General features: G+C 39.5%; 4 protein-coding genes across 12 annotated transcripts; 1 reads left to right on the forward strand and 3 right to left on the reverse strand.

The window, feature by feature from the left end:
• Nucleotides 1-22,048: 22,048 nt before the first annotated feature.
• On the reverse strand, nt 22,049-53,655 carry EPDR1 (ependymin related 1). Of its 3 annotated transcripts, none has more exons than XM_051768608.1 (4): nt 53,577-53,655; nt 53,097-53,317; nt 27,013-27,221; nt 22,049-24,199 (listed from the first exon to the last, which is right to left on the reverse strand). In XM_051768608.1, the coding sequence occupies exons 2-4, from the start codon at nt 53,261-53,263 to the stop codon at nt 24,009-24,011; spliced, it is 567 nt and encodes a 188-aa protein (XP_051624568.1). In that variant the 5' UTR covers nt 53,264-53,317; nt 53,577-53,655; the 3' UTR covers nt 22,049-24,008. The 3 variants fall into 3 exon arrangements, with proteins under 3 accessions (XP_051624568.1, XP_051624569.1, XP_051624567.1); XM_051768609.1 differs by having other exon boundaries at nt 53,591-53,632; XM_051768607.1 differs by lacking the exons at nt 53,097-53,317; nt 53,577-53,655 and adding an exon at nt 52,198-52,491.
• Nucleotides 53,656-53,677: 22 nt separating this feature from the next.
• Nucleotides 53,678-64,682, forward strand: SFRP4 (secreted frizzled related protein 4). Its single transcript, XM_051768596.1, has 6 exons — nt 53,678-54,642; nt 54,789-54,869; nt 54,961-55,026; nt 57,659-57,857; nt 61,005-61,068; nt 63,483-64,682. Exons 1-6 carry the CDS (start codon nt 54,201-54,203, stop codon nt 63,669-63,671), a joined length of 1,041 nt encoding a protein of 346 aa, XP_051624556.1. The 5' UTR covers nt 53,678-54,200; the 3' UTR covers nt 63,672-64,682.
• A 4,843-nt stretch (nt 64,683-69,525) lies between these two features.
• Nucleotides 69,526-87,810, reverse strand: NME8 (NME/NM23 family member 8). 7 transcript variants are annotated; one of them, XM_051768586.1, is made up of 17 exons: nt 87,763-87,810; nt 86,442-86,486; nt 85,313-85,349; nt 85,163-85,220; nt 84,269-84,375; nt 83,418-83,489; nt 82,256-82,372; nt 81,337-81,403; nt 79,455-79,534; nt 78,123-78,215; nt 77,549-77,697; nt 76,061-76,239; nt 74,802-74,946; nt 73,896-74,003; nt 72,998-73,149; nt 71,847-71,991; nt 69,526-71,257 (listed from the first exon to the last, which is right to left on the reverse strand). In XM_051768586.1, the coding sequence occupies exons 3-17, from the start codon at nt 85,343-85,345 to the stop codon at nt 71,035-71,037; spliced, it is 1,728 nt and encodes a 575-aa protein (XP_051624546.1). In that variant the 5' UTR covers nt 85,346-85,349; nt 86,442-86,486; nt 87,763-87,810; the 3' UTR covers nt 69,526-71,034. The 7 variants fall into 7 exon arrangements, with proteins under 7 accessions (XP_051624546.1, XP_051624545.1, XP_051624547.1 ...); XM_051768585.1 differs by having other exon boundaries at nt 87,726-87,799; XM_051768587.1 differs by having other exon boundaries at nt 87,734-87,795.
• Nucleotides 87,811-114,020: 26,210 nt separating this feature from the next.
• LOC127461152 (probable G-protein coupled receptor 141) lies at nt 114,021-117,813 on the reverse strand. The gene is made up of 2 exons (XM_051768599.1): nt 117,669-117,813; nt 114,021-114,911 (listed from the first exon to the last, which is right to left on the reverse strand). The coding sequence occupies exon 2, from the start codon at nt 114,882-114,884 to the stop codon at nt 114,021-114,023; it is 864 nt and encodes a 287-aa protein (XP_051624559.1). The 5' UTR covers nt 114,885-114,911; nt 117,669-117,813.
• Nucleotides 117,814-121,896: the final 4,083 nt, after the last annotated feature.

Below are 121,896 nucleotides of genomic sequence, written 5' to 3' on the forward strand. Positions count from 1 at the left end.
ATGATTGACTGAAGAAAGACAGTGTTTCTAGAACGGATTTTTTTTTTAAGTCAGCACAAAAAAGTGCATGTTTTTGAAATGCTGACGTAAAGACTTTTTATTTTTCTTGTTTTTAATTTACTTAAAAATTTACAATCTCAAAGGCTGACATTGAGCACATCCTGCCTGAGTTTACACTGCCCTTGAAGCTCCACCATTTGAAGTCTTCAAAATTGAGGGAAAAGTACATCAGTTCCTACAGTCACGGTCCCTTTCATTCAACAACTCAAACAAACAAACAAAAAAAGTAACAAATGTATTGTAATATAAAAAATAGGTAAAGAAATGATTACCATTTTAGCTTCTCACCACTGGTAGATTTAAGACTCTCAGCTTAAATTCTCTTTACAAGTTCCCAGAATTCTAATTGTAAGAGGTTATATCTTTACCAAAGCACACTTTCACAAGAAAAACTGAGTTCAAATTAAAAAAACCACAGTTTCCGTACTGCAGTCTGGGATTTTCAGACTTATTCAAGCTTGGCCACTCATCTCTCTACTCTTCTAGAGCTTTGAGAGGAAAAGATTGGAGTACACTTTGGGAGGAAAAGATTGGATCTATTACTTTGGGAAAAGGTCTTTTAACCTTTAAGGTAACTTTGTCGGTGCTGTAATTACTGTTCTTTAAGGTTGTACTATGTGATAATTTATTTGCAGGAAGCTTTGGATGTCTCAATGTTAAAATATTGTTTTTGTTACAACAAAAGACCTCGCATTATTGCTAAATTTGTGGAACAAAAAGATTCAACAAACCAGTTTGTTTTCAAAGAGTATGTAAAAATAAAGTTTAAATATTAGCAAACGGCTATTTGGGAGGAATTTAAAAATACTTCTGCCAAGAAAAATACTCTGGGAAGCTGATGGCAAGGTCAATATTTAAAGGTTTTATTCTTTAACTTTCTTAGCAAAGTCTTTTCAGCACAAACAAAGATACCCTGTCATTAGCCATCCACTCGGACAATCCTGCTGGATTTTTTCTCTTATAATTCTGAAGAATGGTCATAAATCTTCATGAAAGAAGGCCAAATTTTAACATGCCAAAAATTATAAAGGTGAGCTTGAGGTGAAACATTTATTCCATTAGAGGGTCCTATATTTTAAAAATAAATGGCCTTTTAAATGACGCACAAGAATTTCCCTCCAGACTGGTCTTGTGAAATGTAGTGGCTTTGTCTCTGTCGTGGTTTGGGTTGGAAGCCTTTTGGTAAATAATAATTTTTTTTAGTTCTCGTCCAATTATTCCTTGAGATGCAGTCTAATCTAGGGCTCCTTCTGGGGCAACAATATTACAGTAAGTGCCGTATCTTCAGTGAAGAATGAAATGGATTTTAGGAAAAGACATTCAGCTACACCTAACTTTTGCTGTCAGCTGACCTGCAACTATTTTGCCCTCCAGAGTGGGCCAGAGAAAGGACTTTTTAATCAGTATTTTATCAGTCTGTAAATCTCCTTTAATTCTGCAGACAGGTACCATCCTTGAAGGTATCCCCAGTGGGCTGATGGCATGCATGTCATTGCCAGACCTTTGTGGCCAGAGTGCAGACCAGCAGAGGAGAGGAAAAATCAATCCTTCACTGACTCATTAGAAAGCACACGTTGCAGGGATGTTCAACACTTCCCTTTTATTGCAAAATGGTAGGTTAATGGAACAGTGATGGTACTGACAGTGGAGACACTTTCTGCAAAGGCCAGTATCATTCTTCCCATCTGGTATGAGCTTCCTGAATTTAGGATGCTAGATACCCAAAGGCTTCATTGCAAATCTTTTATTGCTATCTGCAGCCATAGCACAAAGCTGCATAAATATTGCCATTGCACTGAAGAATTTAAGTGCTCATTAGAAAATGAGACTTTTATACACAGGAACAAAAACTGAGAGGCATGAACCTAAAGGTGCTCTGGTTTCTTGCCTGCCTGAGGATGACTGATCTACCCTGGCCAGGAAAGGCAGGGCTAGAGTTTACTGCCTTGTATTGTACAGTATGGCAACTAGAATTTGAAACTTGTCTTAGGTTGTTGAAGGAAGTGAAAAATAAATTTGAGGAGAATTCTTGGTTTCCTTAATTATATACCCAGGTACTTAGTTCAGAAGTGGGTGAATGCTCTACTTCACCTAGAACAAAATACTTCCATAATAAAGTATTGGTTATGAATTCAGAATGTGAATTTACATCAGCCACTAAGGTCACATTTGGAGAAGCCGCATAGGTTTAAACCTAAATTTACCTGACTTTCCCAAGCCTCTGTTCTCTATACTCATGCAATTTATACTGTGAGGTTCTATGTTTCATTTATTTATTAATTTATTTTCAAAGTCGAACATTTTAATAATAAACTAATAGCAGCTTTTACAGTTTGATTTAGCCAATTCTCCCAGTTGATCGAGGAAAATCTATAGAGACACTAAGAAACAGAGTAGTTCATGCTTGTGAATCAACCTTGATATCCGTACCTGCTATAGTTACCCAGAGAAGTAAAGAAGTATATGGCTTTCTCCAGTCTAAGCCATAACACTTTTCTGCCTTGCTGCATTCAAAATTGGAGTATTTGCTGCAGAAAGTTGAAAATTCAGTTCTAGAGGATGTTGCTTAGTCTAAATGATAGCAAAAACAAGTCAAGTACATTTGCTACTGTGATCTGAAGGTGATCAACTCTGATAACCGCATTTGTATTTTGTGGTATTTTGAAAATGTCATTTGAATTTAGCAGACCTGACTTTTTATCAGTGTTTCTAAAAATGTAGCTGGTGCTATTCAAGCTGTTTCCAGGATAGTATTATTAATAAAGATCCTCAAGTAAGAGACCATAAATTACTCTTCATTTTAAAAAGTCTGTCTACTGACTTACCATGCTGTGTCAAGGGAATTCATCAACTCCAGATGCCTCTTCATTCTTTTATGTGTCAAAATAAGAGTGCTCTTCTGTAATAGATCAGCATTTCATTCCCAAATTCACTTGAAAATTAGACAGCTTTGTTTCAAAGTGAAAATGGCAAACATTGTAAAATACTGATGAAAATATAAAAAAGTCTTCAAATCTTCAGGTTTCTGGTAATTAATTTGCCATTCCCTCTGGTCTTTTTACTACCACTTCACACAAACTTGGGGGAAACAGTGAAGGGGACCAAGGCGCACAATACAATAGCCCAGACTTTGTAAACATATGCAGATCACATTGCTGTGGGTGGCAGAGACCAGCATTTCAGTAGCCAATTACCCCTGGAGACAGGAAGAGGAAGGTGCTTCCCAGGATCTTGAGCCCTGGGAGCTTTTACCACATACCAGAACCAGAGGGCTCCTTGAGTGCCTGAGATGAAAAGCTACTCGGGCGGGCAATTGGTACCACCGAGTTGGACGCACAGAGCAGGCAAAGGAGGAAGTTGCTGCCCTTCACTCCCTGAAGTCTGGCTATAGAATAGATGAAGCCAGGCTCTCTGAGGTGCTCAGGGAAAGTTCAGAACTCAAAAGCTGAGATTTGCAGCAATGAAAATGCTAGCTGGACATAAGGGGGGAAAAATCCACTGGGTGAGTGTTGCAGAGAAAGAGAAAGCTTCATCCTTGGAGATGTATTCTTTGGAGAAACTCAAGACACAGCTGGACATGGTCCTGAGCAACTTGACTTCTTTTTGGAGATAGCCCTGAAAGATGGACTTGAGGGCCACCAGCAGTCACTTCCAGCCTCAGCTATCCCATGGGAAAATGACTTTCATGTAAGACACCTAGATAGGGTAGACGCTCAAAGACTGACTTAAACATTCTCACATCCTTCAGACAGACAAGATGAAAGAAGAGAAACGGCTTCAGAAGAAAAGTTTAGACCAGAAATCTTGTTCAGATACTCAGGTTATAGAAAATACTCTGTAAAGTTCTCTCATGGATGCACTTTTTTGCAAAAATATAGTGAAAAAGCAATCATCTTCTGAAAGGATTTAGTTCAAATCCTTAAATCAGCAGCAAGCATGACAATAGTCAGTGCTCAGAAGCTGAAAACTGTTGGTTATTCTCTAAGCTAACTACTCTTCCAATTGTTCATGGTATTGTGGGTTTCATTTTTCTTTAAGAGAAAGTTCTTGCTAGAAAACATTCACGGTGTCTGTAATGATGATATTGTAATAAGTTTAAATGAGTGCAATTTTTTTAAATCCTCAAAAAATCCTCCTACTACCATTTTTTTCTCAGCAAACTTTTTCCAAAAGTAGCTTTGCCTTTACTGCCTTTGCATGTTGCCTCCCTGGGAAAAAAAGTCATTGTAGTGGAAGACATGAAGCCATTTATAAGTCAAGTGACTTTTAAGGCTGAAAATATTCTGAAAATACAGGTAATCTCCTAAACTATAGTGTAAACAAAGCTATCACAGTCTTCAAATCTGATGTTAACATAAGGCTTTATGAACATCAGTTGAGGTTTTCTAGTCCTCTGCTAGTTATGGAAACATAAATTATCAGTTTTCTGAATTTAAAGTCCAACCTAGAAAGGAAGATAATGCTTGGTAAAATCATGATTTAAATGCAAATTAAAAACCTGACTTTTCATGAAAGAGTATGTGAGTAACGACTTTTCATACTGTTTAGGTTTAAAATTCCTCAGTAACAATGGTTAAAATATTTTAAGTGCTAAATTACAAGCTACCTTCCCAAACTAATTCAACTAGATGGTACGGTAGATTGCAAATCAAAGTTCTCTTTTTTTCCTTGAGAGACTGGTCCAAAGCCAGTTGAAGTTAACTGGAATCTCTCAAATGAATTCACTCTGGACTTTGGAAGACAAAAAAATATGTAAGCAGTTATGTCTTTTTAATCCTCTTCTGCTCCCATGGAGGATATGTAAAGGAAGGGGACACTAATAAGTGAATACAAGCTTCTGAGTGTTGTGTCCAAGGTGCAGTAGTGACATCTGCTAAATAAATTTCAGTGCTGTGGCAAACATTTCATATAATCTGCAGACAAGCATTGACAGCTCCCTCTGCTACTGCATGCATGGTCCACCCTTTGAGGCTGTAGATCTTACAGGGGCATTGGGTCATCCTCTGCCAGAGCAAAGTCCTTCCTTGGATCTGCCCCAAGACTCCTGCAGCCCCCTCACCCCTCTGATTAACATACCTGCAGAAGATATCTGTGATGTGCCCAGCATTCAGTTTCACCATGGGGCATGACATTCTTTGCTCCTTCTCATTCAGCCACCTGCAATGTGCTCTGAAGTCAAAAGGCTGCCTGAAACTAAAAGACATTTTTGATGCTCATCTGTCTTAGGTATTGGTATCATAGGGCAATCAGCCAGATTTCCATTCTTTTCGTTTTGCACCACCACAGATTAATTTGGCACAGGCAAAACCCCAAAGCATAAAGGTATTCAGAACAGAAGCTCTGGAGAAGCCAGCTGCTGCAGCTGGGAGCAGGAAGGAAAGGCAGAAGTGGGGTCTATTGCTATTGGGAGGCATCCTCCACATCCGCAGCATTTTGTATCTACACAGCATTTTACATCTGCATGGAGCAGGGTTGTGTGCTTTAGGTGGCCGGGTCTGAACCTGGTGAAGAATTTACATCAACTCCTGCCAAAACTGCTGTGTTTGTTAATCACTACAGCCTCAAAGTGTTTAAAATTGCATTAAATTTTAAAATATTTTTGGAGGACTGGAGCCTACCAGACCCCAAGCTTTTCAGAAAAAAAAAATAAAAAAATGCTGGACATCTGCATCCTATAATGGCAGAAGTACAAGTTTAAGACTGTGCTCCTGTCTGCTCTAGCTCCATTAATGACCTGTAATAATGAGAGTGTTTCCCAACAGATTTCTGGGGATTTTGATCAAGTTCATTGGCAGTCTTGGTAATAGATGCTCTGATGTAGTTCAATAGTTTTTTGGAAATCTCTGCTGTGAAATGACTAGCTAGGCACTGAAACATACCTCCTGATCACATTTCTTTCATAAGCACAGCAAAGCTTGAGCCTTCCCTGCTGTCTGCTGCTGAGCTAGCTGCTACTTGGCCCCTGTGACAAACTTCTCCCCTCTTTCTTAATGCAGAACTGCTATCTGGCTCCTTTTCTCCCCTTTGTTCTGAAGTTTAAACCAAGGGCTGGGGTGCAATCCCACAAGGTTCTCAGCACACATGCTCACTAAGAGCAAGATTTTGGTATAGTACCAGCCGATTTCTATACAATATCTCTAAATATTAAATATGAGTCCTAGCTCAACCTGAGGTGTATTGTTTTGTTACCATAGTTAACATTTTATTGTAGGAAGCCTGAGCCTAGTACTTCAGCTGCAATGCAATGATGTCTACGATAAACTTCCCTTCCCCAGTTTACAAATTTACCCATTTCCTAAAAAGTGCAGACCTTTACAGACCAATGCTCATGAGCAGACCCTGAAAAAAACTGAGTGTAAAGCAACCTATGCAATGAAAAATATGTAACTTACAGACTGAAACTAAAATTATGTTGCTTCAAACAATTTTTTTTGATCTTAGCTGCTGGAGAGGTGGAGGTGCTAAAACTAGCTACAGCCTAGTTCACCCAATATAAAGGGTTAAGGCATGAGACAGACACAAGACTAATGTGGAAAAGTGGGGCTGTAACCTTACTGGATCTGGAAAGCTGACCATAATCTAGATGCTCCCTGGGCTAATATATCATCACTTTCCTGTTCTTGGGTAAAACACAAAATCTACATTAAAAGCTCCCCCTTGATTCAGGAACACAGCCAGAGAGATTAGGCTGGGTGTCAGGACCTACTCCCAGCTGCTCATGCTGCTGGAGGGAATCATGTGGCAAATGCTCTTCTGCTGCGGGGCAGGATCCAGACCTCTCTGTGTAGAGAGTGGTCCTTGGCAATGAATGCTTACTTAATATTAGCTTAAATATTAGCTACCTGTCAGTCATAGTCTTTGGAGCTGGCTTTTCAGGAAGATAAAAGCACTCTATGCACCAAAGAAAAATCTACAATCATTTACACTGGGCACGTGGACAGAGGAATGTTCCTGACCAGCCTCATGGAATTCAGCCCAAAGCTGGAGAAGCCTGTCTGTGAAGGAGGTGGAAAATTTCAAAAAGTGAGAAAAACTTGAATCTATGTGAAGAATCTGGGTTTGCCCTCCCAAGCACAGCGATAGGCAATAGCTCTGCACATAACATGGGACCCTCATCTTGTCCCACTGAAGTGGACCATGGGGTGTCTTGCATCATCTTCATTGCTCCACTGCACTGGCAAGCCTAGGGAAAGGAAAATCTCTTTGGGAAACTTTGTCCCCACTGACATGCAGGAGTGTCTGACCATGAGTTGCAAAGAGACAATTGCACATCCACTGGCAAATTCATACACTTTGATTTTAGGGGCTTTAAGCCACTCTTATTATATTTGGGAGCATTTTTTTTTTTAATGTTTGAGTGTTTTGGGCTGGTGAAATAGTGGATGATATTTTCCACACAAGGTAAGCCAACAAGCCTGAGGCAGCTCTGGCTGGCCAAGTCCTCTTCCCTGTTGTGCAGACTCACAATGTGCCAAGGAAGCACCACAAGTGGCTCAAAGGTGGGAAGGCAATGGGGGGAGACGAAACTTTGACTGCCTATTACATTTCTCTTCAAATTATTCTTAACATCCAGGAGGAGAAAATACAGAGAAATTCTCTCCCTGCAGGCTGGATAACATGAGACTACAGCCCAACACGTGGTGGTCCTTTATTTGGATGCAACTTCTCTCCCACTCCCTCACCGCTGATGACGAAAACCCCCAAATTTGTCCCAGAAACATTCTACCTGGACATGTGGAAAAGGACAACTGTCTGCTGTGGAAAGAGAAGCAGATTGGGCTGTGGTTACTGACCCTGTCTGCGGCTGAGGTCTCCGCTTATGGAGGAGCCTCCATCCAGCCTTCAGCGATGCTCCTGCCTTCCAGAGGTGGCTGGCAGATGTTGCTGATGTCTTTGGCTGCCCTGAGTGTCCCTCATTCAAGGTCCTGCACGCAATTCCTTTCTCTGCCAAGTGGTTTAAAAAAAAGGAAGAAAAAGAGAAAAAAAATTAGACTTACACTTAAAAAAACAGTTTGGAAAATATGTTGCTTAAAATCAACCCCCATTTAAAAAAATTAGTTCAAGATGTTGTCACTTCCTGAGCCAGGAGACACTGGGAGCACAATGCAGGAAGCCTGTCCAGCCTCTACACTGCTGTCGGACAGGGACAAGTTATTATAGTGTGGGTGAGATTAAAAAAGGTTTTGAGCACCCAGACAAAATTTTCCTTTGTCTCTGTGCAGTGTGTGTGTAACCCAGTCTGTGACCTGCACTGACCACGGGATGGAAAAGAGGTTCATCAGTTATACCTCTATGAACTCACTTGTTTCAGACAAATGACAAAGAGCAACACATACCCTTCTGTGGTAAAGTCTATTTCTGCTATGTTATCAGTGGGATGTTGTTAAAGAGGCTGTCACAGACTCCCTTCACCCCACAGGCCACCCTCATAAGATGAAACTGTACACCTGCCAGGCAGAGATGCAGCAGGATGCTGATGCCAAGTAATCATAGAGTCATAGAATGGTTTGTGTTGGAGGGGACCTTAAATATCATTCATCAGTTCCAATTCCCCTGCCATGGGCAGGGACACCTTCCACTAGACCAGGTTGCTTAAAGCCCCATCCAGCCTGGCCTTGAACACTACCAGGGATGGGGCATCTGCAGTTTCTCTGGGCAACCTGTTCCAGTGTCTCACTACCCTCACAGTAAAGAATGCCTTCCCAATATGTGATCCAAATCTACCCTTATCCTAACACAAGAGGACCATGAGTCAGCCATGAGAGACACAGGAATAATTAAATCTTTTAAATGAGCAAGAATACTGCTCTGTGTGTGGGCGTGTGTGTCTTTGCAAAGCTATGATACACACACAAAGAGCACTGAGGCATAAGGATGTCTGTTATCTGTTGTTCTGTTACCACAATATCTGTCTTCCAGCATGACCATGCAATCACATTCACAAGGTATTTTAGAATAGAGAGAGGAAAGGAGAAATAGCTTCTTCTTCTTTAGCACTTCAGGACAGGATCCAAATCTCTTTAAAGTCAATGGGCATCTTTCCAGTGCTGTCATTGGGTTTCAGCGCATAGCCTGACAGCAGTAGAACAAATGAGTATCATTATTAGGTAGATCATCTTTAATAAGCAGTAAGTTTCAGTGTGGGAGAGATTTAACTCATATTTGGGAGTTGATACATTGCGTACTAACACTTTGGCAACACTGGGAGGTATGCACTTTTGGAAGACTCCCTAGAACTGAACATTTCAAAGAGATATAAGCTGGGACCTGCAGTGCAAAAGGTGTTGCTTCCAAGGGCCCCTTCTTCTTCTTTCTTTTCCTTGTTCCTTAGCCTGTCCAGCTCCCCCTTTCTTTGATTTACCCTACAGTCTTCACTTCAGTGAGCCAATGCTCAGCATGTAGAATATGGACTCCAAGGTGAGTTCCTTGGTTTTAAGGCAACTCAAATTTGACCTCTCTCCATTTTTTTTAGCTTTGCAGCTCTTTTCAGTGCCTTGCAAGTTAAAATATATAGTATTGTAGCATGAAATAAAGGCTTATAAGACACAAGCAAAGAAGTGAGAGTTCCATTGTCAACATATATTTCGGTAGACAGAACCACTGGCAGTGCTATATTAATGGCTGGACTTCTGCAAGTTTTTTTCTGACCTAGACAATTCTATGAGTCTATGATTAACTTTAGCAATTATATAATTTAATAAGAAATTATAATTTTTTGTAAGCAGAAATTACAGAATTTTTTTCTCAATATTATCTGTATACCTTTCTGCAGGATAATATAAAGGAAGTTTAAAATATCTAAAACATGCTATAAAATAACTTTTACGTATATAATTAGAGCATTGAAGCTGGATCTCCCAGGATCCTCTGTAGAAAGGACTGGATTTCCTATTTTAATGTTATCAAAGTTTTGACCCTAATTTTTGAAAGTAAATGTCAGAACTTATATTTCAAGTGAATTTACTGGCAATTGAAATGTTTTGGGTTTTTTTCAGGGGTGAACATTTAACAAACCAGTCTTTGATAATATCTTTGATGTGCTTAAATATGGGTTTAAGAAACTGAATTGTCAAAGTTGAGTGTCATGCCTTTGGTTTCATTTAATAGTTTTTAAAAATTGTTGCCTGTAAATTAATATTAAGACCTAAACCTATACACTGACAAGGTTTAATTTCAGAAGGTGATTTGAACAAACAGAAGTATTTTTCCCTGTCACTTAAAGACTGCAGAGATTATCAAATACGTGTCATTTGCCTTCTCAGATTTTGGTAGAAGAGAAAACATGTTTTGTTTTCTCATTGAAGTCAAAGAAGTCCCATTTCATCATTAGCTGTAGGACTATTTGCTCCATATTTAAGTACATGAAAAGTGTGACTAGAGACTTAAAGGTTTCAGATCAGCCAATAACAATAATAATACCCCAAGAAATCAGTTGTATGATAAAGGAGGATAAAAAAAAATCTAGGAAATTAATCACCACACAATATTTATGTCTCTATCAGAAGTAAAAATTATAGTAATTTTTGTTAAAATTTGCAGTATAAGACAATAATTCTTCCACAAAAAAAAAAAAATTGAGAAACCTGAATCTATGACTTTGTTTTTTGTTTTTGTTTTACAGACACTGATCTTAAAAACTCCTGATAAACTGAAATATTTTGTTTATTTTCATTACAGAGATATGAAATGAGTCACAAAGTCTTTGACCTAAATGCCTGTTTGCTTGTGTATGTTTTCTCTAACAGAGAGAATTAAATATTATTTTGCTTTAGGTTATTTTTTCAACATATGGGCTACCTTCAAAATTAAATATAAAAATAATTTCTACTTGGTTATGTATGTTCACTACCTGGGGCAAAGGAGGTCAGAAAAAAAGAAATTAAGCATAATTTCTAACACTATAAACCCATTCAAGCCATAAATGGCAAGGTGATTTGGCTTCTTAGTGTTTGCCATGACTTTAAAATGAGTGGTAAGGAGTCTCCAGTGATGGAAATTCAAGGATTATTAAGAGTTACGAATATCAAATTAGAAATGGGGGTAGAAAGCAGGCCAAAGCTGTGCTGGCTCTGAAGAAGTAAGGGTTGGGAGCAAGACTCACTGAGTTCTTGCCAGAGAAATTCTCCTTTGAACAAAACATTCCATGAAATCCACTGTACCTTGCCTGCGTTCCAGCAGCTTTCACAAAGGCAAGGCATCACAGCGGGACATTTTCCTGCTCACCCCATGTAGTCTAGTGCTGAGCATTGACAAAGAGCAAACATACTGTGTTTCAGACCTCCAGTTCAGACTGAGACATTAGATACTGAGTGCCACAATGGAAAAAAAAGGTAAAGTTTGATCTGGAGTAACCTTGATGGCCTTGGGTTAACATTTGGGCCTGACTTTGAGGGTGCCCATTTGCAGAACAGATGCAGAACTCAGTATCACAATGTCCTGGTGTCAGCACAGCATTACACTGTGGATTTTTCAGTAATCATCTCAGTTCTTCCCAGTTCTGTTCACATCTTCCCTTGGCATCCCTGCAAACATCCCTGTGGCCTAAGTTTGCACCAGCACCAAACCTTGGCCTTAGGAAATGCACTTATTGGCAGAAGTCTGCTGTTTGCTTCCGCTTTCTTTTTCACTGCAGCCGAGTCTTTAATCTCAGTGAGTGCCACCTCTGCGTGGTCTGGCATGTGCTCTTTACGGGATGCTGAGATCCTAGCAGACTTCTGCCAGGAGTTCATTAATTACAAGAACAGAAGCGCCACCCGTGTGCTGTGCCAGCATGAGGCTTCCAGGTCTTTGACGGTGTGTGTTTATGCAACTGCAGAGAGCGCTGGCGTCTGCTGTGCTTTGCAGGGTGACAAGGAAACGACAGTAAATTCAAGGGAATGCTCGTTTGCCGCTTACGTGAAAACATCCTGCTTTCATCATGCCAGAGAGGGGCCAATGTCAGCACTCAGCATTGTGAGGTCACTTCACCAGTATCATGTCACACTTGCCTAGACAGACCAGTAAAGTTGAGTGGATTCAAATTCTGTTCCAGAGGCGGTGGACCATCATGACCATCATGTTGAGGTCAGTGGAAATGGAGACAAAATTGAGCCAGGCTGAGCCATGGAGCTCTCTGATATTTCCCTTGGAGCTCCCCATCTCCAAAAGGGTTGTTTTCCTGGATTTCATAGACAGCAAATGGTATATAAGAGTCAGCAGCTTGCTCGGCGCCAGCCAGAGTAGCTCCACTGGATGCTGTGGACTGACACCGGTTTACAACGCACAAAGATCTGTCACAAGGTCTTTTGGACCTCCTGATTGCCGTGAGTAATTCAGATTCCAACTGAAAAATAAACCCATTTTAATACAGTTTAAAAATATAAAATTAGTGCTTAGTTTCTTGACTGCTAGCACCAAACCTGGCTAAGGCAGCTATCTGTAATTTTCGAACATCTCATGAAAACACTCTTTTCCATCTCCCTGGTGATTTAGCCTTCCACTTGCTTTTTAAATTCAGTCCATCTTTAGATACTGTGGAAACAACGCTAAAACTGAACACAGAATAAGAACGAGCTTACACCATCTAAAAAGACTTCTTCCTTGGAGAGACCACGTTTAAATTAGGAAGACCCCTACCAGGGTAGCAGGAGTTCAAATGAAAAGTTTTCTTCAATAAATGTATTTTAAGGGTTTATACAATGATACAGAACATCACACTCACTGATAACTTTGTCAGGATTTGCTACAAAGGAACATCAAAATAAAAACGACTTTCATGAGCAGATGTCAACCCCTTTTTAGTGTTAGACTGAAATAAAGCCTTATAGGAACAGGAAAAGATGAATAAGACTGAAAAAACTTAATATAGTGATTATAGGAGTGATGGAAACTTCCAGATTTGGTGTTATAATAATTGCATGCAAGATGAACAGTAAATAACAACATTAATAATGATTACTGCTTTTATGACGTGGCAATTAGGTACGTTATTCTTCTATTACATATATGTGCATAACATGCACCTGAATATAATATGCCACTAAGAGTGAGGGGTGATTAATTGCCATCTGAAAAGGGATCAAGCATTTTAGTACCATAGCAGGAATGTTTACAATATGCCTGTGAGTGTTTTACAATACTCAAAAAATGGAAGCAGCAGGATGGAGTAACTGGAAAAACAAAGTGGTATGAGAGAGCTTGGAGCAGAGACCAGTCATAGGGTAGGTAGAGAAGGAAGGACTTTTGGCAGGAAAGTATAAGCTTAAACTTCAATGAGTGGCAGCCAAGCTCTGCAGCTACTGCAGATAACTTAAAATAAAATACTAAGGACTATAGAGCCAACAAACCTGTGCTCTTCTGAGAACTGCAGAAATTTCTAATGCTAGGTTTTCTTAGAGTTTTCCAGTCTTCCATATAGAGATTTCACAAAGGAAATTAAAAAACAAGCATTAAACAATGAACAAGAAAGGAGCCTAGATCATTGCCATACTGAACCCGGAATCAAAGATATTTGATAGACTCTGTCATGATGCTCCTTCATGCCCAGTTGCAGATTACAGAGCCTTTGATGCTCCTGTTACTGAGCACTGCTGTGTCAATCTTGAAAATTGTTTACTGGGATGTCTGCTTTCCTGTCATACTTGCAAAAAAAAAGCAGCTGAAAGTCTGTCTGAAGCTGAATACTTTATTTCTGTTATCTGATGCTATGCAAAGGATGAGACTAATCTCTCATTATCTGTCAACAAAATAAAAAAATGGACTCTCTGGGTATAATCTCCCACTGTCCTTGGTTCCATACTTGCATAAACTGACAGAAAGTTTTGGCTTTTAATTTTCTAAACAAATTAGATAATGCAGTAGTGCAGATGCTCTTCACAGAAGGCTGTATTGCAAGTATATTGCCAGTACAACCAATGAACAAGAACTGTAGGCATTTGCAAGTTCCCTTTTTGCGGTCCAGTTAGGCCATTATGCTACTTCAGCGAGCATGGTGATGGAACCAGGTGTTTTCAAGCAATAGAGGTTCCCACTGACTGCAAAAAGACAGCATTATTTCAATTTACAAGAAGGGCATGACGCAACACTCAGGAAACTACAGACCTGTTAGTCTAATCTCTAGTTATGTTCATCTTCCTGGTAAGAGTCCTTCACCCAGGCCCTGCAGAGAATGAACATTCTGGTCTGTAAACACCATTTCTTCATAGGACATATTTATTTTGACCACATATCCTTCCTGAAGCCCGACATACAGAATAACCCAAACAATGGGATTGCCTGGAGCCGAAAGAAGGGGTGCCAGGTGAACCCAGTATCCTTTAAATCAGAGACAGACACTGGGCTAACCTACAGATTATGCGATAATCCTGAAAATACGTTACTGATACTAAAAAACCACAAAAAATTATCTATAAAATATTAAGCTTTACCAGAAACAGGAAAGCAGATAGCTGACTCATGCACAAAGAAGGCTTTCTAGAAAAAAAATCTCAGAAGTTTTAAGAATGTGATTTTCTCTCCTTATTTGATGATGCATTTTTTATGTATGAATTTTTATTTTGGCATGCAAAAAACCCAAACCCCAAACGTTCCCCCACCTAGTTTATAATTCTTTTTTTCCCTGTTTTTAAATTATTTTGGGTTTTAGCCTCTGAGGAGAAAGAACAGCAACCAATGTCATATAACACTTTGGATGCGAAATCTCAGATAATATGGTAGCAGGAATGCGGGTCAAGCAGTCCCTGTTTCCTGAACACAAGAATGAGGGTCAGTAACAGTCACACACAAAAGAAAGAGAGACACGTGGTATTTTCCAAATTATGACACATCTCGACGACATACTTATGAGGCACAATTTTTGCCTTCCAAAACTTACTGTGCTTCTTGAGTAGTGATGCATGAAACACACTCTCATGCCTGCCTGGAGCTTGTATTGCCCACAGGGATAGCTGAAAAGTGGCAGCTTCTCATGGGGCTGGAAGCCTGGAGCCCTTCCAAGCACAGGTTGTTTTGCAGAAGCAAGAACCCCTGGGGAAACAGAGCCAGGAGAAGAGCAGAGCTCATTCCTGCTCCGTGTTTGCAATGGGCCAGAGAGCCAGAGAGAGCCAGGGCATGAGTGGTGCCTTGGAGGCACAAGTGCAGCATGCAAGAACCAAGCTGACGGGGGGCTGTGCTCAGCGCCACAGAGAACAAAAGCAATCCCTGGGGGCCACCCATAGGGCCAACCCTGGGAGCCTAGAAAGTTGCCTTTCCCCAGATGTGGGGCATGAGGGCTACCATCGTGGTGGATGAATAGCAGGCAGCAATCTAGCCAAAAGGGACTGGAGGAGACCTGACCAGTGGTCATGCTTGATGCTGTAGAGGAAGGCAAAAAACTCCTGTGAAACTGTGCCAGTCTGTCTCAGGGGAAAATTCCTTCCTGATCCCAAAACTGATGATAGGCTATTTGCTGACCATGTGAGTGAGACCTGCCTCCTCGTTCCACAGGTTGGTCATGCCTCCCAGGAGATGTCTAATCTCTATTCTCCCTCAGCCTGGAGCCATCTCAGGGCCTTCTGACAGTGGCCACATGCAAATGGACGCCGAACTAGCACATCCTGAAACAATTAGCTTTGGCTGTACAAAATGCATTCCCATACTGTGCTGTATCTAGCAACAATCCAGACTGGAAGTAACAACTTCTATATAATTAGCACTGAGTGCCACATTAATATAAAAAAATAGTCACATCCTTTAACCACTATAGATGGAAGTTTTTTTGGAAGTGCAGGTGTCACTTGGCTTTTTTCTTTTATTTTTGTTTTTAACTCTGGCTATCAATGGACTGATCTGAGGCTTATATCTTATCCCAAACATTTTCCTATGACCTGCTGTTACCTAGCAGGGCACTTTAATGCCAAAATTTTTGGTACAAAGCAAGCGCTGTTTACAGCACTCAAGTGCAGTGATTCTGCTCACACCCTCAGGTTCAGGCGGTCCAAAGTTCACGCTCAAGACACCTGACCAAACACATACCACCTATGTCTCCCTCCTCTACAGTTCTGTCCCAGCCATGTTTCAGGCAGCTGCTGTAGAAATAAAGGAGGAAGCTTTAAAGATATATTGTGCTTGGCTGCCCTTGCCTGGTGCTTTTGGCTGCCAGGGACATGTTTCACTGTGGAGGTAATATACAACATTTCCTTCTGCTGTTTAAAAAGATCCTCTGGAGAGGGAGATTTTGTTAGTGAACAACATGTCTGACATCATGCTAGCACTGCTCTAATATAGGTAAAATTAGTCCCAGTCTTTGAAGCACAGTGCTTTGCTTCCTGTGGCTTAATTTTTGTGACTGTCGATTTCACAAGTCCAGCTCGGGTGGCTTGGTGATGGGAAAGACAACAGGTGGATAGGAACATGTCCTGCCTTTCTTTGTTCTGGACTTCTCCTTCTGATTACTTCTCCTAATATTTCCCAGAGGGACCATCAGTCCTTTTCATCCGCATCTGTAAGAGTAAAACTGCTGGAAAAATATCATTTTGGGCAATATCATTTTGGCAGTGTGAGCTAGCACAACGTGGAAATTAAATGGAAGGGAGTTGGGTGCTTCCAATGTCCAAATTCAGCAGTTCAGTTAGGAAAACTTTTCTTGGAAATAAAAGAACAGGGTCATAAGTGCCGACTGTTTCTTTCCACCAGCTAGAGATTATTTCATGCTTAATCTATCCACTCCAGTGGGAGGTCCAAATGTTTGGTACTTCCTTGCGTTAAGCCTGAAAGGTCAAGTCCACCCAAGGCCTCCTTCCTTCTGCAGGGCACCCAAAAGCCGTGCACGGAGCCATTAGGCACTGAGTGAACAGTGTCCTGTGAACAAACCCCATGGGTGCTCTGTCGGACTGGTCAGGTCTTTCAGGGATGTGTATTGCCTGAAAAGAAATGCTGATGTCTAGAAACCTTTTAATTTGGATTTGTCTGCCATGTCTTTTCTATAAATCCATAAAACATGTTGAGAAGGGGCATGCAAAGATGGTTCTCCATCTTCTTACTTTCTTTCCCCTACCCCCTTCTTTTCTTTGGGGTGTGGTTGACTGGTTTTGGGGCTACCAGTCTGATGGCATACTTTAATTTTGCTTTGTCTCAGTTCTTTTTTCACCTTGTTCTTTCACTGCTGTTTTCCTTCCATTCTCACCTGCATGGAGCATGAACCTTACACATTTTTGAATGAGATTTCCAGTCTAGGATGTCCCAGCAGGCTGGAAACAGGAAAAAATGTCTTCAATTTGGGTAAGATTTGTCCCGTGGTAAGGAATACTACCTGTTGCTCATAGCCTGCTCTGTGTTCAAGTAACCACTTTTGACTACAAAAAAGAAAGATCCTGTGCTGGCATAAAACATCATTTTTCTTCGGAAATCTGCAGAGTACTGAGCCTATACACTAGTAAAGAAACACCATGCCTTTGACAGGACAGAGGTTGCAGGAAGAGGCAATATCTTTCATTAGCTCAATTGGTATGGTTGGAAAAGTAGCCAGCTTTAGGCAAGAACTCCCATTGAAGTCTTCAACAGAAGCATCTTCTTTCAAAGCTGAATACCAATCAATGTAATTATTCAGTTCAGTCCTTCTGAAAGGCTGCATTATTTATTACTTTAAAGTAGAAGTTCAAAGGCTGAAAAACTTTATATTAAAGCTACAGATTGCTTTATAGATACAGATTTTGCTTCACTACAAATCTTTGGAACTTTCTACATACCGATTCTTAAGATTTGTAGCATATAGATTTTTAATATAGCCATATAGTTTCTAACATTTTAAAATAGCAGTTAACAATTACTAAACCCCCTTTCCTCATACTTTGTGTCAAATTCTTGAAATTCTTCAAATTTCGTTTAATGTCATTTTCAAGGAAAAAGGTTTTAATGAGTACATCTTGTCTGAGACATATACCTAGAAGGTCAAAATAAGACATCATTGTAGTCAAAGCAATCTAGAAGGCCTGGAAACCTTGGAGAAGCTCCAAAGAAGGCATGTGATGCTGAAGATGATAATGGTGAAGGAAGGGGTCTTGAGACCTCCGACTCAATTCCAGGGAGGCGTGCCAAGGGGCAGACCTGAGGGGTTCTGGGGCAAGACAATTCTTGGGTTGGATGTATCCATTAGATATGATAATCAATTAGTGTTATAAAATTGTAGGAGCCCTATGCTGTGTGGTGCACTTACCTATTTAGTATGCCTAAAGCACTTTAATTAAAGACCTGCTCTTTATTTTATCTATATTAATATTGCCTAGAAAGTTCTTTTCTTTCATTTTAGGCATCAGTACTGTTTCTTTAATCCAAAAGATTTTCTGAAAATAACAAAGTTTTACAGAATGTCTGTATAAGAATGCTGGGTGAAAACATCTGTTTTGCCACCCTTCTATAAAGCAACTGCTTGAGAATGAGCTATGGTCATGCATACAGGATTTATTACAGGATTTTACTTTAATAAAGTAACAGCAGTGTGGGCTGCCCAGCATATCTCCCCATTTCCTTTGGAGAGGTGTGGTGTATTTCTTGGGTGATGATGATGAAGTGTCTACAGCCTCTCCAGAGCCCAGAGTTTTAACACTGTCATCATATTTGGTAGTCACTTGGGCCACCAGTAAGAGTATCTGTGTTGTCACTCATCATTACTCTCAGCATTTCCACCTCCTGTGCTCTTACCAGTGCAAGCTTCTATGAGCATCAATAATGTCCTTCATTATACAAGTCACCGAGATATTGTAAAAATAAGCAAGGGCTGCTACCTGGTGCCAGTAGGGTGGTAAAAAAACCCCGAAGTTCAGCATCCACATGATAAATTGCTCCCCCTTCCCCTAAAATTAACAGAGGTAGCTTTCATATAAAGAAGAAAGGAAACAGCTGAAAAAACCACATAAAAAATTAATTTCAAAATAGCACAGCAGCGGGGAGATAGGAAGAGCTTTTCCTACCTCTTTGAAAGCCCTACAGTGAGGTCCCTGACAGACCCTTGCTTGAACTGGGAAGTGGGGAATGAAGACAGGACAGTGGGGACAGGCTAAAGAGCATTGTCTGACCATCGGGGGGGCTGTCACAGACTGATGGACTGGGACAGGTGACATGAGCACAAACCCCTGCCAGCCAGGCTGGGATGGCAGTGGCAGGGGTGATGGGAGCAAGCATGTGTTCTCCACCAAAACCAAAACTAAGGTGGTGGCCTGGCCTGAAGGATAATTTTAGTGCAGAGGGTGAAACCCTACCCTCTCCTTCAGCGTGACACGGGCTGTGGTGTAGAGCTGGCAACTCAGCTGCTGCTGTTTTAGGAACGTCAAAGCTGTTTATCAGTGCTGGCCAAGCGTGGGAAAAACCTTAGCGGGGAGCGGGGTGAGCTCAGCAAGCTTTCCTTTCATTTCTTCTCCTTTCCTTTTGCTCACGAGCCCCTTTGCCTGGCGTCAACAAAGCCCGAGCTGAGCCCAGTAAATGGTGACGGGCAGGTGCTGAGTGCATGAGCAACACCCCCACGCATGGAGTGAGCACACAGGGGTGCAAAGAGCAACCCCAGACGTGTAACACTCAGATGTAATTTTATTACACATTGGTAAGGCAAAGGGTGGGAACCCTCCATGACATCTGTGCTACTGCACCAATGCCTCCAGGCCTCTGTGGGCTCCACTGGCTGAGGCAGTGATGTTGGCCCAGAGCTAACACAGTCAGGAAGGAAGAGCAGGTGGAAAGCAGAATTACTGTTCCCACTTTGCAGAGCAGGAAAGAAAGAAGTCTGAAGCAGGTTCCTGTGGACAGTGGTGAGAAGAGTAATTTTTCAGTGTTCAGAAGCAGCAGGCAGCATCCTTTTAAAGGCACGTATACTCCTGTAGGTAAACAGGCCTGTAGGTAAACAGGCAGGTCATCAGTCACACACTCATGCCTGCAAAATGTGCACTGCTGAGCTATTTGTCTTTGTTTCAAACAAAATATCATACTGTAACTATGTGCATCATTTAATTCAGTATGCAGTTTCAGGCTGTTTGCTGAAACAGCCATATCAAAGCACATGGATCTTTACCCTGGAGAGTGTTAAACCAGTAAGCTCTCAAATTAGTGTTTGGAAATTTACTCTAACATCGTCTTAGCAGCATCTCATCATTCTTATCCCACATTTCTGACAGTTTTCTGGGATTGCCAGTTGTATCATAAGCTTTTCTTCCTCTCCCCTTACCAAACAGTAAACGCTCAGAAGTGTTTAAAAAGCCTTCCAAGCTTGCTTCATTTGTTCGTACGCCTGAGTGCAGATGTGGAGATTGAATCTGTATGTGTCTGAGTCCATGCTGGACATTCAGCCTCCTGGAAAGGTAGCTGATGGAGACCTCTGGATCTTTACAATCAGGGACCTCTGTCTATTTGTGTGGGTGCTCTTTTGAAATCTTTACTCCTCATGGCTAGGGAGAAAGCAACTAGCTGATGATCTCCTGATGTGCCTTTCTGTCATGTGGGAATGTCCTGCAGTTTGCCTCTAGCACCAGTTTGTGGCCAAGGATACAGGAAATACAGGATGTGATGCAACAGCCTTGTGGAAACTTCTCATCAATTGGTATTTTGGGACACCAGAAATTGCACCTGAGCCAACGCTGGTCTTTCTGTTGGACACCTACACGTAGTTCAGCATATCTTACTCACATTTGGTTATGGATGGCACTGCTCTTGAACTTGACATGGGACAGCTGGCAAAATTAAAGAGATCAAGTCCAGCTCAGATCCATCAGGTATTTAGGTGCTGAACTCCTGCTGAAAAACATGCAAGTGAGGGTGGTAAACACTGTTTTGGAAGTGGATTTCACTGACATTAGGAAGTAAGGGGTGGTGGGAAAAGACATGCAAGATTACAAGGAGTCAGTGTGAACACTAGAATGAAATGAACTTCGAGGTGAGAAACAGACTAATTGTGTTAGTGTCCCAAAATGAGAATACTGTATTGTTCAGAGATTTCTTGACTAAAACTTAATTTGACTATGGATTATCTTGTTTCTTCCTACATTCATCATAAAAGTTGGCATGCCCTGGTAAATGGCAGCACTTCCATGGTGTGCAGCATGGCTTCAAGCAGCAAAATATGTCCCTAATACTTGAGTTTAAGCAAACTGTTAAAATAGGAACGGAACCAAATGCCCAGATCTCCTCCCCAAACTCAAACTAAACCCTTCTTTGAGGTTCAGGAATGTTTGGTTAACTCTAAATAAAACAATGCTGTGTTTCTACACATCCTGCTTTCAGCAAAGCCTCCAAGCAGAAACATAAAAATATGGCAGACAGATCTCTGTTTGCACTATTTCTGGCCCAGTTGAAACCAGGAAACACTGGAAATCTCACAAAATCAGCTTTGTCTCAGAGGCTATCCAGCTCCCAGTTTCTGTCACTGTTATCCCGCAGAATACAATCTAACTCATGTACATACCAATTTATTATTAATTTTCCACCAAATAACTATGATAAACAAATTTCCCAGACTATCAGACATATGAAACTCAATTTTTACTCAATTATGGCAGCATACTATACAGCTACCTTAAATTCCTTTTATCCTCATTCCTATTGAGTCATTGGCATAGTCGCATAAAGACAAAATGTCTCTTGTGGTATATGACAACAAACCAAAGCAAATCATAACAAAGATAACAAACCAGGCATAAGCATGTTGTCCTTCATATTCAGTCCGTGGCTAATTTAAAATATGGAATCCTAAATTTTGTTGTTTGATATCTCTTTGACAACTCTCTTTATTGAATGCGTAGAGCATAAACATGAAGACAACAGCATTGGTTTAAAGGTACATATTTAGGCATATAAAATTGCCCTGTATGTCACAGCAAAATTTTTAAAGCACTTTCGAGTACCAGAATTTTGCAAATTTATATTTAAAGGAGCATTTAATGTTATTGCTAGAAATTACATCACTGTCAGCAAAACATAATACAAACACTCGGATTACCCAGCTATCTGCTCAAGTGCAACAAAGCCATCCAAAAGGATACAGTACCACAACTTCATGTTTGCTAGCTGGATTTATTATATTTTCCAGATTCTAACAAGACACATATTAAGAAATGCATGTTAATCATTGTCCTAATGAGAACAATATGCAGTTAGCGTTTAGGTTGACACAAAAAATACAGAAGGTGAGTACAGAATAAATGCACTCTAAATTCAAGGAAATCCAATCCTTCTTTCCACAAGCGTGTTTCAGTGAACTGGCCCTGCACAAGAGAAATTTTTTAATGAACTAGCTAAATTTCAACCGATATGTATATGTGCTTTCATTAGGCACAGGGCAAAGTAAAATGCCATTCTGACCACAACTCTGAAAGTAAAATAACCACTGTCCCACTTGCTTACGCACAAAAAGCTATGACCATATGAAGCACCAAAAGCCAGCCCAGCATCTCTCTTTCAGAGATATTGAACTTCCCAGTGTTGCACTGTCTACATCCAGAGAACTTCTGGAGCAAACAAAGACCCAAAATGTATAAGAGGACAACAATCTGTCTTTAAACTTATTTGCAAATAATAAATAAAATGCATGCCTTACAGAATAAACCAATTAATTTCATTTGGTAAAAGTGCAAAACCCATCACTGTTCCACACTTCTGGGAGCCTGAAGGGGCATGAAGGTTTGGTTTGAATTTTCTAATGCAAAATATGTGTGCCTCCTGTACTTTTTTGGTTAGTTGCGCTTAATGAAACTTTCACTCTTTCCACCAGAAAAGGATGTGGAGATAATAAGATTTTAGATGCTGATGAAACAGCAAACAAAGCGGGCATCAATGCAGTGGATGCAAAAGAAAGCAAGATTGTCATTCCATTTAGATTGCAGCGCCTTGCTGCCTCACTGCACAGAGGTCATCTAAAACCTTTCCCTCCCATTCCTCTCTCCCACCTCCCTATGCAGGTCACACACCTCTGTCTTTCACTCCATTTGGACCACCAGGCACTGTGTGAAATATGATTTTGCCTTTACTAACTATGCACTAAGAACGGCCTTTTTTCACATCTACCTGGAATTATAAAGGTGTTTCTACATTCTGAAGAAAGACTTTTGAAAACAGCTACTAAATATTAAAGTCGTTTAGAGTACAATACCTTTTAATCTCTTTGCATATGTTAAAGCTAGTATTGCCTTGAAAAGTGAGTGCTGAAGCAAAATATGACTGAAAAATATCTCATCGCATCCTACTGGAACCCTTCCCCAAAAATGTAGTAAATGAATGAAAACTTTGGCTTACTGGTTTTGGAGGCGTACCCCTCCCTCCTTCGCTTTCTTTCACACCATTGTCCCAAGAAACAGAAAAGTATTTTTTGCATGTCAGCTAGAATTACATGAATAAAGCTACTCCAGTTTCTTTTTAGAAAGAACAAAAATAAGCTTGAAAATTAGACTACCAGATTCCTGAAGAGTAGAAAGAAAAAAAACAAACCAACCAAACAGAACACAAAGCATACTAAAACCAAAAGAATAAATTTCCACAATTTTGGTGTATATTGTTTAAAACAGTATTTTTCACTTAGGGATGAGGTTTAAGTCAGCTCATGTTTCCCCTCAAGTCCCCAGAAGTGACAATAAGATCCAACTTTTCCTTCTGGACATTATCTGTATTGCAGTCTGCTTACGCTTTGTTCTCTAGAAAAAATAAATAACGAAACCTTTGCAAAAGGAAAATCAACTACAGCTTAAATAAATAGTACCTAGAAATATTATCTTAGTGGTAGCCATATAATACTGCAAGTGCATCACTGAACAGATTAATGTGATTGAAAGAGATTTTTTGAGTTATATATTTCACTTAGTTGTGTGTTTATGTTCTCTTTCAAGTGAAAACTTACAAAATCCCAAAAGAACAACAATTAGCTTGAACAATCAGGTTAGACGTTGGCAGCTGACTATTAGCTAATAGTCAGCTATTAGCTCAGCTAATATGTGTTTGCCCAGGTCAGCCAGTGTCCATAATCAGCATTCATCTTTCATCCTTGTCAGCTGGGCTGTCTGGCAAGTGCTCGGTGGGGTAAACACCGAGGGGTCAGCAATGCCGGGATGTATATCAAAGAAGCGAGTGGAGGATGTCACCTTGTATTTCTTCGTGTAGGTTTCCTGTACTGGGTAACAGTCTTTGACAGTGTAAACGCCGACCCATGATTCCACTGCAATAAAACAGAAATGAGACTGCTTTAGGTGACGGGAATGAGCTCATGTGTCATGATGATGTCAATCAAAAAAAAAGGCCACTCCTGAAGCCAGGCCTATAGGCTGGAACTGCCCATAGTTCCACCCCTATGCATGGCAACACCATGCACCAAAGGCTACAAAACTGGTGTAATATGGACACCGCAATGATCTCAAACCTGAACATGTTGGTGCCAAGCACATTTCAAATCATGAAAACATCATGGCATCAGTATGTCACCTTTCAAGTATACCTCTACTGAAGGACTCTTTTGTTTAGTTCCAAATTTAGTTATGTTCTGTGCAAGTCTGATTTCCCACACTTCTCATGCCCCTTTCATGTCAGTAGTTACTTGCTTCACTAGTGAAGCAACGAAATGCTTTCTTTATCAGGGAAGCAAATTTTAGCACCATCAGGTTGGGTAGCACTGCAACCTTTCACCTTATACTCTGCTTCTGACAAGCTGAAAAGTGTGATTACTGAAAACCCATGGTCTATTTCACAGTGGCTTTCAACACAGCCATTGACACTCCAAAACACTTAGTTCCCTCAACTGTGTAGGACATTTGATTCCTTCCCATGCTCAGGAAGTTCTGCACTCACCTACCTAAGGAAGCATTTGTCCTCTGCCGTGCTGGGGACTTCTCTGCACCAGAACTGACAGCCTGCTTCTACAATTGCTGGTCCCCTATAATCTCAAATTGATGATACTCAGCACAATTTTAATCTGAATAAATTAGACTTTGTTTCATTTTTTTCATCTGTCTCAAGCATAGAGGGTTTGTCTCATTAGAAGAGGAACATTTCCAAATACAACTCCAGTGCCTCAATCTCTTCTTTTAACTCACTCCTGCGGTTTAACATTGTCTATTGAGATTGTCATTATTGTGTTATTTTTTTTTAAATTCCTTCTCTTTTCAAACACTCTATGGTGCAATAGTTATTTCAATACTACACTCAATGCTGATCTCCTCCAGGTGTGTGATGTAGCAAGTCTGTCCCTTTTTTGACTTCAGTTGAATTTCATGAAGTGTTAATCTCAGAGGTGTTCCCTTGTTATCTTTCCCCCTTGTTCTCTGCCATCACCTCTACTTTCACCACTACGTTATTTTGGTAGTGGAAGCAATATTGTTGAGGTGGCTTCCTTCAAGTACCCTTCACTTTTATATCTCTTTTATTAACCCCACCCACATTATCTGTGATCACTCTTCAGCCCTTCCATCATACTTCACTTCATCTTGTTGTTTTATGCATTTCAGATCCCTTATTAGAAACTGATGATGTTAAAATTACCTACTATGATCATAAATCAGCTCCTCTGAGGGATGCGTGGAACAAATTTTTCTAGTCCCAAGGAAGCTTATTTTCTCTCACTCAGCAGCAATGACACACTTATTTTCTGTCCTTCCAGTATTGTGTCATATGCTGTACCACAATCACATTACTAGAAATAGAAAAGCTGGGACATGAAACACACATAGAGTATCTAAAGAAAGGGTGGCAAGCTGAGCAAAATTTGAACATACCTCTCTGGAGCATGTTAATATACCAAAAAACTTCCTGACCTCAATGAATCTGGTTTTGAGTATACAAAAATGGATTAATCTTTTATTCAACAAGTCTTCTATCAAAATTTTGAATAAAAAAATCACGGTAAAATATGATGCTACCAAGGCAGCCTATATCTCCCCTGAAACCTTTATAATTTAAACAGAAATATAAAATCCAAGCCAATATTAGCTAAAAGGTGGATAGACAACTTCAAGACATTATTTTGATGAATTATCATACAGAAAAGCACTGGAGATACAAAATAATATAGGATAAAAAAAATCACACCTAATTACTGAATGTATCCGCATACTAAGTTCCATAAAAGTTCCAAAAATACCAGATCTGAAAAATAAAAACTCTTGGAGTAAGTGATAATTCGCCTCTTGTGGAATACCAGAGAATATGTCGACTGAGTTACAGAGGTCTAACAATCTTATCCTTCATTCTCTACTTCATTTTTTCTACTTTTATTCAAGAAAGAAATATTTTCCTCTGGCTAAATGCTCAGCTTCATAACTAGCCTATATATTAGACATCTATAACCATAAGTATTGCATTAGTTGAATAGCGGAATATATTTTTCATGGGGGTTTTAAAATTATTTTTATAGTTGTCTGGGTCATCAATAAACCATAGATGAATTGAAACCAATGTGCTAACAAATTGCTATGGGTTCAAAACCTAACATACCATACCCTGGAAAATTCAGCTTATTTTCTTTTATGATGTAGGTGTTCAGCTGCCAAGTGCAGAACTAAGCCTTGAGAGCAGATATTTCTTACTAGTATAGTGGAAAAGAAAATTTGGGCACCTGTTAAGGATGTCAATGGTAGCAGAACCACGTGACTGACACCTACTTTGTTTCTATTATGCAGACTCTAGTTTGAGTGTGTGTGTCCCTAATTATAGCACCAATTCTTCTCTAGGTAAATTTTGGATACAGACTGCCAGATTCAGACACAAAATGGTGCTGTTCCATGCCAAAATCTGTATGATATGAACTACAGTACAATCAAGTCCCTTGGACATAATTAATCCTGCTGAGATATGGAATATTTTCTTACATAAAATTCATTGTTAATAAAATTACATGCTGTGCACAGGGCATTTTTATTATTTCTTCCAGAAAACTTTATAGAAATATGGAAAGCTGAGGTGAAACAGGAATAATTTTATTTTTCTCTGGGCAGCAGTGATATTGATTATTATTAAGATAAAACAAAAGCATGCACATACATTTCCTGGCTGGTTTTCTGTCAGACCATTCCTGTACCATAACTTCATCTCCAGGTCCCCCAATGTAGTACTGATCTTCATAAGTTGAATTGGTAGGAATATCATATGGATCCCATGGCTCTGTCAGAGCAATCTTTGAGCAAAGCTTTGTAACTTGTTCAATCTGAAACATCACTCCATCTTTGTAGAGCAGTATATACTCAAAGAATCTGAAACATTAAGAAAAATCAGTTAATATACATAGCCTTTTTCTATACTAAGCAGGAGCTTTGCTGATATGTAAGCTTGCCTTTGACTTCCTAGTATAAGAACATTTTCACTTGCATTAAACTTTGCCAAACCTGGAGAAATGCTAACCAGTTGGGCTAAAATTTCCCATGCTGAAAGTTTGTCTCAGCTGACTCTTTCCAAAATAAATAAGTCAGGCTGAACTGGTTCAGCCATTTCTGAGAACAACAGAACAACTTTTCTGAGAACAACTGAGAGAAAAAACATGTTATTATTCCTAGGTTTTGTTTTGTTTTTTAATAACTGCTTCATTAAAAAGCTCTAGTGCCTCCATGTTTCGGAGAAAGGACTTAAAATTTTGGCAGGGGAAAGGTTTTTATTAAAAGTTGCCCAGATTTGGCTAAGTTAGAAGCCGTTGAAAAAATCTGCTTGCATAGGCTGGATAGATTCACTTCTCCATGAATGTGATAGAGCCTTTTTCTGTGCTGGTTAGATGTGGTATCTGCCATCCTCACAGATGCTCCTCCATGGCAACCAATGTAGCTTAAGTGGAACATGCCAGTAAAGGGGGAAGTACATGCTCCCAAGGGCAGAACTGAAAAGCTCTCCCTCCTAATGGCACAGTTTCTCTCTGGAAGCCACCAGACTCAAGAATCAGTGAAAGGAGAAAGTAGAGGAACAAAAAAGTAAGGTGGAGATAAGGAGAAGTGTGGAGCTCAGTGAGCTTGAGAGGCCAGAAGGTGAGGTCAACAAAATGGATAGCTAATAAGGACTTTAAAACAATGTTCTATCAAGTCTGAAGGGACCAGGCCATGCTCTGAGATGATAAGCGTTTTCATGGACACTTTCGTCTAGTTACTATTTATAATAGTCCAGTCTACCATGAACATTGTGGCTTTGTGTCCATATCTTTGAAAAAGATGTAGTATGATCCTTACCTTCCAAATAGGGACAGAAACAGAGAGAAAAAGAAATCAAAATTATCGGAAGTATCAGCTGATTTTGAATACTCAGCTAGAAACACTGGAAGCCTAACTTCTCCAGAGTACTTTGCATTACCAATCAGAAGTTGTTTGAAGCACATCTCAAAGCATCCTCATGCATGTTCTGCACCTTTTGCAAAGGACTGATGGATGTCACTTTCCAAACCCTCCAAAAATGTGCACTCATTATTAGAGGCTTTCTGTGAATATTTCATCTCAAGTATTTGGCTACAACCTACTGTTATGCAGTGACTCTAGAAAAAAGGAAGGGAGTAGCTTCATCTTGCCCTCTGTAATACTCTCTATCTGTAATTCCTTGCTTCGGTCATAATGCTACCTCCATTTCCTACAAAATGGCTTGAATGTCTTTTGACACAGGCATCTTCTCCATCCCGAACCTGATGCTAGCCCCTAACACTATTCATCCTGTGCCGTCAGCAGGATGGGAAGCTGGTAGAGAACATTGCATAATCCGTGTAATTGAAGAGATGATACACAAAACCAAGATGGGACCCTACTCTGTGCTATTTCTCAACTCCTGCATGTTTCTCTTTGTAGTCCTCGCATTCTTTTGGGGAGGCTGCAAAGTTTACATAACATAGGGATGAAAACAAAACAATTAACGGTTTTAATTTTTGTACTACACCATTGCATCAGACAGGAAACACTTCGCCCACCACTGACACGGTGGCATTTAAAGGTTGCAGTATGAGAAGGGTCTAAGCATGGTTAAAAGCATCTAAGCAACATTCCCATAATTTCTTGACAAGATCATGTATCCAGCATGTGTCGAAACATAGGCAGGCTAAATGGCATTAGCCAAACTGAACAGTGATGAAGAATAAAAGGGGACAAGGAAGCTGACATGAGGTAAACTGAGGCCCATCTCTTACAAATGACCTTGCACAACATGTGACGTAGCTCATCCCACTTTCTGAGGGAGTCAGTCACTGGGAACTTCCCCCAAATTAACAAGACTCACACAAAGAGGCTGACAAACTGCAAGACTATATATTAGCTTCTTCACGGTAAATTGTTCTCCTGCCCATATCTTAAAATATTCCTACTTCTGTCATGAGTTGTGCCAACCTAAACTCACCTCCCATGTTCTTAGTCAAAGACAAGCTTTCCACAGTCATGATACACTGCTGAAAAATTCAGTATATTTATAAACCATTTACACAGAAATCTAAACCTGTGACCACATAGGGACATATGTAACTTTTATATCACATTTAGTCCAGAGAACATATTCACAAGAACAATAAAAAACAATTAAAAAAAATAATCTGGTTTTCAACCAGACTCTAATGACTCAACTACTCTACAGCTGACTGCACAGTAGCTCCTGTAAAAGCGGGATGGGAAATGCCTTACAGAGGAATCTATCAACATGTTTGAGGTATCTGAGTGATAATACAGTCATTCTGTGAATGAACAAAAGATCCAATGTATTAGAAAAGCATTGCAAACTACTGGGAATAAAAATTAAGCTATTATATTTCTTCTGACATCCTTACTTAACGCTTAATTCACACAGAAATTTTACTCTCATTTTTAACAATATTTTTTTTATGTTTTCTTTTTCCTTATGCTTTCCCTTAGAAATTATTTCATGGAATAAATATCTTCTGTCCTAAATTTTGTAACCTGTGAATTGATATCATTGCATGAGGGACATGTGCCACCTTTACTCAAGTGAAACAGTAGTTCAAACTTTGATCTGACAAAGTCATGTATTTAACTTCCAGCACAGGAATAGCCACTGTAACTTTGACAGATGGCCTGAATACTTGCAGAAGGAGGGCCGCAACCCAAAAAGACCTACTTTCTTGACTTTGCCATCTTCCATGAAGACAGCAAAATGGGCATTATGGAACAACAAAGTAAAGAAGGAGAAAAATCCAAACAAACCAAACTCATCTCCAAGCATGTCTCTAGCACGTATTCCGCAGAGTAAGAGGCTTCACCACCTACATTTTTGGTTCTGGGAGGGCTAGACCAAACACATAGGTAACAGACACCAGTCATGCACTTTGATATGTTGCTGGGATGAACTCAGCCTCTACGTGGCAGGCACAAGATGAGAACTGCAGAGAGTGTGGCTCTGCTCACTGTGCACGGCAGCCCTGGGTAAGCAGGGGCAAGATTTACACTGTCCTTGTTCAACCCAGATGTACCTCACATCCAAGTTTTACAGATAACTGCTCTATGTTCTGGAAATAGCAAGCACAGAAACCTAAGATTGCACAGGATCTGAGTTTAACAACATTCTGTGGTTGCTTTATAAAGAGAAGTATTAACCAGCCAAAATGAACAACAAATTGTGCATGAGTATAAAAATTATAATTTTAAAGCAAAATACTTTAAAATAATAATTTTTTAAAATTTTTTTAAAAATTTTTTTTAACAGCCAAGTCCTAAGTATACTGCCTCTATTTGTTTTAGGTGCCTGAGATTTCACTGGTTCTTTGAGGGAAACACAAAGTCCTCAAAATAGGTCTTGGTAAAGAAACAGGAGAGGAAGTTATTTTTAATTAGTTTGGGGTTTTTTTTCAGAAAAAAGTAACATATTTGCAGCCTGTGCCCACCTCTAACACTATTTTAAAAATAATTTTATTATTTTAATTGTAACTTCAAGAAAGCCCCAACCTGAAACCAGGTACCTCAACTACGCACCTTGAACAGATTTGAAGAATTTAACTTGGACAAAAAAACCTATTTGCCTGACTGAGATTATTTCCCTTCCTTTCCTATCCTATTACACCCTGCCCTGTTCTATGCCCTTGTACACTATGCTTTGAATAGTCTCATGATCTGTAATACTCCCTTTGTCCGTGCCTGAAAATGGATAAATTCCATCATTTAAAGACATACACACATTTTTGCTCCTATGCTTTAAAGAATTTCTTAACACTGGACCACATCCTGCACAAATAATTCCATCGACTCTGCTGGAAGTAATCATGTCACACAAGTGGGATATATGCTGCATTCAGTATTTTCTTCTCCTGAGCTAAGGAAGTATTTTTCTGAATAAGAGACCAACTGTGTTCAATGCAATGCCAGAGTACCATTCCCACGAAAGCAAGAGGTGAAGCACTTGTGTTGAGGGAATACTGCAAGGAGCGGGTGTGCATTCAAACACTGTCTTACCTCTGAAATGCCTCATGAAATTTGGGGAGATAGTTACAGGTGCCTCTCAGGAGACAGCCCAGATAACACAGAGACACTGACAGAGGCCTGAACCAATAAACTTACCTATTGACTTGTCTTCCAAGTGGGTTACTGTTCTGCATGTTATTAATGCAACCCAAAACAATGAATTATTTTTCAAAATTTGTCAGAAAAAAGTCATTAGTCTCAAGATCATGCTACCAGTTTCTTTTCAGGTGTTCAGTCTGCAATGAGCCCTTTGTCCTCTGCTGGGTCTTTCCCAGTCCTGAAGCATAGTAGCCTGCCCATCACCTAACACATCTATGTGTCTCCTAGAGTTTTCTTCTGCACTTCCAAAGGTTTCCTCATGAGCATCAAACCTAGAAGAAAGGAGCCATTTGCTGTCCAATTGCCATTGTAGTGACTCAGAGGAGCAGAGGTTGTGACAGTGGCATGGCAAAACCCATGTGATATTCTGAAGAACATCAGACAAGGTCACCTTCCAGAGAGAAACAAAATAATGGTCTGAGACTGAGATTAGGTCAAAGAAATTTCCTTGTGTGCTAAATCTGGCTCTGCATCATTTTGCTCTGTGGCTTTGGACAAGCAACTTACAGTACAGGAGCCTTAAAATCCTGTTCTTGTTGGTTTTTTTTTGATTGTTGTAGTACTGGAGAGACAAATCATCAATCACAAACCAGTTGGGCAAGGCATTGTATTAACAAAGAACAAAACCACAAATCCTGTTCCAAAAAACAAAGGAACAACTGCTTTTGAAAAACAGACTTTCCTGTCCTGCAAAGACGTATGGGGTTTCATGTATCTATGGCTTTAACCTGTCAATTCAATTTTCCCAGCTGCAGCTATTGTAACCTTAAAACTCTCACTCATGATAGCCAGGAGTTATATTACCTAGTACTATAAAGCAACTGAAAAATGGAAGCAAAATTTTATGTATTATTTGTATCTGAGATACTGTACTACTCAGCAGGAAACTGTATTTGCTATTTAGGATCTCAAGATGAGGTCACTGCAATTATTTCCAAGCTAACTTTTCTTTCTCTTTTGAGATTAACTGAAAGCTTGAAGCATCTTCCTGCCTTTGTGGTACTATTTAATTCTCTGCTGGTTCTGTCTGTAAAAAGGCATTTTTAAATTATTTGAAAGAAGCTAGAAATATATTTAAGTAGAAGAAATTTCACTAAAATATTCCAAACAAATTCTCTGTTCTGTTGTGCATAGACAGATACATCCAGATATGTAATTCTTGTCTTATCTTGTATCCTCTTGATAGAATACTCCACAAAAATATCACCATTTTTTACATGTTTCTTACTGAAGATGTACTGGGAGAATGAGAACCTTTACTAGGAGTGTGACTTTATAACCTCATCTTCTCAGGTCTTTAGATTAAGAATATTTCAAGGGAGCAAAGCTGCCAAGCAGACATGCAGACAGTTGATAAACACTCATCAGGTCAAGAACATTCATCTGCTCTGGCAAGCTCATTTCAAAATGGAGAAGCATTCGTTTTTCAGTATATTTCTGGGAACTCCTTTCCTCTTTCCCATGAAGCTTTCGGTAATTTCAGACTTGTGTTTTTCTTCTGGTGTATCAGACCTCAACAACAACAGTAATTTACCATATTTGATCTCACATGTTTGGCAGTGGTGCAGGAGTATGGTATATTGTACAAACACAGTACTGTGCAAATACATGTGACAGTAAATGTAATCTGATATTGTGTAAAAGCAATATTTTTTAGTCTGACTTAAATCACTCATGGACTGTAAAGGCTTTTTTTTGTTTTTGTCTTTTTTTTTTAATTTTAAAGGCAATCAAGCCCACTGTATCAGGTATCTAATTAGCAAGGTATATGAGGAACTTTGCCAGCACTACCAGTTTCTGAAGCAGAGAGAATTAGGCAATTTAAATCCTGTTAATTATGAAGTTTGTGCAGAAAGAAAATCTTAAATACAGCAATCAAACACTGCAAAGTCAAAGCTACACCAGTTAACAGATTACATGTTTTTGTGACTTTAAGTATGAAACTAAATTTAAAAAATATGTAATTTCTTATTATTATTTTAATTGTTTCCCCATAAATTAGATTAGCTACTTTGGCAAATTCTAAAGGAAATTAAGTTCTTTGGCAAGAATGCTGTTTCCCCCGCTGTCCCTTTTTGGCTATTTCACACTCTTTAATAATCCACCAAGCCACACCCCTGAGAACAATGTATTGTAATTGAAGTTGAAATTCAGAAAAACAATAAAGCATTGTGTTTAAGAGAGTTGTGTTTTGCAAGGGGCTAGAAGATGCACTGTACTTAACAGGAAGCATCTGTGTGTTGCCATAAGTAATAGTATATTCATGAACTGGAGTCCTCAGTAGACACTAACATACTTAAAAAGAAAGGAATGGAAGATATGACCAGCATACCATAATGCTTTCTAATGAATCAATGGAATCACCTCCAAGGGACTGCGGTATATACTAGCAGAACCACATGATATCAAAATATTCTTGAGGTCAGAGATTATTTTCCTGTTCTTGGGTTTGTAAAAAAAGTCTAGTACAGTGACACTTCCATGAGTAAGTTAATAATAATAAAGGTTACTGGAAAAGCAGAGCAGGGCTTAGAGGAGACCAAAAAGAGTGAGGAAGGCCAGGAATCACCTCTCAATACATACTAAAGACCTTAGAAAAGACAGAATAATAAGGAGGGAAATGACATGGAAATGCTCTTTCGAGAGTGCAGTTATTTTAAGGCACTCTGTCAGCTTGTAAAGACATAAGAAATAGGAAACAGAATTTTAACATGTAGAGAGAGCCAGAAAAAACATGGTTACAATGACCGAGAGTATCTCCAAAAAGCAAAAAAACAAACATATCCCAACATAAAAGACATACCTGTGTTCCTGTTTTTAATTTTACCTCTAGAGACCAGCCAGGAGCCTGCAGCTCATGCCACAGCAGCTGGAAAGCCCAGGAGCAATGGTGGCCAAGCCTCCCCACCCCGTATAAATGGAGCCCTTAGGGAGCACTAAAGGACAGGGCAGGTAAACCAGACGTGGGGCAGCAGACCATGTGGAAGGATGTGCAGGAAGGGTCCTGAAGCCAGTCCTGTTTAATATCTTTATCCATGAACTGGACAAGGGGATCAAGTGCACCCTCAGTAAATCTGCAGATGACACTAAGTTGGGCAAGAGTATTGATCTGCTGGAGAGTACAATGGCTCTACAGAGGGATCAACAGACTGAGGCCAATGGTATGAGGTTCAACAAGGGCAAGTGCTGGATCTTGCACTTGGGTCACAATAATTCCATGCAGTGCTACAGGCTTGGGGAAGAGTGGTTGGAAAGCTGCCTAGTGGAAAAGGACCTGAGGTTGCTGGTCAACAGCCAGCTGAACATGAGCCAGCAGTGTGGCCAAGAAGGCCCAGAGCATCCTGACTTGTATGAGAAATAGTGTGGCCAACAGGACTAGTGCAGTGATTGTCCCCCTGTACCCAGCACTGGTGAGACTACACTTTAAACACTGTGTTCAGTTTTGGGCCCCTCAATACAAGAAAGACATTGAGGTGCTGGAACACATCTTGAGAAGGGCAAGAAAGCTGGTGAAAGTTCTGAAGTACAAGTCTGATGAGGAGTGGCTGAGGGAGATGGGGTTGTTTAGCGTGAAGGAGGCTCGGGAGAGACCTTATTGCTCTCTTCAACCTCCTGAAAGGAGGTTGTAGTCAGGTAGATGTCAGTCTCTTCTCCCAGTGAACAAGCGATAAGACAAGACAAAATGGCCTCAAGTTGTGCCAGGGGAGGTTTAGTTGCTTTCCAGTATGCATTCTTGTATCATGAAGAAGTCTGAGGAACAGACTGCCCTTTGGAACAGATGGGGAGGAGGTCCCCATTCTGATAGAGTAAACTTTTGTTTCACAATGGAATATTCCCTGGAAAAATTTGTGAGGATATGCGGTTGTACCAGATCGCTGCACCAAGATGTAATGATTTCCACCTTCCATCTGCAATGATTTCCTTAAGAGGGATGATTCAGGTCTTTCAGATATCTGTCCAATGTGAAAAATAAAAAACACTGTGTCTGTTTTCAAGGGAATTTAGAAGTTAGGTCAGACAATCAGACAAAGCTAAGTACACTTCAACTTTATAATATCTCTATCCAAAGATCTGAATATAGCTTATTTTTAAATCAACTTTGTGAAAGACAGAGATTCACTTCACTGGAAATAAATGCAATGCAAAATCCTGGCACTGAACTTCATTCTTCTTCCCCACCTTCAATGTAAAATAACTTCTTCATTTCAACCAGAAGTCTATGTGCAGGTCTTTTTCTTATTCCTTCAGCAGCTATCAATCAAAATATATAATATTGTTAGTGCATAAATTAGTGACTGGATTCAAATGCAATGTGTCGGTATGGCAAAATTCCAGGTGGAACTGACTGAAAGCGTGCAAAACAGAAGAATTACGGGAAATAAGGGCATGTCTGTGTGAAAGAAAACATATAATTAAGGAAGACGTTAATTGCTCCCATGGTTGTAAAGGAAATGGCATTTTGAACACATATCCATTGAGGTGTGGTACAGTACACAGTAATGATTCAGAAAGGGAAATTTACAGTTCTGTGTCAATTAAGGAGGTCATTTACTCTGCTCTGCTTAGCCCTGATGAGGCCAGTGCTGATGCTGCTCCTGGTTTTGGATGCCTCACTTAAGGGAGCAGATAAACAGATGGGATATAGTCCAGACAACAGCAAGAACAGTGTGATGTTTAAGAAATAGGACCTGTGAAGAAAGTGAACATGTTTAGTCTACAAAAGCAAGACTGATGTAGGATCATAAGCTGGCCAGTGTACAAAAAGCTAAAAATTAATACCAACTGTTCTCCATGTTACATGAAGCAAGGAGGGTTTATTACAAGATACTCTGAAAATGTCTGTATGTTTCCTAACATTCCAGCTTTTACAAGAACTAGTAAGAAAATCAGGGATGAGGGACATCCCCATATAAAGCTTTTCTTCTCCAGGATGGAGGAACAGGTTATATGGCAAGGTGAAGGCCTTCCCAGCCTTACACATAAGTGATTGGAGAATATTCATGGTTGTTCCTCCCTTCTGGTAACATACTAGCTTAATCAATTAGTTCTGATACTATCAGTTGTATGACAGGGATCCTTGACAGACCTCCCTGCCCAAAGATGCTGAACAACCTTTTGGGTATCACTTCCTGAGACCTCCAAAATCAACAGTGGCACACTCTGAGGAGTTTCAGCAGAGGGCTCCATCTTATTTCACATGGGGATTTGAGGGATAGTGCCACCTCCTGCACACTGACGACCTTCAGCTCTGTTTGCTTCTAAAATTAACCCTAATTACACCACCACGTTGTTTTCAATGCCTGAATGAATTAAAGAAAAATACTGTCTAAAATCAGGACTGGGGAGATAGGATTCAAATGAAACATGCTCAGCATTCAAAGGGAGTAATTAAGAGGTTGAACTACCTGCTAAACCTGCTCTTCACAAAACTGTTTTTCTGCGGTCATCTGTAGAGTTTCTGTACTTTTTATTATTACAGCAACTTTTCCATCTCTGGGAGGCGGGAAGCAGCTTTCAGCAGTCACCACATAAACTATGCTTGTAGGAATCCTCTGTAAGCAATACCCATGATGCATCACAAGAAACTGTCACACCTCTGTACGGTCTTAAAAATCAGCTGAACTGAAAATACATAAATAATTAATGGATGAAAATCAATTTCAAAACCTTTCAAGCTATTGAGTACTTGCTCTAGGGCACACATCAGTGTGTGTGATGCAGAACCATTTCATAGGTTATCTATTAGTCCATCACAGAAACAACAGTTGCTGAAGACATTGCAATCAGCTAAAGGAAGCATGGTTAAGCATACATTTCTATTTTTAAGAATGTTTATAACCATTTTAATTGTATTAAAACCCTGACACGTTTATTTTTCATTCAAGAACAGTTCTAAGAAGTAGCAGCAAAGAGGGCAAGACCTGTAAATAATATTGGTATAAATATACTGCACTGGCACAGCTGAAAGTTTTCCATTACTCAGGAAAAGGTCACTAGACCTATTGAACATGTTTAGACTACCCCTGCTGCTTAAAACATGACAGAAATAGCTTTCCCATTTAGAATCTGACACAAATACAAACTGAAGTCTTTAGCAAACAGGTATGCTTACCTAATTTTGGGGTGTTTTCCTGACACAGAGCCCAGGTCCTACATACACTGACAGGGGTTGTAGGCAGTTTACATAAACTGCCATAGTTTTCTTTGAGCTTTGCTTAACTATATGAATTTGGAACTTTTGTACATGCTGAAAGGCTTTTCCTTTATCATTCCTATAATCATAAGAGAAATGAAAGAAACTCTTGTTTTTATAGTGAAAAGTATTTCATAATTACTTAAAAATTACACAGTCTCATATTTGCATATTACAGTTTTTTGCTGTTTCTAATTGCATTATTTTATACATTTAATGGGCAAGACGTTCACAACTGACCAGTGATTTTGAACTGCTTCCTATTTTGGATGTTCAACGTGAAGGTACTTGAAAAGGACAAATTTTCAGAGATAGTATTCAGTATTTTCTAAAATTCAGTGACAGAGTATACATTGCAAAATTGAGGTGCCCAATGTTACTACACACTTTCTATTCAAAGACTACATAAGAAACTTCTGAATTCTCTTCCCAGAGAAATGCATAAGCAGAAATCACTTTTCTGCCCATCAGATTTTCTCTCTCATCTCTCGTTTCCAATTGTCAAGAGACAATTGTTCTTTCCATAACATAACAACAGATCCTCATCTAACTGCTACTGTTTACAATTTCCATCTACCAATTATGTAATTAATCTGGCTCTATAGCCCCTTCTCCAAAATTAACCTGACCCAAAGTCTTTTGAAATCAGCCAAAAAATTTCACTGATTTTTACAGATGCTACATCAGGTGTTTATTACCTGTTCCATTTCAAAGAAAAAATAAAGCGGAAAAATGTTTAAAACCTAGCATGGCTATCAACTTATCTCAAATGGTCAATCTGAGGAGATGGTGAAAAGCAAACATAACATTTTATGCAATCTCAGTTCCCCAAAATGGATTTCCACAAGTGTAGGCCAAACTTGGCATATTCTGGCTTTCGTGATATTTCTTGTTCTCCCCTTTATAGTGTTTTGGGCTTTCTTCTTAGGCAAAGTAATGAATATCTTTATATCCTTAACTACCAACACTTAAACTATATGAAACATCTTTTTGTCATAAAAACTCCTCTCTGGGACTTTTTTATGGAGTCACTTGCTAAAGCTAACTTAACAGAAGTCCCACACCTCTGAGAGTATGGAAACGCTGGAAAAAAAGAATTTGCCTATGAGAAATCTTTGCAGCATATTCATTTATCCATTTTTTTCTGGTCTGTCGTATCTCTTGGTGTACTTAATCTCCTATGTTCTCTGCATTGGAGAACCTGTAGTTGGACTTGTTTAGGGAACAGGAAAGGAGAACAGGGAGTTGGCAAGGAGAAAAAACTGTAGAGGAAACTCATTCTTGCCGAGATAGTGAAAAAGATTTCTGCACCAACCAAGCCCCATGTTGCCTGCCCCAGTGCTCCACACTGCAGGTGTATCTCAAGGGCATTGTAGCTGGAGGCTGCTATGACCAAGTCTAACAAAACTCAATTTCTACATACACTGCTTCAGTATAAAAAATTTGTGCTAACAATTTAAGCAGAGTTTTGTCTTTACATTTGATGCTCGTTAATACGCTGTACGAAGTTCCTAGCAAACATCATACACATATTGTAATGATGAGATGGTCTTCTACTTTTCATATTATTTTAAGGGACGTTTAAAAAAAAATACAAAAATTAGCTACAAAAATAATCTATGGATTTTTACAGCCTGAAACTGCATTCAGATATTTGGGGGGATGAGTTATGAAGACCAGACTGATTAATAATGGTGCAGCACTTCCAGCACAGCAGATAATTCATTAGTGCAATGTGGAGGAGAATACTAAATAATTAAAGAACACTTCCATGGTTAAAACCTATAACACAAAGTCCATTGAACTCACTGAACAATGTTTATAGTTACTATTGCTACAGCACATAAGCATCTCAGTTACAATACATGTTCTGCAGAGACATAATACAAGCTTTGTAAGTGAATTTTTCCATTCTTCCAGAGAAAAGAAATGCAGAGAAACAAACTACGTTTCAGACGTGTTAGACTTGAAAAACATGGTAAGATCCACCATGGATCCCTTTACCAGGCTCCGGCTAAGCAGTTGTGGTATCTACATTTGGCAGTGCCTCAAACATCATCTGACTGTACACCACTTTGACCTGGCTTGACTATGTTAGCACAACTGATGTGATAGACCGGGTACTCTGGACATATCTAAATTATAAATACTTTTGTCTTCATCTCTAATGACTTCTGAAGTTTTCTACTTCAGAAGACTCTACCTTAGGAATTTAAGAACTTAAAATAATCTGGCTATAAGATACATATGTTTGGGAAATAACCTACTCTTACAGTCAATGTAAGTAACAAAAAATTAATATAAATATGTCAATAAACAAAGAACACAAATAAATTTATTGAGAATCAATATCTAAATGCTTACATTTGGTTTAGAGACAGGCAGAACAGACAATAAGTTAAAACAATAGCAATTTTCTTATCTTCTGCTATGTCGAGGCAGTTATTTGGTCTCTTACATTTTCACTCTTCAGTAACGGGGATAAACAAAATGCAATAGGGTGTCTCTACTTTCATGCCCTTACCTTCTTTTACTCTTCCTAATTCTTTTTTTTTCCATCTAAAAAGGCACAGGAAGTGCCTCACCTTCACACTTTATCAAGCACATTATCCAAATTTGTCCCTTCCACTGTTTTTTGGCATAGATAGAATAACAAATCCATCTGGCTTTGCAAATCCTGTGTGCTTTTCTGCACAGGTATTTAAAGTGATACAAGAAGGTGTCCAAGTCATCATAGAATCATAAAATGGCTTGGGTTAGAAGGGACCTTAAAGATCATCTAGTGCCACCTCTGCCAAAGGCAGGGATATCTTCCACTAGACCAGGTTGCTCAAAGTCCCCAGATACCATCGCAGATAAGAAAAAAGGAATTAAATTAATTTCTTGTACAGAAGACGTAAGCCAAAAAATTTGGGTCTGATTAAATAGTCGTATATTAATTTGGGAACTAAGTGCAGTAAGAATTCCTCATTCTGTACAGAGCTCTGCTCTCCAAATAATAAACATCCTCTGAGAATTGCCATAACTGCACAGTATGAATAAACTTTCCAGTGTTGGCTGCCTAAAAGTATGGTGGAATCATAAGTTTCCTGGCAAGAAAAGTATCTGACTATGATAAAACCACAGTTGCAAATGGTATTAAGAGATAGTGAAAGAACAAAAAATGTAATCTTTCTTCACTGTGTTCACTGAATGGACTCTGTGCTCCATATGAGTGTTTAAAGGTCTTTAGTACTGCCATGCACAAAACTGCCCTTGGAAAATCTGAGGAAAATCTGGCCATTTCCCGCCAGAAACATTACTTTCTGAAACAACAAGTATCCATACAAACAGTAGGTTTCCATGCAGATAGACTACTTATGGAGAAGCTTCCAGCTATTCAGCAGCTATAGACATCTCACACCAGTTTTCCTGCGCAGGGTTTCACCAAAATAAATGGCAAATACACACACTGCATTTTTAGGAACGCTCTTATCTACCGAGCCATCTGATTTTCAGATGAAGTAGCAACCATGAATTTCCACAAAGAACTGACAGGAGGAGAGCAGATAAAGCTTGCTAAATGTGAAAGTTCCAGAACTGACAGAGTAACTGATGGGCAACATCAGAGACCAAAACCTCAGTGGAAAGTCTTACAAGTAATTTATCTTCATTGCTATCTTACACCGCTTTTTTCTGGCAATTGGTCTCAAGATCTGAATAAGAACAGAGTAGAAAAAAGACAGAGGTTTTTGTTCTTTATCCTACTGGTAAGAAGGATTACATTATATGGAGCTGTTTTGGGGGGCTTTTTTTCTCACTTCATTAAAGCCTGAAGAAAATGTACATTAGAAAACAGTTTATTCCAAATAGACAACCCGGAATATTAGTTACAGACATCATAAAACTTTTCCTGATAAAGCATCTGACAGTATGTTTTGAACATACACTCTAAAATATGAAATAATTTTTGGCAATAGTTATAAAGGAGTAGATTCTGAAAAACACATTACTGCACAAGAAGTCAAGCATTAAGGGTCAGTGAAGACATTTTTGGAATGATTTACTTATGAACTATTCAACTGACCAAAAGGTAAATATGCAGGGTATTATTACACTGTTATTTTTTAAATTAAGTAAAGAAACAAGGTTCATCATAAGTAACCTTAATAAGAGATGTTGCAATAAATGTGGTAATTTTCATCTTCTGCATTGTTTGCTATCAGTTACAATATCACATTCCATTAGGAACTGTCCTCAGGAAAAATAATATATATAGAAAATAAGATAACTAGTAAGTATGCAATATTACTTTCCATTTGAGAAGGGCAAATGTGTTTAATGAACTTTAGGATAAGCCACTTCTTGGATGTTTGATATTAAAAAATAATTTGAACTGCAATGAAGAGATTGCTTTTGTTTATTATTTAGGGAGGAGCTAGAGAAAGAAAAGTTTCAGCCTTCTAAAATCCAAAAGAAGGTAGCAATCAAGATATTTACTACTTTTGCAGAACTCCGTAAACCTTATGTGCTCTTATACTTGTATCTTTTAGGTGGTTCTTTCGGGAAAGTTGGGTTGGATCAGACAGTTATGCAGTTCTGCACGTATTTCCATTAAGTTTTGAAACATATTCTTTTTTTATTTACAAAAAAAAAAAAAAGGTAGACAGACCTTCAGAATTAGCATAATTTGGTATCTCTCAATGATATCTGATAATCTAAATCTTCTTAACTGCTGGAATCTTGCAGGCTGTTTTTGTCAGACAAGAAATTAATAATGCCCTGAGATCACTCACTTTTATATGCCAAGGAAATAAGCTATGCAGATGCAGTGTGGCATCCATGCATATTACTGTGAATTTTCAATTACTTTTTCAATATGGTAGTGTATACTACTGACTCTCAGCCACAGAAATGGTAATTTCCAGCCTATGCATCCAATCTGTTCTGCTCCTCCAACATGGACACAGGGCAGCAACACAGAGGGATCCTCGTTTCAGACAATTATTAAACCAACAAGGAGCTCTTCAGTGAGGAAAGGCAGAAGGTTGGATGGAAGTTCCCTCTGGGCTGGATTTAGCTGACAAAGGATAGTCTGGATGATGCCAGAATGGAAGGGTAAATTTCATAAGGAATGAAAGGGATAAAATAGGCTTTCATTAAATGAATAGCTAAGTAGCTCCCCAGACATATGAACTCTTAGTAGCCAAAGAATGAAAAACTGTAATAACTACAGGGTAAGCACTGTATAAGAAGAAAATGCCTGCTGAAATCACGTTCTGATGCCAGAAATTTTTAAAATCATAAAAATAAAAATCTGGAAAAGCAAAAATATGTTCATTGCTAAGTTATGGGAACAGCCCTACTGACTGCAGGAATGTTCTAATAAAATTCTCAGAGTAAAAAGCAGAACTGCAAAAGTTACCTTACCTTTTTCACTTTTTGTGATACAGGGGAAACATCTTTTAACAATCAAGAGTGATTGTTAAATGTGTGCCAAATGTGTGCACATAACCCCCAAAAGAATGATTAAGCTGATTCTCAAATAAATGTTTGTCAAGGATCTATATTTATAAAAGCACAACTTCAGATGAAAACAAGTGATTCCTTCTTTCTTACTACCACCTGTCATAAATTTGTTTTTGGACAAGGAAAATTTAGGCAGGTATTGGAAACTTCTAATTTATGCCTGGGTATGAAAGTATAAGAGGTACCAGCTCCAGAAATTAATACACTACTCAAAACAAGGACTGTCTCACATGCTGAGCCATCCACGCTTTCACACATGGGAACAAACTCCTGGCAGAAAATCTTGTCCTTGACTCATGACTCTCAGGCATTGGAGACTGACCACGATACAGGCAAAAAGGTATCCTCTGGAGACTAGGGAGGACATTAAGTTTCCCTGGGGAATCTAAGATTTCTAGTCAACATACATACATCTCCCCTGGGGCCATAAAAATGAGGCAGTAAACAAAAACATCTGAAAGAAACAGGTCTGTTTGGCAGAGGTGAAGAGAAGTTTCACTGGCCAGTGGTACCTTCATGTTATGCAATGTCATGCCGGGCATAATGCTCCTTATTCTAGAAGAGCCAAAATATTGCACAAAGTAGCCCTGTTTTACCCAGACATCATCCGCTCCGCTGTATACCAGACACTATACCATGCCTTGAAAACACTTCGGAGGAGAAAAATAATTTCCCCTGTGAGTTAAGAAGAGGAACAGGTAAAATACTTTAGGAGAGAGAACTCAAGTTGCTAAGCATACAATTCCTTGCAAATCTACAGGTAAGGCCAATATGACAGCCATCTGAAGACAGGGATGAAGTTGACCAACATGAGGTTCAGGAGCTGGATTGCTGCTGCTGCTGCTACACAGATTCACAGCTGGTTGGCCTCAAGTCCATCTCTTTAGAAAGCAGCCCTAGTGTGACAGGCATGGGGAAAGACCCTTTCTTCCAGTCTTTGCTCAGATCTGATGCCTAAATCCTGGTTTGAGAAGAAAACTCTGCCTTATTTTCTACTACGTTAATCCCTGAATTTTCAACAGTCCATTTCTAAGACTCTGTTAGTTTCTAACTTCACACATTTATTTACATGCCTCTTATTCCCACTTTTATGTCTTCTCAATACCTGGCCATTGCGGCAAGCATTCATCTTTCCTAAAGCCCTTTTAAATTTAACCTTCACCCATGTTATGTGGCAAAGAAGTATATTTATGCTTTTTCTGAATAGCTTAGTATTATTTATTATGCCACTGTCCTTTCCTGGGTTGAAACATCTAGCCATGTCAAGGTTAGCCATCAGTTCATAGCACAATAGAGAAGACAGAAGGATACCTTTCAATTCTGCATCAGCTAATCACTTGGCATACCAACAAAGGCATAACTTGGTACCATTTCACTCAATTGTCTGGGACAATGTCATCCAGTTGAAGACCTGTCCTATGTAGTTAATAAATGGATAAACCTGTTGACATGCAAAACAAATCAGGTCTCTATCTGCAAAAGAAAACTTTCAGAGTAGGATGACCTCTGACAGGAAGAAGCACAAGAGCAACATCCTCTAAACTACACAATAATAAACTTACACATAAATTCTCTTGTCACATGAACAACTCAATAGCAATACTAACCAATGAATACCAGTAGCATGAAAATTAAGTACGTTAGTGAACAAATGGACTGCAAAATGAAGTACAAGGAAGGTTAAAAAAAAGTTTTCTGTTATAATTTAAACATCCTACCTCTTTCCCTGAACACTTTAACTGGCAATCACCTACCAAAATTCATCCTTGGAAGTTCTGGCAAAGATGGGGTGTGGACTAGATTCAGAGGCACTGGTTTTATCACTCCATCTTCCAGTTCCACTCAGATGACACAACACTGAAAACTGTCCACCTCAGTTATATCACTGCTGTCATCAATAAGGCTAGAGGCAAACAATGGTTTCAGTTCTGGTAATGTGAACCAACCTCAGGAACTGAGGCTGAATTTGAATTGGAAATGGAGAAATGTATGTCTTGTACCTCCCACATATGTTACAGATATGCACTGAATGTAAAGTCCTGGAATGAGATCCTTGTGCCAAGGGCAGAATTCTCATTGACTTCACTAAGTTTGCAGCCCTAAGTTACAAAAGTAAGCAACAAGTGAAAAATCTTTTGCTTGTTAACCCAGACCGTTCAGCTTTTCAGTATGATCTCAACTGTAAAATATACAGCCATCATATTCAAGCCCCTTCTCTTTCTGGCATATCAAGCAAAATACTGTTCAACTGCATTTGGAAGATAAACCATGTCTCAAATAATTCACTGTGCCCTCTCATCTTAGCTCTCTCCAAATTCCAAGATGCAGTAGTACCTCCTAAATCCTGCTCCTGGGAACATGACACAACTACTCCCTAGCTACTGGGACAATTCTGGAGGATATTCCCTCCCCCTGCAATGAAGGGAACTCCAGCATACACCACTGCTCAGCCCAGGGACAGCTACAGCCACAACAGAAAACCAGTTAGAACACATCCTTAGAAAGAGAATGTGCCCTACAACACCCTATTGTTTCCAGCACTGTACTTGCAGTGAACAAAACGAGAGATCCTAGAGATAGGAAAGATTCTAGAGAACTGCATGAACAGACATATTTCTGGAGGCATTTCAGTAAATGCTGTCTTGAATACCTAAAACTGTTTTAAATTACTGGTAGTTTTACACTGAGGACACCTGGATCATTAATTACAATTGAAGGACTAATGCATCAACTGGTAAAGTCTCCTTTGGATCATTTTATCCCCCAGATTTCTCTGAAAGCAATGTACAATCAGATTTTTTCTTTTTTTTACCTCACAGAAGTGCAAGTACGGCCTTAAATTAGAAGACTATCCTTCAGAGGAGAACTTTTTCAGATGAATGGCCTTTGGTCCTGTGAGAATAGGTGTGATGTTGTCAGTTTGACACCCAATTACATCAGGTCTCATGCTGAATGGAGCCCAAATCAAGATCATGAATATAAACATGTCTTTCACTGTGTTTGTTGTTTGTTTAGCTGTGCAGTCACATCACCATCAACTGTCTGTGTGCTGTCTGTGAGCACAGAACATTGAATCCCTCTCTATTCTTCTTCACTTTATGTCTCTATCAAGAAAAAAAAGAATAAAAAAACCTTGAATAAAAACAACAGTGATTTATCTTATGAAAACAATGGTGTTCTGGTCTAAATTACAGAGATACAGGCATATTATATTTTCAGTGCAGTGCTGTTTTTGCTTTAAGTTTTTATCATAACAATAGCAGAAAATGAGTCATAAGTTTCAATGCAAACAAACATTATTTCAAAGAGTGCAACCAGACAAGGAAGACAGGATAAGAGGTAAGAAAGAAGTATTGCCCTAAATTTAAAGGGTTCCAATGGATAAAAGGCTTAAGCCAATATCCACTAGTATCAACAACAATATGGTGTCAGTGACTATCATTTAACAATGTATTTTAGACAAACACAACTTCTGGATGAGAACCTCTCTGTTTTTTAAGAACATCCAGTCAACAATATCTATAACTCATGCGGTAGTAACGACCCCAATGAGCGTCTGACAGTGGTTTTTAAGCACAGCAAACAGTGCTCTAGCAAATTATCAATTTGGGGTCACTGGATACTGTTTATCTACATTTTCTCTCTAGCTTTAAAGGGTTTTGTGGATTCTGCTATTTTAAATTTAAGAGCCAGTTTATTTTGTTCAGTTTGGATGTGTGCTGTGTTTTGGTACTGTATGAAATGGCTCCACAGTACTTAGCAAAAACAAGGGTTTCAAGAACACCACACTAAACTGAACAGGTATCTCAAAGCAACAGATTTGCTCTATTTGTACTCATTTATTTTTTCTTTCTTTTCTTTGTTTTTTCTTCCACAACTAACAAAAATGCTGTTGTTCAAGGAAGCATAGGATACAAGACAGCAAAAGCTTTGCTAAGCCAACAGTTTCAACTTCCCCTGATGATAGACTCCAATTGCTTGTTAGTGCTGCAGTTTGACATCTGAAGACATTCAACTGCCTCCCCTGAGCAGTGTTTTAATCTCTTCCCAACCAACCCACCTGTAACAACAAAAGCAATTAACTTCAGTGCCTCCCTGAACTGTATAGCCTGACTTCCACCAGGATCAAGAACTTGGAAAGGGAAATTATTGGTGCTGCCTGTAGGCAGAAACAAACAGAATGAACGGTTGAAGCCAGATAAGATGCTCCTCCACGCAGCCCTCAGGGATCACAGCTCCCTCCTTGTACAGTGCTCTTCTCCAAGGAACCAGCTGCCTTCACAGGGAGCATCACTCAGCAAACTGACTCGTCAATTGACTTATGATGCAAATGCAGAAGTCGATGCTCGTACAGCCAACCCTCCAAACCCAGAAATCACACAACTCCCACTAGGAAAACTGCTGCTTGCTTCAGGATATTGCCTAACATCTGACTGCCATCCAGCATCCATCACAACAGCTTTCCAATGCCACCTTTCCAAATCCACAGTCTTTACCAGCAGCAGGTCCATGAAAGAACTTGACACCTATAGAAGGAAAGTATATATGAGTATACACTCATACACGAGGTATGAGTACCTTCCCTTAGTTCTTATTCTCGGAAGATACACATAGCAGCTTATGAAGAATTTTAGAGCTCAAGAACTCATGTTAGATTTAAAGAAACTGCTGAAAATTCACTTCTATGTTTCACTGCAAATTAAGGGTCTTGGAATTCTGCACACTCTACATAATCTTAAAAAATGGGCCTTGGGTTCCTGAGCAACTTGGCCATTTCTGAAAATTTTACCCATGACCATTGTTAATTCCCCTAAACATTAAACTGCAGAAACCACTCCCAAAACCAAGTCTGGGAAACAAATTTGCAGTCGCTCAGGGTAGCTCAATACTTAGCCTATTGAGTCACCACAGTGACCACAGAACGGATGGATTATATGGTTCTAATAGGTCAGACACCACTGTTTTTTCCTTTACAATCACACACCCTAAAACAACTAAGAAGTAGTTAAGCCAGATACGCGTGCCCACACTCTGCTTATTTTTAAAAGTCGTCACCTCTTCTCCAGATGCATATTGTTATATTTGCACCTGACCTTGAGCTGCTACTCTTCAGTCAAGGACAGGGATTGGCACATGCAAGCATACAGTCTGCCAGGATGAGATGTATTTCTCTAAACACAGCTTTGTAACTCCTCTATCATACTAGCAGTTACATTTTTTAAGACAAGAACTGTAACAATCTCAAATACACAAGCATCATAATGTGCTGAGCACTCTGCAATGGGCCATGTAGGTTACTGTTAAAATACACTCATAGAAGGAAAAAAAAAAGGCATTTTCTTCCTCCTACTGACTTTTCTGAGCACATGGAAATATTTTTTTTTCCCACTATCACATTTCTCATAGGACAATCTGTTACTAGGCCTCCCCTGAAAATCATTCTGTAGAAAATAGGATGGAAGATAAGTGTGAAACTGTGAATACAGCATAAGTAACACTCCAGCCCTCAAACACCATCTACATTACCTCTGCTCCGCTCCTCACTTCATGTTTTTCTTTCTTTATAACTGAGCATTAACACCTGTTGAGTGGCTTCACCACACCTCTTGCTCTGTTTCTCCAAGAAAATAAAGGTGATGGATGACATGAAGTTCTGGCCATAATGCAGTCAGTAGGATTTTTTGTTTAGACCTTTTTGAGCCAGGATTTTTCACCAGTTTGCAGTGATGTCATATTCAAATCTAAACCATTAGAAGCTACCTTAAAAAGAAACGCTTTTGCCCCAACAGCAAATCATGCTGATGACTGTTACCTATTTTGTGAAGTGTCCTGAGTTGGTGGCCAACAGAGGATTGAACAAGAGTGAAGAAGGTTTAATATCCAGAGAGCACAAAAGGAAGTAACTCCATATAATAGGCAATAAAGGATTAAAAAACACATCCTGTGTTTAACAGATAACATGAATGCATCTTTCTCTCAAGAGCTCTAGGGAACTGTTTCAAGTGTTCTCCTTTCACGTTATACAATAACCCTACTGGCACGACCGCTTCCAAAGAGGAAATGGTGCAAACTACTCAATGAAAACTGGTCTGTTTTCTTTTCTCCTCTCCTGCTATCAGCTGAACACTACACAAAACCATAACACTGTCTCTGCCCTCCTTGTCTATTCTCAAAAATTTGATCCTGAAGGGGAAAAAAGCAGCAGGGTAAAGCACACTGGAGAAAACATAAGAAGCAGAGTGTAGATAAGGCTGGGTCTGTAAAAGAAGTGAAAAAGAAAGTTTAGTAATTACTCCAACTGGAACAGGTTCTCCTCTAAAAACCTCAGCCTAGGATCACTACTGGAAGTTTTTACACTCTAAGCCAGAGTATCAGCAGCCAACTGTATGATCCAAAGAAACACCCACTTGACAAACTGGCTGAAACTACCATCAAAGACCTCTTTAATGAAGTGGCTCTGCTTTGTCATCTGGCAAATGAGGTGTGTGCTCAGGTGGCAGGTGGCACACTGCACCTGGGCAATGGGGAGCCAATGTGGTCACTGCACCTCGGGTGCTCTTCAATGACTAACGAGCAAAGAAGTGATGTTAATGAAGCAACACTTGGATGTTTACCTTATGGCTACTTTTCTGAGGTTGATGTAGGTATGTTTTACTGGGTTGATGCAGGTATGAAAACGCCACATAGCAAATGACATGAATTTGAAACATATACCTACAATAAAAACTGAAAGTTTCATATTTTCCTGCAGTTACGAGCCTACAAGCCATTCCACACAGGCAAATCTTTGTGTCCCTGATTAACCTCAGTCAATAACTCAAGCAGGGCTGCGTCTGATTAATGCTCACATTCACAATCTTCAGAAAACGCTTTGTAGAGAAATGTGGTTGTTGGCCAACCCTGATTGCTGCACAAAAGTTGCATCTGATAGAAGCAAAATGTGAGAATTTAAACCAAGATTTCCTTAGAGACCAGGATTATTTTTCTTGTTGATTTTGTAGTCTATACCTCAGTGTAATTACCCCTGTTTTTGTCAAGGTCAAAGCAGAGTGGGAGAGAGGTTATGATTCAAGACAGGATACATCTCTGTGTCTCTAACTTCTGAAGGCTTCAGTTTATGACTCATTGTGTCTCCAGTGAAACGAAGATGTGATCACAATTCCAGACCCAATCCAACACACACTGAAATCAATGGCAGACTTTCCGTTGGCTGCAATGGAAGCCCTGGAAGGGTCATGCCCCGAGCAGACACTAGCTGCACACATAACAAAACCCCTCTCCTGTTTTGGATGGCAGAAAACACAGTCAGCATGGAAACACTGGGGATCCCTGAGGTCAGAAACTGTCTACAACAAAAAACTAATACAGGAAAAAACAACAGAGGAATGCTTCAAGTGCATCTTACTGTACTCTGCCTCTTTCTAGTCCTGTCAGCCCAGAAACAACTGAATCCAGAGTAAATATTTATCAAAAATGTAAAAAGGTAAGATCTTGGCAAGAAATAAAATCTGGCCCAGAGTAGAAAATGTAGAATAATTATTCAATCTTAAAATAAAATTTTCAAATAAAAGCTTGAAGAAATTAATTCAGTACAATTTAGAATCTAGAAACGACTTGCATTGGACTTTGTAGCTCAGTTTCATGCTTGTCAAACATGAAGGTCAACCTAGGACTTGTAGAAGAAGGGGACCATGAGCACCCCTTGGCCAGTGTCAGACTCTACGCCATATTTTAGCAGAACATCAGCAAACATCTGTATGTTGTTTTTAACATTCTTCATATGGTTCCTATATGAAAACAGTGATAAAAAAACAATGAGGGAAAGATTAGCTTGAAAATGAAGCATATAAAACAGTTTTAAGAGTGACAGGGGATTTGTAAAGAAAGGATCACAGAAGAGCATTTGAAAAGGCTAAAACAATAACTATGTGATGTTGGTAAGAAACTGATTGTCAGGAAAAAAAGGCAGCAGCAAAAAAGAATATTGATCTTTCAACAGGAGAGATCATTTAGTTTGGATGATACAGCATTTGTAGGCCCATCTTTACTTTGGCTTACACATCCCCGGAACTGATGGACTATTATTTGAATAATTTGTAGGTGGGAGAGGCGGACGTACAGGCAGACTGGCTACTCTCACACTGGCAGGCATGTCTTGACATGTTGTCTGAAAGTCATTGACCCTCAGTAGGCAGAAATGTCTCACTCAGGAAGGCCTCTCTGGTCTGATTATTTCTTCTGCCCAACCTGAGCTTGGTAGTTTGAGGAGGGAAAAAAGAGGCTCTTCTTCAGTTAGCTTTTTTCTACACTTGTTTATCAGCAAAACAAGTAATGCACAATGACACAGGGATTTGGGGGGATTACTTGTGGTCTTAATAGATACATCCTGTATAAATGAAGAACAATGAGGTCCTGCAGGGCTGTGTGGTGTGAATGAATACACTGTATCACAGATAGCAGATGCATCCTGACATCTTGGCACTCAAGGACCAAGAGTGTCCAGAAAACTTGTAAAATGTTAGCAAGTTACTGAGCTAGGATCTTTCCCCTCCCCCCATGACATTATTCACGTTTGAGTATAATCTCTTCATTCTACCTCCTGATATGCGTTATACTTCACATTTTGGGCTTCATTTTTGGTTTTGCACTTAAAAGACAAAATAGCTGGGAGGGGGGAATATCTCTGAAGGTAAAAAGCTGACACTTGATCATAAATCTCTTTATATACAGATGTACAGAGGACGGATTTAAGTCATGTTGATGACAGATTTTCTACCACCAGTTATTCCCAGTACGCAGGTGCCTCCCCTCCGGCATTCCCCGCGCTCCCCCGTCTCACGCAGGGGAGGTGCCGCCCGCAACGCTGGGGACCCAGGGAGATCCCCTCCCTCCCGGCTCCACATCACCCCACACCCCCGGGAGCCGCCTCCGGGCTCTGTGCCGACCATCCCCGCCCAGCCGGGCCGCCTCGGCCCGGCCCGGCCGCAAGGTCCCGGCGCCGCCACCTACTTCTTGCAGGGGATGAGCGCCTTCTTCTCCTCCAGGATGCGGAGGCGCTGGTTGGGGCCATCGTAGGAGACGGCGGCCCGCGTGTTGCGGCCCGAGCCGTGCTCGTAGAACACGGTGCGCCCTTCCCACTGCCGCGGCGCCTGGCACGGCTTGGCCCCCGCCGCCGCCGCGCCACCCCGCAGCAGGAGGACGCCCAGCAGCAGCAGCAACAGCAGCGGCCCCGGGCCCGGCCCCGGCCGCAGCTGCCGCCCGCCCGCCGGCCGCGCCATGCTCCGCACTCCGCTCCGCACTCGGCCGCCCCGCACGGCGCGCAGGCGGGCGGGCAGGCTGTGCCGGGGGGGCGGGGGCGGCCCGCCTCCAAACCCGCATCACCTCGGCAGAGACGGGAGGCTGCTGCGCCAGCTGCCGTGTACAAGCGCAGGAGGAGGCAGCAGGGCGACAGGAGACGGGCTACCCGGACCCTCGCCCGCCCACGCCTCCCTCCCCGCACCCGGGAGGGTTTGCGCACCCTGGCTGTGCCCACTGGGGGGTGCCCAGAGGGGCAGCTGCGAGGCCCAAGCACCGGGCATTCTGTGCGGGCTTGGGGAGGGAGGGGATACACGAACAAGTGGGACCTCCTGGGTCAAACTGCTTTAATGTTGTCTTCAAGGGGGGAATTTCAATGGCTCCGCACGGGCAGCCAGTGTCGCAAAGCACATGCATTCCTTCAACTCCCACTGCCCTCTCAGTTTTTATCAACTGTTGTTTCCTGCCCGCTCTGGATGCGCTTTCCTCGCCCCCAAAGGGAGGGGGAAGCCTGTGCTCCACAGATGCTCCATCTTTGTGGCTCTGTTGCGTCTGCAAGGGGGAACACCGGTAGCACCACTGTACCTGGCCGGGACAGGCCCGGGAGCTACTACCTCTGAGCTGTGCTGGGGCGCTCCCAGGCCACTGCGATAATCTGGCATGGAGTTAATCTTGTTTTCTCGGCAGGTCCCTCAAAGACTGAGTAGCAGCATTTCCCCACAACTGAAGAAAGGGCCCGTAGGTCTTTCCGTGCACGGGGTGGGGTGGGAGGTAGCCCCATGCCCCCGCGCGGGCACGCCACTGCGCTGCATCAGGGGCGCGTGGCCGTGGAGTACTAAGGAAAAAAAAAATTAAAAACCACTTGGGAAAAGCCTGAAACCCCTTCTTCCACTCGAGTGCAGATGCGATTGGTGGGGGACAGAGGCGGCGGGAGCGGAGCGCGGGGCTGATGGCCCCGCGCTGCTCCGGCCCCGCCGCCAGCTCCCGGCTCGACCGCCGCCTCTTCCCCTGTGCCGAGCAAGCCGGGCAAGGAGCCGCTACCCCGTCTGTCCGCCCGTCCACTTCACTCCTTTCCCCGCCCGTGCCGAGCTCACAGAGGGAACTCTACAATTTCCTGGAGGCGCCGGGAACAGCCGCCGAGCTTCCTCAAGCCGGCAAAAAAGTTTCTTCTCCCTTGAGAAAAGGCGGCGTAAAGTTCAGCCCCGCGGGAGGGAGCTGAGGTCGCTACCGTCGCTTTCCCTCTCCCCGCTCCGGAGCGCAGAGCCCCGCGGCAGAACCGTGTGGTTTGGGTTTCCGTCCCCTCCGCCCCTCATTCCACCTGAAGAAATTTATGACACAGATGAAAACTGAAACGGAGCTGGAGCCGCGGCCGAGAGACGCAGTGATGTCGCCGGGGGATTAAACGGGGTGGAGGTGATGTCACCGTGCCTGCACAGCAAAACGCACACGCACACGCACACCCCCCCCGGAGGAGCGGGGCTGCCAAGGGAGCGCGATCGGCCCCACGTCACTCGTGCCACCGGTATAAATGCGGTCCCGCGATGTCCATGGCTGTCGGCGCGGCGGCTCCCGCGACTTGACTGCAGCCGGGCACCGGGAGACAGCGCCGCTCCGCGCCCTTCGGCCGCCGGGACCCGCGGGGCGGCGGCGGGCGGCGGCGGAGAGGGACAAGGAGGAGGAGGAGGAGGAGGAGGAGGAGGAGGAGGAAGAGGAGAAGGATGCTGCGCGCCTTGGTGGCAGTGTCCCTGTGGCTGCGGGTGAGCCCGCGGGCGCAGGGCGCGCCGTGCGAGGCGGTGCGCATCCCCATGTGCCGCTCCATGCCCTGGAACATCACCCGCATGCCCAATCACCTCCACCACAGCACCCAGGAAAACGCCGTCCTCGCCATCGAACAGTACGAGGAACTGGTGGCCACTGGCTGCAGCCCGGTCCTGCCCTTCTTCCTCTGCGCCATGTACGCCCCCATCTGCACCCTGGAGTTCCTCTACGACCCCATCAAGCCGTGCCGCTCCGTCTGCCAGCGCGCCCGCGACGGCTGCGAGCCCATCATGCGCCGCTACAACCACAGCTGGCCCGAGAGCCTGGCTTGCGACGAACTCCCCGTCTACGACCGCGGTGTCTGCATCTCCCCAGAGGCCATAGTCACCGACCTACCGGAGGGTGAGCACCCTGGGAGCAGCGGGAGGGCAGACCCCCTCTATCCCCGCAGTGTGTGTGTGCGTGTGTGTGTGGCTGCGGGACCCCCACGCCTCAGTCCCGGAGCCTTTCCTGCCAGTTTTCATTCCCTGACGTGCCTCTGTTTGCAGATGTGAAGTGGACGGACTTCACGCAGGGCATGATGCTGCCGGACAGACCCCTGGAGCCCGACTGCAGGAGCCGTGGCCAGGGTGAGCCTTGGGCGACCCCCCCACCTCCCCCTCCCCGGAGACAGGCTCACTCTGACACCCCTCAACCATTTTCCCTTCTCTTCCTTTGAAGAGCGGTGCAGGTGCAAAAAGACAAAGCCTACGCTGTCAAACTACCTGGCCAAGAACTACAGCTACAGTAAGTGCATGGGGGAAAATGCTTCATTTTGCCTGTCCCACACCCTCTTTCTGTCCCCTGCAAGCCAGGCAGCTCCGTGTGGATGCTTCACCCACACCATACCCCATCCAGCAAGCGTGGCACAAGTAGACCACTCCTCCACAGCCTTTTCAAGTGGGTTTTTGCCCGGGGACAACTAGCTGTCCTCTTCCAAAACCCACCTCTAGCACACACCACGTGCAGGCAGTAATAGTAATTGTGGAGGTGATGGCGTGTTTCTGATAAAAGCAGTGAAGCATTGGTAATGTGCACTGACATCAACAGGTTGCTCTGCAGAAAGAGTGCTTGCTACTGTGAAGGTTACTCTAGTAAGCGCAGTTGCGTCTAATATGAGCACTTGTTGTTTGGCCAGCTCCTGGTTTCATCCAGCAGGTAGAATAAACAGATATTTTCCACCTAAATAAAACATGTAAAATAAATGAACAAAATATGAATAAAACTGTAGCAAAATAAAAAGTTTTTAAAATTCATATATGCTTTTACTTACTAGCCAGAGCTCTGTCTGGTGCAGAATTGTTAGAGATTAAGTGAATTCAGTGACGATTTGCACCATCCAACCAAGGAGTTTACTGATAGTTTTATTATATGTTGCATGACATATTGGCCATACAAATAAGTATTCACCCCTCTTCCCCCTTGACTCCCTCCCCCCCCCCTTTGGTTTTCTGATAGTGTGAGTCAGGAAGAACTCTATTTAAGATTAGATAAATGCCAGATTAATCACCCATATTGTCAACAGAAACCCCCTATTAACTATGATTTTAATATGCAGTATTGTATTTTGCACTTTATGGGCTTTTCCTCAGGTGGCAGTTTTTTCTTCGAGGCATATTCACTTTGCAGTAGGGTTGTTATAACCATTCAATTCCTATTTGTTTGATATCAAATGAAAGTAAGTTTGTAGTTATTTGCTTTGTTAGCATGGAAAAAAAGACCAAACCCCAGTTCGGTGGGAATAATCAAACTAAATATCTAACTTAGGTAGTTGTACAGTTTTTTTGGGTTTTTTTGTTATAGCATTTTGGTGCATTTATATGACATATTCTTTTTATATAATTCCTTGATCTGTCTCAGTACATAGGAATATGTTTAGGTGGGACAATGAACTTCGGCAGTTGTCTGAAATATATGAAAAAGCAGTGATATAAAATGACTGTTTGAAAATGAAAGTCAAGTGTTAGTCACATATATTCTGATTTCAGTGCCTTCAGTGGGAGTGTTCCTTGAGTAAAGCCTATAGATTGGGGTCCAAAATTTAATTTCGTTGAATATGTGAAATCAAGATTTTGTTTTTGAGAGATAAATTTTTATTCAGCCTCCTCTGAAATAACTAGACTTGTTTATATGGAAAATTAATTGAGAGACAAGACAACACTGAACAAGTTGAAAATAATTTTTCTTTCTGAAATCCTTTAAAATAATACATACTGACAAATTGTATTTCTAACTAGTCAGAACTTGGTTTCCAATCAAACTTCAAAAGGGATTGTGAATCTCCAAAACTGGTATTTCTCATGTGTTTTGTGTGTGTTATACATGTCCTGATAAAAGTAGCACAAGACCCCAGACCACATTAAAAATGCTGGTGTCCTGTTTTCTACATGTGAAGTTTATTACAAATTTTATGAAGTTCATTTGAAGGCTTTTGACCTGGTGGCTGGCAGGGGCAGCATTGATGCAGGCTGACCACACTGTGGTCCCTACAATTCTTATGCTTCTTTCACTGATGAATTTTTGGATATTAAGACCTTGGTTTTGACATTTCCTGGAGACACTGTCCTTCATGTAAAAATCACACTTCAATTTTCTAATCTGGTATTTCTCACAAGAGAGAAGGGATGAAATGTTGCTGTGGTGGGTACTGCCAGGGATCATCTCAGAGCAATCTACACAGTTTCACCTTACATCCATCCAAACATGGAGTTTTCCTCAATTAAAGGTAAAAATATAGATGATTCTGTATTCAGAGTCAGAAGAAGCTGTTTCAGTATCTGGTTTATATGAGTATCTCACTACTGGTGGCTAATCCTAAAGCAAAAGATGAAAAAAAAGTATAGATTGAGTAAATTGTCACAATCCTAAGCCTCTTACTTTTTTGATAACTTGTTTCAAACCTTCCCTTCTTTCTTGTATTTAAGAAAAGACTATGGTTACTGATTGCCATCTGCAGGGAAATGATTTTGTTATTGAAAAGACCGAATTCATGATAACTGTCTGTGAGGTAAATTATTCATTATTAATCGGAAATAACCAGATGTGGCTATAGAATGGGTCTGATGTATTCAAAGGGTTGTTCAAGTCTGAGTTGAAGGAGCTGTTCATGTGTGTGATTCCAGGCGAGATTGCTTGGCCTGGTCTGGCAAAGATTTAAGCACATGTTTAATTTCACAGTTGTCAGCAGTCCTACTGAAAATTAAATCAGGATCAGGCCTCTGTTATTCTAAGCCACTGCTCATGCCCACACACGAAGAAGTAGTTCTAGTTTCACAACAGGAACAACAGCTTTCAATTTAATATGTTTTATTTTATTTTGAGATGTGTTTAAATTTCTAAGACCGTTTATTGTTCTCATGCATCTGTTTTCTATTTTCAGTCATTCACGCTAAAGTAAAAAGTGTAGAAAGAGGGAACTGCAATGAGATAACAACTGTGGTTGAAGTCAAAGACATACTTAAATCTTCAACACCAATTCCTCTGTCCCAAGTGCCTCTTCTTACAAATTCCTCCTGCCAATGTCCGCCTCTTCAACCGAAGCAGGATGTTCTCATCATGTGCTATGAGTGGCGCTCAAGGTGAGCCGTGGAGATGTGGTGTAGGAAAGTGCTATAGTTGGCTATGAGAGATTGAAAGGAGGATGAGCAAGGTTTCCTTCCTCGTCATAAGCATGTTTTGCTGATAGTTTTTCTTAGGATAACTCATACATACACGTACATATTTTGATTACCTTCGCAATTGACTTTTTCCCCTTCATGAGTTTCAGCTCTGTGCCACAAATGTGGTGCTTACAAAACTTGGCTCAGACACTGAGCATAATATCTAGTGGCATTAGGTGCTGACAGCATTTTGCTTAATGCATCATGAAGCAGTTTAGGCATCTCTAGCTCTTTAGGAGTGTTTTTCCAGGACCACTTTTCATTGGTATGAGCTGTTTCATGTGCTACAAGCCTAATGGTGGCTATAGATGATGGTCTGTGTTGGAAGAACCACATGGAAGGCATAGTTCTGCTTCACCGACCCCAAGGGAGTGGGCAGGAGATGATATACATCTGATTGCCACAGAGCTGCGGGAGTCAGAGCCAGGCCTTCTCCACTGGCCTGTCCATTCTTTGGACCAATGCCATCAGAAACCACCCAGAGGGTGGTTGGGTGCTGGAACAGACTCTCCAGGGCAGTGGTCACAGCACCAAGTCTGACAGAGTTCAAGAAGCATTTGGATGATACTCTCAGACACATGATGTGACTCTTGGGGAGGGTCCTGTGCAGGGCCAGGAGCTGGACTCAGTGATCCTCTTGGGTCCCTTTCAACTCATCATGTTCTGTGATTCTGTGATCCCACAGCTGTACTGGGACCAGCCAAAGCTGCAGCCATTGGAGCTCCAGCTCCCAGATGGCAGATGAAAAGCAAATACTCTCAGAGCAGCTTGCCAGTCCTGCTGTATGACTAAAATAAAAAACAAAGCAAAACTTAACGTTACTAGACCTTTCATCTGGCAGTCAGCCTAGCCCCAGGCATGGAAGGAAATCCAGCATGCTAGTCTGGAGGGGAAGGACTGATGAATCACGGCTCTTTTTTCTCCCTGGTTCCTTGAGGCAGGAGGGGACATCCCATCCCCATTAGCACACCAAGTGTACCAGTAGCAGCAGATGCAAGCAGGACAGGTTGTGGTGTGGTAGGTACTGTGTAGGCCTGTGTGCTGTGGGTCAGAGGCAAGGCTGGCTGCAAAATGTGCAGGCTAGTTTTGCATATGGTGATGTTAATGTTGATGGACCACACACACTTGTAAGGACCACAAAACATCTACACACAGGACATGATGTGCCATATCCATATTTTTAATTAGTTTTATGTTGATATTTCAAAAGCGTTTTCCAGGTATTTCTAAAAGTTGCTGTCTGATACCTTATTACTTTAACCTTTTTTTTTTTGGTGAGCTAACAAGCACAGCATTTTATTATTGCACAGCACTTTGCTGTATTTAACAAAGATTAAGCTAGAACCTTTTTATACAAGCTCTGAGTCACATAGAAGGACCATGACCTAGACTGTGCTGGAGAAGCTCTGGGCTGCAGAGCTTTGTTGGAGAGGACTCTCTGGAGGCTGTCAGTAAAGGGAGATTTCAAAAGTCAAAGATCACAATCCGCATCTCCATTACACACGATTTACTAAATATCTTGTGACTGTTTTTAAAGGTCACCGAGGTTTTTAATTTCATATAGTGTACTAAAATGGATTTGAAAAAGAAACATAAACTATTATATGTGCTTCCTGTTGAACTCAGCGGCATGCAAACAGAAGGTTTTGAGTTACAGCAGTTTTTTAAAATGACAGAAGCAAAATGGGTGGAAGCTGTATCTCCGATGAAGTCAATGGCAAAACGCCTGTCAGTAGCGTTAAGGTTTCACTCAATAATCTGACCTGAACAGAAGCTGCATCAAATGTACACCATGTTGTGGTTTCATTTATTACAATGTGGCCTTAGCTTCAATCCTATCTGTTAGTTCTCTAATATCTCCTCGGAAAGCAAAGGAAATGTATATCATGTTGACCGTGATTCTCCATGGCTTGCAGTCATGTTAGGCCTTTTATGTTTGGTCAAAGTGGATGCACCGTGGCTAATGACTCTGAGAGGCAGCATTTTGTGCTGTGTTTGAACTGCCAGGAGCAGCAAGACTGTTCATGGGAACTGGAGGTCAGGCCCTGCTACACTGTGTAAACTTCTCCAACCAGCAAAGTGCTGTGTGAAATTGTGTGCATTTGTAATGATAGTTAGATGTGTCCAGCCAACACTGACATCTAAGTAAAACCTTCCAGAATTTTAACGGAATTTATATTAGGGCATATTAAGGCCTGGTATATCAAACAAATAAACAACCAATCCAAGCCAAACCAAAACTTGTTTCTAGGTTGGTGCTTAGAAGGTATGGCATCAGACTGCTTTAGAAGAAACTATTTTGTTCATTTCATAACACCTAGACTCAATGTTTTCATACAATAGCTAGCCAGATTTCATTGGTAGGCAAGTATCACTACCCATACCTCTTCCAAATTTTCTTTAAAGCACTCATTAAGCATTTACTGTTGGAAACACATAATGCCATCCTCATGTATTTGTAGGTAGAAATGCATATGATTGTAAGTGATCGGACAATTATGTTACCATTTTTATTAACTGGTGCATGTGAACCAGCCTCTTTTTTTTTTTTTTAATTCAGAAGTAAAATACAGTAGTTTAATCTACTCTTCACACAAACACACAGAGAAACATATAGCGGGCATAAGTGAAAATATATGTATATATATATTTCAGTAGTGTCATGGGATGTTACCCAACCCATCACTCTCTGTTAACAGATCAACAGGACAATCTTCCCTTGCAGGATAGCTGCAGGTGAGCACAAAGGGCCCTAAATGTTTCTCAGTACTAGCTGTGCACTGCAGTTTTGGCTGTAAAGTCTGATTTATTTTGAACACTATTTTCTGGTTTTACAGAGTTTAGAATAGAATGTTGGGAGTATCACTATAAACACGTAGAAATCCATTAGAAAGCATTTAGGGATGGAGAAAACTCTTTTTCTACCTATCATCCCTACATAGAAATTCTCTGTACCAGTATCTGTGGGTGCATTTCAACCTCAATCTGTGTTAAATCATCTGGAATGGCATCTCAGGAATCAAAATCAGAAATACCTGTAACTTGTGTTTATTTCTTAATTTTCAGGTTAATGCTTCTTGATGGATGTCTAGTTGAAAAATGGAAGGATCAACTAAACAGAAGATTTAAGGTAAATACAAGCAAAGAAAACAATGTTGATGTTCTTGATAAAAAGTTAAACAGCTTTGTTTTACTTCAGCATTGATTAACTTTTATGAATTTCAGATATCCATAACACATCTGGTTATTATTATTTTCACTTGAATATTTCCAGACCTCATAATTACATAAGTGAAAATTTGAAAATTTTAGTCTTGCATTTTAGGGTATCTAAAATATTTTTCTATTTTATTTTTTATTTTATCTGGTTGGATGATCTTTATGTGAACTCTGGTTTATTACAATAATGACTCCAGGAATTTCTTTCATATCATTGCTAAGGCGGTAGTTGTCAGATAGGGGATATGCAGATGAGTATATAGTCCACATTAGCTAAGAAAGGAAGTTGAAATTCACTGCACTGGATTAATGACCTTTGGTGTATTAAAGATTGCAGGCTGGAGATAGAGACTTCTCACCAGGTACTCCCTACTAGAGGCCAATTGAAAGTATTGGGCATTATCTCTCTCTCTCTGGTTTCAGGCAACACTGGAAGGAAAAGTCTATTCTATAGAGACCTGGGTGGCAGGTGCAGCAGATGCCCCTGCTTTTTGGGGCTTCAGGATATCACTTCAAATCACTCCTTACTTGTAAATTCGTCTTTATAATGGAAAGAGAATGTCTGACTCTTCCTCCCATTTTTAGAGATGGAAGAAAGTTATTTCTGGAATTCAGAAAAGGTTTCAGAGCATTGAGGACACATGTGTATGTTTATTTTAGTTATAAGTTGATTGACAAATGATGTAGGAATATTTAAGTAGAACCTTTTAGATTACAGACCAGCTTCTTGCAGGGAATTGTTTTTGATGCTTATATCATGCCATTTTCACTTACTCATATGACACCTATGTGTTGAAATGAAAACATGCTTTAAATCTTTGAAAAATAAATGCATGGCAATTGCAGAATCCCATGTGGGATTCAGAAGAATATTGATATATGGCTCAGACTCTTTAAATCCCTTAGCTGTCTACTTAATAGCCTGTTAGTGGCGCACAGTGTGTTTTATTTGTCTCCTTACACTGTTTTGTCATTTCTGATTGTGCCTTGAAAGATCTTTGGGCATTCATTTTCAGACTGTCAAATAGATGCATGACTACCAAACAAATTAGTTCTCAAAGCACATATCATTTCCTCTGATATAAATAGTTTCATAAACTGAATCCTCATTTAAACATATTCGAGTGGGACACAACTAAACAAATGACTGCTGATAGTTCTTTTTTATAAAGATGCATAAAATGACCATGACTACACAAAGTGAGTATGGAGCTTGGTATCATAGTGTCTTCATTTTAATGTCCATCATTCATCTGTGAAGACTTTCATCCGACTTTTGCCTCGAGTTACCACTTGAAATGGATGTTTTGAGCTGTCTGTGAACCACAGAAGACAGCTGTTAACATAACCACAGCATGACTGGTCTCTTCTCTAGTGAGGAGAAGAGTCTGAGTTGCAACAGGGTCAGTGCAGAGATACTAAACTGGGAAGCTGGAGAGCAATTCTCTTGCTCTGATCACTTGGGTAAACCCCCTGTCCTTAGGAGTTTCTATTGTTTGCCTTGTTTTCTTTAAAATAGGTATTTCTGTTCCTAGAGGTGAAAGACTGAAATCTCTGCTGTGGTGTTGTGGGTCCCTCTACATTTTGGAGACCTAACCACTTAAACCCAATGTAAAAACCTGTTTTCTAACCACTGCACTATTGGGTTTTGAAAATCTGACAGCTCTTCTCTTTGGTGGGCTCATTGATCTAATTGCTTTTCAAAATTTCTCAGGGATGCTGCTGAATAAAGCTGCAGATGCATTATTCACAACTATGTCATTGCAGCTCTGAACATTGTGATTTCAGTGGTCATTTCCAATACTTGTCCGTAACATAAGCTGGTTCATGCCACGTCCTCTCCCCACCTCGGAAAAGCAGAACCAGAACATAAGTACCACCTCCCCTTGTAGCTGTCTGCTTAGATATATATTGTGAAAGGATAATTTGATTTCTGCAGACTTTTCTGAGGAAAAGTCAAGTAACACATTCAGTAAGACAGCGAGGAAGGGACTTGCCAAGGAGTTCCAGCGTGCTGATCCTGGCATTTTGATGGCATGGTGCCACTTCCCATGGATTTCTGAAAAGGCACTTGCAGCATGCACACAAGACGAGCAGTTGTTATTTCCATCCATTGGTATCACGGAAATTCCCTCCACCCAAGAACATGCATCACGTTCCCCTTGCAAATAATCACAACATGTTGACGTCAATGGCCTTGCAGTATAGAGCACAAAACTGTTAAAAGCAGCACTAGTATCAGTGGTTTGGGATAGCGTTAACTCATAATTATTTATGGTTATGTCCTTCCCTAACTCATCCTCTTTGCGTTCTGCATTTCTACAGAGATGGGAGCAGAGACTGCAAGAGCAAAAGCGGCGAACTGCCCGCAGTAAGAACCAGAATTCAGGACGCAGTGGTCAGACTGGAGCCCCGAAACCATCAACCAAGAATACCAGCCCACTGATCAGTGGCCCCAAAAAGGCCACTAAAATAAGACACGGCCAGAAAGAAATCAACCCTAAAAAAGTATGAGAGTGACATTTCCAAAAGGAAAGACTTTCCCTGCACGACAAGGGTTGCAATCTGGCTTGGTCGGCATGTTTTATTAATCTGGAACTCATTGACTTAAAAAATCATGTCACTTTCTACATAGACCTTTTTGCTGCACTTTACTGTTAAGAGGTTTGCTTCTCCTTTCAAGTCACTGTAAGCCATAGAGCATAGGTTTGCACTAATATGAGGTAGGCATATTCCAGCTGACTGAGCTTTATCTTTGGGCTCTGATTTGCAATTCTAGATAGAACTAGCCTTGGCTGTCAGAGCTTTTGACTCCTTGTGGCAGTTGACTGCTCTGCTTCCCTGCCAAAAGTTGGAGAGCTGCATGGAGCATCTCTCCTCAGTAGGTGTAATAGTTAGTGAGTTAGTCTGTGAGTTAGCTCACCAGACACAGCAGCTGAGGAACAGCAGAGGGATGGTAACTTCTGGCAGACATCTCGGTGAGCAACTACTGGAGCTGAATCTATCCACTTTTTGGAATCACGGCCCTTGTTCAGAGTGTTCAAAAGCATAGTTTACCATTAAGCATGTGGGTATGCATTATGTGATTATTTTTATGTGTGTGATGAAAATATGCTTACAGTGTTAGTATTTGATCTTGTGGGTTTGTGTAGGAAAAATGCATTGAAAGCACACATTTAATTTTTTATGGCACTTCAGGCTGGCTTCTGTTGTTCTAATTTCAAATATATTTAAGCATCTAATTGAAAAATCAGTATTTTTTGAAAGGACAGATTAAAGTGAAGCAGATCTGTAGAAGTCTTAAAAGTAAAATTTACTTTTGCTGTAATATAGCCTTGTTATGAAAACTGGAATAGAAGCTTTATTCTAAACATAACTGACAGGTACTATACAGTATGAAGGAGAAGATAAGACTTCATGTGGCTCAGTAATCATGTGGATAATTTTTTATCACTTGACACCATATTTCTAATCTTTCTCTGATACCAAATAAATAAATAAATAAATAGCCCTTGTCACTACTAATGAACTTCTCAAAGCAACTCTCTCTCTGCAGTTTTGCTGATCAGAAAGTAACATTTACTCTGAAGAGGCAGATGCTTTTATTTATGCAGTAAGTTTACTGACTTAACATTTGCTGTATGAAGTATTAGAATAGAAAGGGGATATAAACCTAATCAACATAACTCCAAGATGGTATTTATGCTGTTCTTCCAAGGTGTACTTGGATGAGGCAGCATAGATAACACATTCTGATTTCAATTTCATTTAACACATAAGATCACCTGCATTAAAATCAGAAGAGCTCATGATAGAAATCTGAAAGACCTTCAAGAATTCCTACAGGAAAACTAATGGCTAGACTTGCCAATCCTGGTGTTTATAAAACAAAGGGTCTACCTCAGAAAAAAAAAGAGTTCTGTGTAGATTAACATAAGGAGATACAATTTGTTGTGTCAGTATGTTGATCTTTGTTATTATAAGAATTGCAATGAAGTTTACATGCATGAATTTCAAGGCTGAATATGCAGGAGTGATTTTGGTGGCAGCAATTATATACTTGATATATGCTAGCACGAGCTGGAGACATAGATGCCAAGCTAGAATGCTTAAAACAAAGAGGCATACATAAAAATGGAATAATAGGATAGGTGAGTTCAGGGGGGGGAAGAACAACCTACATGGTCATTGGTTGAGCTTTGAGCAGTGGGTTAAAATATGCAAAGGTCAGCATTTGAATGTGGCCTTACCACCAATTCTGGGCAGGTGCAGAAATTTATCTCCATGCAACACCTGCAGAATTAGATCCAAAATCCATTCCAGCTGCCAGGAATGCTGAGCATATATACATACCATCAGTTGACTTTAGTGGGAATTGGGTGTGTTTGACATGTTTAAAAAAACAGACCACAAATTTAGGTGCCTAAATATAGACTATAGGAAAAATCTTAATCCTGTACAATGAAATGGAAAAACTGAAATGGAAATCAAAGGAGACAGAATTTCACTGCAGGTGACTAATTTAGGTAAGTTTGGAAATACTGACTTAAGTTAGCAGGATCTAAAAGTTCAGTATGATTGGAAAGCTTCTAGAATAGTTTTATGTACTGTGTAGCAGGAGTTCTTAAGCTTTGATTATCTATTGATTCCAATTTCAAGTACCCCAGTAAATATGTATATGGTTAGCTATTAAAGAACAAACAACAGTCCTATCAATTAGATGTTGAAATAACAAACACCGAAGTCATGATATTACACTTTAACAAGTTTTATTGTGAACATATTCAAGTGTGGTGTTTGTTCAATGAAATTTTTGGAACAGCTACCTAGACTTGATAGCAGCATTACATATTATTTTACAACTATTAAAATCAAACTAACTTTTTTTTTCGTCAGAGGAGAAAATGTCAAAATTATTTTCTCCAGAGAACTGTCACCATTCCTGCTGCAAGTTGACCATTCCAGTATGCTGGAATAAACTTTGATGCACCAAGCCAGGTGTTTCTAAATTCTTGACACTTTTATGTATGCTTTATGCTGACTAACTTTCATTCTTATATGGTAAAAATATGCAAAAAGGAAAGGCAGTACAACAAAAAGCAGGGGTATCATAATACAAAGAAGAGATGTGCAAGAGATGAATGAGTAAGGTAGTGTGCTTTTCCAAATCCATTTTTTTCCTATATTTTAAGAAGCCACAGGTCAACCCAATTCAGCACTAATGCTAGTCATTCCATTTTGAAAATCCTTTACAACTATTAACTTCCTGTGGCTTCAAATGCCAGATGAATCCTGGCCCAGAACTTCCGCACCCGACAGCCAGTTTTCCTTTGCTTGTGAAAGTGTGAAGTACATGTTAAATCAGTGAGGCCTGTTAGAACAGGCAAATGGATTCCCACAGGGTCCACTCACCAACTCCGCTCTCCAGCATGAGGCAAAAGGTCCAATTCACCTCTTGTTATGTACCTCCATGCCCGGGTATAGCCATTCTTGTTAGTGCACCCCAGCACCGGAGTCATGAAACCTTCATTTAGCGGAGCGGGCAAATAGTTTGGTGATGGATGAAAGTAATTACTGTACCTACTTAAAGATGATAAATTAACAGGCCAAATCGTTGAAGTGTCAAATGTTTTTTTCTCAGTGTTATAGCTGTCTTCTTACTGAGGGGCTTGGCATTCTTTCCATATAAACCAAAAGTTGCCTGGAACAACAAACATATGCTTCTAGTGCATTTCTTACTACCTCCCACACACATGTGCCTAGTTCAGTAAGAAGTGCCATTCAGTATTTTCACTGAATGTTCTAACCTCAGTTCCAAGAGAATGAAACCTGAAAAAATATTTACTCTAATTGTGAATGATTGGCACCATTTTAGAAGCTCACTGTAAATGCAAATCAAAACTCTTTTATGAAACACATTTTTTAAAAAAAACATAAACCACCCTCCAAGACCTGAATGACCTAGTCACTTCAATTCAGTGTTGCAACTTTTGTCCATTCGGTGCATACAACAGAAATACTTCCTAAGCAAATAAAAAGAAGATTTTCAGTCCAAAATACTCAAACAGCTCTTAAATTATTTTATCCAGAATTGTAACCTATATTCCAAATGAATGGAACCTGAAAAAATATTTACTCCAATTATGCAAAACTGACACATGCTTTTTGGTTGTGCTTAGTAGTTGAATGTAAATGCATATCTGAAAACGTTTCCTCAACCAGATTTTTCTGGTAAACCACATCAGCTCCAATAATTTTGTAAATAAATATAATATGTCAATGTGGGTCAACCAACATTCAAATTTTGTTTCCTTTTATAATAATAAAAAAAGCCATTAACTTGTAAATCAATAATTTCTACAGAGGTACATTACTTCTAATTAGACCTGGTCAAGGCTTTCTGGAAAAACTACACTCAATTGCAACTGCTGACACTATATTCCCTGTAACATCTCTGAAATTAAACAAGAACTTTATTGAAATGTAAAACAGGGTTTCAAATTTGCTTGTTAGATATGCAATAAATTCAGAGGCTTGTTAGATATGCAGTAAATAGTAAATTATTCAATTAATATCAGACTGGCTCCTATTGCGACCAAAAGCTTGTGGATAAACCAGCGTGGCAACGAGCATGAAGAAAAACATATGGAAGGGAGGGCACACTCCTTTTCTCTAGATGAGGATCAAACCCCTAAAGTGACCCTTAAATATGTCAGGCAGTCTATATTCCAGATACAAGGTTAATGGATGCATCAGATCAACCAAAAGATGCCCCAAACAGATCAACACCTTCAGTATTTTGATTCCTTGTGGTTACAGTGTGATGAAAACTTTAATTTGTAGATACTCAGAGCACATCAGTATGTATCTTCTGAACAAGATAATCAGAAAGCTGATCATTTGCTCACAGAGAACTGTGGACAAAGTGAACAGATATTTAGATACTTGCAAGGTCCGGTTTGCCAGTGTAGCTCATTCAGCAGTCAGAACAAAGGAAAAGCAGTGCAGCAGTACACAACCACAAGCTGATTGACTCCATCTTCTTGGCAGGGAAAAGAACTTTTTCCCCACATGCCTTATTTTTTATGCTGTAATTCAGTACAAAACCTCACTACAATCAGACACACTTATTCTTCTTAAACAGTATTTTAAGATTTATAACCCCCTCTTGTTTATCATTCTAACTGAAATGGATCTTTAATATAGTCTTTAGTGTTAGATTATGATTTTCTTAAGGTTCCCAAACAAGGAAATATGTGGTCTGTGGTACAAATAAACATGCCCCGTGGTTCCATTTCTCTCCTGCTGGGACAAAATGATTATGCTATCTTTTGTTAGTGTTGGAAGAATTTTAATCACATTTTTGCACCACCTATTTCTATGATGAACCACAAGATATTTTCTAAATAAACAGTCATGAAGGCCACATTCTCTTTTGAACTGGCATTTAGGTATGAGATAAATGGACAGAGTCAGATTTTCTGTAAGATTTGTTGGCAGTGGAATTGTGTAAATTTAATTGCAAGATTTTAATCTTTTAGATTCAATGGAGTTTATGTTGGAATACGCTCCTCCCAACTCTATAAATCAAATGCTTGCCAATCCCATCACAAATGTTCAAATTCTTAAAAATTACATCCATATCAATGTCACAGTAATATAATTTTCAAAAAAGAGTGCATGGTAGTATAAATTATGTGGGCAATAACTTTTAAAGAGATGAAGTTATTTCTTAAAATATTGACAGTATTTTGATTACCATGCTTTTGAGTATATATTTTGATAATTCTACAAAAGACTGCTTCTCAAAGATATAAAAGCTTTGCAAATCTGAATCTCTTCATCATCTGACTGAAACAGTTATTTTTTGATGTTTGGCGATGTATCTGTTAACTTCCTTGTTTCCAAAGCTGCTAAAAGACATTAAGATCAAGGACATATTTGGGAGAAGAAAATAAGCAATAATAAATCAAATGCTCCCACATTTCAATATGGGTTTGGATACTTAGGCAACATGAACAAAAAACTACCATAAATCTATGCATAATATTTCAATGTAATCTACTGGATTGCTTTAACTAAACACAAGCAGGGCTCATAATTGACACACATAAGTATATGAACCCAAATAAACTAAATCCTTCAGCATCCAAGAGTGAAATGAAGCTGACAAGAATGCTATGTTGATTAGGAGTGATGTAATGGAGGATGAAGGATAATGGTTAAACAAGCAATAACTCAGTATATAAAATTTTGTTACATTTAAATAGGCAGAGGTTAAGCTACAGTATCCCCCTAGCTAACTGAAATTTCTCAGACCAGTGCAATAAATGATTCACAGTATTCAGAACCTGTGTATGAAACCTACCAAACTATTTGATTGTGAACCTCCACCAGATGTGTCATGAACTCTTAATTCGACATAACCACATTTTGCTGTTTTCAGTATTTGTGCTCCTGTGAAAAAATAAACCCATCTAAACTTTCAACATTGTATTTGCCCCGTTGATCGAGAAGCCATTAGCTCCAGGAAAGATCTCAGGAAATGAGCAGAATGATATATCTGAAATTGTCCTACTCAGGCCTTCAGTGAGACCGCTTCTTGGTTTAAAGTACAACATGCCAGCACCACAAAAGACCTTGAGTGCTGAAATAAAGCCAGGAAGAACAGTTTTAATGCATAAAAGAGAAGCCAAAGAACATACAGCAGTCCTGAATTATGCTTCTCAGAAGTCACCTCACTGAGTGGCATATAAATTCTGCACTAATCACAGCTTCCTACAGGCTAGGTAGCCTCAAGCCGAGTTTATGGCAGTAAAGTAGCTGTAGGTGAAAATAGGTCACCAGGAGAATGCTCAGTCCAAATTCTGCAGGAGGAATGTCTGTAATAACAAATGCCCCATCACAACAGAAATATTTGTCAGGAAGCTCTTTAAAACAGCTAATTGTATTAAATACAATAGGAAAAATAAAGAATGTGTGAGAAAGACTTCATTATTTCTGGACTTTGCACTTATAATCAATGCCATAAGTAAATTGTTTTAATTTAATGCCGCTCTTTAGTATCTCAGCTTTCAACAGACTCAGACAGCAAAAGTGAGAATATATCAGCTGCAGAATAATATTTGTGTTCTTTATGGAGGCCAGCCAAGTTAGGCTGGACAGGATATGAATTCACTAGTTTGGCAAAGAGGCATATATCAAGAATAGCTGTTATGTAAGGGCTGGCTTTATATTTTAGTTCCTTTGATAAATTTGAATTAAGTAAATGGGCTGGAAAGGGCCTTCTGCTTTATTATCCAACCTGCTACAGTAATTGTTAGAAGATATTTAGGGAAAGGATAAATAAACAGTGTAAATGTTTTTCAGGGCCCTGAGGGAACCAACAGGCCTTGATAGCCCAGAGCAGCCTCACCAGGGATGCATACACATACAGTTGGCCAATGAGCCCAGGAGCCCCATTTGGCTCACAGTTAGAACTGTAGGGCTTGACACAACGGATGTGTCATTGATAGTGTTTTAATCACCTTCCTTGACCCTGTTCTTTTTAAAGTAGCTACATACAAAACACCTTAGAATCCTGAAACTATTGGAAAGGCATAAATCTGTTAAAGTGACAAAAAACCCCAAAAACCCCAACAACACTCTACTAAGCATACATAAAGAAATCATTACTAATGTCAAACTTCTAGCAGGCACTACTTGTTACATCAATATGCTTTGCAATATGGAAAAGCTGATAATAAAAAGCTGCCTGATTACAATTGAAGTATGAAGGAAAATATGTGTATTTATATAGTCTTAAGTATAGAATGTTAGGTAGATAAATGCATCTAAGGAAATGAACATCAATTTCCAGAGATTGCATCTTAATTGTTTAGTGTGTACCAATCTCTCCAAATGCGAACTCAATGCTTTTCAGTGCATGTTCTCTATTAGATGATCCATGGACAGCATTAGACAAAATATCATGTGCAAACTGAGCTCGAATCGACTGAGGACAGATCTTCTTTGCCTCTTCTGGATCAGCTGGACCCATTAGTTTCCTCCACTCTTCCACAGCATTTTCCTTTGATAAGACCATTATCACTGATGGACCCCTGTAAAATCAGTATAAGAGAGCTCTTTATTCTGAGAAGCAGACTTAGCTTTGGCTTCAGAGGTACCATGAAGGTTTATGATAAGCATTGCACTATCTGAATTTTGTTAAACTGTTTAAGTATTAATATTTGTTACTGAGTGTTTTGTTTAAGACAATATTCCATATTTGAAAGCCAAAAAGATTATGATGAGCAGGTATTTAGATTTGGACTTTTTGTCCAAAAATATTCTCACCCAAAAATTTCTGAAGCAAGACAATACATACTGTTTTATCAACAGCTATACTAGCAATATTGTGAGAAAGATATTTTGTCCTGCATGGGAAGAACAAGGATTCCATTGGAAAGCAGTTCATTTTTTGAGAAAAAAAATCCAAAATAATAGTCACTACACATAAGTTTGGAAAGAATTTTAAATCTTCCTTTCAAAGTAAGAGCACTCTGTGCTAGAAGCCTCTAAACTTGACAGAAAGAGTGACAGAGTGTAAAATCCTTATACCACTTATGGTGTAGCATGTTTTGTTGACACTATAAATTCAAAGTGTGATGTCTACTTACATACCTCAGTACTGTAAAAGAAAATACTTACTCAGTCATACAAGACACTAACTGTTCATAAAAGGGTTTTCCTTCATGATCCTTGTAAAACTGTGCAGCCATTTCACGAGTTAAAGCTTCTTCTTTTATCTTTGAGATGCTAAATCCAGCCTCTTTAACTTGTTTCATAATGTCATCTAGGAGAATAACAAACAAGCTCATTTTCAATTGAAATGGTTTAGATGCAAAAAACTCCCAACACACCCAAACTTCAAAAGTTTCAGAAAATACTAGATGTCTTTTTTTAAAAAAGTCACCAGTATCTATTAAAATTCTTGTTACAGTATCAAACACCCATGGACAACATAATAAACACTTCAACAGTCCTATAAAATGTATAGAAACCATTGTAATCACATTGCCCATCTCGATGAAGGTGTTAAACCCAGACTGTTATGAACTATACCAATAGCATTCACTGTTCTCACACTGGATAAAACGTGGACTGTAGTTGTTATGCTATATCAAGTACCAGCTGGCCTGCCAGAATCAATCTGGATTGTTACAAGAGAGGAAGAAAGACTCACAAAAGGCAATGATGAATTAGCATTAGAAAGACTATTGAATTTTATTTTAAATAGAATAGAAAAGAATAATGTTCAGAAGAGGCTCTGGATATAGGATTTTTTAAAAGTGGCTTCAAAAATCTTTAAGACAAGATTCCAAATCGTACATGGTGCTCTTTTTACTTTTTACTTTGATGTTTCCTCCGTATTCCCCTTTTCTAATGGCAAGTTAAACCAAGAATAGGAATGAATCTAACTGAGCAATGACCCCTTTTGAGTCAGTAGAGGTAAATGTCTGAAGTAAGTAACATAACTTTGGAAAGTCTCTCTCCTTTGACTTAAAAGGATGCTAGGCAGCTAGCCTTTCAACAGTTTAACTTATCTAAGAACTCTCTTTCTCCAATTCACCATTATTCTTGTGAAGAAAGACCTATAGGCAGCTTAAGTAAAGGAACTTTCACATTTGAGATCTCGACCTGAATCATGCAAGCCCCGTAAAATTATTTCTTTGCACAGAAAATACATTCCAGAGAGTCAAAAGAATGCATTTGATGTGATTTACTGCAGCGTACGTTGCTAATATTTTGTAGAAATGTCTGCATCAGTAGCCATAGCCCATACTTTCTAAATGACTTACCTTTATGAGTCTTAACAGCCTCAGGTTTGATTAACGCAAAAGTTTGTTCCTGAGGGAAGAAAAACTCTAATTCCTTCTGAGCGTCATCAGGTGTAGAACTGCCGTGCAGCTGATTAATAGGTACATTGTCGACTGCATATTGTGCACGCAAACTAAGAGTCATTAAAAGAGTGAAGTTACTTAAAGGAATAGCTATGAATTGAGCAATGAATTATAATTAGCTTTGAGCGAATGAATATAAATATATACATTATTTAATTATATTATATTATTATATATTATAATATATAAATTAGTGTTGATCTGACAATCTGAAATCTGAATGCCTTCCCCCCAACTCTCATCTTGTTATATTTCCAAGAAATACCAATTCTTTCTTAATGAGACAGCACTTCTATCAGCAACAGGTAAGATGATACCACAGCACTTTCTTAGAACAATATGATAAATAGGTAGAACTAAGATGTCCGTTTATAAAATGTGTAGGACAAACTTAAGTCAGAAATAAAATACGCTACTGATGCAAAACTTTCATTAAGCCAAGAGAAAAATCATTTGTTCCAAGAAATAATGGTATTTCAGGAAAAAAAACACTATAAAGAATAGGTTTTACCAACATTTTTTCTCTGATTCAAGAGATCCCCTTTCACTTCAATACCCCTTTTTTAAACTCAACTTTTTATTATTCTTACCATCCATTATTTCTCAAAAGATGCCATAGTTTCTATGTGTAATACACTCCTACTTCCAAGAAAAGCTTAACAAATTGCAGAAATGCATATCAGTTTCCAGATGATGGCACTATAGTTACACCAGTTGGAATGTTGTATTGATTGAGATGAGAAATATGAAAGTAAATTGGAAACTGTGAATGATGTTTTACTATTGTGGCTTATACCTGTCTGGATTTTCTTTGCAAGCCTCTTCAAGGGTCTTTGGGCCCAGTAAACTTCTCCAGTGTGATACAGCGTTTTCACGTGTTAGAGCCAATACAAGAGTTGGACCACTGTAAAATGGGAAAACTAACATTAAAAAAAAAATTAAACTCCCAGTACTTTTCAAAGTAATTTGATTACATATAGTCCAGGCTAGGAAAATGAGCCCTAGTATTAGAGGACTTTAAAACTGATCTCTGTTTAAACAACTACAGTCTGATAAAACCTTACGAGGCTTAAACATGAATTTAAATTGCAAAGGAACTGAGTTTTATCACAACAGCAAGATGTAGAAACACTGCTCATGCCCCAGCCATATCCTAACTTCATATGAATGGAATATCCAGACATGATTCATTTCTCCTCCCCAAGGTATCCAACACACAGCCTGGTTAAAGATTTCAGAGCTCGCCTCTAGACAACCTAAATGCAACCTTTCAGAGCAGAGCTAAACTGGTTTCACCCAAACCAATGGACTTGGCTGCTGACTTTGACATCATACATATGAAGTTATGGAGTAGCTGGCAATTTTTGAAAGCCTCATTTTTTTTATTTATTTGTTATACCTGGGAATTATCTCATTATCTGCAGTCATCTGATCCTGTTTTGACTTTTACTAAACCTTTACATACATGTCTATCTTATAGCCATGTATTATCCAGGAAGTGTTCAAGGGCAATTTGGATGGGACTCTGAGAAACCTGGTCTAGTAGAAGGTGTCCCTGCTCATGGCAGGAGGTTGGAGCTAGATAACTTTAAAGGTCCTTTCCAACCTGAGCCATTTTCTGATTCTGTGATTCTACAATTATTAATTGTGAAAATTTCAGTCTTATCTGTAGATCCACATGCTCATTTTTCATTCAATATACCTGGTCATTTGCTCTAGAAGGACTGGGAAGTAGTCTTCATTTACATGCTCACTGTAAAATGTACGCACTTGTTCTTCAGATAGGATTATTTCTTTCTGCATTGCTATTTTGAAGCCATCATCCTTTATCCTTTGTATGATAGAATCTGTTAAATATATTGAAATAATGCTAAAGGGCTATCCATGCATTACTTCGCACACTTGCAGAGAAATGACATGGACTTTTCAATGATAATGTTAAATTTTTACAGGTGAATTAATTTCCTAACTAAAGAACAGAAAACTAATATAAAGCAAATGTTATTGCGCTTCAGGAATTGCCTGAACACTCAGAAAGCTGATCCTCATCTTCTTAAGGTTTTCTCTTACTTCCAAAACCTCATTAGGAATTACTGACTGAGGAATATGATATACATTGCTATGACCAAAAGAAGCTCTAAGGAACTTGAATAGGTGAATGTTTATTTAACTAAGCCTTACAAGACCACATGGGTAAGTAAGCAGTATTTGGCACAAGTCAAAATAACTCTGTAATTACCTACAGACGATGTAATTACCTGCAGAACTGCTGCTCTAAGCAACATACTAGACAACCATCAAGAATATAAATACCCAAGGAAAGATCAAAATTGTAGTCTTTCAGATCCTGTGTATAGGTTATTTCAAGTACAGAGATTCTCAAGTTAGAAATAAGTGTTTTCTGAAATCTAGGAAGAAATGCAAATATATGATTGAAAAGTAAACTTGTTTGGATGAAGGTTCATGTTAATGGGGTAGATTTTTTTATTTAATCTGTAAAAATGTTTTCTGTTTAGACCTGCCCTTGAGCAACACCACATTATGCAGCATAGAATATCTTAGACTGGATCTTTTTCACCTTGCCATTGATTTATCTTGGAGCTGCCATTCAAGAATATCAGCTACTTTATTATGGTGGGAAATATGGTCCCCTCTACAACATTTGAAAATACTAGCTTATCTGAGATGTCTTCTACAATTATTCCATCCAAATGTACAATCTACAGACTTTCTTGAAAAATCAACCAAGGGAACAAAATAGCATTGACATTTACATCCTCAATATATGAAAAACATTAACCATATAACTTCATTCCAGACAAAAATTTCTGTTGGCCTAATTCTGGGGAGACAATATAACCTAAAAACATTTCATTAATCGAGTTAAAATTTTTAATTCAAAATTCAAAATATGAGACTACTTATATACCCTAGATACAAAATACAGTTATTAACACTTACCTCGTCTTTCCTTTAAGAGAGTAGGTCTAATTATGGCCAAAGTCTTTTCAGCTTGTTGTTCCGTTTGATGTATATGAAAATTTGGGAAAAAGAAGCCAAGTTGTCTGCTGGCATCTTCGATACTGTCTTGCACGTCACATAGATTTACTAGACTCTCAGCTTCCACAAGTGCTAGCCCACTAATGAAACATGAAGTAATACAGTTTTTAAGTCACTGCATGCGTAGTGTTAATAAGCTGGCTTCTTGAAGTTGTATTTGTATGTTAAAATTTAGTGAAACATTAGAATGCAAAACTAAGCTTTCATTAAATTCAGATTCATGAGCAAAATAATGTTTCTGAGAAGACAATTACTAATTTTCTCAAAAAGTGCCTCATGTGCCTCGTGTGCTCTGAAAGAGAAATCTCAGTCACATAGCTTTAGTAATTTCCCTCTAGCTTATTCAAGAAAGTCCCTCTGTTTCATGAGAAAGAATTACTACTGGCAAGGGTACAGTGTATAATAAATGATCAATAAAAGGCTTGTGCTTTATTTGTGTGCAGCATGATCATAAAAATGGTAGCAATACAGAATTGTCTGTAACAGAGATACTTCTCATTGTTACTTACCTGTATGTCTAAGGTTTATATAGCTATGTAAATAAAGTCCTTCTTGGCCACTTACATAAAATGCAGTATTCCTCAGTTGTACTAAATTAATGCAGAAAGAGATACAGCAGTCATCAACAAAAATATCAATCATTATGATAAATTGTTTCTTGGACAAAGTATTTAAGTTCCTGTTACTTTAAGTAAGTCTCTTGTCTAAATGTAAAACTTGATTTGATATTTGAATTTTTGTGAACACTCTATTGTCTGAAGCTGTGTATACAACTATCATCCTCTTTCTCTACAAACTCTCGGTACAGAAGAAAAACAGACATTTCAAGATACCATGGTTGTGAACAATTAATCCTTACAATGTTTTATGTGTCATGGAGCAGAGTGGGGACACAAACCCCAGTACCCTACCCCTTCTCTGATGGCTTTTGCAATGTTCACAGGGAGAACAACATGCCTTAGGTGTCCCCTGGTCTCCTCTGAGCCACATATACAGCTTCCCAGGATACAAAGGAGTGAACATGGGCAGAAGTGCAACCTTCAGTCGGCAGTGCTGGCAGTCACTTTGTCTGGGTGAATGAGTATGAAGTAGAATTGCATGGACTACATCATTTTTGAAGTGTAGCATTACTCCCACTGGTCTGAGAATCCATTCAAGGCTAGTTCAAAGAGATCGAAGACATTTTCTTGTCATCTTTAACTAGGATGTATGGAGTTTCTGAAGTTGCATCTCTAGTGGTGGTCCTGTGAAGGACCAGGTGAAGAACTCTGCCTACTCCCTGAACCCTTCGCACATGGGCACATCTGCATCTGAAGAACATACCTTGATTTGTGGTGTGCTCTGGACACTGTAACTGAATCACATATACACATTCTCACTGTTAGTTACCTCTCTGACTCAGACGTATCAGACATACTGTCATGTGTTTCATGTAGTTCTTTCCAGTGAGGAATGGCAGCAGTGTCTTTTTTTTTAGTGAATACCAAAACGTGGCATGGTCCACTCATCATGAATTGAACAAATTCTTCAAAGTCAGGCTAAAAAACATAATTTTCCATCATGAATTGCAGGAACTCTGAGTTTATAATCAGAAATGAGACAATCATCCTTTCAAAGTAACTCATAAATTCCTATTCAAAACTGGCATTCACATACATTAGTCAGAACCCGGTTAGATTGTTTGTGAAGTTTTTTGATCAATCATTTGAGACAACATTATCAGATGTCTAAAACAAAATTAATTGAGATAAAGGAAGTCCTGGAACTACTTTAAGCAAGTACTATGTTGTTACAGGTTAAAATGTGAATGACAAGACTGAAGAAAATTTTTTGTGAACTAAATCTACATTAATTCAGTTTTTTGACATACTAAAAAATTACAGTACAGAGATTTGCAACCACATCTAGTTACAGTGATATGTTTTACCCTCTCCTTTCATTTAAGTTTTTAGTTTACTTTTACCTGATCTTTATTCCGGGCATAGAACACTCTGATTTGCTCTTCAGTTAGCACTTTCTCCTCTGCTGCTTTAATGGTAAATCCTGCATCTTTAATCTGCAATTATTCAGTTATTACTCAGTGGCATTTGAAAATGGGTATATACAAAATGTATGTTATTGTAAATCTAAAGATTGATTTTGAAAGTTATCTTAAGTTTAAAATTCCCTGAAATTCAAAATGTATTGCTGTTGTATTCAAAATATAATGGCTATCTTTGCCTAAACTGAACTTCCAGCGTTTCAAAGCACTTCACTAAATTCAGCATTACAATACTCATAAATTAATGTTTTTGAAAATTATAGTGCAGTTCAATGTATGGAGTACATTCATTCAGTAGTTAATAATCCCTTTTATTTCACACCGAATAAACTCCTTTTGCCCATTGTGACTGGTTAATATGCAAATACTTCTAAAAATTTCATTATAAACTCTGTTATAATCAAGGTAGTCATGTAGATGTGATCAGTTTTATCAGGCTAAACTACTTGGCTTCAGAAAGAGCAAATAAAGAAAAATTAAAAATAAAGAAAAATTAAATCTGTTTTAATATATTCTCTTTTAAGCTACATTACTGCACTAAATTCAAGTATATGTAAGTGATATATGTTTATATGACCTGTGTCAAATTCATAGTCCACTGGTATGAGATTTGTACCATATACTGATATTTTAATAACAAAGGCATTGTCCAGCCCCAATACTGATCATATGCTAATATTAATCTGCTTACTGGCACTCTGCTCTTTAAAAGCCCCTATGATGCTGCAGAGTGTTTCCAGACTGCCTCGACAAGACTGACTGTGGAAACAGCATAGGTGCACACCTCATAAGCCAAGTAACAGCTCTTCAGCCCCAGCTAAATAATTTTCAAGCACTGCCTGTTTTCTGGGGGGTATTTTGGGTTTTTTCTGACCTTATTTTCTGGCTACAGTAGAGTAATTGCAGAAACAAACTATATAGCACTCTGATTTCCTTTCATTCAAAGGTCACTTTTTAAAATTTGTATGAGTTTATCTTGATATGCAGTGTTATAAGGCATTTTTTTGGTAACAGAATCAGTGTGAGTCAATATTTTACCTAATCTACTGGCATAAAATATTAAAATAATAGTATAAATTTGAATACCATATTATTTCAGGTCAAAATTATTGTCCTTTTATCAACCTTACCAGAGAAACATTAACAGATCTTGTTCTAAAGCCTGGGCATAAATTAGGATCTACTTAGTCTTACATCTTGCTACTATGCCTCTTAAATAAATAGGATGAATTAATATTTTAAAATTCTGTCTACCTTTTTTTTAATTTCTTCTACACGTCCCTCTAGGACGTCATTAGGTTTTATAATTCCAACAGAATATCTGAGTATTTCTTCTTCTAGAAAAGGGAAAAAAGAGTAATATGTTAATTAATACATTCATCAAAATAAATACACAACAAAATGCTTCATTACTTACAAGGGGGTTTCTCTAAATAATTCTCCCTTTTAATATTGAGATGGCCAAACAGTGTTTCCAAAAATTGACTCCAGCACTTAAAGCATGTCTTGGAGTGCAGGGCCACCCTTGGCTATCCCTGGAATTCACATTCCTGATGAACCACATTTTTGGGGGGTTAATATTGGGGAGAAATGGTTCACATGCAGGTAGCTATGGTGAAAAAATTTCAGCTTAAGATGGACGCTTTGTCTAGGGAGTTCTGTATGTACAAGAGTAGAAATGTGAAAGGAATTACTATTACTAAGGAAATTCACTAAGTGAAAATCTGTACAAATATTGGAGATTCCCCGTAAAATATACAATTCTTGTCATAGAATATGTTTGATTCCTTGGCATTGTGAATGCTGAAGTAATTTGCAATTAATAAGTGTTGGTCACACATTCTTGCTAGTATAATCTAATGTTTAAAATAAGGTGTTCCTTGCTGTAACAGTACAGACAGACTGTTGCAACATCCATAGCATACAGATCCTTGAAAATGATCAGAAGGGAATATACACTGCATCATCTTTGCAGAACCTTAAGCATTAGAATGTACCTCAATCCCATTCTGAACACTGTAGAAGAACTTAATGATAGTGCTAATGGAAATAGCAGCTAATGGAAACTGCTACTTGTTTCCAGTACTAGAAAACACTTATAGGCACATGCATGTGTTAACGAAAATGTTACCCCAATATAATATGTTAATATATTACAGTTTCTGAGAGATCCCCTGACTTGAAGCTGAACCTGAGCTGAAAGCTCTGTTCTCTGATTTTGTATCACATTTAGGTTTTGTGGATTAGTGTGAAGCTTGTAGATACTTGCTAAATGATAATACTGTACTACTAGGTCTCACAGGGTTTATGAGGAAGAATATTGGCTAAAGCTAAGGTCAGGGATATGTCACTTGAACCATACAATAAAGAAGGCATGAAGAGGAAGGAGAAGGGACACATCTTAATCCATGTCTCTAACCTAATGCCTTCTCACAGGAAAAAAAAACACAACCAAGATCAAGAAAGAGATGAGGGAGGGGTTTATTCCAACTCAACATTGAAGAATGGCATTCTGTGCATATATGAAGGTGTAGGAACATTCAATAGCCACAGATAACAATAAAACTAGAAAAGATTTAGGCCTCAGCTCATGAGAAGCCTGAGATAAATCACAGACAGGGGACTTGCAAACAGGATGGTGCTTTTTTTTCATTTGTTTTTGAAGCTTATCATGCTATACTGTGGATTTTTGCTCTTACATAAGTCTGCTCTTAAATCTAGTCTGGTGAAAGAGTTAATTGAAATAATTTGAGATACAAAGCATGCCATTGCTTCACAGATTAACTCTTTCAGTCCTCTCAGGTTGACCCCATCATAGTATTCCACCTCAACAAAAGTACATAGCCAACACAGGGACTGTGTAGAAGTGACTTTCAGGCCCTAATTTTACATGGAAAAGTTCCCTGGCATGTATCACTTCTATCTAAAGTCTGAAGGTTCCCAGTGTGAGGGTGAAAATATCAATGATGACAGTCCAATGTATTAATTCCTTACTGAAAAAAGTTGAATCATAGTGTCTCATATTAACTCAACCAAAGGAAGGTCTATTAGTGCTTGACACAGACAATTCTTAATCAAAAGACATTTGTTCTCTTTCTTCCTCTTAACATTTCTAAAATAAATCAAATATATTTACCCTCCTCTGCAGTCTCCTCAATAGTCTCTTCTGATGATTCTTCTTCTAGAAAAACAAGTTCAACTACCTAAGGTAATTGCAAATAGAGCAAAAGTACACCACCATTAAAAGGTAAAGTCACCAAACACAGCTGTCAGATCTTTACAACACTTCTATCTTAATTTAAGAATGGATTTTGTACTGTGGAAAACAAGCAAGTCTAAGAAAGACCTTAGGTCAGTCTGATTTTCCTTGAGCTGCAGTTTGTTAAGAGTCTCTTTTTACTGTAAGTGGAGTTTTTTTATCTTTTTCACTCAAAACAAGCAATGAGACATAACTTTCTCATGTCTGTTTCATATGATGCAGTTACTAGTTATATATTAAAAATATTCATCCCCGAAAGAAAAAAAGATTACTGAAACCTCTATGTGCTAGTGACATTTTGTCCATTTCTCAATTTCTTGCATTAATAGTCTAATCTGTAAATTTCTTAAGTTTTTAAGCCATAATGGATATTTTTTTCTGGAGAGAATATCCAGCAAGGGAGGATTAATTCTGCTATTACTATAAATTCCAACTGTAGATTTGTTTGCAGTGTAGGCTATTGAAGTCAGACTAAGCTGTCCTTATGTCCTCATGTCATCTGGAAGTCAGGAGTGAAAGGTGATGGAATAAACTTGTTGAAAGTCCTTTGGCTTTTGTAGCAAACTGGATTCTTTAAGTACAGAGCAGTCCCCACAGTTTTGAACAACCCGATCTAGTGAAAGTGTCACCGCCTGTGATCTTAAGGAGTCTCTTGGAACGCAGATAATTTTATGAAATTTCTGCAAAAAAAGCCTGTCACATATATCACTTTACTGTTAAGACAGAAATACAAAAAATTAAACATTACTTAAAACACTATCACACAAATATATGTAAGTATCTGGTTTGTGAGTACCTCGGTGCGTTCCTTCTCTCCAGCTGCAATTTGCCTCTCTTCTTCCACTAGATCTGTTACTTTCTTAATTATAAGAGGAGCATTTACACCTCTCACTATATCAATAATTTTGCCATTCTGTAAAAGAGAAAATAACACTTTCAGTGAGTTTTCATCTCTTAGTTTACACATTTACTTCAGCTTTTGAAACATGTTATATCTTGTTAATTTTTCCAGATACAGGACTACTTCCTATTTCCATGAAGGAATACCAAAGCTACTATTGTCTCTATTAGTTCAGAATTAACCTGCTTTTAATTCCTTACTTCTTTCTCTACCTAATTTTCCACATTTTTTTTCAAGGCTCACCATTAACAGTACATTTCGAAGCAAATGCAAATATGGATTCTACTAGCTTGTAATTTGTATAACATGGAGTTTTCTGTCGTCTTTTTTTTTTTTGCATTCGATTCCAGAGCGTGTTCTACCATGTTTAGGTGTGCAATAACGAAGCTAACTAATGGTGACCAAAGATACTACTAACTTCTCTAGGCAGCATTCAGATTCAGACCTGAAAGTGTCCTGAAAGTATTGTTGTTTGTGGTCCCTAGTTATGGGAATTCAAATCCTGATACCTTCAAGTGAAAAAAACCCACCACTTCCTAAGTGAGCAGTATTACATGGTGGTGTCCTAGGACAACAGTCTATCTGTGTCCATCAGTGAGAAATCGTAAATATATGATTAATTGCTGCAGTTCCGCAAGTGTTACAAACACATTTTTATTTGTTATCTTAAAAACTTTATAGCAACAGGAATTGTAAATTCTATTTCCCTGATGGAAAATGTGCATAAAATAATCATCTCCAGTGTAACCACATGTAGGCACTTTATGTGATGCAAACCTGGAAAACTTACATGGATTTCTCACTAAGTAACTACCAAAACAGTGTCTTCCATAGCTCTTCTGTGGCTGTATGTGCAACAGCCACAACAAAAATGTGCTCAAGAGCCACCAGATTTGGGGATGGGAGACAGCTCAAGTAAACAATATCTGATGGTACCATTCTACATACTGTAAAATGTAAATAGAGAATTTATACTTCTTCACATCTATTTTGAAATCTTGAAAAGTTAAGGCAAAAGTAGGCAGCACATTAAAAGAAACTGATGTGATGTACTTACAACACAAAAAAGAAACACAGGTTCACAGTTTTTTCGAAATGGTTTCAGAGTTTCAATGCTGTCAGCCTCTGCCTGAAGTCAGACAAAAAAGATTATTTGCTTACAAAAGTGTGTATGCATATATATATATATATACATACAGATAGATAGATATGTGTAAACCTTTTTGCCCCCCAAAAAACCCCATTCCTACATGCTTTGGTGTTACAAACTCAAACTGCAGTCCTAAATACAAGTAACAGTCCTTATGGTGATGAAGAAAGAACTTTTTTGGTAACATGGGATTGTCTTCTCAATATTACAGCAATCAATCATGGAATAATGTCTTCTCTTGATACTATTTTCTCATGTAGGTTATAATAACATACATAAAGGAAGAAGTATATATATACTTACTAGTGTAAATAGGTATTTTTACTACTACAGTTCAGTGATAATTTATTTTTAATTTTCCCCTTTTTTGTTCTCTTAAAAATGAAATACAAGGGAATATTTGAGATAAAAAAATGCAACAGTTTTTCAGGGACACAAGAATTTTAAATGTGATAATCCATAATATAAAACTAAAAATCATATAGGCTGGCTTTTGAATATTTCTGCAATCTCATCAAGAAAAACAAAAGTTTTGGGATATCATCTTCATTTTATTATAACTTCTTACATATTTATTCCATTTTTAATCTACTTCTAGACAAAGTCATATGAGGAGACCTGCAGAAGAAGAGGCAAGCAGGCCAAAATTATGACAACTCATCATAAAGACAGTAAAATGAAAGCTCTGTATATGCAGATAAGAAGATATATTTAAATTAAAATGTTAATAAAGTCCCACACAAAATTTACATCCTTACCACGGCAAAATGTAACACATTGTCTTCACTAAAATCATTCTTCAGTTTTCTCAATACATTCATCACAGCTTTGCAAGGACCACACCAAGCTTGATACACATCTATTACTAAAATGTAATAGTTTGGAATTACAAACAGCTGACTTGTGGAACTTATAAAATGAGGCACATTTATGTTTAGATTGCAGCAGCACTGGGGAGGCATTTTTGTGTATCTTTCAGTCCTCTTCTAGTCAATGAATGCATCATGAATAAGTCAAGGTACTCAGTGCATACATTAGGGTTTCCTCTTTTATTTCAATTACTTTTTACATAGAAAACTTACTTTTGAGACTATTTGAGATTATTAATTTGAACAACATCTTTTGTCTCACATTCCTTTTCCTTTTAGCTGCTCTTTTTATTTTCTCACTGTTGCTTTTCATTCTTATCTAGGTCTTTTTTCTGCAAGACTTTTACCTCCCTGACCTGTGCAAATCATTTCTTTCCCATTACTAACCCTCTGTAGATATGATCCTATTACATATTTGTTCCTCCTACCCAAATACAATTCCTAGGAGACATTGTTTTTGGACTAACTGAACTGAAAACTGGGAATAATATGCATCATAGAACATGCACTCTCAAGAATGCAGGAGTATTAATTTAGTCTGTGCAAAATTTTAGGGAAAAACTTCCATGGAAGTTTCCAACCCCCTACCATAGCCAATACCATATTGGAAATGATTCTTTGCTATACATTTATAAATATATATTCATATAGCCTTTCTTTAAAAGATAATAGGGCACTAGTCATCTTGGTTCATTATGAGTATCTATTAAAGGTGATATATAAGTATGAAAAACTGTACATATTTCCATGAGATACTAAACAGAAAATAGCAACTGTTAGTACCTACTATACCATTCGTCTGCAGCATTTCATCCCACTGGTCTTGATTGGTTATTATGATCTGAAATAAAATTAACTGATATTTTAGCATCTTTAAATGGAGAAAAAACATCTCTTCCTCTCTCAAATAGTTTAAGCAATTAAGATTTATACCTGGAGTGGGACTTCTTTCTTCTTGCTTGCCATTTCCCTGTAATTATGGGAAACATTAAAATATGAAGCACATTTAACAGTTTTTTAAAAAACTGTGTGACGTGCAGAACTGATTTATATGGTTTTCAGAACATCACTGCCTTCTGATTCCCCTAGAATTAACTCAACTGAAGCTCCTACAGCAATGGCAGTTAATACCCCATGTGGGAATTCTGTGGAGCAATATACAACTTATTTGCCAAGAACAAGAAACAGAACAAAATTTACTTTCTTAATTTCCTAGGGTGTTCAAAACTTTTGGCCTCAACAGTTTACAAGCTTATAATTCTTTAGAGTAGCTACAGGGACCTTGATGGGATGACAACTGCTGTAACACTGGACCATTTCAGAAAAATATTGATTAAAGAGCTTCCACTCTGATAACATCAAATCAACCCTCCTGTCTGCTGGGATACACGAAAAGCAATGACATACTTGTGCCCCATAACTAATCTCCCAAACTAAATCCTGATACATTCATTACTCTGTCATTAATAAACAATGTCCTTCTTTTTTCTTTTCTTTTTTTTTTTTTCCAGTAGATAATTAACTGTGAACTGGGCAGGACAACAATTTCAGTTAAGATACATATGTGGATTAAGTTTGACTTCTGTTTCCAAATGAAGCTTGACTGAACAATAAATGTTATCACTGCATCAGGAGCCTCAGTTTCCCTAGTTCTTGGTTAAGATGGGGGGCTTCATCTTGGGTAAAATGAAAGTGCCATCATGAATGTGACCTCCACTGGCACTGTTATCTGACAAGTCAACAAGCAAATATGTCCAGAGTTTGAACTATCCTGATATTCCCATCAAAGCTGTTCCCTTCAGATCACAGATTGAGGCATAGTGGTCAATGTGAGAACTCTAATCTAAACACTGATCTAAAAATATTTTTAAGAAATAAAACTTTAAACGCAGGCTTTCTTCAGATCCCTTAACCCGGGTAGTGAGACAGAGCATGGCATTAATTTCTGTCTTTTAAAGACTGAGGAGATGATACTACTGTTGAATCTAGAGGAAACTAACAGATGGAAATATGGCATATTAGTAGGAAATCTTTAGCAAAAGAACATGTCTTTCAGTGTTACCTTCTGTCACTGAGCAATGACAATCAAAGTGTTGCAAGGCTAGATCTGCAAAACATAAACCACACATGTGATAATGGCCTATACATCCCAATGGTCCTACACACGCTCCCCAACTAAAAATATGCAGTCATACAGGCTCAGGTGACGAACAAAAGCACTGCAGAACAGACACTTGCTGTTGTATGCAAATATAGAGATACACATTAGTGTGGAATAGTAGCTGTGTGAGACGGACATGTGAAGATACACATGACATCTATACTTTTAAATATAATTTTCACATACCATTCTCTCAGTAATGCAGTCAGTATTATACTGATAAAATCTGAAGAGGCCAGCATATTTTCTCCATTATCTATGTTATGGACAAGATGCTTCTCTAGCCTTGATACAAGGCATTTTGCTATCCATACTTCATCATGGATGTGCAAACGCTACACCTCTGACTACACATTTTACAACCAAGACTGCTTCCTTGAACTGGTCAGATATAAAAACAGACCTGGGTGCACACCTGGATGCAACGTCAAACTGACGTTCATATATGCACAGTCTTTGCAGACAGATATTCTATATCTTAGTACAAACCCTCATTGACATATATACATAGAAGATGTACATATGAAGATACTCAAGAGCTTGTGAGATTTTAACATGCACCTGTGTGTAAATACATGCATACAGACATATAGTTCCCTGTGCATAAGTTCTTGTGTATGACAGCGGATCCTTGTGTGTTCCTAGATAGCAGTCTGATGGACCATCTGCTCCCTACCCTTGAATTCTATGAAACTGGATTAAATACAGAAAATCATGGATGGAAAACACTCACTGAGGTACACTGCAGCTTGCACATGCATGCCTGTATGCTTTCACAAGTGCATGCAGAGACTCATCCTTCTGCAGGCACCCAAACATGCCAACACACACCTCCACTACACATGTGGACACTCATCCGTGCAGGCCCTCTCCATGAGCAGGCCTGGGTGAGCCCTGGGTGAACCCGCATGCATGCAGGTATAAGACCCCTTCCTGCATGCACACACACACACAGAGAAACATATATAAGTGAGAAAACGCACAGGCACACACCAGTTCAGGGGCGACAGTATCTACTCAGGGTGCCGTTCATAACCTGGAGGAGCGCCCAGGTGCTCGTGCACCCAGTGGTTTGACACGCACTCTCCATGACAAGCACACCATCGCACATCGGCTTGGGTGCCACTCACCCCTGAGGTGGGTGCCCACCCAGGAGCAGACAGGCAGCGCCAGCCCCCTGCCCACCTGCCCACCTTGTCCCTGCCTTGGAGCAGCCACTCACCTGGGGACTCTCCCGCAGCTGCACAACTGTCACCCCCCAACGGCTCTAACAGCCTCTCCTGTCCTTTAGCCTGCCCCAGCCACCCTCTCTGCTCAATCTCCAAGGGTTATTTTTCCCCCACCACCTTATTTTGTGAGTCTGCCGCTGACAGGGCACAAGGAGCTGAGCTGCAGGCGTGCAGAGAGAGAAATGAGGAGGGAGTTGGGGAGTGCAGGGGTCGGAGGAAGAGTCACCATTTCCTTCAGTGTTTCTCCTCTGTTTCTTTTGCCCTAGGCAGAGTCCAAACTTACCCTTTTAAAGTAAGAAAATTAGTCTTGGCACCTAATTAGCAATCTGCCTTCACTCCGTGTTACTTGCAAATTATGAGATAATGAGGACTAAAAGGGGAAATTTTTTTGTGGATGTCATGATGACCAAAGGAGGGTCTTGAAAGCCAAACAGTGGTGACTGCTAATGCTCACACACTATCATTGCAGGTCTGTGACCACACCAGTTCAGAACAGAGTTATCATTTTTCAGATGCATGCTTGCATCTCAGCGGGCCCAAAAATTAACAGAAAATAAAGGTAAAGTTCATTTATACACATAGAAATCACAGTTGGTCCAGAGTACAGTGTGGCGGTTTTTATGTATAAATTCTTAAAGGCATCGCAGCTGGTGAGAATTTCTTTATGGAGGTATAGGTTTGAGAATGTTCACAAGTCAAATATAGGTGTCTCTAAACAGCAGACATTGCACATATGTGTGTTGTTCCTGAGTCAGAAATCATCAGTGCATCCAATTTACTTTTGAAACCCTGCCCAGGCATACTACGTGCTCTTACGTATATCTACCGCATCTTAAGAAAATCTAGTTTCAGTGACTTTCTTGTTACTTTTCTTAAGCTTTCTGGCGCTGCTCTCCAAGGTTACCTTTATTTCCTGAAACTAGCATGAAGAAAAAAGTAGAGTAAAAGCTTGTAGAGGTACTAGAATAGATGTTCTTCCTCACAGTTAAATTTTCCTGAGTTGAAGGATGTTCATTCTGCTGCAGTGGGAATGAGGCAACATTTCCACAGAGCTACAGCAGTTTTCAGTGTTGAGATTATGCTATGCCCTAACAACTTGGATTAAATCAATTAGGTGGCAAGACAGACTTTGCATTCAGGTTGGAAATAATGCATTTATATAGCCATTGCTAAATTACTTCCTACATTTTTTTACTGGAAAACTCTAGCCTTGGACTTAGTACAAACTCTGCATTGGCCTGCTTGGAAGAGGAGGAGTGCCCTTGAATAACTTTTATTTTTCTGCATGAGGTAGGAAAACAACTTCTGAGACCTTCATAGGCATACAAAATTAAGCAGATCTACAAAAGATGAGATATTTAACCCAACTACCATGTAGAAGTTAAAGTCCCAAAGCACAGGCTATGTTTTTGGGGTTTCCTTCACAAACTGCTAACTTCTTTATCCAGACCACTTTCTTCATGAGCAACCACTTTTTTATATATTAGGGAAAAAAAGTCTTGAAGAGAAACACTAGAATGAGGTAATGCTCATGTACCAAGTGTTAAAAGGCTGACACAGCCTGTTCTTTAACTGCTGGGGAGGGGAGGAGGGAGAACATGGAAAAAAGGAGGGGTGGGGGAAAGGTGTTTTTAAGATTATTTTACTTCTCACTCTTTTGCTCTGACCCTGTTAGTAATAAATTCTGTAAATATCACCACTTTCAGTCTGTTTTGCCTGTGATGGTGATAAGTAAGTGACCTCTCCCAACTCTTGTATCAATTCCTGAATCCTTTGCTGCTTTTTTCTCTCCTCTGTCCAGTTGCAGAGGGGAGTGAAAGGGTAGCTGTAGTGGGTACCTGGCATTTAGCCAGGGACAGCCCACTACAATGTTATTGGCTTTCTTTTTCTGCATCAGCCATAAGTAGACCATGGATCTGATAGCAGTGGAAGAACTTTCGGATCTTTTGTACTTTTCTGAAAAACAGAAAGAAAGTATGTAAAATGGTAGAAAATTTCATTTCTTGAAATCAAAAATAACTGTTATGGTTTAGAAAGTGCCAAATTGAAGAAAGTGATTCATACTGCTACAGGTGCAGATCTGTGTCACACAGACTGTTGCTGGTGGGATAATTCTATGCAGTATAACTGATTTGATAAAAAAAGAAACAGCATAAAATAAATAAACAATTTTCTGTAAGGGCTTATTGTGACACACCAGCTTGTGTGCTCTCGAAGTGAGACATCAGATGACTCCAAAACCAGGCAGTTAGCTTCTGGGTGGCAGTCTGAGTCTACTACAGGTTACAGTTGTGGAGGTTTGAGGGGCAATTAGTTTTGCCCATAAATGGTGATTAACTTAGTTGAATTGACAGCTTGCTTTCAGAGAATGACCTACCACCTGACAGTTGTAGGTACATTCCCCTAATATGCCCTGAAGACAACATGAGTGGTAACCCTAAAAGGGTTAAAAATCCTAAAGGAAGTTACTGAAGTTACTAATACATAAACCTTTGCACAATTTGTACCATAAGAGTCTTATGCATGTTAACATGGAACGTATAGAAAATGTATAGATGCAAAAGAACTGAGATAATTTAGTGATTTAGAAGTCTTTATAAATATGGACATTAATCCTTCCAAATAATATGGCTATCACCTCTGGGACTTGGTTTCCTAGAGCAAGAAAAATCAGGGATGTATGTTGGGTACATCCTTTCTAGCTATGATATATGCCCACCTGTTGTAGATGACGGGATAAGAACACACGACCACAGAATTGATGATAACTTATCCGACTTTATAGCTGCGTGCTTTGTGCTTATAAAGGTTACAAATTGGCTTCATACATATTACAAAAGCTAAGCTCATCATTGGCTTCTAATTACCTAAGTTATATTTGCGCAAATGCTGATTCTTTAACCTTCTTATGGTTACTTGTTTGCTATTTGCTCAGCTTTCCCATCCGCTATATTCTTTTCTTCTGTCACGTACCCAGTTTCTCAAACACTGTGACCTTCTAATAGTTTTCTCTTACCGTGGGACCAGAGCTATAGCATCTCTCTCATGTCCCCTTTCTATCAACCATGTTTCTGCAATACTTTCCACACCCACCCATGAACACAACAGATTAGTGAGCTATGTCTTCCCCCAGCTCAAGTAGTCCTCATGGAAGAAACCGGTATCTCTGATTGGGATCATACCTAGACCAGCTGAAAACAGACTAGCAGTCTGCTCTCTGGCGGTATCAAATACACTGATTGACCAGATTCATGTACAGTTTTCTATTAGTAGCCCCCTACTTAAAGAGAGATAGAGAAGGCTGGTCTTTGCAATGGGATCTGGAAAGTATTGGAAAGTGAAGAAAGATTGACTTGAAACACACTCCTATATATTGAGGAGCAAAACCCAAGATATCAGGTAACAAAGATGGATGGAGGTTCATATGTTTAATCAAAGTTGACTGGTACAGATGCAGGAGTGATTTCTATTTTATCAGATCTAAAGATCTCCAGAGTTCTGTTTAAGAACCTCCAGAATAGTTAACACAGCTGGAGTGAACTCAGACCTCTCTATATTTTAGGGATCTTCAACTAGTAAAACCTTGTTGCATATTCCTGTTTTGACTGGGAGAACTTCATCTGCAGAGACAATCTGAACAGGTATATGTGAAAAGCTTCAGCATGGTTGTGAATCCCAGCAGGACAGAAACAATAGAGGATCAAACAATTTCATCATCTTGTTACATTGAGATGAACACCAAAATATGCTTGAGGTAAGGATTAGGGTTTTAGAGAATACCAGACCTGAAAATATGATGGGAAATTACATGAATACTTGAATTGTGGTGTAGTCCAAGCAGAATAGGCTGTTACATTCCAGTCATGGAACAGGTTAATATCTCCACAGCTGTAATTGTAGTATATGAAGTACTGTTCCTTGCTAAGATTGGAGTGGAAATAAACACAGTAAAAGAACCACTAAAAACTCTGCCAAAGACTAACTGAGGTATGTTTTTATGGACATAATGAATAAAATAATCAAGCAGTTTGAGCGCAATTTGACTGCTTTAAGTTTGTTTTGGTTTTGTATTTAAATTCCCTACTAATTGGCACTATATGCTCATTTAAAAGAAAAAGTAGGATAATAGGTAGTTTATAAACGGAAAGAGCACAGAAGGCAGAGGCAGTTGAAGAGGGGAAACTGAGAAGGCTACATCTAAACAAAATTTTGTTAACTTCTGAGTCTAAAGAGTGTACCAAAGGAGTTTAAAGTTTTTCAAGCTGTATTCATTTAAGCTTCTGTAGGAAAAAGATTACACTGATTTCTCTTTATTGACTCTTTCAGATTCTGATCCAATCCATGCAAGTGAAAAAGACTATATATTTGTAAACAATTTGTTGTATATCTGTTCTAAGTTAATAAAATTATTAGGGGCAGAAAACAGGTCTTGGTAAAATGCCTTCAATCATCACACCATTTAGCCAACTGTAGATTTCAAAAATACACCTCAGTCCTCAGAGGACTGCTGGTTAGAAATGGTGAATACTGGTGTGACATTCAGAAACATTTTAAATGTTGGATCCCATTTCAGATGTCAATTTAACATCCAAGGGTTTATGCTGTTCAACTTGTTTAGTGAATACCAAGTCCTTCTGCATATAACAGTGCTGCACAGGCCAGCAGTGGTCAAGCTTTCACTTGACACAGACCACTTTATTTGCTAAGGACTTTGAGGCTTAAATGCTATGTACCTCCTCAGTATATGACAGAAGCATGAGACAAACCACAAGTGTTCATTTCTGTCATATACTCCTGTGGATGGGAAAATGAAGTCAGGGAGTTGGTCATGTAATGAGTGCTCATACGTCAAACAGGGCACTGACTGGGACAGAGAGTAATAGCCACTTGTGAGCAGAAACAGGAAGTTTTTATGTGGCTAGAGATTTATTTTTGTCTATAGAAGAAGGATCCTGCTGGCAGAGGATGATACAGAGCAAGCCTGTGGCTGTATGACTCATTCTATTTGTGAGCTGCAGCTTGGGTTTCTCCCGGGGCTTCCAGTATGTTGTATGCTAGAGGATCAAAAATCACCTCTAAGTCATCTCAAAACCAGATTTTCCTCTGCTGCCATGGTTTCCTTCCTGTGTCCCTGCTGTACTCAGTGCATGTGTACACTTATGTGCATAGGAGGTGTTCCTGGTTGCAAGGATGGCTCCTGCATACAACCCAAGTGCCAATCACTCTTCCAGTCTTACAGGTTCACCACAGAGTGAGAGAAGATGCAGATACAGATCTATACTTCGAGAAGGACTGTGTGTACAAGATCTGCTAAGGGTGAGGAGCAAACCTAATAATTTTCAAAAAATGCAAGGCCTTGATGGTTTGTCGCAGTGATTTTCTTGAGTACTGTGGTGAACTAGCCCTAGCCCAAGTGCACCACATGGCCTCATTGACTTTTCTGTCATTAGGACTTGTGAGGCCAGTGGGGTTGGAATGTCTACCCAGGTGTTGGAAATCCCAGATTCTCCATCATGACTTTGCTAGAAGGGTGGCAGTGGTCCACAGAGTGTTCACCACACTCTTGCCCAAGCTGTGCCTCAGAGCTTATCACTTCATGGCTGCGCAGCCAAAGAAGTAACCTGCTCCTCCCATGAATTGCACTGATTGGTCACCACCTTCTCATGCCTCTTCTTTTTTACCTGACTCTGCATCCATACACAGCAAATGTAAATTTTTGTGGCATAGACAACTATACCAGCAGCATCTTTGACCCACTTTTGATTAAATTTGCCAAGAGTTTAATTTAGGAGGACCTAGAAACATCCAATACTGGAGTCTCATACGATGTGGTAATGATGTAAACCCTGTATACCACATTTTAAAAAGGTAAAATTATTTATTTCACTGGCAAGCAGCATATCCTTGGTCAAAACTTAGTGAAGATACATTGTGAAAGCTGTAGCATAATATAAATGTAGTGTTCCAAATGTTACTACAGGGGAATGTTGCATATGAAATTTGTATATACGAGTGCACAGTCAGAATGCAAACCTACAGGAAGGAAGCCATATTATTTTCAACATTTGAACTTAATTCAGAAAATCGGCCTTGAATTTTCTACATTTTTGAGTTATGTTCTTCTTTCCTGTTGCTGATTTCTGGCTTTCCTTCCCTCAACCTTGTTCTTCAATAGAATTGAAATACAAATTACTGCTTTAGTGAAATCATTTGTCCTGCAGGTTTTACAAGTGTGTTCTTTGAAATGAGTAGAGAAGTTGAATATATAACACTACAAAATATCTGCTACAACATTGTCTCTTGCAAATACAAAGGATTAACTTGCCAACAAATGCCACAAATCCTAAAAAAAGAAACAATGTGGAATTTCATAATGTAGCATCAATGTGCATATGCTTTTAAGAACAAACATCCTGGAAAATATGGTTTCTTATTTCAAGCTATATGCATTGCATATCATATGACAAAAGTAATTATCTTGAACTCCCTATTGTATAAATTAGATAGAATCTTTTTCAACCCATTAGAACTAGTATGATTAGTGCCACTTGTAAACTTCTATGTTGAATCCATCAAACAATTCTGAATAATCCAGATTTAGAATGTCATCAACAGATGATGTAACTAAACCACTTAAATGAGCTTGTTATGTCTTAGAATCAAGGTAGATATGTTTTGATTACCTGTTACCATAACAGTTGCCAGTGTTGTTAAAGATACCTGGAGCTTCATGCAGCAACTCAGCAGAGGTATCTTTTGAGGACAGTTTTATGGGTATGGTACTTATTAGCACCACAAGTTCATCACAAAGTTCATCTGTATCACCATTAAAACCTCATAAAGGCATGCTTGGGAAACATATCCTTGGTTCTGAAATGTCATGTAGAAATTCTAGAAGCATCAGATTCATTAAGCTGTGTATGAGCTAAGCAGAGTGGTGTCAAGCACAGCATGAAAGCTTTTGCAGCTAGAATATCAGTTGCCTGATATTCTTTTCCTTTAAATGATACATTTATGTCTGGTATATATTCAGACCTGCCTGAGCTCCTCAAAATACATTCAAGCCAATCTGAGATTTTATTCACTGTTTGAACACTGTTTCACAATGTTCTTGCAACTCTGGGAATTAGTTCCCATCTATAATTGAATACAGCATGGAAGCAAACTCCTTTACTGTGTCATAACATGCGTCTTGCACTGATTTTTGTAAGGGCACTGCACCAGCTCAAAAGTAGTAAGACTGATTTGTCATCAACAATCTGGAGTAAAACAAGAATTCCCTTTGAGTTAGGGATCTCTTGAAGATCCTGCCAAACATGATCAGCTTCCACGCTCCTCATGTGTGTCCAGTGCTGGCCTCCCTGAGGCATTAGTGTGGGAGATAAGACTTTTCCACTGTGGAGAACAAATAGGAAAGCAAGAATATATTATCCATACAGAAATAAAGCAGAAAATTATAGAAGGACAGAGAGACAGACTTAGTCCTGTTCATTTTCCAGTTAAAAAATCCTTTCATCTGTTCTGCTACCTTCACTTACTGCATAGCAAGAATGAGAGTGCTTTACAAGGTCTGTTTTACATGGACAAATACTTGACTGATTTCAGGCATTTCACTGTCTTTGTGTTTTCAACTACTAATTGTTTCTCTTAGTTCTGTGTAAGCATCCTTGCATGTTTACACTAATACTGTATATATGTTCTCATGCATTAAGCTCTCAGATTTAACAATAAGTTGTACACCCAAAAGATCCATTTCTACAAACAGGAAAGTTTACCTGGTGCTCCATGAAACAAAATGTGATGACTTTTTAAATACTGTATTGTATCAAAAAGTTCTTCTTGTGCCAAAATTGAAGTACATGCTGATTAGGGCCATGCAGGATAGTGAAGTCAGACAGGCTTTGTCAGATCCTGAAGTACTTCTGTGTGCTAACCCAGTGGTCTTGGGGCAGTTCCAGGTCCTTTAAATGAGTACTGATGAGTGGAATATGGATGGTGCACCTCAAAATTACACGATAGTGGAGAGCCGAGCCAAGCCAAACACAGAAGTAAACCAAGACACAAGGCAAAGAGTTTTGCAAGAAGGTTCTTTTCTGGTTCTATTTTTCCATTAAAGTAAAATTTGATTTGTGAAAATGAATTAATGTAGGGCCTGCATAAACATCTCAACACAATTCCCTGACAGGAACAGCACCTGTGAACTTTGCACTGCTGTATCTCTAAAATGATGACTTACAGTCTGGTGAGTCCTTCCCCATCATCGGGCAGCCTGGCTTTGTGAGTTTTTCGTCCATGGGGTGGAAGGCAAGGAGATTAATTCTACATATGCCACCCAGAACGTTGAAAATTTCTAAACAAAAATTTAATAACATTTAAAAAAATAAAAGGATAAAATGAAATACTTTGGCTCTTGCTGGCCCAGTTCATCCTGCCCAATGTTTGTACTCTTTTGATTTTTTTTTTTAATTGTAAGAGTTCAAAACAGTAAGTTAAGGGAGTTATGTGATGTGGTTAATGGCAGAGTCCAGTGGTTATGAATGATTTTGTAAATTTTAAAACTTTGATATAATGTATCCTGAGCTGCCTTTGAATTGTGTTAGTACCTCAGCAGAACTGGATCCTGAAGGGAAACATAAGTGCTGGAGGACTGGAGTGAGGAAACGGTGACAGCTCACAGAATGGTAACAAGTTTGTACTAAAATTTCACACTTACTTTCTCCTACTGTTCTGAAGTGATAGACATGTGATATCACCCAAGCAGCAGCACAGTTACCAGTGTTTCTCCATTCCTGCAGCCAGATTCTTTCTTTAGAGATGTTTTGTCCTCAAAATAAGAACCAACTGGAAAAAGGAAGGAATAAACTGTTGAGTATTTTTAGTTTGCGAATCTAGGTGAATTCTTCAGATACACCTCAGGCATTTTCTTAACAAAACTTTATTACTTGGTATTTAATTAAGATACACTTTGAAATAATCTCCTTATTGATAATTTCTCTTGGATTTTTGTGTTCCATGATGCTTCCTTCTGTCATACTCATATTTTCCTACAAGAGTAGGAATTTTGCATATAGCACAATTAACACAACAATTGTACAAGGGGTTAGAGTTGTTTAATGCAAAACTAGCCTGCCTGCAAGTTGCTGCTCGACTGTAGTGTTGATATTTACTGCCGTACTGTCCTCTGACAAATTGGTAGATTTTCTAGTGAAGTAATGGGGGTTTTTTGGAGTTTCAGTTTTACCATAATCTTAACTTCCAAATTTACTGAACTGAATGAGGTGTCCTGAGCTTACTCCCCAGAGCTAAGTGCAGCACGGAAACCTGTAATGGCAGCAGAAAACCAGCAAGTGGCATTAACTGCATTGGGAGAAACTGTGAGAGGGTGAGCTGACAGGCAGCAGCTCTAACTGGTAAAGAGCATACCTCAAAAACGCTCAAGTCCTGTGTGATTATGCAACAGTGGTTTGATACATACTTGTGGATGCAACTCCCTTCTGTGGCAAGATTGAAATTACCTTTAATAGTAAGACTTGAGGAAATTAATATTTTTTCTGTATGCTAAGGAAATCTATGTATTTATCTTTCAGATTATAATAGAGTGACTTCAAGAATAACTATAGAACCAAAATAAAATAATGAAGCATAGCTCTGTGTCAGCCCATATATTACTCATTCTTCCCTTTTCTGTCACAGAAAAAGCTTCTTTTCAAATATTTAAAAAGATGCCAGAGTGGCAGTCTCTGTTTTTGTGGAGGAAATAGGTCTTCTTCCTTTCTGCCTTTTTTTCCCCAGGTCTGCGTGTATGTTAAATTTTGCTTTTCTCACTTCTTGATTCTCTTTCTCTTTTGAGTTTGGATTGTATTTTTATCATTCCTTCATGTGTTTCAGGTTCCAGAAACCATGCTCTTGTGGATTTCAAGCGGGATAGTTTTGACTACTTTTGTCTTCTGAAGTTTTTTTTTTCAATCAAAGAATAAGTTATAGCTGAAAGACAGTTTGCTTTTTAAAGAAAATTGATCTGTAGACTGTGTTTAACTGTACGTTCTGGTTTGCCTTTAAATCTTTATTCGTGACTCATTGAAATGCTTCTTTTACTAGTAACTACTTTCTGCTTAACCAGGCTTTCTGTCATCAATCATGTTGTCTGCTCAGCCAGCAGGGAAAAATGTAAAGAATGATAATATTACAGTACCACTGATGTGCATTTTCAGAGCTTTAATGGGATAAAAGTGTCAGCACTGATGCACTTCAACATCATCTATTGCAGCAATACTGAGAAGTGGAGGAAGAAGACAGCTGAGTTAGCTGACATTTATGTATGTATCTTATGCATGATCAGCTTAGCATTTGCTCCCAGTTGAAAGCAAATGTCTATAAAGGAGAGGATTATGTAAAGTGAAGATTACTACTCCAAACACACCACTTATTAATGTAAAATTATGAATGGAGGACTACCTTTCTGTGAGAAAGGAAAGATAGACTCATGCAGACATGAGAATTCACTGTGTACTTTTCTAGCTGATTAACTTATCATTTTGAAGGAGAGATGGGGCAGGGAAAAAATAAATTCTTAAAGCATTTAATGAAGTAGCTCAATTACAGCTCACCTCAGATTCTCATCTCCTTGGTTTTGCTGTTTGCATTTATTTTTAAATATAGTGATGTTGGTAGCAGATTGATTTCCAGCATACCCTGCTTCTACCAACTTGATATGTGTTATGATTAATGATTAATATTAAAGAACCTGAGACTAAACTACATCTCTCCAACAGCTTCACTGTTATGTGAATAGTACCAGTTATGAATTCTTCATAGCTCCCTTCAAATAGCTCAGCTAATCTGGATCATTTATCAGGATTGCACTGCCCGGTGTGGTTCACTTACTGTAAACATTTCCAAAAGAATATAAAAAGGTATAATGAGGCCATGAATATTAAATTATAAGGCACTGGAGTTAGAGGCATTAGGCAATTTACAATAATTTGTGTAATATGAAGGGCAGAAAGCTTGAATGTTTGATCTGGGAGTGTCAGACTTCTCAGTTTGGTTGTTAGAGCCAAGTATGGATGGAGATTGGGGTAGACAAAATATTTCCCTTATATTTCCAGAGGTCCATGTATTCTTTTCATACTGAGTTCCGGGAGTATTGACAGAATAAGGCAAATATATGGACTTCCTGAGTTGTGATAATGACAGATTGGTGAGTTCAGATTTTAATTGTCCTATTTATCTTAAACACCTATTTTTGAAAGGGTTGGACTGCCTGCTGAAAGTACCCACCTCTTCAAGATAGCTTAAACTACACAAATATCTTTTGGGTGGCCATAGAAGCAGTGAGTGACTTTGTGACAAACGGGAAGTTTAAATAGTGGAAAAACAGGGAGAGATAACACAAACCACAGAGTGATTCATTACAGCCAAATGGAAAAAAGATTTCACAACCTTCTCTAATCTTTTTAAAAAACACTCTGTTAAATGTTACGTACTGATACTCTTTTTCAGAGTGTGCTTTTCAAACAGTAGATTACTTGCCATGATTGGTTTACAGTAGCTCCACTAATATGAGGGATACTCTCAATTCTGGGTGGGTTTTTTGTGTTGTGTTTGTCTGAGGAAGCACACAACTGGCTGTGCAGGGTGCCAAGAGGCAATCTGTTCAGATACCATCTCAGCTGATGGTGAAGAACCTGACAGACCCTCTTTAAGAGGGAAAGGTTGGAAGTATAGCAACTATGCAGACAAGTTTAAGAATGTCACTTGGTGGTTAGGCTCCTTCTGAGGAAGAAACACATATGAAAGAAAGCGTGTAAGAGGCTTTCCGAGAAGCTGACAAGTGGGCAGATGCAACTGAGCACAGGGAAGGAGAAAGGAAAGACAGTGCCGATGAGTAATCCCACTTGAATCCCACTTGAGTCTTTCATGGCACCGAAACCAATAGAAAATATCATGATACCACCAAGTACCAGAGTTCTGTTAAACAAGTTTGAAAATAATTATGTCAAAAAGGCTTCTAATGGTGGCACATTTTGATTACGGTATCAAACATACAAAACAGTTATTGGAAAATATGTCTGACTTGAGTTAATAACTGCATTATTATGAAAATTTCATCATGTAGTGCTCTTCATGCTGTCACAGCTATTGCCTATACACATACAACATTCTGCACAATAAAACTAGTGTGCCACTTAGTATGACAAAGCTGAAGATCTTTTTTTTTGTGACATTACAGGAAAAGCTACTTGGTAAAACAGAAGCAAGTCAAGTCAAAAGAAAGAAAGATTTATGTGTCTTGGTTTCCAGTTGCTACCTTTCTCAACCTAGCTACCCTTTTTCATAAAAAAGCAGGTGTCATCAGGTACTTAAAGGCAGTTGCGTGCTGGACTACAGATAAATCCAGAAATGTTACGCACAACCTGCTCTAGATTTGCTGCAGGGCAACACTTATTTCTTCACCTATGAAATTATTGTAGTGCGGGAAAGTTCATTGCTAGCTTTCCTCCGTATCAGTGAATCAAATTGTGCTTGCAATTCTGCATTACTTCCAACTGAGTTTATACTGACAGAAGTGAGATGTTTTAAAAAATAGCTGTGAGATTCTACTTTCCATCAATATTACCAAACTGCTCATACTTTCTGTGGCCAAACTTTGTTTCAGCATCTGGTTGATTCAGCCCATCTTCAACCAAAATTCACTGGGTGGATTTTTTCTTTGATTGTCAGAAGTTGCTTCAAAGGAGATGCAAAGTCAGTTTCTGACATACCAACATAAATAACAGTTTTAGAGTTAGAGACAAGCTATGTTCCTCTTAGAGACCTGGTGCAGTTTTGCTGCTTTTGATCAATTTTCACCCATACAACAACACCTTTATTTTCATGTGCAAAGTGAGGGCACACATTTGAGAAGCTTGTAGTACAGTCAGCATGTTCCACAGCACAGACCCTATAGTTCAAAAAAGCCTCGTGATGTTGTCTCTGCTGCTGTTACCAGCCACGTGTGACAGAACGTGTGAGGAAATCTTGCTTTTTCCAGTCTCGGTAGTTCAACCAACAGCCTTGATAGTCTCGACATTCCTTGCACTCACCACTGCCTGTAGTTTCAATACACAGTCACCTGAGGCTGATGCCAGTCCTGTTTTGCTTGGCACCTGGAGATTACAATATAAAACACTATCGGTCCAAAGCAAGAGGTTCACCCACAGATGTCCCCAAACCTCTTCTAAAAAAACCTCTTTGTATGTGCTCCTGGAGGTTATTGTTGATGCGGTCTGCTCACATAATCTACACCAGTTTAGGATGTTTAAAAATGCTACCTGGGTTGCACACATCCTGACCAGTATCACTTCTTTCCCTGTCACAAGTAAGTAATCAACCATCACTGCCACAGGTAGGTCCATAGCTGCTGGCTACTATATGTGAAAACACGAAAAGAAGCTAAAGTCAAAGACTGACAGGGTTGCTGTGTGAAACTCTGGGGTTTCAGCTCCCAGTGAGAATTTGCTGGTAGGCATTTCTGTGTAGCTCTCAGAAAGTTCTGAAATCATTCTTTGTCTGCAATGAAAATTGGGATTTTGGTCTTGTCAGTAAACTGTATCAGTGTCTTGGGAGTCCGAGATAAACTGTGTTAATCCTTTGTGCCATTTAGTCTATGCTGACACCAGCACACTTATCATGCAGACCTGCTGATCACTTCCTTTCTGATGCAGAGGACACGAGTTCCAGTACACCCAGTTTGCACCTATATTTTAGCCACAGTGAAACGGTCTTGCAAAATGTCTATTTTCCGTGAACATTCAGTGGGGAGAGGTATGTACATTGGAATATCATGGGTAAAACTTCTCCACCTCAGTACAGGCACTGGTGAAGTAATTTAATAACATTTAATGCCTTACTTCTTTCTAGATATATGCATTGTTTCTGAGACATACCAACTTCACATGTAGAGGATCTCTACCGGGTCCTGGCATTTTGATGGACAGGAAGAGGAGCTCTAAGGACAGGAAAAATTAAGTGCATCAGAATAGGACATGGATCATTACTGGTCCCTTCTTCCTATTGCTGGAACAGAACAATCATGCAGTCAGAATTGCTCAGGCTTTGGTTCGTACTGAGCCAGTCTGGAGCTGTGCAAGGCACAACAGTGTGGTACAAGTGCTGCACATATCCATATCTAATAGTTTTCTTCCATATCATTTAGAAGCAAACTACTCTTGTAATGCTATTACACAACACAAGAGAGTTTGGCAAGAGAAAAGGGGGAGTTCTCTACAGCTCTGATGGACAGGGATAAGTGGTGTTAATCCAGTAAAGAAGTCTGCACTGTTAGTTCCATTAAGTGTCCCGAAAAATCTTTTTTGTGTGCATTTCCATGATGGCCATTGGTTTATCTGAGGACATGTAGTAGCATAGTCCCTTTTAGAGTAATGAATCACAGAGTGACAGGACATTCTTATGGTTTTGTGTTGTGGAACAATTACATCTCAGTTTGGAGGTTAATGAGTTCTTTCCTCTGGAAGTTTATACAGGTTTCAAGAGGCATTCCCCAGAGCAGCTAACAGGGTCATTTAATGATTGCAAACTGAGTGCTTGAGTCACTGTCAGGTCTATTTAAGATATTCTACCAGAACCTCTTCTAAATCTGTGTAGAAAGGCTTTCTCAGGTTACCAGATGGATTAATGGTATATTTCAACTGCTTGAAGTCTTACCATATTTTTTAATATGCATTCACATAATTATTTTTCTGACTGGCTAACATCCATCTCATTTAACTCTATGAAAGTGTGTTTTGTTGGTTCTGCTAGCTGATTATACATTCATATTCCCACTGCCCTCCACAGGAACAAGTGCCCAGCCAAGTACCACTGGCCAGCTGGCAGCACTTCATGAAATACTCCTACTGCAAGGACATTACTCACCAGGAAACAAAGGCTGGGGTTTACCCTTAGCACTGAGGAATGGTAGATATTCTCTTCTTATTTTGGAGGAAGAGGTGATGATCCAAAACTTGCTGGATTGGAGTTTTGTGTAGATTTTATAAGTGGGAAGTCCTGTGGACTCTCTTCTAGCTTATAAACTTATAAACATTCAGCAAAAGACATCAGGCTCTAGCTTACCTACCTGTGTGCTAGAAGGGTGTGTCTAAAGTCCAAGGATCATGGCTTTACAGACTGATGACTAGCAGAACCCACACCTGTTCAGTGTTTAGGTCAGACAATGTCCAAGGCCCTTACTCCTCTCTGGCTTCTCACTTTGTTGCTGTACCACAATCCCCCAGGCAGAGGTATCCCAGGAACATCACTGCACTCCATGTCTGGATTACAAAGTGACACTGCTAGCTGGGGTGGAAGTGCCTCCATGCCACTTCAGCTGTAGCCTTCTCTAATGGCAGCTGCTCAGGGAAACATCAGCACAAGGAGACTGTTCAGTGGCTGACAGCCTGTTACCCACGGGCAGAAAAACTAGGATGCTTTGATCAGAATCCCATTGGCTCATGCAGTGTGGGTGTGCAGGAATAGAGGTGAGCAGAGAGCTTTTTCCCAGGAGCTATTTCATGAGGAGCTCACCACTGCAGAAGTAGGTGAAGAGGATGTATTGCTTTCATATTAGATTATTATTCTCTCTGATCAGACAAGGTCTGATTAAACAGATTTTATTCTGTCTGATAATGAGAGAAAAGCATTTCTTTTTAATTGAATTCCTTTTCAAGCTCTGTGCACACTGGTAAGAGAAAAATTCTAGAACAAAACTAATAGAATTTGATATCATTATACTTAATATATTAAGTATATATATTCTGATTTGGGGTGATTTCAGACCATGGTTTTGGTCTATTAAGACTCTCCTAAAAATGCCTTTAATATCTCCCTACCATTTCATCTTTCAGCCACCTCTGTTTGTCAGACAGCAATGGTTGTTTATCTTTGAACGATCATATTTTGTTACTTTTTGTTACCTTACTTCAGAGACATCTTTTTGAGCTGCCTCTTTTGTTTCTTTGTCTTTTTACCTATTTCTCTCTTGTTCTCTCTAAACTTCTTTGTCATTTTAAATAATAAATAAGCAAATGGTTACGAGTTACAGCATTTTCTTCTTTTTCCATTCTCCCTTGCATTGTTTAATTTTGACTTATAATGGACTGAGTTTTGTAATTGAGCTGTTTCTCTTTTATAAAACACAAGATTTTATTGTTGTTGTAGTCTCCATTTTGCAGACCTCTAAGAGTTCCTTCCTCTATGTGGTTCTAATCTTGCTCTAGTGCTTCTCATGGAGATACTGCTGTTGTGAGATTATTTCCCAAGTCAGACTGTGCTGTCAGAGGAAGTCACCATCAAGACTGTTCAGATATTTCAACAAAAAGCCCCTACTTTGGCACAAAAATTGTCTTGTGAGTCAGTGGGCTGTGTCCATTCCATGCATGCGATATGGGTCTTAGCACTAATCTTTCGGGTTGAGGTGGTTGCATGGTGGGAACCTTCTTAAACTGCAGATGCCACATCTGTAGTCGGACACCATGTTGTATAAGAGTTTTTGTTACCCAAATAAGCTTTAAAGCTGTTCAAATCTTCTGGAAAGTGATTGTAGTCACACTATAACTTTGGTTTAAGGCAGTGGTTCTCAAACCTTATAATCTCTAGCCTCCTGATGACAGAACTTGGCTGGCAACAAGTCAAATAATTCAAGCATTAGGATCATCATTACCAGACTAGCTCAAGTCTAGAAACCTGAAAAAATTACATTGAATTTTATTGTGCTTGGTAAGTTAGTTTTTCCACCTACAAACGTAAAACCAGTATTTCACCAAACAGATGAAAAGAAAACAGACAACAAGGACATACACCACGTGCCATCTGATACCAAACCACTCATTCCTTAAAGGGAGTAAGTGCTACTTACAAATACATTCAGGTATTGCTGAAGAGCCACACACTAAATCCATGGTTTCAACTGGGATAGAGTTAACTTGCTCCTTAATAGCTAGTCCCATGCTGTGTGTTGAATTCAGGGTAAAAATAATGTTGATAACACACTGATGTTTCAGTTGTTGCTGAGCAGTGCTAACTCTCAGCCAAGGACTTTTCAGTGTCTCATGCTCTGCTGGTGAGGAGGTGTATAAGACACCAGGAAGGAGCATGGCCAGGACAGCTGACCTGAACTGGCCAAAGGGATATTCCATACCACAGACTATCATATTCAGTTTGTACATAAACTGGGGGAAGCTGGGCAGAAGACCTCTGATGGCTGCTGGGGAATGGGCTGGGTATTTGTGCATTGCATGTTTTTCTTAGGTGTTATTACTCTCTCTCTCTCTCTCTCTCTTTCTCCTTTTCATTACAATTATCATTTTATTATCATCATTAGTATCATTAGTACTATTATTATACTTTATTTTAATTATTAAACTGCTCTTATTCTGCAAGTTTTGCCTTTTTTCTAATTCTCCTCCCCATCCCATTGAGGAGGGGAGCAGAGTGGGGTGAGTGAGCTGTGTTGTACTTAGGTGTCAGCTGGGGCTAATCCACACCCACGGTAACTCATAAATTGTGACCATCTGCTGTAGCACAAAAGGTGGAACATAAGTTGTATAGGGATATTTTGTTCATCAGCCTAAAATTTTAGAAAGTTTTAACGAATCCAGTAGTAATTTCTGCTGCTGTTACTCTTATCAGGGAGTTAGAAGGTAAAATTTCAAGGGAAGGCGAAAGTTTGAGATAAAAAAGACTGTTGGTTTTCAAGTGCCATTTGTCTGAAAATATATTTCTCCTTTGAAGAGTTCCATGGGTTAGGGGAAAAGATTATTAGCAGTTAAGAAAGATGCCTTTTTACAAATAGGAATGTTTTTAGGGTAACTGTAGAGGGAAGCAGTAGAGCTAAAGCAGGAGAGTGCCTGGTGATTTATGTTGCACAGTCTTGTTTATGGGACAGGTGCCACTGGCCTCTGCCCTGACATTTTGTGCTTTCACAGCAGAGCCAGAGGACAGTGAGAGAGACACTAGGAGAAGTAGGTGAGTCATCGTGGTGTTCCTCATTGCAGAAAAGCATCTCTCTGAATTTGTTTCTTCATTGGCTCCACAATACACACGCAGTCACCTGCTTAGGTTAAGCTTTAGGAAAGGAGAGTGCTATGACAATGCCGGGGAGAAAAGAAAATGTGAAGCTTGTGAAAATTCCCCTTTATTTACAGCCTTTTTTTCCACTGGGAACCCTTTTCACCTGCTGGTTTTCGTATTGCAACATTTTAGAGGGGGTTTCCACAGATAGAGAATATGAAAATGAAAGAGGAAGAATCCGCTACAGGAAGTGGATTAATTTAAAAATATGGCTGAAGAATTATCACATTTTTGAGTAAACTGTACTGGCATGCTAATGTAAGACATGTCACTGAGTTTGATACTTCTGCCAAGCAGAGTATGAAATGACAGCAGCATGTATTTTTATGCTATTGTTTAATATCATATAAAGGTTCTACCTTTTCATGGTGTTTCTATTTTTTTTTAAATTTTCTTTCTTAATAAATTAACACAATTTATTTCAAGGGATTTTTAGAATTTATACTGTGTTTATGCAATGGTACTATGTTTTGGATAGTACAAATCAACCTTTTCAAGTATTCAAGAAAAATCACTAATGAAAGAATTATCATGCAAGTCAAATGTCTTCTAGTCTGTCTCTTGCAGCCTTCTTTCCTTCAAAACATTCATCATCTCTCTCCTTCCTTGCCAGGACTTAAAAGTAGGCAGCTACTTTCTTGTTAGCACTAAGGCACTGAGAACCCCCAGCATATCTTTCCTTGGCAGAGAGAAAATTGCTTCATCTGGAGGCCAATTTCTCCTCATCTGCTGTGTGCAAGTCCGATGCTTCACTAGCGACATTCACCAGCTTGTGTGTTTCTACAGGTACCTCTTTGGTCCTGTGTTGTTTTCCATAAATGATCATACACATCTACTTGTAGTGGGAGAGCCCCTCCAAGCAGGGGTGCCGTCTCAGTCCCAAGTGGGTCTGAAGCAGGGAGAGACAGCTAAGAAGCACGAGGAAGAAAGACCAGGGTGTCAAGGAGTCGATTTCACTGAGTGCACTTTTTGGAAAGAAGTTCCTGAGATTCGTTGGGAGCATATTAGGTAAATAAAAAAAAAAATCCTCTCAAGAGTTCAGGCAGAAGCTGTGGAGTCTAAAGATTCAGAAATGGAGTTGCTCAATGCACATGACTTTGTATGTCACACTTTTTCCTTCCTAGAACTCCAAAGAGTTTGTATTCTCAAACTGTTCAACACAAGAAATCTTACTAAACTGAGGGAGAGCTGAAGCAGCTCACCGCAGCTCCTTGTCTTGCCTGTTGTTCTGTTGAGTTTATGACAAGGAGTAGATGACCATAAGCAATAACACTCACCATGATTGCATTCAAAAATTAAATTTTTTGCTATTAACTTGCCATTACACCACACAGTTTCAGTGATGCAGCTCTTTCATCGGCAGTTTCCTCCTGAGTGATGGCTTTTGCTCTTTGATTGTTGGCCTGGTCACAAAACTCTCAGCTGATGAACAAGATGTCTCTGTACAATTTATGTCACACCCTTTGAGTGACAATGCCTGGTCTTGACTCACCATGGATTTAATATGTGGCTCCTCATCGACAGCTGAAAATAATACACTAAAAAGGACATGAAGAAATTGTAGGGGGTTTTTTTTGCTGGTCATTTGTAGCTTTTTTTTATTTTCATTATTTTTTTCATGATTTTTCTGGGTTCAGTTCTGTCTGGTATTTATTCTCTGTATAACAATCATTGCTACAAATGCTGCCCTCCCACAGCTTTTCTGCAATGCTTTCATCCATGTGCTTACAGATAAACTAATTTTCAATTTCTTTCATAAGTTTAGCCACATGTGGTTCTGCTCTGTATGCCAGATAGCTGCTCTGTAGCTCACGGTGGCACTCAAAACCCCAAACTGGAGAGTATATGAGAAAAGGCAGGAATGAAGTATGTTTTTATGTTTAGAACTGCCACAGGAAAAATAAAGTGTTAGTTTATTAGAATTGCTGTTCAGAACAGGGACAGCGTGATGCACATGAATCCTAGGCTTGGGGACCAATCTCTTCATGGCAGGGTATCTGGATAGTCAATAGAAGAGGTTCAGGTTCAAACAGTGAAAATACAAGACAGATGGCACCTTTAACTCTGAATTCTAGGCAGAATGCATGAAGATCATGGAGACAAAGTTGGTCTGTCTGTATCCCATACAGACTCCAAGTGTTCTATCCCCACACTTGACTTTTCTGGTGAACTCTTACAGGTCACTTTCTTTAGTTCACACTTCTTAACTGCAAAGGCAATGAGCTTCAGATATTGCAGACAGGAAAAGGGGATTTGTAAATTGTAATGATCTTCCTACTATGTATGGGTTGGGCAGCCTGATCCATCTGAAGCAAATAGCATTACTTGGTCATCCTTTCTTTTTCCCCACCAGTATCTGTTAGTGCTCAGAATGTCATTGCTTGAGTGGAGAAGAAAAAAAAAGGGAGTGGGAGTGTGCCTTTGTTTCCTCCTAATGCATCTGTTCTTCTGCTTGCTTGCATTGCCTATCTGACAGCATTGTCAGTATGACCTTTCTCTATAAGCAGGCACAAGAAACAGAAGCAAATAGAGATTTCGTTTAAAGCATTGATTTTCCAGATTCTAGGAAGTATGCATTAAGAAAGGTATGCCTCTTCTGCATCACTGCAGAAAAGGGTATGCCCATGTTACATAGAAACAGGCCACCTATAATAGCACTGTAGCTGTGACAGCAGTGAGCACACTCATTTTTGACAGTAAGAATCCTCTTGCTCCACCTAAAGCTTTCCTTTATGAAACTAAGTTAGGAAGTCAGGGATACAAATAGGATTTTGGTTTTGGTTTGCTTGCCTTCTGTTTATGTAGAACTTCATGCAGAGAACAATGACAGAAGATATATTTAGTAGTTTGATTTTCTTTGCTCCAGGATGTCTAGGGATTTTCCCAGTGTTCGTTTGATAACATTAAAAATGAATGGGATGACTAAATGGCTTATAATCTTACATATTCATTTAACATGAAAGCAATTATTAATGTGTATCATTATCTCCAGAATTACTTGGATCCTGTTAATGGCATTCAAACCAACCATTTTCAACTGTTTTCCAGGGGATATGTCATTACATAATTCATAGCAAGAACAGTGCTCTACAATCTGAGTTTAATACTATTGTCCTTTTGGAATTTATTTCTCAGACCATCCTTCTGAAGAGTGATAATTTTCTATGTTAACCAGTTTTTAGAGTGTTTCCAGATCTCAGTGGGGGACTGGGTACTGAATAGAGTTTATCACTTTAATATGAGTCTTACATGTAACAATACTGAGATTAATGCTCAATCCATTATCCTCTGAATTAGGAGGACCATAGTGAGACCAGTGAGTGGTTTGACCTCACATGGCTGAGCCACTGAATCAGAGAGAAAATGGTCAAGTGTAAAAAAAAGAAAAAGAAAAAAAAAAAAGAAAAAGAAGCTTAGATTAAAATGCAGGAAAGAGAAATCAGTGGTGAAGGCAAAGAAGCAGAGAGGATTGTGGTTCATGGGTAGGGTTAAAGAAAGCAACTATTGGGTGGAAGAAGAAGTGGTGATGATCAGGATGGTACAGCAAGCACTAGAATGAAGTTCTACCTGAAGCTTTGGTGTAAAATATCTTGCAATTTTTATTAACTATAAGAAGAAGTTGAAGCTGCACTTCACTTTCCATACAATTGTTGCAATGGTTAATAATAGAGGTTGGGTGGCTGTGGGTGCAAGGAAGAAGTACCACAGATACAAATTTCAGCTACATCCAATCTTCTGGCAAAGGAAAGTGGTGGTTGATGGGCTGGGCCTGGCCAGCAGCTGAGCACTCACACTACTGCTCCCCCTGTCCCTCCACCCCTAGCAGGATGAGGGAAAGAACATCAAGAACAAAATCAAAATTCAGGAGCTGAGCTGCAGACAGTTTAATAGGTGAAGGGAAGAGAAAAAAACCCCAAACAAATAACAGGCCAGAAATCACTTATTATCTCCCACAAGTAGATTGATGTCCAGTCAGTCTCTGAGTAAGTCATCAAAGAATTCAATCCCCTTCCATCTTCTTCTGCTCACTTCACTTTACATTGCCAAGCACAACATCATATGATATAGAATATCCCTATGTCCACTTCAGGTAAGTTGCCCCCCCTGTGTTCTCTCCCACTGACTTGTCTAGCCCCAGCCTATTCACTGTGGGGCAGAGTGGGAAAGAGAGAAAGCCTTGATGCTGTGCAAGTTTATTCCATCCCAGCCAGACTTAGTGCAGTTCTGTAGTACTCAAGCAAGGCAAGCAGAGCAGGTCCAGTGCCAGCCAGCAGCCACTGGTTAACAGACAGCTGTGACAGGCAACACAGCTTCAGCATCATTCCAGGAAGTCAAGTCAGTGTGTCAGGATTATTTCAACAAGGTACACAGCCAGGCACAGGTAAGAAACTTCAGGCAATAGCCAAGGGCAAAGCCATCAAGCCATGATTTGTTACCACTGGCTGAGGACATGCACGTAATTTCTCTTTTTCTCTCCCAAACTTGCACACTATAATGGTGGACTGATAGATTACCAGCAGACTGACAAGCAATGTCAGGTGATTGATCTTGACCAGGTAAGTCACCTTGGAATCACTGGTCAGTGAGAAGAGGCAGTGACACAGAACACTTCTTCAAGGGACAAATTTTTTATTTAGCCACAGGAGTATGGTAAAGGAAAAACAATGTACTTGTTGCACCATCCACAGCTCTGCCACTTTTTCTAAATGCTTTGGTAGATCCAACTTTAAAACCTCTTTGCACTTCATCTCTGTTGTACTGTATCATACATCTAGCTGCCACCTTTGAAAATCATGGGCTGATCAAACTAGTTTATGAACAGGAGTGAACCTGGTAACATTAGAGGAAGCCATAAGGGCAGGATATTCAGAAGACTTCAGATGACCTGTTGCTGGACCCTGGACAGCTCACACCTCTTAAAAGAGGCAGAAAGGATCCTGAAACCATCATGAGTTTTCAATAAGGATTTTTATGGAAATGTCAAGGCAAACCCAATTATTCAGGATCAACAGAATAAATGTAAGCTCTTGCATTCAAAGAAATGTCATCAATCTGAGATATCAGTAGCATTACTATATAAGTGTATTTTATAAACCTCCCAAATCAATATTTAATCTATGTGAATCCAGGGGTCATAGCACTTTCAGTATCAAAGATTGCCAGACTAAAAATTATGGCAACTTATGGGGATGTGAAGGAGAAGCATACCCTTGTGTGACTCCTAGGAGTCTGGGGTGGGAGAAATCTGTTCTCAAGCTGCTGGGATGCAGCAAATGACAATGGGGCCTTTGGCAGAAGGGTTAGAGACCTTCTGCACTGAGCAGAGCAGAAGAATGAATCATTAAAAAGAACCTTTAAATCATGAAGACAAAACAGAGATTCCCGGAACGGATGTAATTCCCAAAGAATATAATCTGCCTAATGGAGAAAATGTATACTCTAGCACAAGTTTGTGTACACAGATGAATATACATTGAACAGATTAAAACACTGTTCAGTAAGTTTATTTGGGTTCTGTTTTGTTACATGTGTAAGTGGAAAAAATATGGCATCTGATAATAAATCAACAAGCAGCTGAAAGTTTCTGAAGGCTGATAAAATATTTCCTTCTCCTAGACAGTGTCTGATCCTTCAGTAGAGGACCAGACTCCTCAATTTAAATTCCAGATCCAGTTATGGAACCACAGCAACTTGTATTTCTTTGGCTACAATGGACTTAAGGGATAACAGCCACAAATCCAGTCATGATGGAAGGGTGACATAAGGCAGTTTTGAATCCTGTGGCCTGTTCTGTTCTCACTCACTCTAAATACATAATTATTATAACTCAGTGAGCTGCTTGTGGTTTTTGAATGAAGCAAGTAAAGGTGAAGTTGTGATAAGTTTTCATATAATTTCATTAAATTTACACTTCATATAATTTAAGAAAAAAAAGATTATGCCGAGATATGCTACTACTCTGTTTAAAGTTAGATTACTGTGTGGGGGTTAGATTAGTGGATTGAGAATTTAAGTTAGGTGAAGTGGATTAAGAACTGCCTGAATGGGAGATCCCAGAGGGTCATAATCAGTGGCACAGGGACTAGCTGGAGGCCTCTCACTAGTGTCATCACCCAAGGTTCAATACTGAGCCCAGGATTGTTTAACTTGTTCATCAGTGACTTGGATGAAGGGGCAGACACCTCCTCAGCAAGTTTGCTGATGACACAAAGCTTGTAGGAGTGGCCAATACGCCAGAGTGCTGTGCAACCCTTCAGAGGGACCTTGACAGGTTGGAGAGATGGGCAGAGAGGAACCATCTGAAATTCAACAAAGACAAATTCAGAGTCTTGCACCTAAGGAAAACTAACCCCGTGCACCAGCACAGGCTGAGGGCTGACCTGATGTAAAGCAGCTCGGTGTCCTGGTGGACAAAAAGCTGTCCATGGACCAGCAGCATGCCCTTGTGGCCAAGAAGGCCAACAGTGTCCTGGGGTGCTGTATCAGGGGTTAATTACACTGATACTTTTGGTCTGTGTTCGGCCCAGCCACCTGTGAAAATTTTGTTCTTTCCCTGCCAAGTTATGAGAAAACAAGCACTGATAAAACGGAAACTTTTCTCCAAGGTTGCTTGAAGGAGAAATTGAAGACTATAGTGATGAAGGACGCCCCCAGACTCATTTGGAAAAGACTCCCCTGAGTGCAGTACGTGGGCGCAGGGAAAGCCACGTGTGCACAGAAGAGGTGCACTTACATAACAAAGGGGGTGGGACTGAGGGCCTCTGGCTGGGCGGTGCTGGCCACGCCAGCCTAGGTTGAGGTCACTCAGTTAATTGTATAAAAGCAGATGGCGCTTTCTTGGAGGAGAGCAAGCTTCACATCAATGACAACGTTGCCTTTTGGCAGGGACGCCTACCAGTTTGTGAACTTACTGACTTTCCAAGGATGCAGCTTCTGCTATTGGTAATTATAGGCATGCTAGGTCGGTAAGATAACTTTATGGGCAACAGCTGGGTAACTGGGGAGGTCATGCTGGGGGCTTATTTCTCTCTTCCTTTCTCCCTTTTTGGTTTGTTCACTTTGTTGGCCACCTCTTGGTAATAAATTTCAGTTTTGTTGAGCTTTCAATGATGCCATGGTTTCAAGATTTCAGTATCTCGAATCCTCCCTAATACAGGTGCATTAGGAAGAGCACTGCCAGCAGGTCAAGAGAGGCGATCCTGCCCCTCTACTCAGCCCTAGTGAGGCCACATCTGGAGTGCTGTGTCCAGTTCTGGGCTCCTCAGTACAAGAGAGACATGGAGCTCCTGGAGTGGAGGAGCCCTCCAGCAAGTGGCTACGAAGATGAGTATCTCTACTCCTCTGCTGGAGCATCTCAGCATCTCTCTTATGAGAAAGGCTGAGAGAGTTGGGCCTCTTCAACCCCAAGAAGAGACAACTGAGTGGGGCCCTCATCACCATTTCTAAGTATCTGAAGGCAGAGTGTCAAGAGGATGGAACCAGGCTCTTTTTGGTGGTGCCAAGCAATAGACAAGAGGTATCAGGAAGAAACTGATGCACAGGAAGTTTCACCTGAATATGAGCAAGAACTTTATTGTGTGGATGACCGAGCACTGGAACAGATTGCCCAGAGAGGTTGTGGAGTCTCTGTCACTGGAGATATTCAAGAATCTTCTGGACGCAATCCTGTACAATGTACTCTTGGATGACCCTGCTTGAGCAGAGAGGTTGGACTCACTATGGTCCCTTCCAACCTTACCAATTCTGTGAATACTTCTCATTTTAATAGATTTAATGTCCTTGCTATCTAAAAATCACTAATATAAATGTCCTGTAAAGGAATTTATTTCTTCCATCTCTTCCCTTCAGTATCATAATTGACAGAAGAAGTTGTTACACCTTCACAGTAGGTTGTTGTTGCTGAGACACTTTGAGGAAAAAATACAAAGGAATGGATACTTTTGCTGTCATTGCTAGAGAAGGGCAGCTGAGGAAGATCTTAACGAAGCTTCAGGGCATGACATCAGACAAAGTCTAGAGTAAGACTTGTGTTTGCCTTCAAGAGAGAAGATAAAAACCAGTAGCTTGTGCAAGCTACACAGTTTTATTTCTGCCAAAAGCCAGTATTGACACACTGCAATTGGATTTCCTGGTAGTTCACAGTTTAATGGGCTATCCCTGCTATGAAGCACAACATGTCCAAGCAGCACATTGTTGTTAAAGCTAAAAAAATTTCATTATATGTGAGTAGTTTATGGTCTTTATCAAGGTGGTAGTTTGGGATATAATATACTCTGAATACGTGATGAGGCATAAAGCAGACTAATGTTATCAAGATGAAGAAGAAACTCTTTGCCTGAGCCCTGAATTCCACATGAGAGTTAATGTCAGGCCAGTATTTCACAGCCAGTCTACAGATCACCATCAGCTGGATTATGGTGAGCACAGCACAAACTGCCACCAAAATCCCAATCAAGCAGTAGTTTGCTATCACCATGTGAGGCTCTTGTATCTCCCCGTGGAACTGAAAGCATTTGGAGGGGTGATATATCTTAGAGGTGCCATAGTACGAAAGAAGAACAGGTGTGATGATCAGTGCTCCCACCAGCCAGACAGCACCCACCCAGGTTGTAGTGTAGCACTTCCTAAACTCGAGCCGGAGGAGGCGGATTATGATGATAGCCATGTAAAACACAAACGTGAGGTACATGTGGAGGTAGATGAGGGCACTCGCCAGCCTGCAGGCAAACCACCCGAATTTCCACTCCTGCAAAATGTAATAGCTGAGGCGAAAGGGGATACTGAGTAGCATAAAGGTGTGCAGCACCAGGAGGTTGATGATGATAATGGTCATCACGGATTGTGATCTCCTTTGAAGCAACTGATGGGACATCATGATGATCCCAAGGATGCCACCAGCCAAGTTGATTATGTACAGGATTATGAGAACTGTGCAGAGCTTCTCTGAGGTGTCCAGAAGTGTGTCATTGGAGGAATGATTCTGCTGGGTTATGCTGCTGTTAGGCATTCTCCTAAACTCGTCTTTTGAAGGTTACTGAAAATGAAAAATAGAAGTGACACATTTTCTTTGTTACTTCCTTTGTCGCTAACTATGGAATGTCACAGTTTCATGAAGAGATACTGTACTGAATTGTATTTGAAATTATGTCATACCATGTAGTATACAACCTTATAACTGTTGTCATACTGCATATGACAGCAATAACCCATGCCTCACTGTTAAAAACACATTTTACATAATTATGAATGAGATTTTAATTTACTAAACTGCATTCTAGGATTTTTTTTCAGTTATTTGCCTCTAGATTCAACCACTTTAACAAGCCAAGACACTGTCTGTGTGTAAATTGTGCAAGTTTAATCTGCACTCATGTTATAAAGCTAAAATGGAAGATGGGAAAATACTGAAATATGAAGAGGTTGTACCTATCATGTGTACATGCTCTATGACAAAACCTGAGCCATCTTTTTAGCAGATTGGTGTTTGGGTGCTGAACATCCTTATGGTCGTAACTGTTTCTAGATACATAGAGCAAATTGAAAATAAAGATCTGCAGATGAAAATTCAATTGCTTCTTGCTTCAGCTCCAAATATTTTTGCTACAGAGTTTTACCTGAGCTACTCGACCATAAAAAATGATAAAAGCTAGAAGTTAATTTAAGAATGATCTTCTGAGAGATATAATACTTTTGGCCCTTGTTGAAGATAGTCACAAAAAGCTACATTCTTATTTAGATTTAAGGCAAAATGTGGACTGTTCAGTTGTTTGGGCTTGCATACAGATTTTTGTACAAGTACATGGGGAGAGCACGCAAGGTAGATACATCCTTTGCTAATGAAATCTGTCCTTATCTTAAAGAGAGTTTTGAAAGAACAAAGTAAGAGTTGAATAATCATTTCTTAAAAAGGCAGCATCTCTCTCTGATTCCTTTGAAGTTCAAAATCAGTAAACTTGTTTTAATAGGCAATTCTTAATTCTGTTGCACTCGTCTGTAAAGTAATAGACTGAAACTGCAGAACATTTTCAGAGAAGCTTCTTATTTATGAAGCATCAGGCAAAGCATCTTTAGAAGGCCAAGAATGATATAAATCTTTCTGTTTACTTCCCTTTAAAATGTATGACCTTAGAAGCATTTAAATGTTTAAAATTCATACCCACCTAATAGTCCAGAGACACACAGGAGAAATTTGCTTTCCCAGAAACTTTGCTATAACAAAAGTTTTACAAGGAAATTAATTTTCCAATGTATATTGCTAATATTTCAAAATGGTTTTAAGAAGGTACAATCTTTTTGTTGTTCCAAACATCATAGTTATGGCTTAATGCCTACATTTTATATCACTCAGAAATAGATTACATTTTTTTCACCATTTATAGAAATAAAATAGTTGAATTTTACCTTATAATCTCTTATTTTTGTGACTTCACCCTTTGCCATTTCACACAGCCGTAGCATATGTCGTAACCAGCGTGAAAAAAGAGCCTTTGGTATTAGTGTTTGACCGAGAATGGCTGAGGGTTTTCTCAGCCCACATACAGGAAGGAACAAGCCTTTCCTCTTACTTCACTGTGATAGTAATCTCAAACGTTCAAGATCTAATGTTCTTTCGATCACGCAGAGAGAAATGCTGAAAAGCTGCTGAGCTGTCAGAGACCATCGTTGTGCTTGGACCCATACAGACCCATAGAGGTAGTCAGGACCACTGCCCACAATTTGGTCAGTCTCAAAGCTCAGATGGGCATTGAGCCCATACAACTACCACAAGTTACTGCATTTTGCTGCTTAACAAGTAAGAAGTGCCACTGATCAAGAGAAGAAACTTACAGCCAAGCAAAGGACGTTTTCCTTATGCATGCACGTATCCCTCTAAACTTGTTTTATGTTTAATAATTAAGCTAAGTGTGCTGGAATAACAAAGTGTTTAGCACAGTTAACAGAAGATTTCACTCTAACATATTATTAGATCTTCTAGAATTCAGAGATTACTCACTGTTTAAATACTGTAAGTAAAAAAACCTGCAGACATATATGAAAAGCAACTTCAGAGTTTCTGCTGGTAATAAAAAACATAAAAATGCCAGTGGGCCTTGAAAATTATGCCTGAACCACCGACATCAACGCTGTCATTATATCAAACTATATCATTAGTATAAGGTAACTCACTAAAAAGGAAAGCTTTGAGTGAAGTCTCTTCTAGAGACATTAAAAAGCAGTTTCTTCACTAGAAATTAAACAGAAAAATGTTAGTCCAGTTTATTTTTCAATTACGATTGGGGAAAAAATAAAGTAGACTTCAATGAGAGTCATCACTACTCAAATAGTTTTGTGAGCAATAACATAAAACCAATTCCAGCAGGGCTGAACTAATATTGATCCTGCCATCATGAAATCATCTTCTGCTGTGGATGAGAGGATGATTCTCTCTGAGAGGCTCCTTTTGTATTAATTACAGTGTTAGGAAGAACAAGATGTGAAAGAGAAGTAAAGAGATAGAAGTAAAGAGATACAAAGACTAAAAATAAAAAGAAAAAGGTCAGTAAGAGAAACAGGAAGGGCTGTGAGGGTGAGAAAGAATGTACAAACAGCAGCCTGTGGTCTGTGAGATAGCCTCTGGATAAACTCTGAAAGCTTTGAGAGAACAGTTACCATTTTATCTAGAGTAGGATTCAGAACAGGAGGGATGCCCATTTTGGATGCTCCATATACTTGTGGGCTTGTGATAAAAGAACTGTGCAATTGTTCCATCAGAGCACTAAAGGAGAACAGCTGCATGATTAATGGTACTCACCAGGTGTGGTTCCAGCATCACTTAATCCCACATAGTGACAGGCTGCTGCCTGACATTGTAGTGATGGTGGTTGGATGGCAAAACAATCCACCACTTCTGCAGAAACGCACAGGAAGGTAGCAAACAGCCTGGGTGTCAGGAACGGCAGGTTTCCCTGGGTTAGAATGATCATGAAACCACACCCACAGCCTCTGGGTGAAGCAGGGAAATGCCTGCTACCTTATGCTCTGAGCACAGGACTTGGAGTGATCCACAAAACTTGACACACCAAGTAATAATCAAGAGAAGACTTGAAGAAATTGCATTCCTCAAATGGTCACAAATGCCAGCACTCCAGACAGAGTCAAATCAGACTCTGAAACTGAGATCTTTGAGCACTCTCTTACCTTGATGAGTCCAGTCCGAGCTCTTTGGATGTAAAATGAGGCCAGAACCCAGCAAAGATGTTGCATAGATAATTCTCTTGTCTCCTTGGGGATAGTGCTGTTGGCTGGCACCAAAACTGCTGGAGGCCAGAAACTGAACTTCTCAGTGTTTTCATACCTCTGAGTCGCTTTCATCTTGAAACATTTCTTGAAGCTTGTATGTTGAATTTGCTCAGTGTGCTAACCTTTCATCTTCAGGTTCTTCAATTAAATTAAAAGAAAAAAAAAACACTCAAAACTCAACTCAGCCCTGTAAAGTAGGTTTTAAGTTAGTTTGTTATTTGAGTGCAAAAGGAAATTGAGTCACATCAGTCTGTTCAAATGAACAATCAACTCTAGTGTTGGCTTCTTACTTAGACAGCACATAGCTTGCCTTGACCATTGAGAGAAGAGGAACAAGGCCTGTTGGATGTTTAGAGATGGGATGAGTCTCTATGGAAGTGCCACTGTCGGTGCCCATGTGTCGGTGTGTCAGAGTTCCTTTAAGCAGGGCTAAATTCACAGTAGAACTCTAACTTTTTCATTTCATTTTTACATGACTTCCTCTGCCTCCTCTGTCAGTTTACAAAATTGATATGTTTTCTGGTCAGTATAACAGCAATCAAGGTTTCACATACGAGCTCAACCATAAAACTGTGCTGCCTTGTGCTACTGGATAGATTTTCAGTTTTAGCTACTTCCAACCTAGGGTCATAACTGCTAATTATTTAAATGATTCATTAATATTAACCCTCTATTGCTACCTAACTATAAGAACTGAGCTATAAACAACAGTAAATTAGGGAATACGTGTGTTATACTTTTACATACTACTTTTTCTGTGATTGCAAATGCAATCACAGTTCTTGCTGTCTCACTCCCACCCTGTTAGATATGAATAACAGGTATCAAACAGTGAGAAAATCATACTTCATGGTTAGGAAACCTGCAGGATAATCCATTTAATTTGCCAATCCCACCCACCTATGCATCATGAAGAATTTACTAACTTCAGCCAGTAAACAGTCAACAAGGTTAGCAGAAGAGTTTTGATTCTTGGGCTAATCTTCTAATTACTTGGTTGCAGATTTACTGAGAGATTTCTCAGGTTTTGTCAGGATGGAAGAACTATCTGGCTTCTCTGTGTATTAGAAAGAGTAATATATTGTTGCCTTAGTCATGCCTATTTAATATGCCTCAAAAGTAGACATTATGTTTTATATAAATAGAAGTAATATATCATGGACTTCTGTGGAGAAATTTGGTGGAGTATATCACAGGCAGGCTATGATTTACCTTTTGAAACAAAACTGTTATTTATTGGGTTTGGCGCAAGGAAAAGAGATTTATTAACATAAATTCAGGAACTTGTCATTTTTCTCCTGTGCTGGAACATACCAGTTGAGTAATAAATTAGAAGATTCATGAAATAGTTTTGTCCTACTGTTTGGTCTAGTTGCCCTCCAACACCTGTAGTGGCAATAAAGTTTCTGCTGCTTTAGCTTATTCCAAAAAATTGAGAGTGCTGGCTATAAAGTACCATTGTACTCAGAAACAGCTGCAGAGAACCACATGTGAGTCAAGGATCTGGCTCTGACAGCATAAACTTTTCCTGGTCCCAGATACTTTCCTTTCTGCTTGCCCATGCTGTCACTCATTGTCTTTGTCAAACTTACTTCCCTTTGTTTTCAGCCTCACAGCCTTTCTCAGAAGCCTGAATTTCAAGGGATAGCCCCACACAATACTACTTTATCTCATTTCTCTAGTTCTGTTTGATAAATAAGGTCACAGACACAGAATCTGAATTCTTCTTTCCTGATACTAATACACAGAATCAACAAGCTTTGCAGCAATTAGATCTCTGAAACTAATTTTTGCTTGACTCAAAGTTGGGCAAGGCTTAATCTTTATTAAACCAAAAAGCAATTAGGAAGAAACTACATAAACCAATTAACTCATGCAGGAAAGCATGATGGCAGTTTTCAGTGAGTTACAGGAAGCATGGAGGGTGCCAAGAACACACAGGTGGTGCTTTCAGGTGGGGTGGAGAGGTTGATTTTGGGATTTTTCTCTCCCTCTACTCCACTCTGGTGAGAACCCATCTGGAATACAGCAGCCAGTTCTGGGGCCCCAATATAAGAAGGATGTGAATGTGCTGGACCAAGTCCAGAATAGGCCACAAAATGATCAGAGATCTGAAGCATCTCTCCTATGAAAACACATTGAGAGTGTTAAGTTGTTCATCCTGGAGAAGAGAAGGTTCCAGGGAGACATTTGAGAATCTTCCAGTACATAAAGGGGTCCTAAAGGAAAGATGGAGAGGGACTTTTTACAAGGACATGTAGTAAGAGGATAAAGGGTAATGGTTTAAAACTGAAAGGAGAAATTTAGATTAGCTATGAGGAAGAAATTCTTTACTGTGAGAGTAGTGAGGCACTGGCATAGGTTGCCCAGAGAAGTTGTGGATGCCCCATCCCTCATAGTATTTAAGGCCAGGCTGGATGGGTCTATGACTAACCTGGTCTAGTGAAATGAGTCCCTGCCCATAGATGATATTTGAGGTCTCTTCCAACCCAAGCCATTCTATGGTTGGTTTCTGAATTTGGGTTGTTTTTCCGAATTCCCATTGATCTTACACTCTGCGAGATCTTACAACTGTGTGTTTGTGACCATCTCTCACAAAAATGAGCTTTATCTTTACTGAGGGAAGTTTCCCATTTTTCTAGAAGAAAAGCAAATGCTCATGTTCTGGATGGAGTTGCAGAAAGAGAACTGGAAGACAGGAATGAGGACACTGAATATAAAAAAAAGGTTGCATTTTTCAGTAAATTACTTTATAATTTGATGAGTCTGGTGTCTAGAGGCCTGTCACCCCAGTTTCATCAAAACACATATCCCAAATAGTGCAATTACTAAAAAAACAAGGCAAAAGAGGATTTTGAACTACTGAGAACTTGAAGTATCCTATATCAACTCTGCAGGACTGAAACCCATGAGTGAATCAGAAAAAAATGCATTAACATTTATCCTTATGGTTGTTGAGTGGGAATCATATCAATAGTGTGAATTCTGAGATACAAAAGAAATTAAATATCAGTATGAAATAGAATACCTTGAGCACCTTCAAGAAATAGTGGTAATATTTCATTCTGTTCTCAGTGGTGGAAAATAGACTGGTTGTGAAACAAGATTTTTTTAGTTCCTGTCACTAAATAGAGAACCAAATACAAAATCCAGGCTGCAGGCTACCAGACATTTCTGATTTAATTTCCTGTGGGATATCCAAAGATGCCTAGAGAAACAAAAGCGAGCTTGAAATTTGAAATTTGAACTAATTTTGGTTAGTGGATGCCACCACTGGCATCCCTGGAAGAACATATAGGGTCAAGGTTTGGAAAACCTCCAGTGGGGCAATCCCACAAGCAGAGGAAACTCCAAAGCCGAGGCCATTTGTGCAGTGGACTAAGTGCTGTATTTACAAAAACTGACCCTCTCACCTTCAGAGTGCCTTGTCCATAGCATGGTCACCACTGCAGAAGAAAATAGAGCAGAGAAAAAGGAAGTTCTACAATACTCAATGATAGAAGTGGCTTAAAGCATTGTGCAGGCAAGAATAATGTGATAGGATTTAAAAAGAGATGCTAATCATGTATTTAAAGTATACCACCTCCCTGCCCTGCCTTGAAAAAGGTTCTGTTGACTCCTTCAACAATGCCAGTTAGCAGCCAGGAATGAACCCATGTGCTGGCAACTCCATCCCCCATGGTAAGACAAGGGCTTCCAGCAGACTCGTACATTTCTCAGAGCAGAGTTGTCATTGTGTA

Source organism: Manacus candei, unplaced genomic scaffold, assembly GCF_025592945.1.
Source record: "Manacus candei isolate 608988 ecotype Guabito, Panama unplaced genomic scaffold, ASM2559294v1 h1tg000095l, whole genome shotgun sequence".
Classification (NCBI taxonomy): domain Eukaryota; kingdom Metazoa; phylum Chordata; class Aves; order Passeriformes; family Pipridae; genus Manacus; species Manacus candei.

Bases quoted from the DNA above. Each gene is read 5' to 3' on its own strand.
- EPDR1 (XM_051768607.1), bottom strand. From the start codon at position 52,466: ATGGCGCGGCCGGCGGGCGGGCGGCAGCTGCGGCCGGGGCCGGGCCCG. The intron at 27,222-52,197 runs GTAGGTGGCGGC...TTAATGTTTCAG, and splicing joins GCGCTCATCCCCTGCAAGAA to ATTCTTTGAGTATATACTGC. The intron at 24,200-27,012 runs GTATGTGCATGC...GTTTTATTGCAG, and splicing joins CAGAAAACCAGCCAGGAAAT to TGGAATCATGGGTCGGCGTT.
- NME8 (XM_051768586.1), bottom strand. From the start codon at position 85,345: ATGGCAAGCAAGAAGAAAGAAGTCCCACTCCAG. The intron at 81,404-82,255 runs GTACTCACAAAC...CAATTACCTTAG, and splicing joins GAGAGAAGGAACGCACCGAG to GTAGTTGAACTTGTTTTTCT. The intron at 73,150-73,895 runs GTATAAGCCACA...AATGACTCTTAG, and splicing joins TGCAAAGAAAATCCAGACAG to TTTGCGTGCACAATATGCAG.
- LOC127461152 (XM_051768599.1), bottom strand. From the start codon at position 114,884: ATGCCTAACAGCAGCATAACCCAGCAGAATCATTCCTCCAATGACACA.
- SFRP4 (XM_051768596.1), top strand. From the start codon at position 54,201: ATGCTGCGCGCCTTGGTGGCAGTGTCCCTGTGGCTGCGGGTGAGCCCG. The intron at 54,870-54,960 runs GTGAGCCTTGGG...CTTCCTTTGAAG, and splicing joins CTGCAGGAGCCGTGGCCAGG to AGCGGTGCAGGTGCAAAAAG. The intron at 61,069-63,482 runs GTAAATACAAGC...GCATTTCTACAG, and splicing joins AACTAAACAGAAGATTTAAG to AGATGGGAGCAGAGACTGCA.